The sequence below is a fragment of the Protopterus annectens genome, chromosome 4.part1, assembly GCF_019279795.1.
Source record: "Protopterus annectens isolate FY-2018-M chromosome 4.part1, PAN1.0, whole genome shotgun sequence".
Classification (NCBI taxonomy): Eukaryota; Metazoa; Chordata; order Ceratodontiformes; family Protopteridae; genus Protopterus; species Protopterus annectens.
This window is the reverse complement of record NC_056734.1, coordinates 336,268,619-336,412,797: the sequence shown is the minus strand read 5'-3', so window position 1 is coordinate 336,412,797 and position 144,179 is coordinate 336,268,619.

The window sequence follows — 144,179 nt, the reverse complement described above, 5'->3', positions numbered from 1 at the left end:
ACTAAATCTTAGTGTTTTACAAAACTACAGTTTATTTTCTTTTTTTATAATAAAGCAACAGAAAAGTGAAAGTAAATTAATTTCAATTGTTAACTGTCCAACTGAACTATAATAACCCTTTCTCAACAAAAATCTGGAGAGAAAAATTCCATTGTCAGAAAAAAAAAATGCAATACAAGGAAATAAATATTTGTAGAAGACATTGATGCACTATAAAAAGCAAGCAATATTAATTATGGCAAGGTTTAGTACCTTTTTACAGTTGATTAGGAAGAAAAATATGAGAACACCTCTTTACATAAGTACAGTAGTATGGCTATTTGTTGCATATTGAGAAAATTGCCAAAATCAGATTATGATTTATGGTGAAAGGTGGAAATATAAAAATGAGTAATATGAGATAAGTAAGGATTCTTGTAGCAGTTGCAATGAAAATTGGAGTGGGTGAATGGAGAAATATAAAAAGATATATAGGAACAAGATAGAAGTTATGCATATGTCATTAAGGAATGCTAGGATAATAAGAATGTATTCAGATATTATTTAGTGTCTGCAATTTAATATATACTACTGTCCAGGGCTAGTCTTTATTTGTGCCATACTCATTGGCAGTTTGACTTGTGGATTAAATGATTTTATGATAACAAATGATTTGAAAGTCAGATTCCAAAATAATTGAGATATCACTGTGGAGGCAACCCACCAAGAGAGGCTACTGCCCTATCTGTCGAATATAGACACACACTCTGAATTGGCATGAGTGAGGTGGTAGAGGGAAATCAGCAAGACTGTATAAGTGGACTACAATACTGCTTCAAAATGACATGCTGTAAGAAAACAACCTAATGAGATTGTATGACATTCGTTATCAGTCTAAGTGCAATGCCTTTATACATCACATGAAGTTGGACACTTTATAGACTTTAAATAAATAGTAAAACATGTGAGGTGTAGTATAGTATTGCAAATGCTAAATGATGCTACACAAGGGTCACGGTATCAGTAGTATGATACTCTGAGGTTAGAAGAGTTAAACGCACACATTTTGAGGACAGAGGGGAGGGGAAGGCTCACATAGCTGACTTCAACCTGAGTCAGAATAACAGAGTGCGGCCTACCAGGAGAGTGCATGCAAGTGATTCAGCTGCTGGGAAATTATAGTTTGGTTTGGATGAGTATCTGTAATGCCAAACAAGTTACACAGTGAGAGGGCTTGTCAAATGCTGGCACTACTAAATATATAAGGATGCAATTACAGCTGTTCTCATCTATCTGTGGACTGCTGGAATACTTGCCTAGTATGGTCAACACACTTGTTTGCAATGGTGACCAGTCTATAGCATACAGTACCACACTTTACAGTACATAAACAGTGTTGTCAATAACATAAGCCAATTAGCCTATCCTATGGAAAACATTTATGAATGTGGTCTTTCATAGCTCTTATCTCTCTTTGATTTTAATGTATGTAACTGCTTTCCTTTCAAATGTTACTATGTTTAAGATAGCAATTGAGATTTTATAACAAATAACTGAGTACTACATCCAGTGATTACTGTCAATCATTTAAATTATGTACATGCAGATCTTCAGAAAATACATGTAATATTAATATTGTGAAAAGTATCCCAATGTTGGCATTCATTCATTATTATTTTCAGCATTGTTCCTGATTCTTGACATCTTGACTTGAGAGGATGAGGGCTATGACATCTACTTGTTCAGGACTGGTGGGATTGAAAATGGTCACACTGGATTCTATAGGTATGCTACGCCAGTTATTGCTTACCATGTGTTTGTCTTATGATACTGCCAGTTCTTATGGAACTAAGTATAGAAATCTTACTGACACAGAAGGTTTCTGCAACATTTCATCAGAGTCACCATTGTTAAAAACGTTATTATAGACAAAGGGGTATGGATTTTCCCTAAGCATATGTTGTTTTGTAATCTAGCTATTAGTTTTTTTTTTGTTTTAAATATGTAAAGTCTAAATGATATGTCAAGGGTAATTAACCAAAACTGCTTTCTCTTGGAGCATAATTTTTGGTCATACCTCTCAAAGCAACACTTTCTGCTTTCTCAAAGGCAATTTAAGAAATTATGTTTCTTAAGAATCATAGGACATTGAAGGCAATTGAGTCTCATGACTATGCCTTGCCAGTGCCCTGCCTTAGACCCATCCCTTGTCTAGAAGCACTAGCCAGTTAAGACTGAAGACTTTGTGAATGCTCATCTCAGTCATCTACTTCCTGTCTGAAAGGTGGTAGAGTGTCACACTGCTTAATCTGCAGAGGCAGTCTGTTCCATAAATGGAGAAGGAAGGTTTAATGAAACTGTCTCTCTATCAAATTGTATTTATCTGCTGGTGAAGATTTAGGTCCCTGGTTCTAGTGTTTGTGGCTCTATTAGATGTGCATGGATAAAAGAGATGTTGGACAACTGGTTCTATAATGGCATAGAAGGTAAGACATCAATCTTCCCTCACGAGTATATAAAACACTAAATAAAATGACAATGTATGCAGTGTTTCATAAGTAAGGAGACAGTGCTTCCAGTCTCTCTTGGATGAAGGGGGAGTATGCACAGTCTCTTCTGGGTGTTTCCAGTCTCTTGTGGATGAAGGGGGAGTACGCTCAGTCTCTTGTGAGTGCTTCTAGTCTCTCTTGTTGATTCTAGTCTCTCTTGAAGAAACTGCATATCTGACTCTGCTTTTGATGTTAGACCACCATATTAGAACAGCATTAATTCATGAATCTTATTATCATTGATTATGGGACACAGAATTCTGGCAATAATTAATAATTTCTTACTATTATCTAATAGAAAAGACTTGTAAGACAATCACTGTCTGATCTACTATATTTTACTTTCTTAATGCTTTTAAGGAAGCAGTTACAAACTCCATGAACTTAAAGCTACAATTATTCAATACATTGATCCATTGTATACACATCGCATTTCAAAACCTCTCTGACTTAAATTATTAAATTCCTACATACTTGCTATTCAAATATTGAATGATATACACCTATATTTATGTATTTAATACCTTACTGTAATGTTGTGGCACTGGAATATTGCCTATTTGGGGGCCCATAAAATATGTAACCATCTTGATTTATAAAACAAAAAGTATATTATTTCACTTTAATAATTAAACAAAATATGCTGAAAGGTATGGTGCCAGTGATTACATTTGTGTCTAACTCATATGTGGCAGAAATTGCACCTTTTTTTCAATATTCTTGCAATTTTTTTGTTAAAAATAAAAGACTAGTTTCTACATGTGTATTATTTCACTGCATTTTTCCATTGGCCAGCTCTGATTTAGATGGTGATGTATGTTCTGTTAAAATTGCTCAGCAGTAAGTATCCACTAAGATGTGTTCAGCAAAAGCTGATGGAATTCATGCTGCCCAAACAGAACAGACCCAGCACCCGTACCATCTTTCCTGTGTGGCACTATTTATAGATAGCACAGTTCTTTGTGTTCCATCTGTGTAGCCATATGTTCGCTTGTGTAAATGAACAGAGTGCATGTTTGCTAACTCTTATAGTATTTATGGGCATTAATGACCTTTGATGAGCTGATGAGCTTATTATTAGATGAGATTATCTCTAAAGAGCCAGAAAATAAAGATTCACACTTCAGCTTTGTCCACAAACACATGCAGTCTTTTTTTCTTATACTTCTGAAGCTTTTACCTTCGGCAAGTAATAGTTTTCATGTGGAGGCAGCAAAAAGGAATCAAATCTTTTAGATCTCCCTAAGAAATTCAATCATGACTTTTGCTTGTACTTACAGTTAAAAAGACACGCATGTTTTAAGCTGTAACAGCAGTGTGGCATACCAGCTACCCTGGGCTTTCTTCTAATTACACTGTTACTAAGAGCTATTTTATAAAAGAAAAAGAAAAACTATGTATGCATTTAATGGCAGGCTTGATGTAAATATAATAGGAAATATATTATTATGCATCCTTTAACAGCATGCAGTTACAATGACAATGCTTAGGAAATCAGATTTCTCTAAATGCAGATCTACTTAACTGTCTAACTCATATTGTGAGTCACAACTACACATAACATGTATGCATAGTGGGCTAGGTAAGAAAATAGTATATGAAGAAAATTCAGTGAGACTCAAATGTGGATAACAAGTAAATGGTTGAGAATCAGACTACAGGGATTTCAGTAAAGAACCATCACACTTGAATATAGGGGGAGGCAAAAGAAGGATTCTTCAGTTCAGTACTGAGCCATATTCTTTGTATAATTAATGTGGCTATACAGAGGAACTGGTCATAGAATCACAAATTCAAAAAGTTTGAAAGGCAGAGTTAGTCCATGAGACATAAGCACTTTGCTAATAGTTCCCCTCAAAGGGAACTGCATGCCTTCAAGAGGTAAATTAAGTCAGACCCTTAACAAATTTACACGGTATCCCTCCAGTCATCAAAGTTTTCCTTAAAGGAAGCAAGGGTCTCACCACTCTTTGTCGTATGTAAAGGGAGATTATTCCAGAGATGGGAGAATTGTTCCATAAAGAATTTGTCCAGCATGTCCTGTTTATTTATTACTGAAGATTCAGGTCTTTAATTTCAGTGTTTATGGAACAATCTGCCTTCTGGATGCATAGAAGATCAGTGGATCCTTAACATAAATGACCAAGTAGGCATGTGTAAAAGACAAAGTGTAAGTACCAAGTGTCAAGCCAGTCTTGGTAGCTGAGTGTCTTAGTCCAGTCATTCTTTAAGTGAGAGACAGCAGTTTTCCTTTTCTCACTATAAGATGCGTTTGGATAGACACCCACTAAAGGAACTTTATTTCCTATAGCTGGTCTGATCACGGCAGAGTAAAGAGAAATGGTAGCCCCAAAATAAATATTCCAAGTTACTTCATATAAACAGATATGATTCCTTTAAAGCAAATCTTTAAAATGAGTGAACAACAAGAAGGGTAGGTGCTTTCACCTACAGCTAACACTACCCCTTATCTACCGATTGCAGTCTTACAATCTTCTATGATTTGCCAGATCAGACTGGCAAAATGAGGCCATATCCCAGGTGGTTGCCACATATTTTAATCTGCACACACATGCACAAATACACATATGGACATAGGCACACACACACACACACACACACACACACACACACACACACACACACACACACACACACACACACAAAAATATTACACATACAATTACATGATGATAGGAATCAGTCACTTTCATCCACAGATTTCGACCACACCCAAATGGCATCACTTAGCTGTGTACTCCTAAAATGTTCGATTTTCAATTTACATTTCCACCCCCACCAAACATGCTGTCAAGACCCCATACACATAAAAAATTTAAAAAGAAAAATATAGCATTTATTCATCACATTAATTCCCATCAGCTCTGTCCAGGTTTCTCCAGCAGTACCTGTCATTAAATGGACACTATAAGAAACATAATTATAATAATAATAATAATAATAATAATAGTAGTAATAATAAATAAATAAAATCCTCATATCTTCTGTACAGCCATATTGGTGACCAAGACCTCCAAGAAATAAAAGCCATCGAAGCAAGCAAAGCAAGCCTTCTACAAGTTGTTCTTAAAAGAACACAACACAACATAAAACAACAGATTTTTTAGAATAAAGCTATCATTAAAAGGGCATTTACGAATTTGAGATAGTTTCTCCTCTGGTGCCTACTTCAAAGGCACTGACACTGCTGAGAAACTGCTCTGAACACCTGCAACCAATCATGTCTTTTCTCTGGTTGGAGCAGACTTGGTAGATTACAGCTTGCAATGAGATCAGTAAAGCTGGCTGAAAGTAATGCAGAATGATAGCTCTTCTCAGCACTTCTGGACCTGTTTATAAAGCAGGAACAGAGGTCTGAAATTAGATGAGCTGCTTAGCAAACAGCATTTCTTGCGTTTCAACATGACAACTTGGGAATCTGGGAAAAAGCTTTGTTCCAGTGACTCTAGCCATTTTAGTGGAATCCTAGAGGGCCATGAAAGATTCTTTACTGCCTACTAAACTACCCATAATGAAAAATTCCTTATGATCATAGGATCATAGGAGATTATTAGGCTATTGACCCAAAGGTACCTAATAAATGAAAATTCCCTAGAACAAATAGTAAACAGGACAACTATCAGCCAGAACATTCTAGACCTTTCCTCTAACCAACATAGCCCCACTCTTTTAATCTCATTCCCAGGATAAATCTCACCACAAACCCTTTACATTCTCATTTTAGGTCTTAAACACCCGTGAACGCAACATACCTGAACTTAAATTTCAGATGTACAAATCTGTCCAAATTCTATGATGAACTTTTAAATATAGTTGTAGTAGTATCAGTAGTGATGAAGCCTCTGCTGCTACTTATGCAACCGACTTCTATTTCCACCTGTGTGTTTAGATTATGCTGCCCCTACTAGAACCAAATGTATTGGGACATGTAAGAATGAACCTGATGCTCCAGCAACATACATAAGCTCTTTAAGAAGAAGAAAAAACTTCTCAAGTCCTACCCATCCATCAGTATCTCCCCTTTTCAAATGTTTACACATGGGCTCAGGGTGTCATATCAGCACTGACTTTCATGTAAAGCCAATGTCCACACTGCCAGGTGACTATCAGAAACTGTGCAAAAAGACTGATGTGGAAATGAAAAGTGCAAATCAGGAGGATAAAAGCAAAAAATGAGTTAACAGAAATCAGAAGCCAAGGATAACTATAAATCTTACTTTAAGTCTATGAAAAAATTATGAGATAACACACAGCAGTGTACTGAATATATCCAAAATGGTAGCACTCACTTTTATCAGAGAGACATAGCCAATATGCTTGCAGACAGTTTCAGTGTCAGCTTTACCCCAGAAATAGTCTTTAAATTTCTGCAGAGTCCTGAATCTACCACATCTTTTAGATCATAAAGGAATGTGTTCTGTGTTCTCTAAAACCAAGCATACTACTTTCATGAGTCCATATAATTTACCTGGATGCCTAATAAACAGTATCCCTCCTCAAACTGCTTAACTAAGCTTAGCCACAAGGTACATCCTAGAGGCATACAGAACTGCTGTTCTATAGGGCTTTCATAAGGGTGTCTCTTCCACAAACTCCAGGAATTATTGACCCATTAGCATGGCTAGTATAATCTGCAAGACCAAGGTAAGTATCGCATCTGATTTCAAAAGCAGTAAAGCTCGTCCAGCTTGACCTTCGGCCATTTGCTTTTGTCAAGGATAGATCATGTATACTAAATGTAACAGACTTCTTCATACATCCTCTCTGAATCTGTAGAAGGCATTTGACATTGTCCTCCATTCTGGTATAGTAAATGAGCCTAGAGACCTAAACATTGACTCTTACATGGTACATAGCAAACTGGCTGAAAGACAACATCCAAATTGTTAAGCTAGCATGAGCCTGTTCAGAATGTAAAAGGTTAACTAGTGATGTACCTCAAGGCTTAGTAATGGGACCTCTACATTTTGTCATATACTCCTCTGACCTATGGATAACTTTTTTTGCCAATTATTGCAAGCTGGCGTTATTGTCAAGCAACCTTCTGTTACCAGTTCATTACAGTAGCAGCTGCCCCACACTGACTGCTGATATACAGTGACTAGTTTTATGATTAAATGCAAAAAGTGCAGTATTGTCATATTTGGAAAACACATTTTCTCTCAATATTCAGTATACCATTGGAATGAAATACCTCTTCATGTTAAGGAAAAAGATGCTCTTGCATCCTTCAAATCAAACAATGTTGACTTGTTGGATACCTGCAAATTCATCTTGAGATAAAACTGCTTGTCCCTTCTAGACATGGGGATTAAAACTTGAGGGTGGACATTGCCAAGGCAGAAATGGTCTTTCTACTCACTTGCATTGTAATTTTTATCATCCTACTACAATCTGAGACAGAAAAAGTATTGCCTCCACCAAAAAAAGATTTAGTAGTCTATAACTCCAATAGCTTCAAATGACTGATCATGATATACTTACTAATTAGTCCCACCTATAAACTGAGCAAAAAGTATTCTATGCAATGGTTTGCTGTCAAAAAATTTAAAATTCAAAATGCATTAATCTTCTCTGCAACTTTTAACAAGAAAGTAATGTGATATTATGTTTTCAGCAAGTGAAGATGTTCTGTACATTTTGCATTTCTACTTGTTCTTCAGTCTTATGGGTAGCTTAATTACCAAAAAGTAATACTGCTGCGCTAGTTGAATTTTCTAGTTTATTAGTGATTTTGTCCCTCCCAGCATAAAGAGATTCATATAAAAAAATCACTGACTAAGAACGCTTTCTGGTGCAGTGTTTTTCATTTTGAAGAAATTGCTTTAATAATTCTGTGGTTGGTCACTAGATCTCCTTTAGGGGAGGTTTGTTGGGAACATTATTTTGTTATTATTTTAGACACTTTAAATGCAAAGAATTATGAAGCAGAACTCATTCTGTGAAATAATAATGAACACAGATTATGATTTTATGATGATAGCCTGAAGACTTATTTTTCAACTTTAATAAAGAAGAAAAATATGTGAATGATATTGACAAGGCACACTGTGATTTCCAAATCATTTCTATGTAGCGAGTTAACAAATTTAGTAAACATTTTAAGTGTTATTCCATGTTTTCTGTTTATGTTTATCTGAATACAGATATATGCTTTTTACAAGAGAACAACTGAAATTAAACATGTTTAATCTGTGTGAATTTCACTAAAGACGCATATGTTAAAATGCCTTATAGGGATTCAGGGGTGTGTTCAGCTCACCAGATTAAGGCTTCTGTTACAAATCAGTATTATACTGCAATGTGAACTACATGTGAATATCTAAATGGTGACAAACTGTGCATCTACTGCTGATTAGCAAGATTCTGGTAAGATTAGGTAGCACCAGGTGTTGTGTGCTGGAGCAGGCTTCCTGTTGCAGGTTCAAGACTCAGTTATTCTGAGTCCTGGGACACCAAAGAAGTACAATTGGGGAACATATATTATATTCCTATATCTGCAAAACTTCCTCCTTTTCTGTGATACAGTGGTTTCTGCTCAGGATTTGTCAGTGCAGCCTTTCATATTGTGTCATGCAGGGTTAGGTTGCCCACAAAAAAAAAAAAAATGCTTTTAATGTGCCTAGTAAGTTTTGCACCTCTCTTTTATTTGTGTAGAATCAAGCTTGATTTGCCAGAGCTTCAAGACGTGTACTATAGAGATTCAAACTTCCCTGGAAGTTGAACCAGAGTATCAGCAAGTACCTCATAATAATTATTTACATAAACTGTAAACACCTGCTGTCTGATATATAGGTATCTGGATGCTTATTGGTTCCATTAAATGGAGAGGAAACAGGTTATAGAGCAATAGGAAATTGGAAAAATAGCAAGCAGAAAGGCACGCAAAAGGAATCATAACGTAAAAGCAGATAAGAGACACAGAACATATTTTTGTTGGGATAAATGCCTTATATAGCTGCTGTGGCTTAGTGGTACTTCATGCAGACTGGTGAGTCCAAAGTGTGGGGTTCGAGACTTATAAGGGTATTTTATTTTGTTGGGAGGGTGGCCTAATGGTTAAGGTGTTTGCCTTACAAACACAAGGTGTGGGGTTTCAGTCTCACAAGGGATAATTGGCTAGCTTAAAATGGCTCGCAAGGGCAGTTAGCTTAGTACTAATCTATGAACCTATGAATCTATATATATATATATATATATATATATATATATATATATATATATATACATGTATGTGTGTGTGTGTGTGTGTGTATATATATATATATATATATATAGAGAGAGAGAGAGAGAGAGAGAGACAGGAGATGATAGGAATGATGACAAAGAAATAAAGGGAAGGACTTTAGGGAATGGCAGGCAGGGGACACCCACACGGATATAAAACAGTACCCGCTAGCAGTAGTGGATTTGCACACACCATGAAGAGAAGACATTGGCTGATCGGAGACAAACAAAGTGTGGACAAATGGTGATGAGAGAGTCTAGATTATGCATAATGTATTAGTTGTGGAATAATAACATACTGGTACACTTGAGTGGGTATAGGTGGATGGATGGACAGCATGCTGACTTCCATGTGGCCAAGAGTGATGTCACTGTGACCCATCGCATATATGAGATGGGGGTGGCCAAAGGTAGGGGCAGCGCTTTCATCTAATATGAAGAACATATGGCTTGCTAGACATGTGCACCAGCTATGCACTACAGGACAGGAATGCTAGTAGCTATCCAGAGTCTCATTGCATCATCAGCTTCTTCCTTCACCACATACAGCATGGATAGCTTGAGCCAGAACAAGTGACTGAGTCGGGTACCTGAATGGGAAAATATAGAACCTGCCCAGTGAGGTGTTAACAGCCATTGCTCTCAGTCACAGAGACAAGGGCCTGTGGTAGCTGGTACACCTGCAGCTCATTGGCAGCATCATAATATACAACAGGAAGACTAGGGCCAGTGGTACCTGGTACATCTGCAGCTCATTGGCAGCGTCATAGTCTCAAACAGGAAGAATTATTGAGGAAGGTGACGTCAGAGAATTTGTCCTACAAATGGTACAGTTAGTACAGAACATGTGAATAGGTAATTCACAACCTAATCATGCTGTACAGAAAGTATCATCTGCCATCTGTGGTAGCTAACACAGTTGGCCTCTCTGTAGGACAAAGTGATAAACCTGCTTTCATGCAGGTGTATAGGTGAGATACAGACAACAATATTTACATATAAGTACAGATATTTCAAGCACGGACATTAATTCCCTTCTAGCCTGTCAATCTACCAAAACAGTTGTTTCCATAATAAGTGTCCCGACTGCTCTTAAAATATCTAAACTAGTGCTTGCTTTAATGCAGTTTTGTAGCCTGTTCCATGCATCAGCTTCTCTCTCAGAGAAAAAAATGAGTACGTCTCATTCCTATAGAATCTTCTACATAGGTTGCTTGATAATCCTCTACTACTTTTTTGATAACCTTAAACATTCCCAGAAGCAGTTGTCTTTAAATAACCTATATATCTGAATAAGATCTCTTAAATATCTACAGTATATGAGACACAGTATAAGTTTAGATATTTTAGTCTTTCATGATAACATACATTTTCACATCTATGGATGCCCTTGGTGTATTTCTGCTGTACAATTTCCAGTTTACTCGTGCTTGTTTTCTTATAAAGTTTCCACACTATTTCATACTCACATTTGGGTCTAATGTAATTAACAAACAATGGCTTTATCATTTCTGATTTCCCAGACTTTTTAAATCTTTGTATACAGCCTATAGTTCTACAACTATCATTAACCAATTGGTTGATATGATTAGAAAAACTCAAAGCTGGATCTACCCATATACCCACTTCCTTAAATTAATTTACTGTTTCAATCACTGTGTACTGTATTAAATAGTCACCTTTCAGTTTATGTTCCCCCATATCTCATATGCTTAGTTTTTGATGTATGCATCAGCATATTATTCTCCTGTGCCCAAATGGTCAATTTAGTCAAGTTATTTTGCAGATATGTCCTATCTTTAACAAATGTAATCCGTTTATCCAGTTTCAAGTCATCAACATACAAACTGTAGAACACCTCAGGTGAAAAAGATAGGCCTGAAAGATACAATCTAAACAACAGAGCCCTGTGGGACACCTTGACTGTAACCTAGAATTTAATCTGACCAATTGCTGTATGAAACTTGTCATGTCCTATTTGTAAGCCATGCAGCTATCCATTGTAACAGTACATCTGTACCTAGTTGTGCTAATTTATTGGTCAGTGTTTTGTTTATGACCCTATCAAATGCTAAAATTAAATTTGTATAAATTACATCACAGCAGAAATTTTCATTCATAACTGTTATTATATTGTTATAGAACATCATGTTACAGGTTGTAATATATCTATTTTAAACATATGCATGCTGATATAAGGTTTCAAGTCCCAACCTTTCCAGTTCAGACAATAACTTACCCAATATTACTTTCTCCATTATTTCTCCACAACATGAAAATAGACAAAAGAGTCTGTTTTATTCTGGGTTTATCTTACTCCTGTTTACCTTAAAGACAGGTTTGATAAGGTAACACTGCACCTATACATGAATGTGCTTGATAGCAGAGACCTGTAAACATGTCCATAGTTCCCAACTAAGCCATAGACTCACACATATACATAAGAAAAAAAGTTTTAAAATGATAGTTTGCAAAACAGCATCAATGCTAAATATATACTGTACCCTTAAGGGCATTCTGTCTAAACTCCTGCTTCTCTGCGCTACTTCATGCAAGTGGTGCCACAAATTACATATCAGTGCCTGCATTGCATACCAGCATGGAGGATTGTCAGTTGCCACAGTGAGGCATACAGTTTATGAAATGACACCACGTAGGGTCCCACATAGGGTCCTAGCAGCTGCTGCTTGAAGTTGTCGCTCATCCTAGCAAACAATGCTGGTTTGCCGCATTAGTATTGACAGCCATCACTATGAATGCAAAGCAAGATGGTAACGTGGCTCATACTGGAAATGTGATTTCTGAATTGCTAGCAGTGTGGTCTAATCATGCTGCTAAACATGGCATGCATACATACATAGGCAACATGCATAATCCCTTGAGAATGATAAATTGGCAGCATGTGGTGAGCCTAGCTGTGTGTTTATGTTACCCTAACAAATCACCAAAGTATAGGAATTGACAGACATATGTGGAACCCAGCTTCTTTTAAACACATATCATGCAAACTTCTACATACTTGCGGCTCATGCAGATGTGCTGCAATTTTAAATGCTAAACCACAGACTTGAAAAGAGAGAGAAAATAAAAAGAAGCAACAGCAACATCAGCATTAATGCAGCCATTTGAAACAAGTTTCTGACAACAGAGTAGCATTTTGTTTTCAGAAGAACCAGTCCAGAGGAGGTACACAGTGATATCCAGTACTGTGTGAAGCTGTATCTGTCTCTGGTGTGTTGCAGATGTGAGCCCTTTATATGGAAGAGTGTATAGACATTTGGCATAATATGTACTGCTGCTACCTATAGCTTGTGTCTGCATTTAATCCATACTTTATATTCCTGTGTGCTATTGTGTAGCTGTCACACTTACAAATGCCTGCTCCTTCTACTGGTCTGGGATGTCACTCAAGTAACCCAGCTTTCACAGCACAGACTATCAAGCTACATTCTTGTTTCTTATCAATGTCTAGTGGCAACATTTCTTAGATGTACTTTACTATTTTTTTAAATGTTTATAGCGTCCACAAGCACCTTTCAAGTGAAAGCTTGACTGTCTGCTTTCTATTAAACAGCATCCATAAGGCATATAGTAACATTTTCCTGTTAGATACAGCACAACCTTCATCCATGTATTTGCTGAGGATCAGTATATAAAATTGACAGATTAAAATTTTGATAGTAGAGATTGATGACCAATATTTAGCAGTTACTCTGCATAGTTTTATGATCTCATAAACTCAGAATATCAAGACACAGACCAGCTGTAAAGTAAATGGAGAGGTGCCTGTTCTTAAGAAATGTGACTAATTTATTACAGTCAAGACACACACAAGCAATGTATCAATATCTCAGCTGTATAGTAAATAATGTGCTTACTTTGGGTGAGGGTGTTGACTGCTATCAAGAATACAGTATCCTTTTCTACTTTTAGAATTACGTCACTAGGCTGTGTCTCAAATAGGCTGTTATTCTGTGTCTAAGTGCTAGATTTAAACCTGCACTCTATCAGTAGAAAATGGAGTTTATGATACATATTAATATTTGATTTTGACCACTTTATACTTTTATAACACTATTTTACTGTAAATTACATAAAACAATGATTCAAGCATATACCCCATAATAACTGTAGCTCATTTAATATTCCTGTAAGGAAATTAATTCTGACATTCTGACAAAGTACACTATTTGATAGTTCATATACCAACTGTTTATAGACATACTGCATTCATAACTAAAGATGATAGCAAACACCAAAGTGATAAATTCAACTGTCACTAAGTAATCACGGTATGTAAGTTCAGCATCTGAATCTAGGATTACTTTTTTCAATGTGTGTGTGTGTGTGTGTGTGTGTGTGTGTGTGTGTGTGTGTGTGTGTGTGTGTGTGTGTGTGTGAGAGAGAAGTACATTTGTGTGTGATTGTTAACAATTAAGGCAAATGATTTATTGATCTCATCATGAATTGAACACAGACTCCTTCACATAAGTTGACATTGGTCAGTCAACAAGAACAATGACAAAAAAACCCACGAGTGGTCAAGTATACTTACAGCATATTAATAAATAATGGCAGTATTAACAGTGCTTGTTCTAATTTTGTGCATGTAAACATAATCTTCCTTGAGCACACTTCTTTGTGATATCTCCTATAGTGTGAACAAGACAATCTGGTACGTGATATATAAATCTGGTGGGACATAGTGCAGGTTTCAGTAAGCTTGTAACAGGAAATCTAAGACTAGTCCAACAGTGTTTTTCTGATAAATAATGCTGGTTAGACTAAATTTGTCTAGACACAGTGCAAGCTTCAGTAATGCCTTCCATAATGTGAAGTGATTTAGAATGAAATTATGGAAGGAATCTAATCTTGGTCTCTGCTGAATCTGCTATGATGGCAAATGCAATTTCTCAGAGATATATATAAGTAGGGGTATGAGTGGAGCAGCATCTCCAAATCTAGTATACATGAACCCAAAGCTCCCCTACAAAAATGTTTGAAAAGCATTCAAGTGAATTTCAGAATTTGCTGTTTTTCCTGACTGAACCACACCCCTATGTTTTTCAAATGTCCATGATTTTCCTTACTGGGCTTCACATTTCTGATTGGGATCCATCTCATCCATTGCACAGACAGACACATTATGCAGAAACAGAAATGTACATGTCTTGATACAGACTCAGTTTGAGGTTTAATGAAATGAATGGTGCTCTGGTCAGCATGTCTTTCATTTCACTGGTTTACTATACTCTGCATGCAAACACATAGACCTTGAGGCTGTCGACAGATACAGAACACAACAAGGGCAGTCTGGGTACCATACAACTGTAAATAGGGCAGGGACGTGTTGTGAGATGGTTAATCTATTTCAAGTGTTTTTAACAATGCAAAATCTAGTGCAAAAAGTCCCAAAGTCACAGATGGTGAGCCTGAAGGGCAGGCATCTACCCAACCAAATATTCTAGTTATAGGTGACTTCATTGTAAAACATGCAGTTGTACCTTTTACTAGGCTGACCATGAAAAGACTAATGGTTAGTTACTTGTCTGGTGCCATGATCCATCAGATCACACACACACACACACACACACACACACACACACACACACACACACACACACACACACACACACACACACACACACACACACACTCAAGCCCCTGGACAACAAGTAATAGTATGACTCAGTCATAGTACATGTGAGTGTCAATGACTTGAAATGGTTTTGATTATTGACAAAGACATTGTCCATCCCCATAGTGCCAACTTGATAAATTAACATACTGAAGTAAGCAAAGGAAAATATGAAGGAGTTACTGATCAATGTCAGGAGCTTAAACAAGAAACTCTACTTCCTAGAAGCCATTGTCTCCCTGGAGGAAGAAGACTTCTGTGTGGTGACTGAGACTTTCTTTAAAAAAGGGGAGAGCACTCCTGCTATGCAGGGTTACAATACCTTCCACATGCTTAGACCATATACCCATCAGGAAAGGAAAAAAGATGGAGGTATCTCAGTCTTCATCCAGAAGAGACTCTCATCAAGGCTGGTAAAGCAGCATGATTCACTAGAACTTCTTCATGTCCAAATAACCATCAGAAAGGTTTAATATTACATATTAGCTAGCTATAGAACTCCCTCTATGACCCAGGACAGCCACAATACCTAACTACAGAAACTAGAATCACTCATTATTAAACCAATGCCATTTTCCTAGCTGATCTAAACCATCCATCTGTAGACAGGGAAACCTGCACCATCAGTAATGCACAAGCACAGAGATTCCTGTTTTTTGTCACTACAAATGCCTTGGAGCAGTTAGTCAGATTACCCACTAGAAGAGAAATAACGTCTTGGATACTGTCATTACTAATATTGGGGTATAAAAAGAACAACAAACAAAATAAAATAATATAGGAAGAAGAAAACCAAGATCCACAGACAGTATTTATTGAGAGTTTGTGTTTTCTAAAATAAAAAACTTCATCAGAATAAGGCAAATACAAAGAATCAATAACTGACCCAACTTATATAACACTTAATCTCATAGGTGTTAATTATCAATCAACTTAAAGGTATAAGCCTCTAAAACACACATGCGCACACACACACACACATTTTTTGGTGTTGGAACAAGTTAAAATTGATGGTAGGGGGGGACCCTGGGAAGAAAAAATTGAGTTCAGGGAATTGTGGTGGCAACTGACCCTGGAAGCAGGAAACCCCCCAGGACTGAATGAGTATCTTTCAATTTTACCTTTATTAAAGTTAAGAACAGCTAAATTATGACCTATATTATTTATATTGGTATAATATACAGAAAGTGACAGAATTTAATGTAATTTAATGAGAACAAAATAGGCTTAATGCACTGGTCAATAAAGCAAAATATGATTAAACATATGAGAGAATCATATTTATTTATTTATTTATTTATGATCATTATTTTTATTTTTATTTTAACTGAACATTTTAGTAACGTATTTTAAATTAATGTTATTCATATTAAAAGGAATAGATCTTTTTATACTGAAAACGAAGGATCTTCTTTTTTAAGGAATCACAGTTTACAGATGTATTTTAAAAAGTTTTACATGGTAAAGGGAAGGATCAGCCTAAAATGAATTAGTCATGAACATTTAAATGAAGAGAACAAAATATTTAAATGGCATTAACTTAATTGGTTGATTTAAAATCAACAGAAGCATTTTGATAGGTTTTAATTAATTAGTAATTACATAAATATGGAGTAATTAATGGCTGGTGGCATCTGATGAAGTCAAATTGTTTTTTTGATGAAAACACATTTGTTATGTGTTAAAGGCGTTTATGGTGTGGTTCTAGTTTGTCGTTTTGTCTTAATAAAGGATTGAAATTATTGGGCATCTCATGCTTCGTTCTTCCAGACTTTGGATTTTGGTTATCAGGTAGCCTAGTACTTACTAATGATCCTTTAAATGGCACAGATGGTCTTTAAAAATAGAGGTGGTGGCAGATACGAAACATAGTATGACCTGGTTGCTTGTTGTTTTGGTCTTATTTGGGAAATGCTGCAGTCAACCTAATGTGATGGGCATAAATCTTTTTTAAAAGCTGAGTGTTTTCTGAAAATGGCGAAACTATCAATTATGCAGTACTAACAAGCCCAGAAATATGGAGAAACATATCGCTTCTAGAACTACTGGAGTTTGCCTTTACTTGTCTGAATGCCTTAATAAGGACAAGTAAAAAGTAAAAAGTTGGTGGGCCATCAGATGCCATGTAGCTGTAGCAGCTGTTTGCCTTTAAGGAGTTATTTGCTTATTTCCAATGATCCTCTTTCAAAGAAGGTTTAACATCTTACACTGTGAACGTCCTGTTTTGTTTGAGTAATGTTGATGTTTTTGCTTATTTGGCTTTTCTGTGTAACTTTTTTACTTGCCATTTTGAACAGAGAATAGTGTTAGGGGTAATCTTGAAGCACCATGTGAAAGTGGGAAACACGGCAACATAAAGTAGGCAAATAGTGTTAGCAAGCATTAGACTATTACTTACAATAACGTTCCTGAGTGGATTTAATTTTCTGTGCTATAGTGTTGCAGAGGGAGCACCATGATTTAAGACTACATAGCATGCTTAGATGTTGAATATATAAATGACAAAAGTGCAATCTACACTGCCCGGTGTCACATGTGCATACCCAATTCACATTGGTCAGTGTCCCACAAGATGGATGATTGCATTCAGTGCAAGTCATTATTGCAGACATGAGCACACAGAGATAAGAAACCCATTTCAGAGAAATGGGTTTCCTAATGTATTTGCTACTCAAATTTGCATACTCTTACTCCTATGTATCACCTCAGGGGTTTACAAACTGTAGCAAAAGTGACAAAGAGCAGAATTCTGCCATCTTGTGGGGTTGCAGTGCCCTCTTCTATCCTGCTTCTGCCCACACTTGTCCATGTGAACAGTTTTTGGTACTCTTATCACCTCTGCATTGAAAATCAAAATCTAATCATCATACTCTTTGGCACTTTTATCCATCATTCTGAAACCGTTTTGTCTCAGACTGCAAGTCTGTTAAATCCATTTCAACCAGTTCATCCATTTCAAACATCTCTTTTGTTGCAGATCCCTCAGGACATAACTCCATCACTTCTCTGGAATAATTCCATAATACCACCAGCAATCCGAGGCAATGTTCCCCCTACAGCTTTTCTAGATTTCCTCCATGTCACCATTCTTCCTCCTTCCTCTTTCCCAAACAGTGGAATTGGAAGAAAGATAGGGCATTTTTTTCCCAGTGCTTTGTCCAAATTTCACCTAGTTTAGTATGAATTTCATGTTAGTTTTCCGCAGAAATACTTATCTTGCGGAAATAACCCAGAGAACAAAACATACATACATAAAACATGCTTTAAATTCATAGAGTTTTGCAAAATGTCAATTGATAAACATAAAAGAACTATCACACACATTAACAATGAAGCTACTAAACTGTGTAGCATTCTATATAGAAAAACTGAAATGGTTAGAGTTCCCTCACAACCTTACTCTCTCCCAGCTCCAAATAATCCATTCCATCCTATACCAGCCCACCTTCTGCCCTGACATATCACCCATCATCTCATCCTACATATCAGCTAGAACACTCCGGAGCTCTGACCAACACCTTCTGACCATAACCAAACCCAAACTCAACATAGGAAAAAAACTATATTACCCCACCAAACACTGCAATAAACTCCCACTGGACATCCAAAACACTACATCCAAACTTCTATTCCAAAAGACTGTGAGAAATCACCTTAGCTTAAAAAAAAACTTTGGCTCTGTTAACAGCCCCCCGACTAACCCATCTCTCCAGACCAATCACTCACTACTTTTCCTCCTACTAGTACCTAACACTACCTCCTTCCAAACTCACCCTCCGTTCTTCCCTACAAAGGCCTTCCCTACTCTTACCCCTAAACTATCCTTTACTATTACAATCTCCTCACCAGTAGAATGTTCAACAACTAGTGCTGCACTTTTATCTCTCCTTCAGTGCTACCCAGAAACTTCCTTACTAACTTGCTTTCTCTTTACTGTAAATACTATTTTTCCTGGTCTACCCACCTCAATATACATAGTTAGTCAACATTGTATATAATCTGTAATCAGTTTTATTATTGTATACTTGCTTTACATTGTTATGCATTTTTTGTATACTTACATATATTTTTTTTTGGAGCTTGTATATGTTTTTTAACTATTTAGCTTTTCTCCCCAGGTCTCCACTGAAAAAGGGCCTCATCCCAGATGGACCAACCCAGTCAACAAATGTCAAATAAATAAAAAATAAATATTTGCATCAATTGCATTTAAAAAATAATACCCTTTGCCATGATAATACTACTGAATATGTATTTCAGTGCTGCTATTTCAACACAGATAAATAGCCCTCTTCAGTAGGGTCAAACACCTCCACATGCTATAAATAAGTAGCTGCCTTGCACATATTTACATTTACATTTTTTTCCAGTTTAATTTTATTTGGCATATACTGATTATAGCATAGATACTACTCATAGATGCAATTTAAAAACTGTGCTGTTTCAGTACCATTGCTTTCAATAAGAACCATTTTGAGTAAGTTCCTACTGTGATTGTTACATGAAAAATAAATAAAAAAGAAAAACTGTTAAAACAACCAACACCTTGAATTTCCCATGCACTTTTCCATTCTTAATATAAATGGTATTTGCATTCATGAAATACATTTGAATAATGTAATTTTCTGCAAATAAATTCACTGATTAATGGATTCTATTTATATACATTATGAAAGTTTTAAATTCAACATTTTAATAGCTGATTCGCTTTGCTTGTATTTTTATGTACTTGAAAAAGCCATTATACAAATTTGTTCTTCTCTTACTTTAATAAAATGGCTCAGAATTTTTATATTACAAATCACAGTGCAGTTAAACACTAATATATTTCTTCTCAGTATGCGGAAGTACTATCTGTTTTAATTTTCCTGCTGAAACCTCAGTGATGCAGTATCCATAGTGTTCTTGATCAACAATTTCTTAACTAAAAAGGCAACTTCTTTTATATCCTTTTCTTTAAGATCTGCCAGTTTTTCCATCAAAGATGGCTTCTTGTTGTTGTGGCCAGAAAGGTTGCCAGCTTGTTGTGTACTTGTTTCAGATTGCATTGCACGCATTAACACAAAACAAGTACACCTAACCAGAAGGTCCTGTGAATGCATCTTTCTTTATTTGTTGCTCCACTTTAAATAATTGCTGTCATGAATGCATACATTCAGTACACATCCTCATGAAGTACTCTCATCATAACAGTGCTAAAATACACAGCTAGAGTGCTTTCTAGTTGTCCAGATACAATATTATGGTGGTATTACACAATACTTAAACACAGGCTTTGTACGAGTGCCAGGTCACAAGATGCTGTTCAGGATATGCAATGAAGTGATGACCCAGCATCCTGCAGTGTGTGCTAATTTGTATGTGTGTGTGTGTGTGTGTGTGTGTGTGTGTGTGTGTGTGTGTGTGTGTGTATGTGTGTGTATCAGAGTGAGTGAATGTACATTTGTGTGCATGTGACTGTGTGTGCGTGTGTGTGTGTATGTGTGTCAGTATGAGTGAATGTACATTTGTGTACATGCAAGACTGTGTATGCATGTGTGCGTGTGTACGTCTGTGTGTGTGTGTGTGTCTGTGTGTGTGTGTGTGTGGGGGGGTGCACGCAGGTGTGTGCACGTGTGTGCTTGTGTGTGTGCGCACACCCAAATAGGATAAGAAGGAGAATATGAATAGCAATATAGGTTAACAGAAAGTCAGACTCTCTATCTGACCCTTATACCCATGAAAAGCACAAGAGTGCTATAAGTAAGAGAGCTATGGGACTAGACAGTATGTTGTTTCTTATGGCTGAAGGCAATGGGCATTTTCCAATACCCTCTGATATCATTCTTCAAGTCTGAAAACCTGAAAAAAAAAATCTAAAGATTCTGAAATGTCCTACAGCATTACCTTTTAAGATGAGAGGTAAGTCAATAGACATATTGCCATATATAAACTGTTCTCTCCCTTGCAGGAAATTTGCTGTTTATATATACTGCCTTTTTTATAGTTGCTGAATAAGTACTGCCAGAATTTTAGAATGAATGCAGGCCATTTTATAGGGTCACCAATGCGATCTTTATTTTCAGGATTATTCAAGAAACATTTGTGGAGCAATATTAGAATGTGTATGTAACTTTCACTGACCTCATAAAGGGCATGGCTTCTTTCACGTTTGGCTTCAGTCAGGTGGTTACCTCTGACATAAATGTTTGACAACATGAAATGGACTTGGTCTTCCATCTTGATGATATAAGCACACACTTAATAACGTTAACAGTTTCATGGTCTGGATATGACCTTAAAGTTAGGCTGCTGTCAAATCATCCATTATAAAGTGAGCCATTTCAAGATACATGACTTGCATAAGATCGGCCTTAACTATTTATTAATTGTATTTTATTTCTCTCCTGTTGCGTGTTAATCATAAATCCTCCCTTTTTCAAGAGCCATCATACAGGTAGTCATTTGGAGTTGTATGGTTAAATACCTGGGTCTGTATTAGAACACCAACATTTCGAGTGTTCTAATATCGAACCCTATTAATCGAAAATTTAAAACATCGAACATACAGAACAACAAATTTTTTCCTAGGGAAAAAATTTGCTTTTCCAAAACACATACACACAACACAAGTACACCAAACAAACAGCAATCCAAACACATACACCTAAACTCTTACACCTAACCCTACACTAAACTATACATACACCACTAACTATCCACTTACCTTAACCCAAACCCTAACCCTAAGTTTCATCACTATCGAGCAGTCACCTCACCCGCGCCCTAACCATAACTCACCTACCCCACCCTAACCCTCACGTCCATACAATCGCACACTTACCTTACCCACACCTTAACCCTAACTCACCTAACCTGCCCTAACCCTCACGTCCACACAATCGTACACTTACCTGAACTCAACCTGTAACTTTCCACCACAGCGCTGAAAATACCGAAGCAACAGAAACAGACAACCAAATTCTTTCCCTAGGAAAAAATTTGGTTTTCTGTTTCTTCGATATTTTCAGCATTTGCTGAAAATGGGTCAATATTAGAACACTCGAAATTTTGAAAGTTCGGTGTTCTAATATAGACTCAAATGCCTAACCTCTACTCTGTTGACTGACTTGAGTACCCACTTCTCCAGGGGGACATTTATGCCTCCACTGACATGCATGTCTTCTTACAAGCATGTCTATTATGGCTATTGCGCTAGCTGCCAATTGCATGGGAACATCTCTTCTCTCCCACTACAATGGGCAAATTCAAGGCATCTGGGTTGTTTCAAGACTTCATCCATCCATACAACAGAGCTGGGTTTAACCCCTTAGTTAACTTGTTCCTTGAGTAAACCATTCTGATTCACTGGTTGCTGTCCTTCAACTGACAATAACCAATGCTCTCAGTCAAATGGTAATAGTGCATATTTACTCAAGAGCACTTAAGAGCTTTGGTATCCTGTGAACCATGATGTGATTCTGAGAGTCATGTGATGTCCTTGTTGGGCTGGCAGTTACAATAAAGATGAGGAAGCACCTGCTCCTGGAAGACATGCTTCCATTAGATACCTATTATGTAGCCACCAAACGATGCAAAGGTCTTTTCTGGGGAGATCACTGTCACATCAAAGCTTCTAATGACTGCTCTTTTTTGTGATGAACAGACATGAAGTACAACTTAATTAATACCCTTAGAGCATTTGCTTCTCCTTAGTGTGCGGAGGATACTGCATTTTTATTTATTTATTTGCTTGTTTATTTGTTTTGTATTTTTTATTTTGCAACTAATGTTGCTAAGATTAGGCAGGGCTTCCTCCAAGTACATTGATTGCACTGGAAATAGTCAAATTAATTTTGTCTTTTGCTGGATAGAGTTTTCTCATATTGTATGAGGAGAAATCCTGAAATTACTATTATCTGCATAAGCAGTTAGTTTCAATGTCAAACAAGGGTGCTGGGCTCTCTTTACTGGAAAAGTCCTGCCTCATGTTTCTGGATCCAGTTATTTTCCCAGTGGCCTGGTCTGGTTTGGAGATGTTATTTCCCTTTCACTTTGAAAAATGTTTAGATTTTTCTAGTTCTCAGGAAAACATTTTTACATCCAGCTAAGATGCAAAATTATATTCCAGTCTCTGTAATTTTGTTCTGTTCTATTTATCAGTATGGTCACTGAGAATGTGTTTTGTGCACAGCTGCATTCCTTCTTAATATCCTGTGTCCTATTTGTTCTTTGATTGCTCGGCTCTAGATCAAAGTGCAATGCTAAAAATGATTCATGCTGAGTAGTTAGTACCTCCTTCTGTGTGGCTATAGTTTGTTTTTCTCCTTCTTGATCTCTGTTTCATTTGACACTGTGAATTGTGAAATTTTGATAGACTATCTTCAAAATTGCTATGGTTTAACTCCATGGTGGATGGATGGCTTACACATTACCTTTTAGGCCATACTCATGGAGTGGTTTTTCAAGTTAATGCTTCCAGTAGCCACTTGCTGGCTTGAGGGTCTCCTCATGGTTAGATCATGGTTCCATTATTGTTCTCTGTACGCATTCTACCTCTACAATAAGTCATAAATAAAAAGATATTTCCTTGCAGTGCTGTGCTGATAATATTCATTGCTAGTGCTCATTTTCTAATGTGCCTGTGCAAGATCTAATCATGCTAAAAAATAATGGATGTTATGTTAAACTGGATGTCAATCCATATTTTCTATCTACCCACTGTTACTTAAAACTATCACCAAGAAATCATTTGGCAACTTTCTAGGCAATGCAAATTCCAGCTACAATTCACATTTTTACTATCTTTCTCCTAGGGTGCTGGAAGTTGGCTGGTTTCTTTTGGCAGAACTTCTCACTCACATTTTCAGCCTCACTCTTACAAGTAAAATTATCCCACCAAGCTAAAAGCATTCTTGTTTAATAACCCTCCATAAAGTTTCTCACTTCACCTTTATTAGTGATTATATACTCATAGCAAAAGTTTGTCCACTGGTGAAAATACTTGAGAAACTGGTACACGATCAAATCTTGGAATACATTACAAAATATAAAATACATACCAACAAACAACATGGCTTCAGACCCAAATATAGTGTCATCACTCCCTTATAAAAACTAAGTGACTAAGTCTATCATAATACAGAAAAAAAGGTGAAATGATTGATTGCTTTTACTTCTTTAACATGCATTCAACAGTGTTCATCTCACTTTCCCTATAAGCCACCTAAAACTCATTGGTTTTAATCCTGAAGTATTGCAATGCTTTAATAGCTACCTGCCTCAAATAACATTTTCAACACACACAAATAATAGCAGTTCAAACCTTGACACTACCTCCAAAGGTCTAACATACAGATCTGTTCTCAAACCACTTTAGCTCTCACTTTTTGCCAATGACTTTCTATCAAGCCTACCCAATTTAGGTTGCGTAAAATATGTTAATGACTTTGTACTACTTATATCCCGCAAATATCTTAATCGTTTTAACTCAGAAGTACAAAACAGGAATACATAACGATTTCTGTGGAAATAATTTCTCCAAGTCTTTTAGTTTCTAAAACCATGATGAGACTGGACCCCTTTTCTAAGTCAAAATATGATTAAAGTTCATGAAAATAGTATTCTTTCGATCTTTGATATTAGTCAAAAGTGCTCTTTAGAGCACCCGCAATGTGCCCAGAACTGAGTTTTTCTGCAATTCATATGGAGTTATGTATATTGGTAGCATATCTAAATGTGACTGTAAATTCTTTTTATAAGATTGCTCCTACTAGTAATGGAACTCTCTGGGTATCCTTCTTCCACATTGCCCTAGTTTCTGACCACAAATACTGGTATTTTATGACTTTGTGTCTCTCTGTATGAAAGACACTGTAATCACGGGGTGCAATTTCATTGGTCAATGCTACTTTTGTCTTCTTTTCATGGGATACTATATCTATTTCTCTGTCATCTGTTTTCTGAACTGTGGGCAATGGATGATCCCATGTGATATAAACTTCATCATTCCCTATAATGTTTTGTGGCTCACATTTCTACTGCTTCTCAACTACTTCAACATTGTAATGTTTGCACAGTCCCTAATGCAACAGTCTTGCCACATTATTATGCCTTTCAGTATACAGGCCTTCTGCCATTATTGTGTTGCACCTAGCAATAAGAAGGGTGACTGTTTCCAGTTTCCTTTTACAGAACCTGCATTTGCCTGTTTCGCCCACATGTTCAATTGACTTTGTAAACCGACAAATGTGTATGTATTCCACTATCCTGGGTTGCCAATATTAGCCTTTCATCTTTTGGTATAAATTCACCTCTCCTTAGCTATTCCTGCTTCAGATCCTGATCAACACGAGGTTGTTCTAGAAGTTATGTGTACTTGGTACTATATTTTCCACACTTTTTGCCTTCTCATCTGATCCTTCTCCTTATATTCTTTTTTTTTTTTTTTTTTTTTTTTTTGGAAAATTCAATTGCTGCCTGATTTTTGTCTACTTCTGCTTTGATTTCCATTCCCACTTGACACCAACATGTTTCTGATAAGGTAAGCAGGGAAGTCATCTTAGCTTTCTTCTCATCATGTTTTAAAACACTCACTATGTTTGGATCTGTTGAGGCCAGCAGATATGTATGCAGTCTCACAATTGCAGATCTATACATGTAATTAGTTTTGAGGATGCCCATATCTCCTTCAGAATGAGGAATATATAATCTTGGTATGCACACTGAGTTTTACATGTCATCTGATAAGCATGAAATCTTTTTACTTGTTTTCCTGTCCTACTGAGCCAATTACATTTTGGAGCCAATCAATCACCCCAAAACTATACTGTAGGAAAGGAAGAGCAAATTAGTTTATACCTTGGACTTTGTTCCTAGATGGCAGGGCCATTTTCAGTGTTAGTCTTCATCTTCTAAAATATTCCTTACTGAATTTTGTTGGTATTTCCTCATGTTTTATTGTCAATCGTTCATTAATTCCCAAACGTTTATAGAGTCTCTCATTCTCAAATTCCTTTATATCACATTCCAGTCCCAGACTAATATTTTCTTGGTGCTAAAGCTTTCCTGTTTTAAATGTTGCTTATGCACAATTATCAAAACAAATGGCATTCTTACCTACTCTGATAAATGAACAGTTTAATGAGTTAAGGGCAAAACAAAAGAGAAGTGGTGACAAAGAAACTCTGGAATGTACCCTCTGAATTTTTATTCCTGGAATAATAATGTTTCCTTTATCATTCCTTAGCTACAAAGTAATTTGCCATTGTTTCATGGTTGCTGTAATGTAATTGATCAATGTTGAGTATATCTTATACATCTGAAAACACCCCTTTGCCCATGAATGTGGGATGCTGTCAAATGATTTTTTGAAATCTGTCCATGCCAAACTTAGATTCTTCTCTTTTTATAATTCTCTGTTATGACTTTATTTAGCAGCAAATGATCCCTTGTTCCATATGACTTTCTTTTGTTAACCTTTTGTTGTATAGCCATGACTGAGTTTTCTTCAAAATGACTATAAACTCTGTCAGCATCTCTTCTAGTATATAGTTTATACATTGTCTGCAGGCAAGTTATTGTCTATAGTTTTTAAGATAGCTTACAGGTTGCCTCATAAGTTGGAGTATCATTTTTCCTCTTGTTAACAAGGTTGGTGTCTGCTCTGGATGAGCATATAAGTAGTTTTTACTCAAAGCTAAATCTTCAAGTAAAGATGTTAGTACTTTTAGCTCGATGTTAGGTATTGCATCTGGGTTTAAAGTTTTCCATTTAGGAGCTTTTCTTAATTTTGTTTCAATTTCCCCTGGCAGTTACTTCATCCCATTTCATATCCTGTACATGTGGACTTGTTACTGTTTCTTTTTCTTCTTCTATGTATCTATCCAGCATATTTGCTAAGCTCCACAGGGTTTTCATAGATATTTCTCCAAAATGTGTCTATTTTTTCTTGTTTTTCTGGTGTTTCAACTCCCTTTACTTTATTTCCCAATTATATTTAAAACTTTTTTGGATCATCAATGACTTATATTTATCTGCATTGAAAAATTAATGATAAGGTGCTGCTTACTGTGATGGATCCGAAGTCTTCTTAAGACACTCAGTCTTGTTGGCTGGGTTTTGCTGAAATCAAAGTTTAGTCATAATTGCTTTTACAGTCTGTTGCCCACAGACATTTGCAGAGTGTACACTGATGTAGCACCTAAAACTCTGTCACTTTAAAAACAGTAACCAATAAAAGACTTTTTATAACAAATCACACGAACCACTGTTGAAGCTTTAGTTACTGTTCTACTTTACTTCTCAAACAGCATGGATGATATGAGAGATACAATACAAAAACGTATCTCTAACAATGCTATCTACTATAGTCTCTTTATACTGTTCTAGTCACGCAGTTCAAATCCTGTTTTTCTCTTGGTATTCTATTTTGGACTTTGTGTGAGAACATCTGTTTGCTGGTGTTTACAGAAAAACATGTTTCCATCCTGTACTGGTATTGTTTTTTAAGGAAACACCTTGTAGTAAAACACATACAAATGCTGATCATTCAAATTTCCTTACCTAATAGTGTCATATGATAAAAAACATGTTCTGTTGTTCATTCTTTAAGGAAGCTGCATACATCCCACCAGGGGCTCCAATATCCTAGACCTGGTCATTACCAACATGAGAAATTAATGCTCCACACCTATGATCACCCCCTCGTTAGTCAGGTCTGACCATAAGCTAACCACCCTTAACATCCACATCCCACCACCACCCTCCAGTAAGGAAACCTCCATTAAAACTTCTCCAAAGCAAACTTCATGCTACTCAAGTCAGAAGAGACAAACCTCATGACACCCATGCAGACGGGAACTGAAAGTTCGACTGCTGAATCCTACACTAAGGCAGTGTATGAGCACATCCACTCATGCATGAATCGTGCCATCCCAAATAGAACTAAGATGCTGTCCTCCAAAAAAAGAAAGCCAATCTGGTGGTCCCCTACCATAAACAAACAAACTTTACAACAAAAGGAAGAAACTGTTGCAGAAAAGAGGAAAATCCCAGGAAGCAAAAAACTCCCTTACCAGCCTCAGAAAGAAACTGAGATCCCTCATAAAATCCTACAAAGCTAGTTAAGAAAATAAAATTGCCAAAGATTTCAAAGATAACTACAAGGCATTCTATAACTATGTCAAGAATCTAAATGGCAATGCTCAAATCTGCTCTGAGCTAAAACAGAATGGCATTAAATATACTTTTCCCAAGGATATTGCCAATATCCTGGCAGATTGATTCAGTGCCAACTTCACCCCCTCTCACCCCCTAAACAGCTCATCTCAATACCAGAAGATTACCAAATTCCAGTAATAACGGCCACACAGGTAAAAAACACACTCTCCAAAGCATCCATGGGACCAGATGATATCCCGGGCTGTGTACTACATGAACTACAATATGAATTGGCACCTCACCTAAGTGTCATGTTTAATCATAGCCTCACCTCAGGTTTTGTGCCCACTGAGTGGCGCAGAGCTACAGTTATCCCACTCCACAAGGGGGGGATCCACCTTGGATCCTGGAAACTACCGTCCCATCAGTCTGATGAGCCTTATCTGCAAGGCCTTGGAGTGTATTATCATGGACCATATAAACAAAGACATTGGCAACCTTCAAACACTGGACCCCACCCAGTTTGGGCTCGTGAAGGGCTGATCTTGTCTCGTGAACCTGATTGACTTCTTCAAATCAGTCTCCAGAGCCATGAACAAGGGTAAGGTGGTCCACACAGCCTATCTAGACCTTGCCAAGGCCTTTGACACCATCCCCCACTCTGGAATCATAGATAAACTTACTAAGCTGGGCATTAATCCCTACGTCACCCAATGGGTTGCCAACTGGCTTACTGACAGAACACACACTGTAAAAGTAGCCGACTCCAAATCCAGCTCCAGACAAGTGACAAGGGGAGTACGTCAGGGTTCAGTCCTGGGACTGCTCTTGTTTGGCATCTACTTCTCTGAAGTACAGGCCAACACTAAGGGACTCTGGCTAACAAAGTTCGCAGATGACTGCAAACTGAGAGCTATTTTTGAATCCCCAAATGATGTGGATACTCTAAAAAAGGGCCTTACAGAAACAGATGCTTGGTGCCAGAGCCATGGGCTCAAACTCAATGCCAAGAAATGTATAGTTATCCCCTTTGGGAAAAAACATGTACCCGTGAATTACCACATAGGTGGCAGTACACTAAACACCGAAAGTGTGATAAGAGACTTAGGGACACGGGTGGACAGTGGTCTCACCTTCGATAACCACATCGCCACAACAGTCAGGAAATCCTTCTATGTGGCACACCTCATCATTAAGGGCTTTTCATCGAGAAAAAAGGAGTTCATTGTCCCACTTTACTTATCCCTCATTAGACCCATTATAGAATACAACACCCCATTTGGTATGTACCTCTCAAGACATCTGCAACAACTGGGAAGGCAGCAGAAATACCCCACTAAAAGAATGACAGGCCTAAAGCAGATGCCCTATGCTGACCGCCTTAAAAAACTCCAGCTATACTCTGTCACATATCGTCTACTCAGAGGCGATCTCTACTTAACATACAAGCCATGTCAAACCCAGAGATGTTGGACATGCTACACTTAAAGAAATCCCAATCCCTCAGAGCCACGCACTCCAGGGATCTAAACCTTGTCATCACAATAAGCAAAACTTGCTGGAGGGATAGGTTCCTGACCCAGAGACTCCCCAGACTCTGGAATAGACTGCCCGAACATGTCAAGCAGAGTGCCTCTTTGGCCCTCTTCAAAAGGAACTTTGACGATTGGATGGGAGAAAGGAAATTCATCCCAGGGATCATGCCAGTCACCTGCTAGACAGGGGTCTAGGGAAGTAAATAGTGTGGGAAGAAATAGCCAGGGAATTGTTATGGCTACGCTTGTATAGGCCCTAGGGCTGATAGCCTAGTACCAACCTATGAACCTATGACCATCCTGTTTTTCATATCTTTGATTTTACTGACAATGTGAAATGCTTTGATATCTTTGCTTTACATCCTGTTTTTAAGTCTGTAAGAAGTCAGCTTTTTTGCTGATAGTGTGAAATGCACACATTTTTGCTGATTCTGTAGGATAAATCTCCATTAAGCAAATTCCTTATTTTTCAAGCAACAGTCATTTAGTATGGATGCTAATCACATATTGCTAAACTCTTTCTACATTTAAGCAAGCTTTATTTTATACCTTATTTCTGTTACATATTTGCAGCAGAATTACTTTCAACCATAATATTTTGTTGAGCATACTCTAACAATTCCTTCTTTTGTTTTATTTTAAACTAGGGATACAAATTCAGCTTTATTTGATAATACTTTTTCATTATGACAATTAACAACAGTAACTTGACTATCTCTTGTTAAGCAGACTTTAATACATGTAAATAATATGCAACCAAGCACTACAATAACAATAAAAGAAATTAAAAATATAATGAATTTTCCTGTCCATCATGTAAATAGACTACTAAACCATTCACTCCAATCATCATTCCAGTTTTTTCTAGTATGTTGAGACAATTGTGCAATCACTTCTAAATGTGTTTTTACAGATTCTGTTTTGTCTGGAATAAATGTAGAACATTGTTCGCCTATTAAAGAACATGTTCCCCCTTGGGATGCTAGTATGTAATCTAATGCCATTCAATTTTGTAAAACCATAGTTCGTATAGCTGCCATTTCGACATTAATGTCAAGGACTGCATTGAAAGTGGCATTTGCCAATACCTCAACTAGTTTGGATAGTTTTCTCAGCTCCCTGATGGTTTTTGCAGCCCCATACAAGGGAAAATACCTGCTCCAGAGATTATATCATCTCCTAAATCCATATCTTTTAATTTAATATGATCAAGATTTTGATGATAGATACGTGATGTATCTAAGGTGTCTACTGGATTTTCTGGACTTTCAATCACAGGTAATATATCCCTTTTATTTTTTTGCATTTCTAATGCTTCCTCTTGGTAATTCTTTTGCATGTTACATTCCTTGTACCACTAACCCTATATAACAGGTGCCATCCCATCCCTTTGGTAACCATTTATAAGCATATTTGCCACAGATGTAATATAACCCATCTGACAGAGCAACACTGCTATTTACCAAGCTGCCTTTTACTTGCCCCATAGTAGAAGTTTTATCATGTACAACTGTAAAGTTTATATCTGTTTTACATTTGTTTTTATCATTTTGTGAAAAATGAAACACTGCTGTGTCACTTAATATTAACTGACCCTTAATTGGTATTAAAATAGGAAAGCCATGACAAAATACTCCACGTACTGGTATGTGGTTGTGAAAGTTTATCATTTCAATTGTTTGAATACAATTACTATTACCCACTGGAACAGTTCCATTTTGTTGAAAACGTTATTCCCTGCACTATAGCAGATAACTGTACTCTTGCTTTATGTAGCTTTACATTTATGATTTGATCTCCTGTCTCATTTATTAATACCCTCCAACTACTAAGGGAATTTAGTGGAATAGATATTAAAGGCATAACCCCTGTTATTTTTGGTATTAAACTACATACCCAACAATTAGAAACATTCATGCTTTTTGCATTGCAACATTGTCTTACCAAAAAGGTATTAAAAGATGGTGACCAGTCTTGTTCACTTTTCCACATTTCTTTACTTTATTTTTTTATGTAAGTTTATGGTTTCATTAACAGGTTGTAAATACAACTTAATGCTAAGCAATCCAATGATAATTAGTATGACAATTATTATTGCTTTAAAAAAACATCCTTTAAATAAAAATTCCATTGTCGATTGATTTTGCCTGTGGTCATCCAAAACTGGATTTCCAAAAGGATGCACTTTAAACCATGTCAATTTCATTATGTTTTTTTTTCTGTTGGAAACCTACAAGAGAATACACTTAATCAGATTTACATTGCTCACTGTTTTTAATCATTTTTAGTTGATCTTTATGTACCAGCATTCTTCTGTTTTTCTTTTTCCCTTTGATTTTGTACACTAATGGTCCAATTTGTCCCACTACTTCAAAAGGGCCATGCCAATTGCTAGCCCATGCTCCTTTCATTTGGAATGTTTTTACCAGTACTTTTGTTCTGCAGGGAAGGTTTACATCAGCTGGTAATATTGGCACCTTTTTCCATAGATGGAACACCTGTTTCCTTGCATTATAGTCACATATGCTAGTAAGTTATTTTAGCCATTCCTTATGTTTGCTGATTTCTAGCATGGGCCTACCATTAGGTATATCTGGGTCAAATGGTAATTGTATGGGCATTGTGCAGCCTGTTATTATTTCATATGGGGAAATACCTGTTTTGCTGTTTGGTGTTGCTCAAATACCCATTAAAATACCAGGCAGATGATGTATCCATGTATTGCCCTTTTCTAAGCATGCCTTTTTTAGATGTTCTTTTAACGTCTGATTCATATGTTCTATAATGCCATTAGATTGTGGATGGTATGGTACATGAAACCTTTACTGTATGCCTAACAAATTACACATTTGTTTAATGAGATTGATAACAAACTGTGGGCCATTGTCTGACTCTATGACCCGTAGCCATCCCCAATGGCAAAATATATTTTTCCATAAAGCCTCTGCAGTTGCTTTTGCCATTATTGTTTTAGTAGGAATTGCTTCTACCCATTTTGAGAAAACATCCACTACTACCAGTAGGTATTTATAACCTCCCTTTGCTGTTGGCAAAGCACCTGCATAATCTATTTGAACTGCATACCATGGCCCATCTGCTGGCTGCACCCGTTGTAAATAAGGCCTTTTGTTTTTAGCATTTACCTGCAGACAGATTAAACATTCTTCTACAATTAGCTTGCAGACCTTTTTAAAATTTGGGCTCCAATACTTTTCTTTTACAACTTCCCATAGCTTATCAGCTCCTACATGTCCCAGTATTTGGTGATTTAACTTGACCAACTGGCATGGCAACTGAAATGGTACAAATGGCAACTGTAACCCCTTGGAAGTAGTGTATACATAGTACTCCTTTGGTGGTACACCTGCTAGTTTGCACTGATCAGTTTCTTCGTTTAAGCCCTGTTGTGTTTGTATATTTACAAGGTATTTTTCTATTGACTTTTCATCTAACTCTTTTAAGGCACTAACTTCTACACTGGCGTATTCATATTCTGGAAGTTCTTTTCCATTTTGTGCTGCTTGTTTTGCCAAAATATCAGCTAACACATTTAACCTGTAAGTTTCACTGGTTGGCTTTTGATGTGCTTTTACTTTCAAAATGCTGTACTGTCCCTGTTGATTTGATATTGCTATAACTTTATATATACCTTTTAATACTTCAGCATGCCATAATGGTTTACCTGCACTATCTACAAATGCTCACCTTACCCAGGTTTCCATATGCAGTCTTAAAGAATTTACTACATAAGCACTATCTGAAAAAATGTTAACAGGGTTGTAATACTTTAGCACATATAGTACTATCTCCAGTTCAGCTCTTTGAGCTGACGTGTCCTGGTAACCTGATTAATTTGGGGGAACCCAGTTGTAGATTCTCTGGAACTATGGCAAATCCTGTCCAGTATCTGCCTTTGTCCCAATATCGTGCTCCATCCACAAAGATGGATGGCTTAAAGTGTTCAAAATCAGATGCCAAAAATTGCACATCAGATGACATTATAATTTCTAAACAGTTATGCTGTTTCCCTTCATATCCCATAAAATTGGGCAAATAATATTTGTCCCCTGTCTGTATAGTGACAGTTTTCATTCCGAAAAATGCCATTCATTTTGCAAAGACTGCTTGACTAATGCCATTTGTAATTTTATTCATTTCAAAATTGTCTATCAGAGCTTTTACTGCTTGATGTGGTGTTTTCACTATAATGCTGGAAAATACAGTTAGGTACTCAGTTTATTTAATACCCCAGTAAATGGCTAATAATTGCTGTATACAAGGGTGGTAGCCCAGTTCTACTGGCATCATCTTCCTACTACAAAAAGTGATTGGACGTAATGTTTTTTCAATTCTATTGTTGCTACCATGTGGCTATTCCTGTAGTAATACCACAGACAGTGTCTTTTACCCTGCTCCTGCTTGTAGTACAAATGGTAACTTTTGTGTGGGTGCTATTAATTCTGTAGCTTGTGCTAATTTTACTTTTATTTGTGAAAATGCCTGCTCTTCATGGGGTCCTCATTCTAAAAAGTGGAGTTTTTTGTTCCTGTAACATTTTGTATAAGGGAGCAGCCATGGCTGCATAATCCTCTATAAATTCCTTGTTGTAATTCATGATTCTCATCAATTTATGTAGGTCTGCTATAGTCAGTGGTTTTTCCATTTGTAAAATGCCTTGCGCATGCATAGGACAAGGAGACCTTCCTGTTGGTTTTAAAATAGTACCTAGAAACTTGACTTCTTGTGACATAAACTGAATTTTTCACTTTTAACCTTAAACTCTGCCTGCTGTAGAGTATGAAAAACTCTATTAAGAAGCCATACATGCTATTCTACTGCCTCTGACTGAATTAAAATGTCATCAATGTAATGTAACACTGAATCATCCTTTTCCAAATGTAGAATGGATCCTACTGTCTGATGAAAAATAACTGGACTATTTTGAAATCCTTGTGGTAACCTTGTCATGACATATTGCTGGTTTTTAAATGCAAAGGCAAATCTTGGCCAATCTTTTTTTCTGAGTGGTACTGCAAAAAAAGCCATTTGCTAAATCTGTTACTGTAAACCACTTACTTTGTGGCATAATATGTGCAGCCAACTCTGGGACTCCTGGAATCAAATGTGCTCCAGGAGTAGTACATTGGTTAACCTTCCGTAAATCAATAACAAGACAATGACTACCATCTTTTTTCTTGACTGGCCAGATTGGTGAATTTGTAGGACTGTTGCCTTTTTGTATACTCCCTTCCCTTTCCCATTCTGCAATGCATTTTTCCATATGTTCTTCTGCCTCCCTAGGAATAGGGTATTGTTTTTGAAAAGGTGGTATATAGTCTTGATCACTTCCTACCCCTACTGGGCTTTCTAGTTTCCCACAATCACTTGAACCCTTAGACCACAGATTTGGGAATTGCTCTTGTAAATGCTTCCACACATCCTCAGTGTCTGTATTCACATACCTGTAGGTTTGTCAGGTTTTTCAGGTATGGAGATTGCATAACAACCTGTACTTTGCTCTCCCTCTCCTTTTTGCTTGTCTGCTATCGACAGGACTCCATTAGGTAGATCAGTTACTATGCCCAAAGGCCCTAAACTGTCCATACCAATAATGGTATTTGAGCAAGATGGTTGCATTAAAAATGCACCCTTCCATGTCTGTCCCTCTTGGCTAAACTTTATGCCCACATTTTGGCTACTCACTGCATAGCATCCTGTGCCAATAAATGCTGAAATGCAAACTGTTTTTATAGGATTCACAGGTAACTGTCTGTTTGTGACAGATACTGCTGCTCCTGTGTCTAATAAGACATTCTTCCATAGTGACCCCTCTACCCAGATATCAATCAGTGGTTGTCCATCTCAACCATTTTTAAAAGTGGTCAGGAAAGATACCAGAGTAGGGGGGGGTACATCTCTATTGTAAGGAGACCCACTCATCCTCCCCCTTATTGTCAAATGCAATATGACATACCTCATGTTTTTGCTTGTCAACTTCCTCTGTGTTTGAGTGATCTACATATTTAGGCTTTTCAATCTCTTTTCTTACCTGTTGCCTAGCTATTCCCTCTGCCTGTTCTATCAAATGTTTTGGATTTACAGGTGAAACTGCTTGAAAATCTACTGGGCATACTTTCCCTTTTTCTGTATACTGATGACCCTTTTAGTTATGTTTACCAATATTGCAAGGTTTTTGTACATAATCCTGCTTTTCTGACTTTTCTTGTAAATTTTTTGGCTCTGCTTTTGGAAACACCCCTTGTTCTTCCTTCTTTTTGTGCCAGGCTTTATAATGATCACAATTTTTCTTAACATGTCCTATTTTTTTACAAATGAAGCATGTCAATGCCTTTTGTTCAATACCTGTGCCTGATCCTGGTGCTATAGACATAGAGGCAGGAGCTGGTGGTGTAGATGCAGTTCTTTCTGCTGGAGGTTGGTCATACCACCTTTGCCATCCCTTGTTTTTTACTTCACCAATTATCTCAAATGGCTGACTATCATCTTCAAATGCAAAGATATGGTGTGAGTATAATGTTCCATCATCAGCCATAGTCCATCCCCTCATTAATTTTTGTACCAAATCAGTGAGGGTATCAGAATTTTCTTCATAGATACATTTAATATCCCCTGTAACCCCTTTGACTTGCTCTAAAAAGCAATGTATTAGCTGTTTTTGTATTTCTCTTTTTCCCATGTCTCTGTCTGATTTTTGATATATGATTTGAAAGGCAAGCCTAAAATGTTCACTTTGTTCCATTAATTTAGTTGTAATAGTAATTTTCAAATTATCTAATAACTTAGCTGTAAGCGGCTGCCCTTGTGTAAATGCCATTAGAACAGCTGTCATACGTCCTACTTTAGTGTTTAACTGAGAAGCATCTTGCTTTAACTGAATGAAAGTTTTAAAACATTTAGGTATGAAAATCCAGAAACATCTAAGTAATTCATCTGTCCATATACCAGGACCTGCTGTATATGCCACCCATATTTCAAATGCAAGCATGTTATAAAATATGCCTTTTTTATCATTCCACTGTGGTAAACTATGTAATAACCTAGACTGTGTATACAAATCTGTAGTTGTTCCCTGTCCCTGTTCTATAATTTGGACTGGTTTTGTATTTTTTAACTCTTCCTTAAGCTGGGATATCAAGATAGTATTTTGTAGGTTAGTCTCGCGTAATTCATCTAATTCTTCTTCCTTTTCCTTCAAACACTGTTTAAGGTCTGTCATTTCTGTCTGTAATTGTTTAAAAGATGTATGATACCTGATATTAGATTCCTCTGTTGACTGCAGGGCTCCTATGCACCTTTGACAGAGGTCTTAGACATCATTCCTGAACTTTTTAAACTCACCCTGTTTGTCTTTTAAGAATTAATAAAATTCTTCTGTCACTGTATCATAAGCCTTGTTCCTGTCCTCATCTTTATGTGTAGTCTTGGCATCATTCCACGCTTGTACATAATTTTTAAAGGGTGTCACAAGATCTACATGGGATTCTGTCAATAACAGATGTGACTGTTGTTGTAATTCGAAATTAATGTACTAACAGGACATAACTGATTTACATCTGGATATAATGAAGGCACTTTACCCTTAGTTAATTCTTTATCATGAAAAGGTCTGTTTTCACAGTCTATTTTTTAGCAATATCATGCAATACTTTTTATGGCATGGCACACAAAATGCAGTTTCAGTTAAATCACACAATAAACATTTACTATGATATACTTCATTTTTCTCTTGCAAATACCAATAAAATGTTACAATCCATTTACATAATGCCTGTATGTCAACTTGCCCTAATAAGGTTTTACATTTACTAATGTGCTGTGTATACCAACATTGCAACTTAGTCCAGATTTTATCTGGTTGTTCTGCTACATTAGGAGTAAAGCTTGGCTTACACTTGCTGGAATTCTGTCTAATAGAATCCATACTAAAAATGTGACATAGAAAAAAGTCTTACCAGTTAGCAAGAAAACAGGTGATCAGGCTGTTGTTGCTGATGGCTGGAAATTTTTCAGAGTCACTCGAGAAGCTGGTGAAGCACAACAGGCAGTGAGATGCTGTGAAAGTAGATGTACACCTTTTCTTAAAGAATTAATGACACAGTAACTTTCCTGGACTACAGGCTCAGTCTGGATTCAGACATCTGATAATCTTTACTACTACAAGCTGCATAACTGGAGTACCTCTGTTTAGGGTTTACACATATGTACAAATGTTAGTTACTACAATTTGACTGAAGTGACCCTCTGCAGGGCTTGTGTTCAAATGCAGGCTAGCTTGCCATTGAAAAATTAATGACAAGGTGCTGCTTACTGCGATGGATCCAAAGTCTTCCTAAGACACTCGGTCTCGCTGGCTGGGTTTTGCTGAAATCAAAGTTCAGTTATAATTGCATTCACAGTCTGTTGCCCACAGAAACTTGCAGAGTGTACACTGATGCAGCACCTAAAACTCTGTCACTTTAAAAACAGTAACCAATAAAAGACTTTTTATAACAAATCACACAAACCATTGTTGCAGCTTTAGTTACTTTTCTAATTTACTTCTCAAGCAGCATGGATGATATGAGAGATACAATTCAAAAACATATCTCTAACAATGTTATATGCTATAGTCTCTTTATACTGTTCTAGTCACACAGTTCAAATCCTGTTTTTTCTCTTGGCATTCTCTTTTGGACTTTGAATGAGAACATCTGTTTGCTGGTGTTTGCAGAAAAAGATGTTTTCCTCCAGTACTGGTATTGTTTTTTAAGGAAACACCTTGTAGTAAAACACATACAAATGCTGACTTGATCATTCAAACTTCTGATAAAAACATGTCCTGTTGTCCATGCTTTAAGGAAGCTGCATACATCCTGTTTTTCATATCTTTGCTTTTACTGACAATGTAAAATGTTTTCATATCTTTGCTTTGTATCCTGTTTTTAAGTCTGTAAGAAGTCAGCATTTTTTGCTGACAGTGTGAAATGCATACATTTTTGCTGATTCTGTAGGAGACATGTCCATTAAGCAAATTCCTTATTTTACAAGCCACAGTCATTTAGTAAGGATCAAGTAACAAAAAGCACAAAAATGGAGCAGGATACAGGAATAAATAAAATGTATTAAGCACTTTCATCAAATATTTTATTTATTCCTGTATCCTGCTCCCTTTTTGTGTTTTTTGTCATTTAGTAAGGTGCTAATCACATATTGCTAAACTCTATTTCTACATTTAAGCAAGCTTTATTTTATACCTTATTTATGTTACATATTTGTAGCAGAATTACTTTCAACCTTAATATTTTGTTTAGCATACTCTAACATGCATATCTGCTATATTTTAGTTTATTTACAATAATGTATGATATATCCTGATATGTTGTGATACTGTGCATTGCTCTCATTACGTCTGTCTTTCTAAATATTTTTGTTGAACTGTTCCCTCTTCTATATTGTTCTAATAGTGACACTTCATTTTTTTTCTTTTGCTTAATGATTTTATTGATTTTACAAAATGAATGTAATTTCATAACTTTGCAATATAAAACATAATTTACACAGGTTAACAACTACATACAGCCAACAACTATAAAATCAAAAACTATTTACAAAGGTGTCTAAGTTTAAAAGATATTGCACATTTTTATATTTAGAACTTAATTTCATGAGGTATTACAGTCATTGCTCTCCATTATTTCGTTCACTTTCTTCCATGAGTTGTAGTAAGATGTGGTTCTTTCTTTTCTCATTCTAATGACTCTCATTTCCATTTGTGATACATTCACTATGATATTTCTGTATTCTTTAAATGTGGGTGAAGTCTCACTTTTCCAATTTGCAGTAATGGTTTTGCGTGTTATAGTCAGAAGTGTCCATAAAAGTGAAAAGTTTGTTCTAGCAACACATTGGGGTATGGGAGCATTAAACAAAATCAAAGATTTAGGCAAATGGAAATTATTATTAAAAACTATTTGCAAGAAAAAAATTAACTTTATCCCAAAATGGTTTAAGTAAAGGACAATCATAAAGCATATGCCTCCAATCTGCTCTCAAGTTCCTTTTAAATTTCCAACATCCTATGTTTTGTTTAAACATTATTATAAAGGACCTATGAATAAATTTCCATGTGAACAGTTTCCATTGGAATGGAAGAGATGTTTGCTTTGTGGAAAGAAGTATTAATTTCTTGTCATTGCCATTTGGCATTTGATTATTTATTGTTTTATAGTACTCCTAAAGATTCTCTATATGATATAATTTCATTTTCTTAATTATTTTACATGTGTTTGATAAGTAACCTTTTTCCATGAACAGCTTATGTTGTTCAGAAGACCAAGTGTTTTATAAATTCAGGCATATTTTGTCTGATTGTTAATTGCATTGTCTCTATTCTGTTTAAGATGTACTGTCTTATATTCTGTATGCTTAGCCATAGATTATTACCCAATTCAAATTTGTTTCTTATCTGTTCTGTTGTTAAAACTTTTCCAGAGTCTAGTAACTGATGCTAAGTCAGTTCATGCTTTCTAAGAGTCTTTATTATATCTATATCAAAAGTTTTAATGTTATTTTGTGTGCATGCAATAGGATATTCCAAGAGTAACCAAGCTTTTATGTTGGGATTCCTATTCATAAGGGTTTTATATCATTTTAATATGTTTTTATAAACTTATATGATCTTTTCATTTTCTGTAAAGTGTTCTCTCATCATCCAAAGAAAATTATTTGATACCAACTCAATATATTGTGATGGTAATGTAAGACCTGAATTTAGCCATATATTTTCATGTATATGTTTCCATCTGGCAGAATAAACACTATTTACCCATAATGTTATTGTTTTTATATTAAATGACAATGCATGCATTTCTATATCTGGAAGATGGATTCCTCGTGCTTCCCAGTCATTTAAGTGATGGTTCAGTGTTCTTCTGGGTTTATTGGTATACCATAAGAAGTTTAGCATTGATTTATTAAATTGTTTTATGTAAGATTTAGGAGGAGGTATAAAAAAGGCTTGTATGAAGTATAATATTTTCGGAAAAATAATCATTTTAGTTATACAATGCCTGCCTTCCATTGTCTCTCCTCTTCTATCCCTATCTCACTGTCTCTGCCCCCTTCAGTGACATCAGTCTTTGTGCTCAGTATTTGTGCAATGCCTGGCATTGAGCAGCAACTATAACTGATGGTAAATGAAATTTTTTTCATGGTACAAACTGGTAATTTTTTGCCTTTATCCACATTAGTATGCTGCCCGTCATGCTGATGTACTTAGCCTAACTGTGCTATGGAGATAAAGGCTGGTGGCACCATGTGGAGACAGTTATTATCATATGTTGAGCAGGCTGTAGGTTGAATGCACAGCATATGGGATGTTTCAGTTGCCAACACTGTTAGGACATTGACATATGTGGATGTTACACCTGACATTTGCCTTCCTTTGTGGTTTGATCAGCTAGTAACCAGGTCACTAGACTGTTGATGCAAATTGGCAGGTGTTTGAATCCAGTATCAGGTCTAAAATTATAAACATTATCGTTTGCCATTAAATTTTGATCTGTTAAACTCTGGATACATATGTTCTTCCACCAGCAGTACTTTGCCTGTCCCTTTTGTGGCTACAGAGACCCCAAACCTGCTCTACCTTCCCAGCAGTAATTGCAAGGCATCAGGTCTAATCAAGCATCTATCTGGTGACAGTTGTACAAAACAAGACACAGTTTAAAAATATTGTTCCTATGCACACAGAAGGTGATAGGAATAAATCTTTAACATTACCACACATTGTCTGATGTATTTGAAATCTGACACATAGGTGTATACCATCATTCTGTTACCTAAGTATTCAGTGATGTGACAGAAACAAATACAACTGCATAAAAAACATTACAACATGCATTAAAACATGTAGACACTCAGAACTGAATAACAGTGTAAATGTGCCCCTGTATTATGTTTGCACTCCAACATATTATACTTGCAAATGATGTACAAAGGTGTTGGACTATTAGAAACATACTTGAAGAGTATTATTAATTAGTACACTTTCATATGTTTGACATGTATGTCTTTTATTTACATTGTACATTGTGCAGACATTATACTATGTTCATAATGACACACCGCCAAATGAAGATTTCATACAATGATCCTGAGTTAAACAGTCAGGAATTCGTCAGTGTTACACCACTGTTTGATGACTGTGATTATTATCCATCACTGACATGGTCAACAAATTACAGTGTGAGACAGCTACATCTCACACACACTATCACAATGTCCATCAAAAAATATATATAAACTTATCGAAGCAGTATGTAATTACTTATCAACACATTGCTGTTTTGTCTGTTGCTAAAGACACATTTCTTTTCACCCAAACATGTGATGCACAATGTCTTCTCTACATCACACAGGTGAGGTCATATTTTCAATTGTGCAATATCTCACACTTGTAGTTAGATGTCCCCTGTGGTGCTTACAATTGATAAGATGTACTATAGATTGTGTATTTAGATAGGTAGGATGCATTCTAATCCAGCAATTACTCACTGACTCACTTATAACAGTGTCTGTATGATTCCAGTTCTAGATAGGAGTGGCTTCATCCAGAGGTCTGATCTATAGATTTACACCACAAGAGGGCTCCCATGTCAGTTTTAGAACACAGACATCTCCTTTGCAAATCAAGGGTGATGGAATCCTTTCAAATGGGCTGTATCTTACACTTGATGTCAAACTTCCTTTCAAATGGGCTGTAACTTACACTTGAAGTCAAACTTCTTCTGTGGTGCTTGCTATCAAATGTACTTTAGATTGTGTAGTTAGATAGATGGGTGTTCAAATCCAGCAATTGCTCCCACACTGATACACTTGCATCAGTGTATGTGTATGATAGTAGATTTAGGTAGGAATGGCTTCATCCACATGTCTACTTTCTTGATTTACATTGAAAAAGAGCTCAACCATCCATTTTACCACTCAAATCTCCTTTGCAAAAAAATAATAAAATCTTTACAAGCTCTACTTCACAGTGATGATCAGACATTTCATGTGGTACTAGCAGTTTATAGAATGTACTGCAGCATCTATACTTAGACAGATAGGTGTTCAAACCCAGCAATGACTCACTTGTATTAGACCTTGTATTACTGTAGAACTAGGGATGAGTGGCTTCAGCAGTGCATCTGATATGTATATTTCTACCAGGATAATGCTCTCTCACCACTTTTAGACTGAATATCCTTTATCTCACCTCTGTAGTAAGACTTTTGCTATGGGCAGTGGAAACTGATACGATGCTGAATAGCATGTGGACTTATATGAGTAAGTGTTTGAATCTGGCTGTATTAATCAACACCTGTGATGTGTATACTTCCACTCAGGCAAGATATTGACATGAAGAGAGAGCTCACACCACTCTGTCATTCACTTTTAAGCCTTACATTTATACCTTGCAACACAATGATAATGTGCCTTTGGATATATATTCTGTCTCATGCTTGAACTAAGACTTCACCAGTGTTGCATGTGGTTGTTAATACACAGGTCTATGGATTGTGGAACACATAGGCAGCTACTCAAATCCAGCACAAACTAAGATAATGAGAGTGTAGTGACATAAAACACTGTCTTATCCAACATTAACACTAACACTTTCCATCCCTTTTTAGGTCTAACATAGGCCTTTAAACACACAGATGATTTCATCCTATTCAAATAGGTGATCTGTGGCCCTTGGAGTAAAACATCCTGTAGAGCATGCAGTCAGTCCTGACTTCAATAGCATTTGGAGTGAGACAGTCAGTTGTTCAAATCTAGTAATGTATATATGAAAAAACAATATTGGCAAACAAAAGTGTCTCATCCAAAAAACAGTGATATAAGAATCATAAACTCCTGTAAAATCATTCAATGTGTGTGAAAAGTAACATGGCAGAAGTATTTTCATCACTCAAAATATATTTGGGGGGGGGGCTCAACCATTCAAAACATTATATGGACATTGTATGGATGTTGAAATGTGACCTGCCTGATAACTATACATTAAAGTCTCCCATGGCAGAAACTGGTACTACACAATCCATTAGAGTTTTGAGCTTGAAAGGCAGAGGTTGAAATCTGGTAATGTATGTCTGTCAGTCAATAGTGACAGACAGGAGTGTCTTGAACTAATAGTGGTTATATGGTACACTAACAGAGCTAACCTCTTTAATGCCTCAAACTCCATTTTAGGGGAGCAAAAGCCATTCCAGAATACTACTGATGTAAAGCCTTCAAATGAGTGCTTCTATTCAGATACACTTCTTTCTGTAGCATCAGTGGTTGACATACAGCTCTATGTTGTCTGCCATCAGGCAGGTGTTTGAGTCTGGCAATGGGTAACTGTTGGGTATGCTGGAGAATGGTTACAAGCATAATTTACTTCCCCAAAAGGTATGCTATTTAGTCTATGACTTCAGGGAAACATTTACATATTCCTTTTGTTATTTTTTTCACAATATAGTGATATAGTGATTAAAGGCAAAGATGGCTGATTCATGAGATCATTGTGTGTTAATGATACAAAGTGATCACAAATTGTAATTGGACCTGAGTTATGATACCTTCTTAGGGTGTCATGGTGGCTGGGTAATATTAATGCATTCATTGCTTTTCTTCCTTATGAGCATGCCTATTATAATGATGTTGTTGTATAAGCACTCCATTTAGCACAAAGCACATCAGGTGATCAATGTTATAAGATAAAAGTAACAAAGTGAGCCTTGGATAGACAAGGTGCTCCCAAACACCCGAAAATACAATTGAATATAAACCAAAGTTAATGTTGAGTGGGAGAGCACAGCAGATCAAATAATCAGGACTACCCGCTGAATACAAAGGCTTTAATCCACGATTTCCAAAACGACAACCATGAAACATAAAATGCTGCAGCGCTTATCAGCTGCAGCATTTTATGTTTCATGGTTGTCGTTTTGGAAATCGTGGATTAAAGCCTTTGTATTCAGCGGGTAGTCCTGATTATTTGATCTGCTGTGCTCTCCCACTCAACATTAACTTTGGTTTATATTCAATGTTATAAGATAGTTCTTGTTATTTGTTCTAATTTGTAAAAGCTTAATAGAATTAGCCTCTGGAAGCTTGGCTTTGCCAACATCTGCACAATGGAAGTAGTGACCTATAATCAGAGGATAACAACAATTGTATGTAAAATGTAAATTTGCAAGTTCAGTTAATAATAGAAATTAATGTTTCACCTTTTGTGGTTTATATTATTGTACTATCATGCAGGTATTACTAATGCTTTCAACAAGGTGCACTTCAAGGTAAAAACTGATGTACAACATGATGCATAACTTCTTTCAAAGGTGTAGTTTGATAGACTTTTGTATTTTAATGTGTATTGTGTGACAGCTACAGCAGGAAATACACATAATATGATTGATTGCACTCACACAAATGCATTATACTCAAATAATTTAAAAATGACAGGTGATACATTTTCCCCATAGAATTTGACAAAACTGCTGAGATTTAAGGTTTTTTTTGGGGGGGAGGGCGGTTAAGTCTTCTATGGGCTACCTATCCATTTATGGCCTTTCTATCACACCTTTATATATCTTATGCATAGGGATATACTGACATTCCTACACACACAAACCAGTTGTCAAGGAACTGACAACTCCTGAGTTTTGCCTATATGTCGTGTCACCATGTTCCCCATTTTGCAACTATGTATGTCTCACAAGTGATAAAGTCAGACAACTAAGTATATATACCAGCACACTACTCTGTTCATATGCTGGTCAAAGTGATGGTTCTGTATATGTGTCAAGTTATATTGCAGTACATAAATACTTGTTATGTATGAAGAGTCACATTTTCTGCCATTCACAGCTTGTAAGCTGCTACCACAGATGACTTTTTTCCAGACTTAATACTGTTATTGGAATGATTTTACAAGAGTTTATGATTCTTATAAGTATGTCTCCATTTTTATGTGTCTGTACATTGCCATTACAAATTCAATATTGTTTCCTTCATACATATAAGCAAGGAAAGTTAACATTTCTTTAACCTGTATGTATGTTCAGACATCAATTATGTGTGTTTAAATTATTTTACTTTGTTTACTTTCACAATCTACATGACAATGCCAGTGTAGTCCCATAAATGAGCACTACCCGCAAATATGCAATGTCTCCTACTGTATCTGCTTTCATTGCATTATTTTAATATCAAATTAATATGCTTAATTTAGTAATATGGTTATGGTAAATGTTTTTTTCTTGGATTTAAAATGAAATTTTATGAAAAATGTTAAATGTGTGCTTATTAGTTAAAACAGTTTGAGTTGTAATAATTTAACTCTGAAATGTGTTTACATTAATGTAAATGGTCAGAATAAAAATTGTAAAAAGGGAGTGTCTTCAAATATTTGAAGAAGTGTAATGCACAGATTATTTTTTTGCAAGACACACACAACGTTTACAAGAAGACATAAAATTAACTCAAATAGCTAGACAGTTTTAATAAGTTTGCACTGTAAACAAAAGACGAAAGGAGAAGCAGTCTTAGGGGAAAACCCAACCTTAATGCCAAAAATTTTAAATACATATTATGACAAAAAAGGGATGTTCTGTTTAGTAATGATATCCATAAATGGGAAGATATATACTCTAGTATACATTTATTGGATACCTGGATTAGGTGTCAAAGTAATCAATCAGCATTTAGAAAACATTGTACACCATGTTAAAGGGGAAATGATCATAGCAGGAGACTTTAATTGTATAATGAATGTTGGGGACACTGATGCTAGAAACACACAAAATAAAATGACAATTTCTAAGCAGCTATATGATTTCACTGAAATCTTAATATTGTAGACATTAATGAATATGCCGATCCTAATACATTATTCTTTACAGATTGCTCTCATCGACAAATCACACATTCAAGAACAGAAAGTGTACATATCAAGACATCTAACTACAAAGTTGGATAAAGTAGTCACATGCTTATTGTCAGACCATAATGCAATTACTTTTGATTTAGACTTAAATACAAAACAAAGAATAACTGTAACTAGAATTCCTTCATGCATAACAAAGTTAAAGGATCTTAAAGAATTTTATCTTAAGGACCTACAAACATTTTTAGACAGAAATCTTACTGAAGATGTGTCAGAGATATATATGTGGGACACTTTGAAGTCATATTTATATTGTAAAGCATTACATAGTTTAAAAGCAAGAAGAAGACAATGGGCCAAAGACTTATTGGAATTCCAAGCAATAATTGATCCATGAAGTCCAGACATTCAGAAGAGAAAGACAAATTTAATAAGTGAATTAGATGACATGAATAAAAAAATATTTAGAGGCACTACATCATAAGACAATACTAAATTTAGAGAAGATCAAACTATGTTCTTATTCAATGAACCCCAGAAATCAGAAAAGAGTAGTACATATAACTAAAAAAGATCATAAAAGTTAACCAAATAACAGAAATATACATTCCAGATACCAGAAAGAAAGTAACAGCCTTAGAAGGGATACTAGAAGTATTTAATTTATACTTTCATAAAGTTAAAACCCAAAAGGAAATAATAAAACCTCAAAACATGTTAAAGTCTTTCTTTGGAAAACATATCAAAACCAAACTAACAGATGATCATATAAAATTAATAGGCTAACAAATAATTATGACTTAACTTAAATCTCAAATAAAAAATGTAAAGCAAAACAAAACACCTGGCATAGATAATATGATCCCAGAAATGTTCAAATTATTAACCAAAGAAGCTCTGACATTACTGTTAAAAGTGTTTACATTAATAAAGGAAAGCAAGAAATATTCCTTCTTCTTGAAAATATACCATAGTATCACCTATTTGGAAACCAGATAAAAATGCAATGGAATGTTCATCTTGTAGACCTATATCTTTACTAAATGTTGATTATAAAATGTTTATGGCAATACATGTAGCTAGGATCAAACCACTACTTCCATTATTAATAGATGAAGATCAAACTGGTTTTATAAAAGACAGAAATACATATAACATTCAAAGAATTATATCTTTGATTACATCAATCATACAAAAATAACATGAATATAATCAGTTTATACATAAATAGTGCCTTTGATTCTGTCCACTGGGATTATCTATGGTCAGTTCTAGAAGAATATTGATTTTCTCAAAAATTCACAATATCGATTAAATCACCTTATGGTAAATCCTTATCATATATAAAGATTTAATCATGCATTTCTAAATATATAGAAATTACTAAAGGTACAAAATAGGGATGGCCCTGGTCTCCATTATTATTTGCCTTAGTAATCAAACCTTTTGCAAATTATATTTGAATGGATGAGAATAGTAAGGGCATACAAACTGAGAATAGTCTGGAAATGAAGGTTTATTTGTTTGCAGATGATATTTTGTTAACCATAAGGAATGATAACACCTATGTAAAAACTCTACTAAATTTAATTGAATGCTTTCAGAAACTCTCAGGCCTTAAATTAAATGAAAATAAGACACATTATTTATAAATTCTAATAAGAAAGACATAGATAAGGATTCTTCTAAATATATAGCTGCTGATAATAAAATAAGATACTTAGGGGTTACCTTAACAGATGAACTAGACAAGACAATAACAATAAACTGCTTTAATATTCTAAATAACAGTAAGACACTCATTCTAAAATGGAATAAGTACTTTTTTTTTTTTTTACAATGGAAGCATTATGTCAGTCATTTTATGTTGGTAGAGCAACCAAAGAGCATTACAAGAGAACATTTGAGCACAGATACGCAATATCTGCTGGTATAGACAAAAATGGTTTATGCAAGCATTATATTTCATCCAAATGTAAAGTGGATTTTACATTTATTGTATTACATTATGTTGCAAGGTACAACAATAAGTTTGATGCTGAGGAAGAATTAGGGTGGAAAGAATATTTATGGCAAGTTAAACTTAATGCTTGTTATCCCCAGGATTAAACAACAGAAAAAGATTTTGTTGTTTACCTGAAACACAAAGAGTTAAAGCACTAAACTAGTTTAATCACATGACTAGGTATTATATAAATGCTTGGTGTTGCTAAATGTATTCAGTATGAAAAAGTTTCAAGGTTAGAGACAAAGGCACTAACTGGATACTTGTCATTTTATTGTTTTTATTTTGTGACTATTAAATAAGTTCTTGGTTTCCAATTCAGCTGCTTTTGGTTTTTCATCTTTGTGGTGTGTTACTCTTAGGTTTGTCATCATAATGATTCTTTCTTTCTCTGTACAGTAATGAGTTTCCAGTAGGGAACAAACAAGGGTAGGATAGTACAACCACAATCAAGATGGTAGGCTGTTGGGTTAATAAGATATATAGTCATGAGTTCTACACATAATATTAGTATAAAAATAACGTTTGATATACTTCTAGATATGAACCATTGACACTATAAAAATGCATATACAGATCTGAACAGCTCACATAGGAACACATACTTCAGGTAGTTAAAATCACTGACAAAAAATTGAACCTAGGAAGAATGTAGGCATCAGGCTTCATCACAGTAAATACATTGGCAAAATTCCATAAGGAGCACATTACACCCTGTGGGTTAATCAACATGTAAGAGTAACTGTTTCCTAATTTTGTTATCAGTTTGTATTTCTATACCACAGTAAGGGTAAGCACACTTGTGTAATGATAACTGTACTAGTGTAGTCAAAGTTAAAATCTTCTGTCTTTACCATAGAACTTGAAATGCTATTTGCTGGTATTTGCCATTTGAGCCCAAAGCAAATGATTGGAACATAGATTGAAGAATGGTTTTATGTGCGATCTCTGGCCATGTGCATAATGTGATTCTATTTTTGAACAGATTAAATGTGTGGAAAGGGGTTGATAGGACAGTGTTGAAAATGTGAGCAAGAAGATGGTAGGTTAAAAGGGAATGTGCAGGATGGTAGGGGGAAAGTAGCAAAGCTAATCACTCCCTCGCAAGATAACTGAATACTTCTATAAATAATTTAATACAGTTGGATATTCACCATATCAGGAGGATGTGACACAAACTGAATAATGTACGGCCATTTGTACCAAATCACTATAAAAATATAGGTGAAGATGAGTATATGGTGTGTAATTTTTTTTTTTTTTGTGGTATAGGTACCCATTTTATTTTTAATTTTGTAGAGAGTAATGCTGGGGAAGGTGGTCAGTAATAAGAAGGTATGGTTGGTATGGTAGGTGCAGACATACAGGACATACAAGACAGACAGGGATGATGATGCATACAAAAGGCTGGGGTTACCATCATTGGGGATAGGTAAGTGACATCAGAAGTGCATTAACATCCAGCAAGAGTACAGTGATAATCTAGTACTCACCCTCAGAACTGTCACCAATGTCTCCTATCAGAGACCCCATAGCTTGTGCTGTATGAAGCAATGACTTGGGTATTTGATCATGATGTTCTTAACTCTGCTGATTTTGGCACTGAGGTCCTCTCCGTCATGTCCATGTCCCTCACCAGCCCTGTCAGCTCCTGATGGGTGATGATATCTCCACTTCTACAGGTACTACTCCCCATGGGAACCAGTAAACCAGACCCATGGCAGAGCTACCTCATGCACTGAGAGCAGTTAGTGCAGGAGTTGTGAGGCAGCGCTAACAGGTTGGACCCAGATATGCTGATTGTCTTTGTTGCAGCCACCTGGAGGTATGGTGGTCCAATCCCCAGTGACCAGTTTAACTCCTTTTGATAATGGACATTTCTTTTGCAGCAGAAATTATGTTGCAAAAATGGAAAGAAAAAAAAAAGAAAAAAATAAGATATAAGATTGGGGAGAGAAAATATATGAAATAACATTAATTCCATGCCATTTTAATATTTCAAAATATATCCAAACTTCACAATAATATGGGTCACCTTTGGCACATCCATATTTGAAAGTGAAATCATAAATGTGTCATAAAATACATTAATGTCAATGTTATTACAGACATTAGGCAAATAGTTTGGTGACTGTAGCATATATGATATATGCATTCCAAATACATACGTCCATTTATGGCAATGGGAATTTTAATGGTCTAATGATGGCAGAAAATTGATTTTAAATATAATTCTGTAATAAAAGCTAATTGATTATGCTTGGAAATGAACTCACACATAACCAAGCAGATTTATACATGGCAAAAATGCAATGACCAAGAGCTGTTGAAGCAAGCGTGTATACTATATATATATATATATATATATATATATATATATATATATATATATATATAAATATATATATATAAAGTATGCCTTCTTACTACTGTGTGTCTCAAGCTCATATGGATTGATGCATTTTTTATGTATTATAATTTTGTTGGCATTCATACCTGAATCATACTTTCTCCCATGTCACTATGAGGCATGCCAATCATTCCTGAGTAACCTCCCTATTCCAAGCTATCTCTTCAGTAGTTGTACAGAACAGAACAAAAAATAAAATACTGCATGTCTTGGAAATTATATTTATTCGCTGGTGATGGGTCACTATACTTACAACTCGGGGGAGTAAGCAGTTCTAAATTCCACATCCCATCAGCTAGTGAGATCCTGTCTGTGCCTTTATGCGTCATTATAATAGTGACATCATTGTTAACCAGTGCATGGAATGCAAGTTGCACTGGTGACAGCCTTGACCAAACTATTCCAAGCATCAGCCTTGTACTGAGACCCTGTATATTCCTCCTATGGAAATCTACAGCTGTAGCACTTTACAAGGATTGCAAGAAAGATCCTGGAATCCACCTGATACCACCTTTGGGCCTAAATGGAACATCACTCTCACCATCATCTGCCATGTATTCTAAAGAATATCTGAAATTATTGCAGGAAATTGTCACCCAAATGAGATCTCACATGTAACAGCCTGTGAGCAATAACAGACATCCTTGCCAACTGCATTTGTGCAATAGTGAGCACACAAATGGCCTGGCAGAGAATTTGGGTATGATTGCTTCAAAATTCACTGCAGGTGTGAAATATGGAAGTGAGACTTGGCCATGTGTGATGCTCAGTGTATTTACAGATGTTCCTCTATAAATTCATCAAATGTTTTTTTGCTCATGATATCTGATTAACCTCTGGCCAAGCTTTCTGGAATGCTGGATGGTAATTAAACATTTACTGTTGCAACAGATATGACATTACTATAATGTTGTTGGTAATCAGTGTTGTTAAAAGATATGTCTATATAAATTGGGACATAATTTGTTGGTAGGATATACATTTTACAAACTGTGCCTAATAGCACCTGGGAATTCAACCCATGACAAAAAAAAAAACACTGAACTGCCATATTCTGTTTATTAATTGTCAATGCCACAACATTCATCTTGTAATTTGAACTCTAGCAATTTCAACATGGGTGGAGCTCTAATTATGACATACATATATGTGCTGGACTTTGAGTTGCTATGTTATTTGGCATATTTAGAGGCAATTACTTATTACTGTAAAACAATTAGTAAAACATGTTAAGGAAGGGGCCATACATACTTTACATGACATAATGTCCTACACACTTAATTATTATACTTGTGAAGAGTCATAAATTATCCCAATAAATATTTCAACATTACATATCTGTAAGTGCACTTTAAAGAAACTATAATCATTGTTATGCTTAACACACTTCACACAGAATATAGTGAACTTAGTTAGCATTCATTACACAGAGTTGTGGTGTAGGTTTCAGCTTGACAACCTGACAGTTCTACTTCATGTTCAGTTACTAATTAGAAGTCATTGACAATACTTCATTCCGACTACCTCAGGAAACAATTAATAACCTGGATGTGAAAACTTGCATTACTTCTGTGGTTACTTAGAACTTCCAGTATCAGCATGTTGAGCCACAAAGAAAGTTACATTAAATATGTGTTTTCTGCACTCAGTCCTGTCCAGAGTGCTGACTGAAGTGCACTGGCAGTCTTATTAGCATGGACGATGGGCTAAGTCTTTCAGCATGCCAAATACAATTTGGATTTTTTTTCTTGAAAAGTAAAATTGTAAGTGTCACAGAAGGGCAGAAGCCGAAAAAAATAAAAATTAATAAAGTGTTAAAACATGAAGCAGTTTAGTGATTTATCAAAGTAGTGGACTTCTAAAATATCTATCATTGAACCCAGCACCTATGTCATTATCATTAGACATTCATTATATAAACCGTGTTTGTCACATAACTTGCATTTCTGTCATGAAACTTACTTAGAAAGGGGCCACACAAGATCTTACATAAGATTATGTTGCGCACAGCTTATAAAAGTAATACCTGTTTTAATGAAATGTCTTACTTTTAATGAATACTTGTTCTGACATAGCTACTATGGTTTTGATAAAGGATCCCTATTTCATAATTTGTTCTGTTGCTGATTTTACTTCCTCTCATTTTAGTCTATGGCAGATTTGTTATATCATAAACATAAAAATGGTTCCAGGACACAAACATTTCTTTAACTGTGAATACTAACCTCAAAATATGAAGAGCTGGACTGCATAGGTTCATAGGTTTATAGGTAGGTACTAAGCTATCAGCCAAAGGGCCTATGTAAGCCTAGCTAGCAAGGTCCCATAGCTTACACCACCCAAGAAAGTTATTTTCCTGTGTCATTGTCCAGCAGAGACACAGAAGTGATCCCCGGGGTGTATTTCCTATTACCTATCCACTCATCAAGATTTTTCTTGAAGAGTGCTAATGAAGAACTTTGCTTGACACAGATATCTAGCTTGTTCCAGAGTATAGGAAGTCTCTGGGTCAGGAATCTATCCCTCCAGCGTGTCCTGTTTATTGTGGTGACAAGGTTTAGGTCCCCAGAATGTGTAGCTCGGAGGGATTGGGATTTCTTTAGGTGTAGCATGTCCAACAGCTCTGGGTTTGACATAGCTTTATATGCTAGGCAGAGATCACCTTGGAGTAGGCGATATGCTATGGAGTAAACCTGGAGTTTTTTGAGGCTGTCAGTGTAGGGCATTTGTTTGAGGCCAGTAATCCTCTATGTGAGGTACTTCTGTGGCCTTTCCAGCTGCTGCATTATTGGTGCTGTTACTCATATCTTAATGCATTAACTCATTGAGCCATGCAGAAAGTTACATAATAAGTGTCTTTTTGGCATAGTTTAAATGGTTCATAAACATATACTAAGATAATGACCACCAGAACCTTTATAAGCCTAGACATGCAACCCAATCCAATTGTGTCCCTATGTATCATGGACATTTATTAGGAGGAGGGTATGTTAGTTCAGAAGTTTCTAAAGTTTATGTGGGAGGATATATAAGTTTGAGTGTAGGCATTGCTTGCCTCTGTCTATCAGAGATATGGGGCCAGAACCATTGTGGATTTCAGATTTCTCATCCATTGGTTAACTTTTAAATAGGGTTAGGGATAAACTCTATTTCACATGAATGGGGAGCCTGTACCAGAGCTGGGGAGTCTGTGAGACTCATATCTATGTCACCAATATGTCCTATTTATGATGTAAGCAAAAATTACATCCTTGGATTTAGTGTTTCTGATGATGTTCCTTTTGCAGATGTGCAAAACGTCCATCAAACCTGGATCTGAGAATGACTCATATGCCAGGTGTAGATCTCTTCTCAGTAACGTCTAAGAGACCATTTAAAGAGATAGGGCTATAAGGTGATCTGTAAAGGACAATGTGTTTATACCCTAGATTCTCCTGGTAAGGAACCATAGTGGCATTCCAACTGTTGCATATGTCTGGTTAGGTACATTTAGAAGGGGACATTATACTCAATGATGGGTCTGATAAGGGCCAAATGAAGTGGAACTATGACTTCCTTGGACATGGATGCCATGCTCCTACTTATTAGTTGGATGATATACAATGATTTTCTTCCTACCTTGGCCACATGTTGCTCTAAGGCCAGATGACTGTCTACATATGTTCCCATTTCCTTGACTACTGGGTCAACTATCAGGAATGTCTTATTGATGGGGTAATTTGCCTAGGTGGCCATGTTCAAGGCAGTATAAGCCATTCACTGGCATTTAATTTTAATCTTTGACTTTGGCACCAGTCATTTATCTGTGTTAGACTCTCTTGTAAGATGTTAGTGTTATGGAGGAAACTATCAGAGCTCCCAACTTGTAGTCATCTGCAAACTTAGTCATCCAAAGGCCCTAGACATTAGCCTTTACATCCTAAATAGGAGTAGTCCGAGCATGGAAGCCTGAAGCACTCCACTAGTGACCAATCTAATAGAAGAGATGGACTCACTAATCCTGACTTCCTGGGTCCTGTCTGTGAGCCAGATGTCAATTCAATGAGTTATGTAGGGGTTTATGCTCAGTTTGGTGAGTGTGTCAAATATATTGGAGTGGGGAAGTGGGGTATTTTATTGAATGCTGTAGCCAGATTAAGGTAGACCGTATATGCCACTTTCCCCTCATGCTTTAGCTGGGTGACCTTTGCAAAGATGTTCACAAGGCTTAGTAAGCATGACCTTCCCTTGATAAAACCAAACTGGGTTGGGTCCAGTGTTTGAAGGATGCTTATGCATTTGTTGATCATATCGATGATAATTCAGCCCATGGCTTTGCATATTACACTATCCAGTCTAATGGGTTTGTAATTTCTAGGTTTGGCTCAACTGATTGAAGTGGGATAATTGTTGCAGTTCTCCATTCTTAAGGTACAAAGCCCATTTTGAAGCTATAGTTGAAATGTGACTCCAGTGGTCCTGATTGGTCAAGTTTAAAGTTGTTTAGGAGGCATTATGGGATACTGTCAGGGCCCATTGAGGTTGTGTTTTGCTTTAGCAACTGTCAACTGGACCTGTTCCATGCTAATAGTTGGGGGGCTTATGCTAGTAGGTATTTCATGGGGGAGAGGCAGGGATGAGTGGGGTGGGTGAATTTGAACTGTATTTTCTGCCATCAGATTCGATATGCCACTCTGTTCAGTTATGGTGGCACCACTGACCAGAAGTAAAACACACTGCTGTGTGCTGCCCTTGAGGTTACAGATAAAGTTGTAGAAGGCCTTGCAGTTGTCTTTAGCATGTGAAAACACTGACCTCGGGATTCATGAAGCGTGCGCCAGGCGCAGGCATAGCGTAGGTGGAATAACGCCAAATATGGCCGTCGAGCGATTCAGGTACGATCCAATACCACGTGCACTACCGGCGTACGCCAGAGCTGCGCAGCCCTTGGCATAGGTATGCTAATCACCCCATGCACAGTGTCGCACCATGCAAATGAAGGCAGATAGTGATTCAAGAAGTGGAGCAGGTGTAGCATAAGCCCACGGAAATGTAAATCAAAAAACACTGTTTACATTTTCCCAAACAGAACATCGGAACTATGGAAGTGGACCAGACTCATGTATTACAAAGTTAACATATGCCAATGGTGAAATGCACAACACCTAAAAAACAACATTTAATGTCATGTCCACAGTAACGCACAGTACAACCGCAAGGCATGTGTGCGCAAACTGGAACATAAAGAAATTATATAAAAATGTCATAAAATTGCAATGTAATACAAATCAGGTTTACACCATAATACACAATGGTAGGCATGGAACACCACAACCAAGGTACAAGGGTTGCTAAGAGCCTGCGACAGTGTTCGGCATGGTAACTATGAATTAGTAGTCAATGCCATGCAAATGAGGCAGATTATACTGAATCGCAAATGTCCCGCCGGATGAAGGTTGTACCATACGGCCAGCGCTATAACACCGAGGAGTGGCTCAGAGGAGATACATGACATCAGCAGAAGGGTGTGCCACCGTAGCAGTAAGCACATTGGAGCAATGCAAATCTGGCCTGGCCATTGCTAAGCAAAGCTGCAGGACAGGGGTGGGGAGGAAGGTATAGAATCGTTTAGCTGAGAGCACACATGGTGCCCAAAAGCGCATGTGTACGAGGATGAAAACATGCCCAAAACCCAGTAAGCGGATGCACGCGCCACGAACAATAGCACAAACAGGAAGGTCAGGGGAAGAAAAGTAGGAAATGCTGAAGTAGGGTAATTGGAGTACTAATGAGCAATCAACACCAATCAACTCACGGCGGCCAATCGACAAGTCTGCTCGCAGAAACCTGCAAAACAGGATAGGGGAGGCATTGGAATGCAAAGAAAGGAGGGGAGGCATTGGATTGCAAAGATAGGAGATCTGTCATAGCAGAGCAAAGCAAACTGACAGTAGACCGGCAATAGCACACATTACACAAGATACGCCAGGTCTAGGAAAGTACAAATGAAAGCAGGCTGCTGGATGCATGCCAGAAAATGGTAGGTGGAACGTGCAGAAATGAAAAGGGAAGGTCAAGAGGTAATCCATGGCAGCCATATGTAATTCAACACCAAAGGAACCACAATAGTAGTTCCGGTAGTAAAACACATAAGATAACCTGTAGCTACGATCGTACATACACACCCTATGACATCATCGGTGTTCACAGCACAATAGTATAAAGTGTGAAAGCACCCTACACACACCTGTGTATTCCCAAACACTGCACCATAGGTGTAAACACACTGGGAACTTTTAAAATGTACATGTTGGGAGCTGCCATAGCTGTGATTCATCAGCATGTGTTAGAGACTGACGGTGTTGTGGAGGATGATGCCAACAACCACCGCAGGCCCCGCAGGAAGTGAAGAGTGTTCAGACCAAGGGTAACCTACCAGGGGCTACATGATCTGGAGATAGTAGAGGGTTACAGGGTGGACAGGGACATCTTACAGCAAATAGTGGAGCTGTGCTGGCCATGCCTGAGAACCAGAAACAACAGAGGGGAACCCATCCCAGTGGACATGAAGGTATGTGTAAGCTTGCATATACTGGCCACATGTACCTTTCAAAGGCCAACTGGAGATATAATGGGGATCTCACAGGCATCAGCATCCAGGGTACTACACCAGTTCCTGGATGCCATGTTACCACATGCCAATGAGCAAATATACTTCCCCCGAACTCAGGAGGAGTTGGCCAGCAATATGCGTCACTTCCACCATGTGGCACACTACCCGGAGGTACTGGGTGCGATAGACTGCACGCACATACAAATCAAGTCACCACCCAGTGAGCATGGTAGGTGCTACATAAACCGCATGGGATTCCACTCCTTCAACTGCCAGGTCGTGTGCAATGCCCAGGGCATTGTCATGGATGTGTGTGCTGACAGCCCTGGAAGCTACCATGACTCCCATATCTGGCATGCCTCACAGCTGTATCAGGTATTTGTCAGGGAGGACATCCCACATGGCCACCTTGTGGGGGATGCTGGCTATGCACTGGAGCTGTGGATGATGACTCCCATCAGAAATGCACACACACCCATGCAAGAACGCCATAATGAGGCACACGCACAAACCAGAATCATCATAGAGCATGTGTTTGAGATGCTGAAATCACGGTTCCGGTGCTTGGACACATCTGGTGGAGCCTTGCAGTACTCTCCAGGCACATGTGCCCACATCGTCATAGTATGTGCCATGCTACATAATATGATCCTGCAGAAACAGCTGCAGCAGGGACAAAATGGTGAAGGCCCTCATAGCCTACCAAAATTGCCAAGGACATCACAGGCACAGAGGGATTCAGACCATGAACACACTGTGCCAGCCCCAGTAGGCAGATGGAGGCGTACCCAATATGCCTATGCCTTGGCAAAGAGGGAACGTATAGCACATACTCTGACAGTGTAGGCCCCTACGGACTGACACACCACTCCACCTGCACACACAGTAAAATGGATGGCACACAAGCACGACCACCTGTAAATTGTAATGTATAGGTGGCCCACTGTGTGAATCCTACATAGGCAGCCCTCAAACATTGTACACCCAACAGCTATTGGAACATGGAATGTCAACACCTGAACAGTACATGCACCTATCGGCATATGGTGGTGCTGTGTGTATAGGTTCCCAGGTACATCGGTAGGTACATGGCTGATTGTCAGAGGCCATACACCAAAAGGGACAAACAGTGTCCGCTGTCGCCACAACATCAGGTAACCAACTGCCGCTTAGTGGAGCAGAGGTAATTGTGGGAGCACATGTGTGTAAGCACTGTTCTGCACACACTCAGAGCGGAGTCCCTGCTGCATTAATGAGGGGCTCCACATAATATAATCATGGATGTTGTGTCAAGGCATGGGGTGTACCCATGACAGGTATTCATCACCCCAGCATGCTCCACCTATGGTTGTTTGAAGGTGTAGCACAGTATCATGTGTGGCTCACTGTGATATACATACCCGATGCCGGAGCACATCCAGTAAACATCACATGGACATACCATTAACTGGACTCATCAATATGTAAACTAACTGAGTTACCCATGTGAGTGCAGTATGGAGTAACAGCCGTAGTATACTCCACGTAGAAAATGACATAACACATGTACAAATCCCAGATGGCCATGTGTTAAATGCAGTGACCGTCATGCATGTTCCCGGTCCCACATCCTGCAAGGGATGTAACGTAATCCCGAAGGCACGAGTAATGCATGTCGGATGCAGGTCATCAGATCATATGTGTAGCACATGTTAGCGGGAATATGCATTGCCCACTGTTGGTAAGCGACGTTTAAATATGACTATATGGATATGCGCGGAACAGGGATAAGCTTCTCCGAATATTGCGCAGATCACGGTCAACGAGGTCCAGAACAGGTGAAACCAGCATTATTCACCCCTGTACTAATAGCACCTGCTCTGAAGGGTAAAACGACCACTGCAAGGAGTAGAACACGCAATCATGTATAGAATCTCCTAACACTATTGCTAGCCAAGATGTACCTATGGTAGGGTTGCCACCTCTTCAAATGACCAATTTGGGACATACGTCAGATGTCTGCAGACCGACACATACACCCAGCCAGTACAAAATTCAGAACTTCACTGTTTTGCCTAGATAAAAGCTCATTCTTGTAATGTTTACTTACTTATTCTGTTTCTAGAACAAATAGGTGGTACAGATACAGAATAACTGTTTTGTGCAACTATTACATAAACTATAGGAAATAAGTATGTTCTAAAATCTCAGGACATTTGCCATGTTTACAAATATTTTGCAGGACACAACTGCCCAAAGAGGGACTGTCCCTCGCAGAGTGGGACAGCTGGTAACCCTAACCTACGGCAGGTGTGTAATGTGACAGGTACAGACACAAACGTGCGGAGTCCAGGAAAGAGTATACACCAACAAGTACACAATGAAAGGTGTAGCTTGCCTGTCACTTTCCCCGTCAGATATACAGATATATATATATATATATATATATATATATATATATATATATATATATATATATATATGTGTGTGTGTACACATATATACATATATATAATACAGATAGAAAGGGCGATAGAGTGATATATGTTGATATATACGGATTCAGCGATATCTGCAAATATATATAGATAGGTCAACGACATTCATAACACCTTGGAGGTACAAATAAATAGGATACCGCCAACTATGGAATGTGTAACATACCGACATGCGTAACCACGAGGCTGAAAGACTGAAAGAACACAGTACCGGAACAGTACAACCGCAAGTAATAGTATGATGATATGAAGGGACATTTAGTTACCACTACCGGTGTTGCGGTCCATGTAGGTACTGTGTTCAACTGTGTTTGTGAGTGCAGTAGTCTGTGTATGTGTGGGTTGAGGGTGCCATGTGCGTCTCTGTGTGACCGTAATGTGTGTGTGTGTGTGTGTGTGTGTGTGTGTCCGCATCATGTGTCTGTTAGTGCCAACTCGGAGGTAGATCATTATGGTAGGTGTGGGTATAGCTAGCCGTACGCATACGGTTACCACCTGTCCCACATTCGGAGGGACAGCCCCTCCCTGGTCAGGTGTGTCCTGACATAAAACATTACAAAGGGCAAATGTCCGGGATTATAGGACATTAATATGTCCCATATATAATGTAATAGTTGCATTAAATAGTTATGCCTGTATGTAAGAAACGTAAATGTTACATGCAATATGATAAGTAGCCAAAGTCCCACAATAGGTATGTATTGAAGATAAAAGTATGTGCTAACCTGTGTACTGACCGTGGCTATGTGTTGGCCTGTAAACACCGCTGTGCATCCCGCAAGTGTCCAAAAATGGCCAAATGAAAAGGTGGCAACCCATGGCAAAGAGGTTCTGTTACCAACACAACTGCAATGACTGCAAATATCTGGGACAGAAATACACAGGATAGCTGTCATTTAGACATATCCCTTTACATATCACTGCAATTCTGGAGGTATGGAAGTATCAACCTCACCTGCATACTATATAGAAACCAATTAACAACGGCCCAATGTACAATCCCATAACATAAGTCTACTAACTGATAGCTCTTTAATTAGGGACTGAGCCCACACACATATATATGGAATATGTAGAAATGCAAGCCCCACAAACCTGTATATGCTACGTACACCCACCGACATCCCCCACACTAGAAACTATAGCAATACAGACTGTAATAACAGCATAAACATCCAGTTAGTCAATTACATCTGCAGAACCAACATTCAGAATCAACAGTATTGGTTCAATAAAGCTTTTGGAGAAACTTTTTTCACTACTTGATTCATATGGATATTTTGTTGCATAGGACCTCTTTGTGGACATTTATTTAGCATCTAACATACCTGATTTTATCCTGGATTTTGTCCACAGCCATTTGAGTGTGGAGAATTTACAAGTGTGGACTATACAAGAATTCCCTTGGCGTTCACAAGTACAGGGTAATTTTGTCTTCTGGTTTTTGTTTTCACTTGTTTGTTACTTTTTGCGTTTGTACATCTACAGAACTGTCAACATACCTTGTGAGAGACACAATTAAAGGCGCCATGCAAAATTGCAGCCTTTATATAATGGAACAAACGGCGATGTTACAGGTTTTGTTTGCAATAGTCCGTTATCAGACGTTGGGATGACAGGAACACTCACATGTTGAACCACGTACTCTAGTTGTCACACACAATCCACGGGGGACATGAATCCAAAGTATAATTGTCTCTATGCATAGCAGTTGCAATTACACATAACAAAACACAATACAGGCCATCTCCCCGAAGGTAGGGCAAATGGGCAACGCCCAAGTGGAGAATTCAATTATACCCCACTGTTGCCGCGTAATTGGTGAATGGAGTAGCTGCACAGCTGATATGCAAGTAATTAGTCACTCAGGAACACCAATTGGTGGGAGGAAACCACATGTTACAGATATCTACGTATATAAGGATGACTTGCCAGACATTCAAACCGTATGCTCATACAAAATACCTGTTTAAGCAGTGTGAGAGAGATAGAGACAAAAGTCCATAATGATAACAAGGTATGTAGATCACTCGGTATGTAAGTTTATGTATAGCATGTTTTTTATTAATTATTTACTGTATGTATAGCCTGGTTTGCATTAATTAAAAGTGTCCGAAATGCATTAAGTGGGAAAAGGTATTTATGTAGTGATGTCTTGCTGAGCATACTAATGCATGTAGAAACTATGCGTCCAGCAGTGGGCCACAAGGTACACATCACAGACACCACAAGGGATGCTACATGAGGGCTTTAAACAGAACAATTCCATACAACCTGCCGTCAGTGGTAGGGTATGTCCAACAAGTACGTGCCATAGCAGGGGATAGTATATGTTGATATACTGTCACAGTAGGCATGTGTATGGGCATATAACGACAATGACATGTCTAAGGTGGTCCCGCTGTGCAAGTATGCTTTGCATTATGGGATACTATGTGAAATATGTGTAATGTATAGTATTGTAGGTAGATATGTCAGATATTCTACACAGCATAACAGGCATATCATGCATACCAAAGGTATCATCTATTGTCATGTACAATAACAGGATACATATGGCTTGTAGGCATGGGACATTGCAATAGCATGATAGCTAATCTAAATGGAAGGGCTACCAAGTAACCATGCACAAAGGACATGTAATAGCTTCACAGGTTCATAGTGGGGTACTATGCAGTCTGGCAAGTCTATGTGTAAGCACAACCTCAGTGTTCACACCAGTGGCACCTCTCTAGGGTAGTGTCCTGTGAACAGCAGAGCCATGTGTTACCTGCACCTCTGCACAGTACAGCCACTGCAGTGATCCCTGGCGTACATGTGTCTCCCAACCACCAAGGGAGGTATCACATGAACAGTGCTACTGAGTGTCCTGCGTGATGTACATAGGACTCATGTTCCAAAGCATGGTGAGTGTCCGGTTTGGGAATGTAACCCTCAAGCACATCCCACTCATCATTGCGTGTGTGCACATATCCATGAGCATGTTGCTCACAGTGGCTTTTGCTTATGTCGCGTATGTGGAGTATATCCATTAATATTGTTGTGGACATGGGCCCTGTCTGTTCAGCAGAGGTCACCCCTGAGTATGTAGTATGCAAATGTGTACAGACATGGTGTCTGTAGTTCAGCCGCATACTTTAACTGTCGGAGCTCAATAGACGTCATGGCGTGTTAATGGTGTGGTATGTAAAGCTGTAGCTGTTGTGTAAGGTACACCCTAAATGGGGTGGTGTACCCTTGAATGTGTGCAGAAGTCTTGAGTTCAGAGGTACAATGGGTGCCTATGTACCAGTTGCACACCCAGTACAGATAAGTGTGGCCACGTAGAAGGATATCCATGCCACAGTGGCAATACGGTAACCAAAGGAGTGGGTGCGACATAAGTGTGTACTACAAACATGTACAATGTGACATGTATGTAGGGGACTACCACCTATGTGATAGTCAGTGGATGAATGGTGTAATGCAAAGGTGATGTTCATGCACCTTGTGTCATGCAGCTTGAGGCCATGATATTCATATCAAGTATCTGTCACAGTGACTCCCATATGGATGGAGTCAGTATCAGCTGGTGGATCAATCATGGCACTTTGTATGCAGGGGTTTGTAAAGCTAGGCAGGGAAAGTCCCTCTGTGCTAGCCTGTACATCAGGGAAGCATATACTGAACATGATGGGCCCAATGACTGAGGACTGTGGTATGCCAAATGTAACTAAAATGCAGTAGGTATTATGGTATGCTACCCTCATTGTGTGTGTCCTGTCCATGAGCCACGTTGCATAACATCCTGAGACATAGGGTACGATGTGCAGGTGGATGTGTATGTTGTCAATACCAGAATGGAGAACGGTGCTGAAAGGCAATGAGAGGACAATGTAGGATGTGTGGACTCCCGTACCATCATCAACTACCCTGGTAACTGTATGAAAGGAGTCCACCAGGTGTAGGGGCCATGCTCTGGCCCTAACAAGTCCAACCTGGGTGGTATCAAAGGACCGGAGCCCAACAATGTCTATGTGAATGACGTCCTTGATGATGTGCCCCATAGCTGTGCAGAACAGTCCAGTCAGGTGTGTAGGACTATAGTCCCACTCGTGCATTGCGGTGCCACCTGTGTGGAGTGTGATAAATTTTGCTGTGTGCCATTCAGGGGCCACAATGTCTGATACAAGGCTATTACTGAATATGGTGACCTAGTGGGGAGACATGTTGTTCAGAGGTTTGTGGACATCACAGCCTGGGACTTTGGAAGGTGACATGGGGCCAGTGTCCCAGGACATATAGAGTGCAGGTTAGTACTGTGTAGGTGTGACCGCAGGGACACTGCAATGTTCCTGCATGGATTGTGGCCCTGTAGTGAGTGAGAGGGTGTAATGTTAGCATTGAATCCATCCGCCAGCATGTTGCCAACATCACCTGGGTCTGTAATGTTCCTGAGTGACTGTTGTATGTGAGAGCAAATGTGGGTGTTGCCATCGACTACTGACATACCACCATAATGCCTTGTGGTACACCCCGGAATGTGTCGCAGTAATGTTTACATAGCTAGTCTTGGAGTATGTGATGAGGGATCCCATGGCCCTACCGAGGCTGACCAGTGAGCTACCCCACCCATGGGATTGTACACCACTGTGCAACAGCCTCCACCTGTTGTTGTACATTATGTCCATGGAACTTGACCACCAGAGTGGCTTCTGTTATCTGGTGTGTACCATTATGGCTCTGTGTGGAATAGCATGATCCATGCAGTCGTGTACGTGCTAATGAAGTGCACTGGGGTATGTTTCAGCATTTGTATGTGCATTGTCCATCTGCACGGGTGTCATGACTTTAACAACCACTGTCATAAGACGTCCGTAGTAGGTGTTGTAGTACTCATGTACTGTGTATGCCGTGAAGGGTGTGGTGCCGGGATGTGGCTAACAAGGTTGATTAGCATATGTTCAGAATCCACCAATGAGGGGATAACCCCAGGTGTGGAACACCAGTCACATGTTGGTAGTGTTCATGTCAAGGTTAATGTTGGTGTTGGAGGTGGTGTGTATGGGTTGATCCAGCCGAGTGGAGGTTATGACTCATGGATTGTCGGTACATGAGTGGCTATCCCAGTTAAGTGTGAGGTAGTGTCAGTCACACATCAGTAGTAGCTGTCTGAGCCCTACTGTCCAGTACACCAACAAATGAGGTCTGGTAACCGTGGGGTATGTTGTTGAATCTGTTGCTTGTTACAATGTGAATAGTGGTTCCGGACACAGTTAGTTGCACGTCGAGCACCTCTGATACATTGTGCTAAGTAACTAGCCAGGATGTGTGTACAACATAGTGGGATATGGGAAAACCTCAGCTGTGGGTGTGCCGGTCCAAGTATGTGCCTGAAAGGTATGGTCTGTTTATAACCTGTCATTGCAGGTGTGCTCTGCAGAGCCTACAGGCAGGTCCCAGTCACTGCAGAGATATTGGAATGGTGCATTATAAGGTGTGCCTTGCCTGCGTGCATCACAGAGGAAGATGCAAGCATTGTGTCACATGACCCCATGTCTTGCTTGCCAGTTCCTGTTCTGCCGGTGACTGTTATTGGAAACTGTGCAAGACAGGCAGTATAGAAGCAGCAAGAGCCTTACATGTGATCTGTACTCCCAAGGCTGACAGGTGCAGGTCATCTGTACCAAAGCGTTGTGTTTGACCAGGTCAGTCAAAGCGGACAGATACCAGATGCCTGTGGAATGACAGCAGAAGCATAGGCAACTGTTGAAGTGACACAGTCATTGTACAGTGGTATCAGGTCCGGATGAATGCATAATGCTCCCCAGGGTTAGGCCCACACCTTCAGGGCTACAAGACTGGTGAGCTATTGCATGTCCCTGCACATGTAGTCTGTGAAGTGGCATCTCAGGGAAGTCACACTAACATGGAGAATGACAGTCACATTGTACCTGGTGAGGTGTGGCATGGGTGCATAGGTTATGTTGCAGAACCAGTTACCCGACAGCAAGATGTAAGCGACTATCGCCTTGTGTAGCCTGCTGTGTGGAACTGCAGTGTGACTGCCTATAGAGTCACCTATGACTCGTGTGTTGTGTATGTTATAACACCCTATTGGCTGTATGTGATGGGCACACATGAGTCTGTGGGCTATAAGTTGGTGATGTTGTGTTCCATGATGGGGGCTGCCTCTGGTGCCTACACAGAGTATGGAGAGGTACTACACAAGTTGTCCTCGTATGTGTGGCCTGTGGTGGTGATCATGTGAGACTATGTGATGAGTGGGGTGTGTTGCGAATGTTACACATCCCCACATGACAGTCAGGTGCAGTCAGGGTTGGTGACAGCATTACCCCCAGCAGGGCTGCATAAGTATATTCCCCGCAGGCTGTAGTGTCGTATGTTGGGAGGTGAGCATTGAATGTGTACATGAGACAATTGCTCTATTGCCACATGTATGACATATCCATCATATAGGCAGGCAATAGCACTGGTACGTGACAGTTAGACATGCCTGTATATACAACCATGTCTCACAGGATATGTGCGTTACATGTGTACAACAGCTGTTGTACCATAAGCAAACTGGAAATTTTAGGACAGCCAGTGTACCTGTGGAAAATGGTGTGGAATGGGTGCTACATTAATCAGTAGCTCATGACATGCTCACAAGTTCTGAATAAGTGCCTAGCATGACCATACAATACAGATAGGGTGTTGGATAATATCAACCCACAAGTGGTGATGACAGTCATAATGGGTGGCACCGCACTATAACCCTGCTGACGATTGTGTGCATGTCCATGAACCATTATCATTGTAGATGATAGCAGTACAGATGTACAAGACAGTATGGATGTTTGATTACAAATACCTTTGTATGTCACAGGAGTGTACTACCAGTGGCCTGTTGACAGAGTCACAGCTACAAAAGGTGCCAGAGTGACATGTGCATATCACACCAGTGCCAGCTACAGTAGAACAGGGTTAATGTGTTGTACTCCACCCTCATTGTAGCCCATACCACGCTGACAAATGTTAGGCATCTGTGTATGTAAAGATGTGAATGGCCATGACCTATGTGGAATAGCTGTGTCAGTGTTGTGAACAACATACAGAATGGGCTGTGTGGGTGAGGTGTGTGATATATGTGCACATTCTGATGGATGATATCAGCATTGTCACCGCTAAGTGAACATCCCTGTACCCATTAACTACCACCTAGGCTGTGGTCAACATTATGGACATTGTGTAAGGGATGGTGCTGTGCAGTACACCTCTCTGCCTTGGTGACATCTCCAGGCTACTTGGGTAGTCATACGAGGTACCCATGTCATGACAGGGTGCCATCCATGAGCACGAAGATCATTGGACAGGCATATACAGCACTGGGATGACCAATATTGGATCACATATCACCTTTAAGGGGTAATGGCCATGCATGGATGGGCGATACCAGCCTTCACAATCCTCACCTCCACTATGCAGCATGCTGTCTACCATTTGCTTCACCATGATAATGGACATGCTACATGTCCATATCCTGATCTGTAAGACATACGTCATGGACAGCCACCATCCTAATACTAGGATCGCCACATGCTGGACAGATCCCTGTGCCATACATGTGACATACTCCCGCCAAACCATGCAACCCTGTCCATCAAAGCTGCACATGTCATCCCAGTCATACATGGTGTGATGGCCACATGGTAGATGTAGTATCAACTGTCCGGATCAGTAATGTGGCACTGATGCACCTCGCAGTAGCATACTGGCTGTCTGTTACAGCTAGGAAACCTTGCCCGTACATGCTATGGTTGATAACCATCCCTGCGAATGACGTCTGACTAGCCATTGTCCCATGTCTATCACATGTGCAACACAGGCGATCCGTGGCAGGATGTTGAACAGCTGTACAGTGCTGTGTAGATGTATATGGCAAAACACATGCATGTACAGGTGTCAATGCGTATGTGTGCATTGTCACTGCTCAAGTCCATTAAGGCTGTGTCTGTGTTGATATGTGACATATACACCGCATCAAGGTCAACAGCATTACAGTGGACACATCCAGGCATGTGCAGATAGGTAAGAACACCAGTGCAGGCAAATAGACATGCCCACATCAAGACAGCATTCACATGGAGTATGAACACTGTAATGAGGTGACACACATATATGGTGATGATATCCAATGCATAATGGGTGTTACATGTGTATGACACAAACACGTCAGTCGTGTCAGTGTCATGATGATTTGCAAAGATTACTGTGCAGATGTACTAGATGTCATAGAAATGTATGTGCAGCAGTATCTCTGTACATCTCTGAAACTGTGACCTGTCACCATCATTATGTCTTACAGATAATGCCTCATACATGCCTTCCAGCGTACAGCCATCAGGAGGATGATGTCCTCATCCCATACCTCCATGAGAACTATGAGGTGTTGTTCAGCCATGTACCACAGCATGCCCAGCAGCGGGACAACCTGTGGCAGGATCTACGTAGGAGGGTGAACAATGTTAGTGGCCATAACCGCACCTACCAGCAGGTGCGCAGACACTGCACAGACTTGATACGACATGCAAAACAGCGTGCCACTACAATCACCAGGGAACAAGGTGGAACAGGTGGTGGGTCACCAACCCAGCCCCCACTCACACCGAGGAGCTACTGGCCAGTCTGGGGACACCCTCAGAACAGCATCCACACACACTAGCTGACAACGTGGAGGTGGGTGTCTCCCAACCAATGAGCCTGGAGTTGCCTGGTAAGTCAGTACTGCACATATGGCTATTATATCCCATTTAGTTGCATGTGTCACTGTACATTATGTAAAGTAACAACATATGCAAGGTATGTGGACACACATGCTGCATACTACAGTATGCTACCCTGTGTATGCACACAGGTGCATACTATATGCTATTATACAGGCAAATGTGTTAACATGCACAGTGCACCCTGTGGCTGTCATACAGTCATGGATAATGTTCATACTGCTGTGTCACCCCTATACAAGTACCTCTGGCGTGCCGCACAGACATGAGTCCATTGCAGGTGAGACTGTCATCAGTATCAGGCATGTTAAAGCATAGATCTATTTGCCATGTGGCCAGTTAACAGTTGCACACTTGATGTTCATTCCAGTCATGATATACAGGTCGCATCACCCATCATTCACACAGGCCACCCATGTGCAATATATACAAATGAAATGATACACCGACTTGAAACCACAGTAGTTGTCATTGCTACATGTGTGGTCAGCTGTGCATACAATGGTGGAGGTGTTCTACAATGGAGGCATATGTAGTATGCATTGGAACAACATGTGTGGTATGCAAACAGTACCACACAGTGAGCTGTGATATGGGCAGCCCACAGGTGTCACCATTGTGTTATATGCCCCTGCATTGGGTGCACACATTGTGAGGTGCCATCTGACATGTCCCAGACACGTAGTGTTCTGGCTGCAACATTGTCACACTATCCCATGACCCATACCCCACATACCAAACATACAACCCATTGTCTGCATAGCCCTGTGGATGGTGACATATCTGATATCTATGGGTGTATGTCATATGGGACAACACAGACATGTGAGATAGATGGCCATCACACACATTTGGTCAACACATGTGCACACATGGCCATGGGGGATGGTCAGAGACACGTAGCCACACAGTAGATGTGATGTGTATACACCCTGTTGCACATTGTCCACACATGGTCCAATTATAGCCTTAGTTGACTGATTATACAGTTGATGTGGTACACTGGACATCCTAAAAGCCTGTGCACAGCTAGTGGAGGTGTCACTGAAGTCTACCATATAAGATCTGTTGAACATCACGACTGTGTCATAGCATGACAATAGTCACCTGTACAGCTTCCACAGACATTGACACCACATCAGGCCACATATACTGTACATTTCCCTTGCTGCTGTAGGACATCACCGTTAGCTGTGCACCTCGTGTGTGTGGTACATCAATGTCATGTGGGAAATGGTGAATTGACATGTCCGCTATGTGTGGACATGGTTGCCAGGCAGCTAAGACCCTGTAGTTGTTGTGCAGGGGTGTCATCTGTAGGTCCTCCAGTGACCTGTCACTTGACACAGCATAGTTTGGTGTGTATACACCTCAGCATCGTGGGTCACAATCCACAGTTATGTCATGGGTATGCATGCAGTTATGGCTATGTAATGTGTACATATTATGCATTGTACAGCAATATAGATGCCTCATGATGCCATGCAATGGCACAGTATCTGTACTTCACACTGTAGAGCAATGTAGACGGCTCACACTACCCTTCCATGCTCATGCACATTTGCTAAACATGCATTCTATCTGTAGGGCATACAGACAACACCGCAATGTGATGCCCATTACGATGCTGTACATGTGTCAGGACACCATTGTGTCAGACATGTATGCATGTTAATGCACACGTCAGCAGATTACATGTCAAGGTCACATCAGCCATGTGTACTGTTATCCTGTTCTGGTCCACATGGTGTATCATGGTGATGCATGCATACTACTATGATTGTGTGAACTGCATGGCTACTGATATGACACCTGCTTGCTGTAGTGTGCACCCGAGGGAGGTATGCTTACTAACACTATTAATGTCTGAGCTGCATACCCTCTGCTGTATCACAGGCATGCTGCATGCCATCGGTCAAATCACATGTATGGTGTGCCTGTGTGTGTCTGTGTGTGTGTGTGTCTATGTGTGTGTGTGTCTGTGTGTGTGTGTGTGTGTGTGTGTGTGTGTGTGTCTGTGTGTGTGTGTGTGTGTGTCTGTATGTGTGTGTGTGTGTGTGTGTGTGTGTGTCTGTGTGTGTGTGTGTGTGTGTGTGTCTGTGTGTGTGTGTGTGTGTGTGTGTGTGTGTGTGTGTGTGTCTCTGTGTGTGTGTATGTGTGTCTCTGTGTGTGTGTGTCTGTGTGTGTGTCTATTGTAATTTAGAGTCTTTTTTTGCATTCACAGGTGATGTAGGTGCGTTACCCTCCTGTGGTCCATCTGATGTTAGTGTCCCCACAGATACTAGCAGTGATGAACATATGCATGAGGTACAGGCAGGGTTGTCAGGGGCTGAATCTGTGCCAATGGTTGCCATCCCAGCTATGTCCCCCTCATCCCCGCACACAGTTCTGCTGCCAACACATACTGCATCATCAGTGGCCATAGAGGAAGGACAGTCAGTGTGTGTTAGCGTGGAACAGGAATGTGTGGTGGCTACAGAAGGTGTGTCTACACACCATGGTGTCAGTGTAATGACTGCAGATGTGCCACACAGGCATGTGGCCGGTGCTTCTCATAGGAGGACCTCTGGCAGACATGCACCTGCAGGACAGAGCGCAGCAGCTGGTATCACCAGATGCATGTCCCAGACTGTAATGGTGGCACAGGCACGTGCTGAATGGCAGAATAGAGAAGGGCAGAGGCTGCAGAGGGCTGCTATCCATACCCTAAATGACAACATCCAGGCATTGGCAAATGCTCAACAGCAGATTGCTGATGTCCTGGACAGGTGATTGGGTGACATGATCGGAATCCTTGACCGTGGCATGGCAATCCATGAGCGTGAGCTGTCTGTGCTGGAACATCTGGTAGGAGTGAGGCATAGGCCACATGGACGTAGGCCAGCTACACCACCTAGTGCAGGTCAACGTGAGCATGCCACCTCACATGCCTGCTCCCATAGTTCTGGTAGCAGTAGCAGTGCAGCTGGTGCTGCGCTGTCCACACCAGGACACAGCAGGCCACGTGGACATGGCTGGGGACATTCCCAGTGGGGACACGGTTCCAGTGGACATGTGTCGTCGGACAGTAGCCAAGCTGTACCTCTGCCTGGTAGTGCCCGAGCAACCCCTGGCAGGCACAGGTCACGTGGCCATGGCCGGACACAGTGAGCTGTACAACCTGGTCTGTACAATCTGGAGCTGTCAATAATACCTCGTGTAGGCCTCACAAAAGGCAGAACTGTGTGCACACATACACGCACACAGCAAAGACATCTGTAGGGCACCACAACACCCACATGCATACTGAACAGACATGTCCAATCATATCACTGGCCCTTACCCACACACAAGATGTCATCCATTGGTGCAGCCTATGCCCCTGGCAAACATTATCACCCTGTGCATATGATGAAGCCTGTGCCACATCCCTGTCATCCACACCATTGTTGCAGGGACATGCTGAAATGGTCAGATGTACAGGGTGTACAGAATAGTGAGAAGTGTATATTACATTAGTTGTGTAAGAAAAGTGAGAGACGTGTATATTACATTAGTTGTGTACTGTTGACATGCACCAGACATACCATGTAGTACAGGTTTAGCATGCATTGTTATATGTTCACAGTATGTGTCTCAGTAACAACAGTAACAGCATGTTGGTAATGATGCCCTGGTTCCCTCCTTATGGTTTACTTGCATGTGCCTACAGGTAGCACTGTTTGCAGTCTCCCATGTGTAACTGTGGAGTACTCACAGGCACATATGGCAATATCAGCATGCTATACGTAGCCTCAGCCTCACTGTTGGAAAGTCTAACATAACACAGATGTCCACACATATACTGATCCAGAAGCATGTGGGCAGTTTAATAGGCTACAGTGGCTAGAGACGTGACATCCATACCAGGTCACATCACAGGTATGTTGACCAGGTGCAGGGGTTGTACACAGCGGTCTGGCCAATGATAATGTTAGAGGCCACTTGATAGCATGAGGCCTCACTGTGTAGCAGTAATACCCTGTCACATTACAGGAACATGCTCACACTCACGGGGTCAACAACACTATAATGCTCACCCCATAGTGTTGAGGTGAGGACCCTTGCCTATGTGGTCATCACCGTCACAGTACTGTGAACCCACATGACGCGACACAGAGAAAGAACATGTACAGGTAGCCAGTGCGGCTGAGACTGATGGTATCAACAGGATAGTGGACTGCATCACCATGAGGGGTTAGGGATCCTGTGTGTTCTGTATGGTAGCATACACCCTCACTCCATGCACCAGACAGCCATACATACCTACATACACACACACACACTATGGAGACCACAAATGTCATACACATATGGATAGCTGATGTGTGTGATACACACACCACACCTGCCTACATCATGCTTTCCACACTGCAGTATGTACAGATCTCTACAACAGTGTACAGGGGTGTGTAACAATTAGGATGTATTCCCCACCATATGTGGCATATATGGTCGCACAAGCAAACACACATGGCAGTACTGTGAATGATACACCTGCTATATGATGATATGTCTGACAGACATGCAGCAGTATTGACCGCATTATGTGTACCCATGCTACCTTCGGCAATTGTGCTGCTATATGCACACGGGAGGATGTAAGTGTTACAGGTGTCAAGTGAAGTACTGTCGGTGCCACCTGACCACTGTGTAGGTTTTATGTCTCCACTTTCAAGTAATGGTAACATAGCGTACTGTTTGCACATGTAATGGTAGGATGGCGTGTGACACACCTGTGAGCCGTCCCCGGCAAACATTTATCTACACAGGTGGATCACCACTTTATGTACACACATCCATCCATACCTGCTGTACAACCTACAGTACTGTCAGTATGGCACCATATACAGGTGTCAATGATGGGGCTGCATTGCAACTGCATGTTGTAGTTAGGCACAGATTAATTACTTACATCAGCTACTGCACATGCATGGTAGCTGCATGCACACTACAGATTGTACATGTGTGTTGGTCCTACATGCCTGTCATGTAGCCATGTTTGTATGCATTGCAATTGGTGGACATGTGTGCTGACATACATAACACATGGACTGTTGTATGATATGGGTGTCATGGGTAACTAGTACAGAGGGAATGTGTCCTCAGTCAACATTGCTGCCTCCTGTACTGTTAGCATTCAACAGCCATGGACCCACCTTCCATTTGCGTGCGTATGTTTGCTGTAGCCACTTGTCTGCATGGAGGACCTCAAAAGCTATGCTATGTACATATGTGTTGTGTGTGTGGTCCATGCACATATCCACTGCAATTACATGTATGACATAGCCAAACATGTGTGTCTGTTGGTGTACAGTGACAGTCATCTGTCACAGCTGTGTAAGACCCAGGGCCCCTGGTATGTGTAGATCCGACCTGGTTATGTACAGTGATATCACTGCAATGCATAACACATGATGGAACCCTGTTGGTACATATGTAGTCTGCACAGTTTCTGTAGACCTATGTACAGTCCACTGGTCATGAGTCACACGGTGTTGTGTTAATGTATGGCTGTGTATTGCTGGTCCAATGACATTGTGATGTCGGAGTGCTACATTGTTGATTGTGGTGTGTACCTCTGTTATATGCACCTGAGACATCTGTGATAGCTCCTGAGTGTGTACTGGTCAATACATGTGAGTGGCCTTCATGTACGTGTTGACAGTAATACCATACTGTGCCCTTCTGTGTTTAGAATCCGTGTACATGCAAGATGGCCCTTTGCAACTGCTAAGTGGTGAGCATGCCCAGTATGCCATTGTGTAGATGGACAAACAGTACATTCCAAACTGTGCCCTTCCGTTTTTAGAATCCATGTGCATGCAAGAGGGCCCTTTGCAACTGCTAAGTGTGTGAGCATGCCCAGTACACCATTGTGTAGCTGGACACACAGTACATTCCAAACAGACGTGTGATACTAAGCATGTGGGCATGGCCATTGACATCCTGTATAGAGATGGTGGTCATCTAGGCAACAGATGTCCATTTTCAATGTCACGATGGATGCCTACATTGAACACACTGGTTGCTGTCTTGAAGGGTGTACTGTCTGTGGTGTGTCCCATATCTATGCAGTGTTGTTGTAGTGCTCTGTAGATATTTGGTTGCCCCAATCACAACACTGCCATGTGTTTGTCTACGTCTACCTTGGGACAGTAATATGCTTTCAGACTGCTCACTCTCTATACATTCCCTATGGGTGTCCTTGCCTTTGCGGATGATGTCACCCACCTAGAAGTATGCCTCTGGGAGTGCTGTGCTCAGTAATCTTGGTAGCGCGTTCTGCAAATGCGTAATGCTGTAGTGTGATAAGGTAGTTAGGTGTATGTTCCACTCCCAGCCCTGTCAAGTGTGTGTGTGTGTGCGTGTGTGTGCGTGTTTGCGTGTGTGCGTGTGTGCGTATGTGTGTGTGTGTGTGTGTGTGTGTGTGTGTGTGTGTGTTTCCAGCTGCCTGGGGACACAGTAATGCTTTTAGATGCCTCACACCACATACATTCCCTATTGGCGTCCTTGCCTTTGCGGATGATGTCACCCACCTAGAAGTATGCCTCTGGGAGTGCTGTGCTCAGTAATCTCGGTAGCGCGTTCTGTAAATGCATAATGCTATAGTGTGATAAGGTAGTTAGGTGTATGTTCGACTCCCAGCCCTGTCAAGAGTGTGTGTGTGTGTTTCCAGCTGCCTGGGGACACAGTAATGCTTTTAGATGCCTCACACCACATACATTCCCTATCGGCATCTTTGCCTTTGTGGATGATGTCACCCACCTAGAAGTATGCCTCTGGGAGTGCTGTGTTCAGTAATCTCGGTAGCGCATTCTGCAAATGGGTCATGATGTAGTGTGTTAGGGTAGTTAGGTGTATGCTCAACTCTCAGCCCTGCCAAGTGTGTGTGTGTGTGTGTGTGTGTGTGTGTGTGTGTGTGTGTGTGTGTGTGTGTGTGTGTGTGTGTGTGTGTGTGTGCATGCTCCAGTCCACCTGGGGATGCAGTCATTCTTTTAGATGCCGCACACCACAGCAGTTTGCTACCGACATCTTTGCCTTTGCGGATGATGACACGCATCTAGATGTCTGCCTCTGGGACTGCTGTGCTTAGTAATCTCGGTAGCGCATTCTGTAAATGCGTCATACTGTAGTGTGTTAGGGTAGTTAGGTGTATGTTCGACTCCCAGCCCTGTCAAGTGTGTGTGTGTGTGTGTGTGTGTGTGTGTGTGTGTGTGTGTGTGTGTGTGTGTGTGTGTGTGTTTCCAGCTGCCTGGGGACACAGTAATGCTTTTAGATGCCTCACACCTCATACATTCCCTATCAGCGTCTTTGCCTTTGCGGATGATGTCACCCACCTAGAAGTATGCCTCTGGGAGTGCTGTGTTCAGTAATCTCGTTAGCGCATTCTGTAAATGCATCATGCTGTAGTGTGTTAGGGTAGTTAGGTGTATGTTCGACTCCCAGCTCTGCCAAGTGTGTGTGTGTGTGTGTGTGTGTGTGTGTGTGTGTGTGTGTGTGTGTGTGTGTGTGTTTCCAGCTGCATGACAACAGTACATTGCTTTTACAGTATTCACTCTCCATAACATCCGTGCAGCGTCTTTGCCTTTGATGCTGCTGTCTGCAGGCTAGACGTGTGCCTGTGTGAATCATGTGATCCACTGATCATGGTAGCACGTTTTGTAACTGCGTGATTCTGTCGTGTGGTACAGTGCTTATGTTTATGTTCTGCTCCCAACCCTGCCACATGTGTGTGTGTGTGTTTGTGTGTGTGTGTGTATGTATCTATCTACATATATATATATATATATATATATATATATATATATATATATATATATATATATATATATATATATATATATATATATATATATATATATATATATATATATATAGATAGATATATATATATATATATATAACATGTATATTGTATATAGGTATGTATGTTGGGATGATCACTCTTGACTCTGCTGCATTGTCTGTACGTGAGCACCTTGGATGTATGTACATCTGCTATGGCTCTGTGTGCTGTAGTGATCGTGGGTTATACATGTGTAGTGACCAGTTATTGTGTTGCTGGGTATTACACGGGCATTGGAAACAATGTTAGTGCAGCACCTTTGACTGGTCGTATGCAGATCTCGGCAACAGTCAGCAGTGGTTATTACATTGGAGTGTGAGTATGGCTCATATCCGTCTGTAGTAACTGTCAATTCTATGCACCTCAGGTTAACATTACAGACGTACATTTATCCACAGATTGTGGTACAGATCCCAGGACTGTATGTGTAGACATTGACAGGTGCAGGACTGAGTTGTGTTGGATGCATGGAGGGGTGTCCATGGCCAGTAATGGGGATCTCTGCAGCCTGGCAGGTACGGTCTGTGACTGTCCCACAACCTCCTGTATATGGCTGACACATGCTGTACCTGTGTATATGCAGACACACACACTTACCATAAACAGCTATGGCTATCACATACACACACCCATTGCACCACCATTGGGCCATGCAATAACCATTGTCCCTCACACACACACACCTACGTGTACATTGGATGGCTCTATGACAGCTCTGGACATGTTAACACCACACCCTGTGCATATGATGTCACCTGTGCCACCACATGTGTTGTGTAACATTGATGCAGGATCTGACTAACCTGGTGCTGCTGCACACGGTGGCTTTATTCCACTGTATTGATGTTAGCATGCTGTTAACACACAGTGTGTTACTTCCAGGTGTACTTCAGCAGACATGATGCATTGCAGCTATGACCATCACTATAGCATAGTTTACAGCACTGTTACATCTGATGATGTAGTCTCCATCCATGTGCCATTTCACTGATGTGTGTAGTATTGGCAGCATGTCTGTCTGTGTGTGCAGTAGGTGTGTGATGTGTGTAGTACACATGTATACATGCTTACAAATGCATACACGACATTACACAGGCTTCACCATTCGTACACTAGCTTACTCGTTCTTCCACATGCACACACAGGCTAACACGCGCACACATGCTTTCTCGGGCTTACTGGCGAGCACGGGCACAGACACACTGTGGCAGGTTTTCAGGTCACATCGGTGGTATCCATGGCGTGCACCATCAGTCTCCTGATGTTCCCTAGGATAGCTCATGACACGTCTCTTCCAATGAGTACTGACAGCACACATGTGACACTGCTCCGGTGAGGTTACAGTGTTTTGTACATACACACTCATGTTGTCACCTATCTTCTACTCTAATAGTCCCCTTAACCTACACTACACTGTAGAGGCTTAGCCCATATGGCATGACATGTTGTGATTCACTATCCTCAGCCTCACTTGCCTCACATTGCCTACAAATGCTTCGTTACATCTCTGACAGAGCGCTTCCACACATAAGTACCAGTACACAGTAGCCATATTGTCTCCAGCTTGCCATTCATCTGCATGGCGTACTAACATCTAACTAAACCTACATTTTGTATGTATATTATCCATATGTCTTGTTTTGAAGCGCTGCACATTTTCGTGGCGCTGCGCTACGCTTCCACACCAGGGATCGGGGGAGGACAACTACTGGTTCATTGATATCCAATGGACAAAGCCGCCACCGGCCTTGGACTTGGACATTGGCATGCTTCTTCGACTGTATTCATACTGTATTTGCAGCTGTCATTGCTCCGTTTAGCAACGTGCAAAACGTTAGTCGCATAACATCCGGGTACATTTCTGCACATAACTCTGCTCTTGCACGGACAGCTTACTGTTTCATGTATCGCGTAATTATGTAGGGTTACCACCTGTCCCACTTTACGAGGGACAGTCCCTCTTTGGGCAGTTGTGTCCTGCAAAAAATGTGAAAAAATGGCAAATGTCCTGAGATTTTAGGACAAAATTATTTTCTATATTTTATGTAATAGTTGCATAAAACAGTTATTCTGTATCTGAAACACCTAAATGTTATAAGAAATAGAATAAGGAACTAAAATGCTACAAGAATAAACTTTTATTCAGGCAAAAAACTGAAGTTCTGTCCTTTGTACTGGTCGTGGGTATGTTTTGCCCTGCAAAATCTGATGTTTGTAGCACAAATGTCCCACTTTGGGCATTTGGAAAGGTGGCAACCCTATAATTACATCATTTGCATAGCTTCCACATACAAATGGGGTATGTTGCAAATCCCAACATTGTCTGTGCAATGTTCGTGTTACGGGTGGTCTTGCACGCCCCTGCAGGTGTTTGCTGAATAGCCTGGCAGTCATCTTTCCTTGCTGTACTCTCACTCAATCCATACATGCCGGAGGCTTCATGTATCATGGCCTAGGCTTTGCTGTGTGCTATGTCTATTTGTGGTGTATGCATGGCTGTGGGTATGTCCCACTGTCATCATTGGTAAAGGTGACACCCTATAGGTACTTCCTGTAGACTGCTGTGTCATTTGACATGTCAGCACATACCTGCGGATGAACTTCCTACTGCAGTGCTTTTCATACCTTCTGAGGTTATCTTGCAATCGATAATGCTGTTTCCTCAGACATGTATCTGTTTCTGATCATACCTATCAACCTCCTAGTGCAAAACATCTGTACAAAGCCTAACATGATGGAGGGACAGATAGGGGCAGATTCTACATATTGCTCTTACAAACGTAGATAGTTGACAGTATTATAGGTTTTGTATTAGTATGACCTTTCTGAGGGATTTGGGGTCTTAAGCACATATGTTTATCATTATTTAATGATGTCAGTTCTCAGGTATTTGGCAGACAGGTACAGATTGTGAGAGGAACACACCACACATATGAGGCATACATCTGCACATTCGTACAGTTGCGAGGTATGTTTCTGATACTGGACATCAATTTCCTTACGCCAATACACACAATACATGGCGCCATCACAGGCCAGTTACCATTACATTCCTATTGCAGGACACACCCACCCACTGGGTTATATTCCTCACACAGGCAAACAGGTGCTTATCCACACAAATTATTCCATCATGTACCTTATGTGTACACCGGTATTTGCACTTTCTGTCAGTGGCAGAGCTCACGTACGAGTATGGGGGACTGGACACTGTATCGGTGACACTGCATGACACCCTGAGGGACACATGTCTTTTGAGTCTATTAACCTTCCACATTGACTTTCACAGGCCATACATTGTAATTCACATTTGTGGACAAACATGCTTATGACTTGTACATGTTTTATCATTTGTCCTGACGTCTTTCTTCTCACCTGTCCATCTAGTATCACTAGTTCTGTACATTTCATTAGGATGGGTTACCTTCATACCTCTCACCTGTACACATTATGGGTATACACCCTGGGGTTTGACCTATGATTCTGTTACATCTGTCATGATAATGTGCCTTTCTGGTAGATTGCTGGCAAGCCATGACAGACTGTGCGGTTAGGTAATCATGACTGACATTTCTATTTCATGATTACTAACTCTCATAACATTCGTATTCATGACTACGCAATTATTCTATCAATGGTCTGACTTTGCCTGAGGTATATTTAATATAGTCCCTATTTGTCTGTCATGTACTATGCCTTAGTCCAGCTGTCTTATTCTGACATTCTGGCAGGTATGGTTACCATCTTGGTCGTACGCGTGTCCATCCATGATAATCACCTACATGACATTGATATAGGTCCCTACGTCTTCCCCCAATGGTTTACACAATATCCAGTAGATTGGTTGCATCTTTTTGGAGAATGTAGGCGTGTGCTATACCCACATAGATATATTGATCACTCCCATGGGCGTACCTAATAGATCTGTGCCAACCAACACCTTGGCCCAATTCTGCATACCTATGATTCCCATACCTGACACACCTCCACAGTACCCATTAGACATGTTTAATGTGAGTGATAATAAAGTGTGAGGACACTTCCGAGCACTCCCCACTCTGCGGATATCAGCTCGTACGTCATACATTCAATCGTCCCATGTGCTATTACCCTTGCTCCTGCTACTGTTGCATGTACACCTATATTGTAGTTGCAGGTGTGACTTCTTTTGCATCAATGATGGTTCGCACTTCATACAGGATCAATTTTTGGGGTCCTGCAAAGGGCACCTATATTCATGTTTAACGTGTAGAACCTGCAGGCCCTGTCACACTGGTACTTTCTGGGCAAAGGTTTGGAAACCATCAGTGTATTCTCCTTTCATGCATGTCTGTCTGTCTATCCATATTAGCTATACCGTGACCTATTTATGTACATGTGTTATATGTACAGGGACATATGTTTGTTGTGTATATATCTATTCATGTATCGTGTGTGTATAGATATATGTACATATATACATATGTCTGTACATTCCTCATCTTGTAATTTGCTTTGGATTATGTCTGTGGATATATGTGTATATATATATCCATATCATACCTTTCAACTGTACAGATTTCTGCTGCATGTACAGCTGTTTGCCTCTTATCTTTGGTCCATTTTTCATAACCTTGTGTCTATCTGGCAAGTTAGTGGCATATCATTAAAGACTGACGTTGGTAAATAATGACAAACATTTCAGGTTACGACTTCATACCCTTCAGAGAATCCATGATAGTGACACACCTGTTATTCTATCCACTTTCTATGTTTGTTATGGCAATATCTGGGGATTGTCCCTATTTGTACCAGTTGTTGTCATGGCTTTGTCCGGTTTCGTACTTTACGGGTTTAACAGGTATGAGCCATGTACATAGAATGTGGGGAAAACACCATTCATTTTCTATTCTGTGAGCGGATTACACACGCGCAGGCACACTTGCATATCCTTATTGTGGGTTACATATGTTTCATAGATAATTGTGCTTCCGTGAACTTTCATAATTCTGACCGTAACAGTTACATATCTGTATTCCAGTTTACGGACTACTGCGAAACACGTTCACCTTTACATATTTAAATGTGTGTACTGCACAAACGCTTTCATTACACTTTCAAGTTATATGTGCAGTGGTCGTAGGTCAACCGGTTCTGCATTCACGTTGGCCAGATACCGGAACCACTATTCTATTGGTGTTCTCCCTCATTGATATGCATACCCATAGTACTTAGCTACATCAACATACGCCTCACCGCTTCACCTACGACACAGGCATCCATTCTCCTGCTGGGAAAAAGGTGGTACTACATATTACACATTCCCTATTGCCTACTGCTGTGGACTCCGGCTGCATTGTTAATCACTCCGAGGATATGCAGAACACCAAGGCATATAGTCCAGCCACATACAGGTCTTTGATTGTCAGGGTGTTCATGTAGTTAACTGGGTTTAGGCTTGTCCACCTGGTGAACGGAACTTCCCTGGCTGAGGTCAAATGTCAGACGAAGCATATGGACAGGGATTATCTCCCTATTTTGAAGTTTTACCTGTGTTTATAGACACAGGTGTTTGGGCACCTGTCAGCAGCTTATTCTTTTGGCATTGCATATTATGGGTGGGGTTGTTACAGTCCATACTCCACAGTGAGGGGTGTTCCCATTCACATTTGACTATTACCTGTATACAGTCATACGGGGATTATTATTTTTGGACATGAAGTGACTAGAGTTCTACATTACACAAGTGTGAAGGGCTGTTCCTGTAAATATGTACACACCATACCTCTCAATCTCTTAGAGCACCGAACCTGTGCAAAACCTACACGATGGGGGGACAATTAGGGACACATTTTAACGATTGCTCTTACAAGCTTAGAACGTTGATAGAATGCTAGGTTTTGCATTAGCATGACTTTTCTGCAGGTTGTGGAGTCTTATACTCAGGATAATTCTCATTATTTAGTGATGTCAATCTTCAGCTATTTGCCACACTGGTGCAGATTGTCGGAGGCACACACCAACACTATAGGGTGAACCTGTGGTCATTCTTAGGGTTGCCACCTTTTTGACTGCCCAAAATGGGACATGTTCTGTAGAGATGTCAGATTTTCCAGGACAAAACATACCTACAGCCGTGCATAGTACTGAACTTTAACCTTTTTTGTACATATAATAGCTTATTCTAGTAACATCTGAATTGCTTATGCTACTTCACATAACATATTGAGGATTCATATATAAAATAACCATTTTATGCGACTATTAAAGTAAATTAGGAAATAAACTCTCAGGACATTTGCTATGTCTTGATTTTTCACAGGACACAACTGCCTACAGAGGGATTGTTACTCGCAAAGTGGGACAGGTGGTGACCCTAGTCATTCTGCGAATATCCGGACAGTTGAGTGGTATGGCACGGACCTCTATAATATGCTGTTGTGTTCTGGCACAGCAGTAGCTCAGCATTAAAGACTGCAGTCGGAACGTGCTGACAGACAGTTGGGTTTCAGACTTCATACTCCAGACATTAATGCTAATGTGCAAACTGTTATTCTATCAAATTCTATGTTTCTAAGAGATATGTTTACAGATTGTCCCTGATTTTGGATCTTTGTCTCACTTATATTCATGGCTCTGTCCAGATATCTTGCTTACACAGGTTGACAGGTATGGTCAGTCACTACTGCACACAGCCAGTGTCCCTCACACTTGATCAGGGTTGACCTGTTTACGTAGTGTCTTCCTCGCCCTCATGCCATTTTCCACTTTGCAAATGTGTGCATTATATTCTCCCTCCTATTCATGTCTGGACACGTGCGTCATGGGAAGGTATTTTATCCTGGGTGGTAGGTTATGCATGCCCACTTAGGGCTGGACAGTGTCATGGACCTCCACTGCACGTTCTGACTTGTGTCCAGATATCTACTGGATTGGACATCATGTTGTCATACCCATTCTACTATTTACACAAGTTGGTCATCCCGTGAGGGATATCCCAAAAATTGGTCAAGACCAAAACAAGTTAGATAACGAAGATTTTTGTGGCTGAACAAAAATGTGCATGGGGGTTTTACCTGCAGGGGATACATGGTTTGCAATCCTGACACTGCCTAGGGTGACAATACCTACTACATATGTATAGGGGTCACTGTGTGTAGCTGTTTCTGCAACAAACCAGTGGACCATGTACGGCTGGATTTGGTGGAAGTTCTGGTATGGTGGCAGGTTGTGTGTTGTGGAGGGTATGCTGGGTAGGCTATTATGCATCCAGGTGTGTTGCATTTGTTATGGCCAGTTCCATCAGGACCCATCTGTGGGTATGTGATGGTGCCGTATCTATACATTTGTCTCACATATTTCCATATTCATATGTTTGTGGGATTGTGTTCTACACTATGGCCTGTCTGCTTGTCTTGCAGCTGTTTCTACATGAGGTTGTGTTTCTTTCCACTTCACCCGCTGCCCCCTCATACACCTCCGGTTCACCTTTTCTGCATACAACACAAGTATCACCTTTGAGGAATTTACCATTAAACACACACCCCTCACACGCGAATTACTCACACCCCATAGAGCACTACTTTGGTTGTTGGCCCATGACATGGCCAGAGTTACACATTGACTACCCTACATGTGTCGGGTACCTTTATGGTTGTGTGGACTACCCTGCCATGTTTACTTTCCACATGATATACCTCACGCACATAGGTACACGCCCTTACTTCACTTTCATTACTTGGTTGGTGTATCCGGGTACTACCCATTCGACTGTGTCACATACACGTTCAGATTATACAGCTGACTTCCGGATTTTGCCAGCCTGTTCTACTCATTGGTAGGATGGCACCTTTTCCTATGTCCAAGCTATTCCTTACACATGTCCGACCATTGTGGACATTGCCTCCCCACAGTCAACGGTTGTGTTTCCACCTTTTCAATTGGCCACAGTGTGACATAGGGTTACCACCTGTCCCACTTTGCGAGGGACAGTCCCTCTTTGGGCAGTTGTGTCCTGACATGTAATTGTCAACATGGCAAATGTCCTGAGATTTTAGACAAACATATTTCTTATATTTTATGTGATAGCTGCATTAAACAGTTAATTTTGTATCTGAAATACCTGACTGTTATGAGAAACAGAATAAGCAACTAAAATGCTACAGGAATACGCCTTTTTGTAGGCAAAACAGTTATGTTCTGTCCTTTGTACTGGCCGTGGGTATGTGTCGGCCTGTACAGTCTGATGTCTGTACCAAACATGTCCCACTTTGGCCATTTGTAAGGGTGGCAACCCTACTGTGACAGTTGCGGTGAACACAGCATATTTTACAGGCCGACACATACCCACGGTCAGTTCGGCAGATAGAACTTACAATTCTTGCCTATATCTAAGCTTATTCTTGTAGCATTTCAGTATCTTATTCTGTTTGTTATGACATTTATGTATTATAGGTCCAGTGAAATATGTTTTATGCAACTATTGCATGACGTCTATGGAGGAATTATGTCCTATATTCTCTGGACATTTGCCAGTTTTACATGTTTGTGTCAGGACACATCTGCCCACAGAGGGACTGTCGCTCGCAAAGTGGGACAGGTGGTAATCTTGGTCGACGGTATGGATCATACTGTTCCTTTCGGCCTACATGTGTCCGTGTTCTTATGACTCATTTATATGCTCCTTCTGTTTCGTTTACATGCATATGCTATTTCCTATCACATTTGGTATGTGAAATACGGACATAGCTTTTGTATGTGACTATTACATGGCTTGTGGGATATGATTCAGACATACGGTCACTACCTATATCTACATTTCTCCTCGTGTATTTTGTTATGGACACATCTGCACAGCTATGTTCCCTCCCTCAAATTATGGGTCGGCTGGTGACCCTCTCCGTTGGACTGGACGTACCTACTGGCGGCGCGCTAACATCTGATACATTTCACTTCCACATGGTATAGCTATCAACACTACGTTGGACTACAGGCACACGGTTTTCCTGTTTGTTCATGGGTAAGGACCCTTATTCCCAACCGTGCATTTGTGTTTGAGTCTTCATTTTCTGTTCGCAGGGACTCTGCTTTGCATACGTTTCAGTCTCCACGGACACTGATAGGTACGATTACTATTGCTGGCGGAATATAATATTCAGCAGTTTAGGTTGCTCCTCGAAAGCCGACATTGACACGTCTCTCTGCGCAACTTCGAAACGCCCCTTGCACTCGCGCACATTTCCTATGCACGTGGCTGTGGCGGCTGCTCACCTTCATTAATATGCATATGGCGCGACTACTCCACATCTACACCACACGGCCGGCGCAAGCCTTACGCCGGACTTGTGCCGAGCTTCATGAATCCGGGGGTGAGTCTTTTCTGACTTTGTAATTGGCCGTGTTGGACTTAATTAGTCCTCTTTGTTTCCTGTTTAGTTTAAATAGAGAGTTCTTATCAGCATGGGAGTTGTTTTTCTTGATTTTAGCCATGACTTTTTTCTTTTTGTTATATGCCCTATTAAGGTTAGGATTCCACAAGTGTTTGATTTTAGAGTTTGTGTTGGACTTACTTGTACTAGTTTCAGCAGCCATTTAGAAGGTTGTACAGATACAGGGTCTCTGAACAATTCTGCAAAGGTTGCTAGGAAATCAGGGTTAAGACAATGAATTTTGACAAATTGTTGCTTACTCGCATGTAGTTTGCTTTACAATAGTTACTAACTCTTACAGGGTTTGCTTTTCTGTTATTACTGGTTGATTTTTATTTTGAAGGAGAGAGCTTTGTGCTCTGACCTAACCAATGAAGACATGGCACTGGGGGGGGGGGGTGAAGTGCTCTCCCATACTGGGGGTACCAGGTCTGTACTATCTAGTCATAGGTATTTGTGTTAATAAAGTCTAGGAATCATTATGCCTGCAAGTTTGAGTCAGTGTATGTTTCTCAGCCTATAGAGAAGTGGTTAAAGTCTTCCATGAATAGAGTTTTAGGTTTAATGGTGAGTGTCTCCAGTAAGTCTAAGTATGAGCTATGGGATTCTTAGGACATATAGGTTGACTTATAGCTTGCTAGGATATGTGTATGGTGATTTGCATATGGATAAACTCCAGGGCATCATACTGTGTAACCAACATAGAGGTATACTTTTTGCTAATGTAGATTAAGCCTCCTCCACCTTCTGTCCCTGTTTGTGTAGTTGATGGTCTAAGTATGTGGAAGGCAGTGAAGCCTTTAACTTTCAGAGTATTTTCTACAGATGTAAACTATGTCTCAGTAATGGCACATGTCTATATTCTCCAGAGTTAAGAAAACATGTATGGTGCAGTGTTTCTTATTTAGGTCCCTAGCACTGAGCAGCAACACCTTTAGGTTTCTTTGTTTTTTATTTGCTATGTCAGCAGGTTTGTCAATCTGGCATTGCCTATCGAGGCTTTAAGGGGAGGATAATGTGAGGCTAAATAATGGATGCCTGGGAAAGACAGGTGCAGACCATCCTTTGAAAAGCAATATGGTTTATTAACTATGTCCTCCCAGGCTGTCAAATATTGAAAAGCTGGAAAGACACCAGAAGCCAATTACTGAAGTCAGTCATCTTTTGCTCATACTGTGTCATCATTCTTGGTGAAGTTAGAATGCTGCTCAATGCAAGGTACATACCTGTCTTAGACACATATCCAGAGAGAGTTCAATAATATCTCTTCATATAGTCCAGAGTTAGGTCTCGTGTCATTAATGTATACATGGATGAAGATAGAATCACAGTGGTAGCTGTGCTATAGTGATTTGTGTGCATTCATAACCTGGAAGACCCTGGCTCCATATAAGCAACTAACCACTATTGCCTCCTTGTTCATTCTGGTGAGCAGAACATCTTTGTTTTCTTAAATGGAGTCCCCTATGGAAAGAGTCCTGGGTAATGTGCTGGTTTGCCTTATGGGCTTTGTTCTTGGGGCTCCACTGGGTGTAGAAGTATGTGGAGTATCTGGTGTTGTTTTTGTGGAATGCTTTAGAGATTGCTGAGGATAGACATTGTCATTTACAGACTAAGAAAATCTTTCAAGTATGGGAGGATTGATTTTTAGTGCCTCAGCACAAACTGGTCTATATTTATGGTAAACACTATGTATGGTGAAATTAGTGTGTGTATTCTTGACAGCTTTGCTTACAAGAATTTTGCTTCTGGTAAAATTTTGTATGTGCATCTCTCACATATTGTGTTTGTTTCTTTAATGATTAAATGGTTGTCTGTGACTATGAGCCAATTGCTACATTGTCTCAAGATACCCATATCTATCAAGATGGCTTTGGAGGTATTTGGAAATTACATATTCATGTAGTCTGGACCTGTATTTAACTGGGCAAATGTATGAACTGGATTATACAGAGGTCTCCTTGGGTGGATTCTGGGATTTGGCACTAAACTAGTTTAGATTATGCTAAGATTTGATAGTAGTGATGTATAATGTGCAAACTAGCTAGTCTAAGCTTGTCTTAATGCAATGGTTTTGTTTTAGCCACACTGAGTTACAAGTTTCAGTTCTAAGGGTTGCTTTATAGATAAAACTTACTGCCTAGACATTTGTATCTGTACACAGCAGTGCTAACCTCTTAGTGTAGAAAAAAATAAAAAAAAAGTAAAAAGATTGCTTGAGAATGTAATGCTGCAGCAAAACAACGTAAACTACCAGGGCAAGGCAATTTCAAGTACTAGGACCCGTTAAAATGATTTAAAGGCAAAATCAACAAATAAAGCAAAAATAAAGCAGTAGCAGATGAAAACAGTTTAACTGAAGTGCAGAACAATAAAATATATATATTTTCTGCCAGTGGTGGTGAAGAATTAACTTAGGACCTTTTCACAGTGTGGCGAGGTCACCAAGCAGACAGGAACTCTGGGAACATGAGCAGAAGACAATTTATAATAATTGCTGACTGAAACACAACAGCACCAGCCATATTTGCACTACCGATGGCATTTCAAAAGAAAATTTTAGTTTTAGTCTTAGGAAGTGAACTGTCACTCACTGCTAGTGACTGCTGACAGTCATCGTCATGCAATATCAAGAATCGTGCAAAGGGTGAAGCAAAAAATAAATAAATAAAAGTGTCTGTAAGTGATGATTTCTCAACTCTGTGGTATTTATACCATTAAAATTGGACATAACAGATCCCTTCTTTCTCACAGATAGCAACCTATCTAGATCTGAACCATAAAAGCATGGTGTTATCATAAAATATTGATAACATTAACAGTGTTTGTCACATCAGCATTAGCATTATGAGGTGGAGAAAATAGAGCACATATATTTAGCTTTGAAATTGTAAAATGGTACACTTACAAAGCATATACCCATGTTGTCATGTTTGTCCTTTGTCCTTTCACAGTAAAAAATCTGGATGAATGACATTTTTGCACAAGGTATGTTACTGCAGAACGTCACATTACAAGCAAATGTATGCAATACAAGGGTATGTTCTTCCCTTTGCTTTGAGACCTGTTGATGAGGTTGTAATATACCTGCATTATAATTTGCATTTATTTTAAAAGTTTTTGTTGGTTTGTTTAGTTTTATGTACTTGATATCACTTACAACAATCTTTTATTCAGGTGCACAGTTACCTCTTTATCATATTTTCATAAAGGTGGTATAACATTTATCTCCTAAGTCACTCAATGTACTTACACATTTTGTTGTAAACTAACAATTCTTACTGACACACACCCTCTGATAGTGTACATCAAAGTAGTAGGAGTGCTAAACACTTAATTATTTATGCATTACCATTAATGGATCATACTTGGAAGCCATTAAGTAGTCCCAGTTCTGAATACTCAGTGGTGTATTGCTAGGGTGTATGCATGGCATAATGGAGGTCCTCACATTATGTTTATCTGTCCAACACATTGAGCAGATTGAATAATTTGGGAATAATAATGAACAGACAGCTAGTTGATTTACATATTAAACATGTATAGATGGGTTAAGCTACACTACATAAGCACAACTTAAGGAAGGAACTTGTATCATAGTAGAGAAGGCTGTTAAGATTCACTAATTTAAGATACTGCTGCAAAAATTGTATTCATTTTAGAGAACTTTTTTACAATTTCTATCATGGTATGTTATATTATTCACAACAATTATTACTTAGATTTATAATTTTAGTAGTTTTCCTATAAAACTGAAAGTGATGTCTGAACTTTGCCCAGTTGTGTTGGTATATAAGGTATAGCACTTGATAATATAATGATCCTCGTCTTATGTTACATGGGTTTATGGAAACATTTCTCTGAGGATGTGATCACATTTCTATCTTAGGATAAGTAACAACATTAAAGGGACATTTCATAAATGTTCTTTTTTAAGGCTGTTGTATTTGACAGACATAAACACCTGTTATCCCATTAGAAGGGCTGCATTCTTGCCTTTTGTGGCTGCTGGCTTTGAGGGGGAATGGTTCATTTGTTGAGGGTCCTTGATTTTTGCTACATAGTAGAGTGCTGTCTACAATTTGCAATGTTCTTTTTGTAAGGAAGGTTTAAAACTTGCTGACGCAATGATCATTGACTTCTGTTACATGCAATTGTTGTGTTCTGCCAACTTGTACTTACAATTGTTGAATACAGAATGTTATTTTATTTTAAAGGTGTTATTGCATGCACTTGTTTCATTACTAATGCTGTTACATATTCTGAACATTAACGCATTTCTTTTTCCTTATTCAGTTCTGCCATTGCCATCGGGGGGATTTTACAGTTATATGTTACATGTGTTTATTCATACAGATCATTTATTTACAAGTCTTTAATGATGATGCCTGCATAAATGCATATTTGTTTTCTTCCCAGTGTAGATCATCTTGTAAGTGCACATTACCTGTTGACTTGTCTGAGAGCAATTTTTACTCCTGTTACAAGTATATGGTATATAAAAAAAAACTGGGCCACATAAACCTGCATTCTCAGATGCTGAGAATGAGGTTATAGCCCAGGCCCTGCATCAACTTGGCTTACGTACTTTAGCTAAACTCTTAGCTGACCAGCCTTTCCATGACCATATCTGGCAGCAGGTGATCAATGATGTAAATGCTGTGGGCGGCCAGAGCCATGACTACTCAGCAATCAGACATTGGGCCAGTGACATAATCATGAAAGCAAAAAAAGAGAGCTAGTGCTGTAGCATAGGAGTGGAGAGCTACAAAGGTGATTCTGCTGCTAAACCACCCTCCTTGAGATAGAGGAGTTCCTGTCAACTATAAGGTATTTAGTCAGTGCAAAGGAGTTCCCCAGTGCAATGATAAATGTGGGTACAAAGGTGGAATACAATCAAAGGGTGTCTACTGCTGCTGCTCCAGGAATACCATGAAAAAACACACACACACAAATATATATATATATATATATATATATATATATATATATATATATATATATATATATATACATATATCTTATAGTTGATTTTTAGAGTAATAGGTAGTTTGCCTTTCATCTGTCATCTTCTGTTTAATGCTTATCATACTGCTGTCTCTGTATTCTTTATCTACACACATCTGATTTTGAGGCTCCAGAACCACAGGAAAATGGTATGATTGTATTCATTTATATACTGATCTTTAAATCTAACTTATTGAAGTTTTTGTTTGCACTTGCATGTAGTATTGCTTCATTCAGGGTTATGTAGTGCATGCATGATCACTTTTTCTTGCAGTTATCTCTTTTTGTTGTGTTTTATTGCTATAATTGCAGGTGAGTCTGCTGCTGGTACTCTAGAGATCCTACCACTTGATGTTGGGGTATAGGTAGTTTCTGAAGATGATGTCAGTGATGAAGAGACACAGTCTGGCATTGCAGAGGGTATGTCTGACACTGAGGATGTGGTTCATATATACCCTGACCAGAATGTGGGCACAGTAAGCATGCTTACAAAGTTGATCAAGGTAGTGTGGTTACCAGAATTGTAGAGCTTGTGTAGCTTTTGCTAGCCATCGTGAGGGTCAAGTACCATACAGGTGTGTCAATAGAGGTGCTCAGAGCTGCCGTGCTTTCTGCCCTTCCCATGATGTTGTTATGTCAGCAGGTGGCACCCAACGTATGTGCAGCATTGTCATGGAGGGCCTCAAAAGAGATAGCCAGAGTACTGTATTTCATGCATTCTGATGTGCAAGATTGCCTGAACTATGTCTTTGAGTCATTGGACAGGATGAATTACACAATGGATTGTGCAGTGTTTGTTATGGAAATTCTATTGGAGAGGGTCAGCATCATTACCTAAACTGCTGTTAAACAAGGGTCTCCTATTTATGTTATCTTATTCAACATCTTCTAGCCAATCATCTTAGTTCTTACTAAATGTTTCTGTCTGATACAAAATGCAAAATGGCTTAAAGTAGTTTAAGTCTTCATAAATGCATCCAAAGGCAACATTTCCTGAGGACCAACCAGTGACTAGAAGAATCTCCTTAACAGGTCTTCAGAATTAAACTTTAAAGATTAACCATATCTCAGCAAAGTTTAACACTGCAGTTGACCACCTTTACATTAGTATTAATAGCAGGTTATCTAGCAAAGTTTTAATAGGTGGAGATCAAAATCCTGGTCTTGGAGATAGGCAGTCATATTATGCTAAGGGATCAGAATCTCTTACCAGCGTATGTCTGCTTAACCAAAGATTAGATCCAAACATTTAGCCATCGATTTGCAGTCAGATTTAAGATGGCAGGTACATTAATATCTAAACCACATCAGTTCACACCATTGACGTTGTGGTTTACTGTAAATATAAATGCATTACAGATGTTTTTATTGTACAGGAGATCATGACAGGGTTTATCCACCAGTCAGCCATATCAACAACATGCCCTCTGAGTGTTATTAGATTAAATCTCTCAGTCTTGTTTAAAATAAATAAATAAAATAAAGTACAATAAAATTAAATAAAAACACAAGTTCAAAACAGGAATCCATGTTCCTTTGGTATGTGGCTCAACTTTAAAAATGGTAGCTTAATTTCATACACTTCTATCTAACCTAAGGCATTTAGCAAAACAAAAAACTGAAGCAGACAGAGCCCAAGAGAAGTAGTTTTTTCCAACCTCTTTTTCTTAGTGTGATGACTAAGACGTTAACTTAATCATAAAATGTGATTTGTGAATGACAAAAACATCTTTTAATTTGTCCATAGTGTAAGACCACAGTATGCATATCTCATCAAGGAACCTGGTATAAATAGTCAACATTCAGCAAATGGAGAGTCAAGAATGTGGCCCTTCTCCCCAAGCCTCTATTAAGAAAAAGGTTAGAAAGATGCAGCTTCTTTTCCCTGCTGTAGGGATCCAGGTTTTGAGTAAACAAAAATGGATCTAAGTTATAAGTATCAGTAGTATTTGAGGCTCATTATATGCCCATTCCCAGGCATTGTGAGAATGATTTATAGGTGCTGCCCTTGTTATATACATGTCTGCCAAATAAATGCTGTCAGTTGCTGTCCATTTTGTCTAGTGCTGGATTTACATATAAGCAGAAAAAGCTACAGCACAGAGTCTCATATTATGAGAGGCCTTCATCTATCAAAAGAAGATCCTTTAGTACTGAAACATAAATCTTTGCCAAATTGTAATACTTTTAGTCAGAATTGCTTACATCACCCAGTACATTGGGGTTGAAGGAAGACTAATTTCTAAATATTTCTTCACCTACTGCTGAGAAATCAAGAGATGCATGCTGCATCAAAAACAGAGATGTATTCTGACCTCTGCAATGACCTGAAATTAGATGTTATAAGCAACGGAACTGTTCAGGTTGTGGTTGGAGCGCAGTCCATGTTTCCATGCTGGGCAAAAGAAATGCATTTAGGTTTTTCAAAGCTGGAGTCATGCTAGAGATATTATGATTTCTTTCAATATCTGTTAATGAAATAAAGATGTACCCATTACCTTAACATGCTGGTTAGCAAAGACTTCAACTTAATGGACCTGTTCTTTGTACTAGAAAATGTTAATTTCAATGTCTCTTCTTACATGTTGTGTTATGCAATAATTGTATTCAAAGTTTTAGTATACTATAACAGATTTCCTTTTGTGTAGACTTGAAGTGTAAGTACTGACCAACTGTCTGGCTATCAGTTTGCACCAATTACCAAGTTCTGTTTTGTGTGTTGTGTGATAATGCAGTTTTGCCTGAAATATTAGTTGTTGTTGTTGTGTCTTTCGGCTTTTCCTGGTTAGGTGTCGCCACAGCGGAACTCCGGTCCGCTAATGATTGGTAGTTGATTTTTACATGCCGAGTTATCAGCCCTGATGCACAACCTTCAATGAAGGTACACCCATTCATGTATGTCTCAACGCAGAAGATGATCTAGCTGAGAATCGAACCGGACAGCGTCTTACTGTGAGGTGACAATGCTACCGCAGCACCACCACCGCGGAAATATTAGTATACTAATAAAATAATACTATACAAATTAATTGTATTTTCATTTCCTACATTGGTAGGTAAGTACTAGGCTAGCTGATTTTGCAGGCTATTTTAAGCCTAGCCAGTTTCCCTTTTTGGGCACAAAATAACCTATCCTATTTAATTACAGATTAGCTCTGCCCATCCTATGGTAAACAATAATACATTACTCCTAATTAGAATAAATGGGATCATACCATAAATAGTTTGATCAGTAGTGCAGGGGGTAGTCCTTGGGTAAGTTTTCCATTTCCCATCCATAGGTCTAAGTTGCACGAATGTGGACAGGGCTACACTTTGTCTTATCTGGATGGGGAGTCTGTTGCAGAGCAGCAGTGTCCTCTTTGAGATATACCTGTCCCTCTAAAATATTCTGTTCTGTTCTGTTGGTGTTGCAGAAGAGGTTTTAGATCTCTAGACTGAATATTTATGATGACATTTGACTTGCAGATGTGCAGTAAATCCATCAGTAATGGGTTTCAGGATTCCTTGTATGGCAGACACAGATCACTTCTTAGCAGTCTATAGGATACTTAGTATAGTAATAGGACTTTGAGATGGTCCATGTAGGACAAGTTTTTCAGGCCTTGTATCCCATTAGCAAGGTATCTCTGTGAACATTCCAGTTGTTGCATGTTTCTGGACAGAAAGGAGCCACTTTTGAGACTTATTTTTCCTCTGTTTATTTGCTAAGTTTTTCTGCATAGCCGCCTATTTTGAGCATTTTCTGGCTTGTTAAATTTGATTTCTGCATTAGTAACTGTATTTAGAGCACAACCTAGAGCTGTTTACTGAATTTCCTGTTTGCACTTATTTTTAAAATCGTTTTTTTCTCAAAACTTGCATTTTATCTGTCTTTGGCCTAGCACTCTTGTGTGGGATCATTTACTGCACTGTTATAACTTGTTGATACTTGTTAACCTCTGCTATCTCTGAAAAAACAAAAAAAATCTTGCTTTTTTCCCACTTTTCTGAGATTTAAAAAAGTTCAGTTACAGGCTTGCTGTTCTTGAACTGTTTGTAAGTTTCTGTGAGGCCATTTTTTGCTTGGGCTAAAGGAAAGTCTCTCTGTTGATCAGTGGCAGTGAAAAACATTCAGCAGCCTACTTTCCCCTGTGGGAGTGGTTACTGACTTGAAACTGTAGTTTTATTGGCCATTCTGGGTCTTTTCCAAAACTCCTTCATCTTCCTCTCTTAAAACCCTCTTTTGCGCGGTTCTGCACATTTTTGAGCATAGCGCAACAGCGGGCAGCGCTGCCTAATTGGGTTTAAACTATTCCTAGCTCCACAAAGTCTGCTCTTCACTTTTTCCCTTAGAACTGCTCTATCTCTCAATTTAAGCACCATATTCTCATTCTGAGGCCCTTCACTGATTCAATTAAGTAATCCTACAAGTTAGCACTATTAAACCATAAGCACTACTTACTCTTATACTCTCTACGATTACCCTGTCCTCTATTGGTCCGTATTAAATTCAGTTTCCCTATTACTCTAGCATGTCCAAAGGTCAGTCATTGGTTTTCTCTCCAGTCCAGCTGGTGAATCTGGGAATTTTGAGGCAATGTTACAACTGTCTCATGTACATGAACAATCCTCTCCTCCTCCAAACAGGTTCAAATATATGTGAGAGATGCAACTATTTAGCCAAACTGGAGGCTGAGCTCTCTCATCTCAAAACTGGTGTAACCAGTCAGGAGGAGAAGGTAACCTCACACAACACAATTCCAGTATCACATAGTCCCACATCAGCGAACCAAACACATAAATACACAAAAACATACTCGGAGGCTCTAAATAAAAATCTACCTAAGCAACAGAGACCTCCAAAGCAGACATCCAAGCAAACGCTACCTCAAAACAAAACACACACAACACATAACCCACAAAGTCAGTGTGCCAAGCAGCCACAGCCCTTAAGGCTGAATAACACACCTGATACTCTTGTTATAGGTGACTCTATTGTCAGACACACTTACGTCCCGCTCACCAGGCTGAATAAAGAGAAGGTCACAGTGAGCTGCCTGTCGGGTGCTAGGATCCGACACATAACGCACACACTCAGGTCACTCCAAAGCAAATACAAATATGACTCAGTCATTGTACATGCTGGTGTGAATGACCTGAGACGTACCTCCCTGGACTACATGAAAAGAGATATAGAGGAGCTCTCTGATCATGTAGCCCAGGCTGGTATGACCCTGACCTTGAGCAGCATCTTACCCTCACCTAGAATGATGCCACAGTACAAAGACAAAATGATCGATTTTAACAATTGGCTAAAATTTTGGTGTCATTCAAAGGGGATCCAGTGTCTGGGATGGCATGCTCGACAAGCCACGTTGCTTCGCTAGGGACGGCTTGCACCTGTCACCACTGGGCTTTCGGATATTGGCAAAGGCTCTTGCCACCCCCATAGTGCCTTTTTTAGGCAAGGCTCAAAAGTCAAACCCACCCCCATAGACAGCACAAGGAACAAGAAACTAAGGGTAATGCTGCTAAACGCCAGAAGTCTTAACCTCAAGATGCACGCACTCGAAGCTCTCCTCAGTATGGAGAACATTGATATCTGTGCAGTGACAGAAACCTGGTTCAAGGCTCCAGAAAGCACCCCAGCACTACCAGGCTATACCTCATATCATGCTTTTCGGCCCCAAAACCCGGACCAAACCACAAAAGGAGGGGGAGTTTCCATATTTATCAAGGATATCCACACCTCCAGGTTAATGGCTTTGCACGAAGTATCGGAGACCATCCATGTGCAACTAACAGTGGGCAAGACTGCTTTTCAGTTTATAGCATCCTACAGACCACCCTCTCAAAGTCAGGAATCCCATTCGGCTTTCCTGAAAACATTGGAGAACATGAAGATCTCTCTGAACACCATTATATTGGGCGACTTCAACTACCCAAACATTGACTGGAAGCACTACTCAAGCCCCAGCACCTTAGCCCAAAGATTCCTGGAAATTATAAACTCAAATGCTATGGAACAACTAGTCACCACTCCCACAAGAGGGGACAACATACTAGACCTGGTCATTACCAACATGGGAACTCTATGCTCCACACCAGAAGTATATCCCTCATTGGTAAGATCAGACCATAAATTAATTTCACTGGATGTCCACATCCCGACCCTACCCCCAGCCCAGAAAACCACAGTGAAAAACTTCTCAATCCTTCTCAAAAGCAAACTTCTCACTTCTCAAAACCAAAGTGGAATCTTTCAAGGCCCCAGGGCCAGTGGAAACTACAGCCCAAATTGCAGAATCCTATATAAATGCATTCTACGGACATCTCCAGGAATGCATGGATCATGCTATCCCAAACAAAACCAAGACCCAATCATCCAAAGGCAGGCATCCAGTCTGGTGGACCCCTGCCATAAATAAACTGTACAACAGAAGGAGGAAGCTACTACATGATAGAGCAAAATCCCTAATAGGGAAGGCATCTCTGATCAGTACTAGCAAAAAATTACGATCCCTCATAAAATCCTCCAAGGCCAGCTTCGAGAGAAAAATTGCACAGGACACCAAAGACAATCATAAGGCTTTTTCAGTTATGTTAGAAACCTGGGATGCAACTCCCAGACTTGTTCTGAGTTGATTCTAAACGACAAAAAATACACTGAACCCACAGACATCGCCAATATCCTGGAAGACAGGTTCAGTGCAAACGTCTCCACCCCCTCCCCCCCAAAAGAGCAAGTATCTATCCCGGCAGAGGGCTGCCTCCCAAACATCTCACATGCTCAGGTGAAGGCTGCCCTCTCCAAAGCAAAAAACACTGCTTCCATGGGACCAGATGGCGTCCCAGGTTGTGTCCTACATGAACTACAAGAGGAACTAATCCCTGAAATAAAACAGCTATACAATCTTAGCCTCACTACAGGATATGTGCCCACAGAATGGCGTACAGCAACAGTGGTCCCGCTCCACAAAGGTGGAGCCTCTATGGACCCTGGAAACTATCGCCCCATAAGCCTGACTAGTTTAGTCTGCAAGGCTATGGAGATGATCATCATGGAGCTCATAAACAAAGACATTGGGGGCCTACAGATACTAGATCCTACCCAGTTCGGCTTTGTCAAGGGCAGATCCTGCCTTTTGAACCTGGTTGACTTCTTTGAAACAGTCACCAAAGCCATAGATGAAGGGAAGGTAGTCCACACAGCCTATCTGGACCTTGCAAAGGCATTTGACACAATACCCCACTCGGGCATCATAGATAAGCTATCCAGCTTAAATATAAACCCCTATGTCACAAGATGGGTCGCAAACTGGCTCAAAGACAGAACCCACAGAGTGAGAGTTGCTGGAGCCATGTCAGACTCGAAACCGATCACAAGTGGCATCCCACAGGGTTCTGTCCTGGGACCACTCTTGTTCAGTATATACTTTTCCGAGGTGCAGGCAAACGTGGGAGGACTATGGCTCACCAAGTTCGCAGACGACTGCAAACTGGGCGCCATAATCAACTCTCCAGCTGACACAAACATCCTTCAAAAAGGTCTCACAGAGACAGATAACTGGTGCCAGCACCATGGTTTAAAGCTAAATGCCAGAAAATGTATAGTCATACCCTTTGGCAAAAACAATGTGCCCACAAATTACCACATAGGCGGAAACCCATTAAGTACAGAGAAAGTTATTAGGGACCTGGGGACCCAAGTTGATAGCAATCTCTCCTTTGAAAACCACATTGCCAAAGTGGTTAGAAAGACCTTCTACATAGCCCACCTCATCATGAAGGGTTTCACATCTAGATCAAGAGAGGTAATTGTGCCCCTTTATTCATCCCTCATCAGGCCCATCATAGAATACAATGCCCCTTTTGGGCTGTACCTTACCCGACACCTGCAGCAATTAGAAAGACCCCAAAAGTATCTCACCAAGAGGATCAAGGGTCTCAAACAGATGCCATATGCTGCTCGGTTAAAAACTCCAGCTCTACTCAGTTGCATACCGCCTACTTTGAGGCGATCTATGCCTGACATACAAAGCTATGTCAAATCCAGAATTAATGGACATGCTCCACCTCAGTAAATCTAAATCCCTTAGAGCCACACGCTCGAGGGACTTGAACCTCAGCACAGAAATAAATAGAACTTGCTGGAGGGACAGGTTCATAACCCAGAGGCTCCCTTCGCTCTGGAATAGAATTCCAGTTCATGTGAGGCAGAGCACCTCACTGAATCTCCTCAAGAAGAATCTCGATAAGTGGATGGGGGATCGTAGGTTTGTCCCAGGGATTACTCCCGTGTCACTATTAGACAGAGGCACAGTAAACTAAACCTTAAAAAGGGCACAGTATACTCAAATCAAGGGGTGGCATAAGCCATACAGAATCGGGCTAGGCTTATAATTGCCCCAGGGCAGATAGCCTAGTATGAACCTATGAACCTATGAACCTAAATTACAGTGTTGCAATAAAAGCAAAAAAGAAAATGTTTATAATTAGCACTAAACACTGGTGTCTCCAAGATAATGATAATATTAATCCATTCCCTCCAATGGAGCTCTGGAAGTTTGCACTGTAACCTCCAATGGGTGGAGCCAAAGCTTTTTAACAGAATTAAATCATGTCCTCACATTTCCAACAAATGTGCATATCTATGGAGCTATAGGGCTTAGTAAAGAAGTCTAAATGGCAGACTCTTCAGCAGAAACTCTTTTATAGTAATAGTATTCTTTAGTTCTAGGTCTGAAACTGCATTTTAGAAGTCACAGTAAGTATTACTGCTGTAATATTTTGTAAACAACTACCATTTTCTCAGGATATATATATATATATATATATATATATATATATATATATATATATATAACAAGTACCACCACTCAAGTTATACATATACTGTCATTAGCATTTTGTTCATCCAGCTAAAAACTTTCGTATGAGGCTATGCAGTTATTTATGTCTGTGCTACTCAGTTGTCAAGATATTTAGAAACATATGACATGTCTGACCATATAAATAAATATTATAGGAACAACAATTAATATTTTTTACCTACACTGGACAAAGATCAAGTATCAGTACATTTGTGTTTGCCATTGTGCAAACTTTAAGATGACATACTTTAGCACTTAGTATGCAGCATGGTTTTGCAATTATTAATACAAATGTGAACATGCAATATTTCAGTCCTAGAGGTGTCAGTGGGATGCAGCTGCAGGTACACCTAGAGACATCACTCGGCTGTAATGAGTGAAACACACTTTAATCATATAAAAAAACAATAAAAACAGTTAAGTGTTTTCATCCTCTTAGTAAGTAGGACTTAAGGGGGAGAGCTTGAGAGTGAGTTTACACTGATGGGACAAAATGCAGTTTGGAAATGTGGAAGCTAATAAAGTATACCTTGAAAACATTATATTGTATCTGATGATGGCAACCTGTGACTGACTGGATTCCTTTTCTCTGAGTGTAATGATGTTGAAGTGTGGTACGAGAGAATGCTTCAAACACTGCAAATGAGTTGTATCTAAAGAAGACGTGACATCATGTGACACTATGCTGTTTGAGGCTATATCTGTCTGAAAGTGTGCCAGCTCATTTTAGGTAATTATTATGAGGTGACTACTGTTTTCATTTACTTAGTTGTGAAAAATAAATAAGCGAGACTATGAAGAGAGTAGAAAGATGAGTGCTAAACCTAGTTAGGACACTTTGTCACTGCAATGCAGAATAGGCAATTATCTGAGAGATGTAAACTATATGATCTGTGCCAATATGGTGTAAACTTTTAGCAATGATCATGTACAATTAGGCATCCCATTGTATTTGCTGCATGTATGAAATAAGTAATAGAACACCAGTTTATACAACTGCATACATCCTGCACCATAGACTAAATGTTGTAACTAATACTTTACTATTTTAGTAGCTGTTCATTCAGTGCTTCCTTGGGGATAGACAGTGGTGGGAGGCATAGCCATAGAACATCCTTTTTGCGAAAGAGACTAGACAGTGAAGCATTACACAGATAATTAGACTTTTGTATTACATAAGGACAATATTTGACATATGTCATTACTAAAGCAATATGTACATTCCAATTCATGTCTTCTGGACATTTTTTACAGATGTCAATAAAATTAATCAATATAAAGTATAAATGCACTTATCTTCCTTATACCAATTAAATTAAAATAGGTTTTGAAATAGAGTTATAAAACTCTAATCAAAAAGTACTTTTTATTCTTAGTCTGGCAAGTTGATTACCTGTTTCCCCTATACATGTCTGAGGCAAAATTCCTCCACTGTCAGTAGCATGAAGAAAAAAAAAAGACAAGTCTATATTAAATTATCGAAAGCTCCTGTGAATGAATGGCATTACAGCAAATACGCCGTTCATCAATTTCTGCTCTTCACCCCCCCGATAATTATATATACCAACTCCAAGATTGCACTACAGTAAGGAAAGGGAAAATTTCCCGATCATCCCTGTATCATGATCTCACTATGAATAGTTCAATGAATGGCATGTTCGATGTAAGAGCACCCGAAAATGCCATTCGCTAAACAGTCATTTTGATAATTTAATAGGGACCCAAAAAAGACGTTTAATTATGTTGTTTTGAGGGAAATCACTGTTGGAATGCTTTCTTAAGCATATGCCAGCAATGGTTCACTTGTTTTTGGAGATTTCTCCCTTCTTGAGTTAAGTGTGACCACAAAGTTGGTATATAAAAGTTTGGGGGTGGGTGGTACAGGGAGGACAAACATAACAAGCAAAAATGTTTTTTTTTTCCACTCTTTTCAGTTCTGGGCATTTTTTTCATCCTATCATTATGTTGACTTTCAGGAAGTCGCCATTTTATAGTAGAACCATATGGTTTCTGCACAGTTTAGAGCATTATAATAACTAATTTACAATACGAGTTAAAGAAGAAAAACAATGACAAGAATGTGTTAAAAATGTGGGGATACACATAAGTAAAATTAACAGCAAAAAAACTGGAAAGGAGTGATTGTACTAGAAGGTAAACTTGAACTGCCTGCCACAGAAATATATGAACAAAAAAGCAAGCAAGCAGACTATGACAGTTTGTAGGTCAGATACTTATAAAATGCATTTTGTACAGCAATGAAAAAGGAAAACATTTAACAAACGTCTCCTTGAAATATAATTACAAATAACTGCAAATACTGGAGCTATCCTGAATGAACAACGGTTGTTCTATACTACAGATGTACTTCTTACATTTGCTCTTTTGATGTACTCTGCATTAAGATGTTGGATTTTAAGGCTGGATAAATGATAAAACAGTCCTCTGTCAGTCTGAGGATTTAAAGTGTAAATCTAGCTGCAAGGCAGGAGCAAGAAAAAAGTAACCAGTGATCTCTGAATCATTATAGACAGGCTTTTTGATGTTCTGTAAAGGTCAAACACTGATTACTGTTAGCAAAGTAAGTTAAACAGCAGCATTACTTTCCTCATTTTATTTTGAAATATTGCATACTGTGATAGCCAGATTGCACTGAGAGTTCCAAGAATGTGATTTGGTTATGAAAAGAAAGGGCTCCTTGTGTTAGCTGGCAGCAATACAAAAATATCGCAAGACCAATAGTTTTATTAGAAATCATCCATTTTCAGTACCTGGGATGTTTTAAGTTAGAAATGACAAATGAATAATGATGTGCTTAAAGGGCAAGTAATGCCACTGGGAAAATGGCAAGCATATCAAGGAGTAACTGTTCAGTCTATGGCACTGATAGCTGTAGCATACAACATCCTCTGTGATATTTTGCTGAGGTTATTTGCATCTAAACATGATGTTTGTCCTTTAGGTTTGTTGTGCTGCAACTACTTATTTGTGACCTTCATTCATAGTTCTTTTCTTCAAAAGCTCTAACATTAATAAAAGGCAGATATGATTTAATGTTCTATCAGAAGCATGTGATTAAAATGTCCTTCCATCCCACCTCCCTGATGAATTTGCATTTTGTTAAGAATGAAAGAGGAATTTAAAACAGAAAGTTGATTTTTCTGGAAATATATGGCCGTTTTTTCTGACTACATATAAAATACATATCCAGCATTCAGTATATTAACTGTCAGCACAATACCTGTAATGTTTTCAGTTTTTATAGCAAACCTCTGCTCCCCACACAGAAACACACAGACACACACACAAACACATGCTGCGTGCATGCACACACACACACACACACACACACACACACACACACACACACACACACACACACACACACACACACACACACACACACACACACCTACAAGCAATGTTCCACTTAATCACTGTTAACCAGCCCAGTTCCTAATCTTTCATTTCAGATATTAATTTGCTTAATTGCTTTGTCTATCATGCTACATTAAACTAAATAAATGTTTACATTAATCCCAATACTTCTCACACTGCAATAATGTCAATCAGTGCTTACAGAAAGCATGACAACATCTTATTTCTAAATTTACTGGTGGTAGAGCTTAAATACAAATGGATAAACTACTAGCTAGTAATAGTTCTGCTCTCAGGGCACAGATTAATACAGTTACAAAACTACCAAACTGATGTAAATGTCTAGATATACCAATGCAGTGTTGTTCATTCAGACATGCACTTTGTTGAAAAATGTCACATAAACACAACAAACAGATAAGGTGCAAATGGTTCAGAAATAAATATAGGATGACATGAAACAGTGGTAATGAAATAGCAAGATTCAATTAGAATAGAAAATTATAATCTTGGGGCAGATTTGCAGAAGTGCCCTTGTGCTTATTCTCACAAAAGATGGGCAACAGAAAAAAATAAAAACATCTGAAGAAAAGTACCAAATGAAAAAGGTGCAGTAACATGAGGCAAATGGATATATTATATACTCTGATAAAGGAAAAGTGCATCTATGCTGATTACTTATCCTTTACAGAAAACAAAAAGATTCAGAAATAATAATTGCTTTGCTTTTTACACACTGATGTATACCCATCACCCAACTGCTTTTAGGGAAGTAACTGCAAAATGAAAGAAATATAATGTGTAATTCTTGCCAAACAGTGTGTCAAAGCAAGAGAAAGCCTGTTAATGAAATAAATTGCCAGGCGCAGTCAAAATCAATACCTGAAAAGAAATATTATTTGATACATAGACATTGCTGTGCAAATGGCATAGGCTAAGATGAAGAACCATGCAAAATGTCAACACAGAGAAATGAATGAGGAAATCAATCATTGTTCTAATAATAAAACCTTCATGTTAAACAAGGTGGGACTAGGAGCCAAAGCAGATTTGCTCTTTTTTATATGTAGTTGATTGCATTTGTTTCCTCTGTATATACTTGATTGTTTTAGTGTTTTTTATTTATTTATTTACGTGCTGTTTCTGATAAGGATGCAAAATTTTCCTAAAATAACAAGATCACTGATGCACACCTCTGCTTACCAGTAATATTGATCAGAAGTGCCAATAACATCAGGATACATCAGCACTTGAATCAAACAGGTAACCTTTATTGTGTACAAAATGGCTGCTCAGTAAGAACAGTTAACAGCTCATTCCTCAAAAGCATACTGGCACTAGACACTGGACTCAGCGCATTGTCGGAGACATACATTCTTAAAATGCCTGTGCTCTACATAATGTTTAAGTGGCAGTGGCTATAATTTGTATTCATTGATTCATAGGTGTATGCTATGCAACTGACCACTAGGGTCCTAATACACATGACCATACAACAGAAATGTAACCCACAAATTTGATTTATATAGGATATGATTTGCTGACTACCACTGTCCATCAGAGACAAAGGGCCAGACCAGGAGTGAATTTACTGTTAGCATCCATTGGTCTAACTTGTGCTTAAATAGGGTTAGGGAGGAGCTCTGCTTCACATGGTTGGTTAGCCTGTTCCAGAGAACGAGAATTCTCTGAGAAACATATCCATCTGTCCAACATGCCCTATTTATGTCACAAGCAAATTTTCAGTATTTTGATCCAGTAGTTCTGATGGTGTTTGTTTTGCAGACATGCAAAAGATTCATCAAAACAGGGTCCAGGGATGTCTTGTACACCATGCAAAGATCAGCTTGGACACGTGCTATTCAAATGCTAGGTTACTATCTATATGATTTCCAGATCCCTGAGTAGTGAATCATCTTTTGCGGGTGTTTTATTGATGACGTAGTTAGGGTGGATGACTTCCCAAAAGGTACTATAATGCATTTCTTGGAATTTAGTTTTAAGCTATGGCTTTGTCATCAAGCACTTGTGTGTGTTAAACCTTCCCGAAGAGTGTTCTCATCTTGGTGGGATACAATAACTGCTCCCAGTTTGCAAACTGTGAACTTGGTCAGCCAGATACCTTTGACATTGGTTTTAAAATCTGAGAAGTAGATGCCAAAGAGGAATGGGCCCAGTACAGAGCCCTGAGGAACTTCACCTGTGAACGACTTCTTTGTGGATATGCCCTCAACAGTCCTAACCTCTTGGGCCCTATCTGTGAGCCAGCTGGCTATATAGTATGTTACAAAGGGGTTTATGCCTAGTTCAATAAGTTTGTTGACAATGCCAGAGTGGGATATTGCATGAAATGCTTTAACTGCATCTAAGTAGGCAGTTTGGACCTCTGTCGCCCCCATCTATTGCCAAAATCACCTTTACAAAGAAGTCCACCAGGTTCATTAAGTATGACTTTCCTTTGATAAAGCCAAATTAGGATGGATCCAGTGTCTGGAGATCTTCTATATGCTTGCTGATAATTTCCATGATAATTCATTCCATGGCTTTGCAAATAAGACTAGCCAGACTAATGTCCGTAGTTTCTCCAATTTGTTAAAGGTCCTCCCTTATGAAGATGGAAGAGGGAAGAGGTTGCAGTTCTCCATTCTCTTGGCAAAAAAAAAAAAAAAACTGTTTTAAGATTATACTTAGATAGTGACTCCAGAGGTCTTGATAAATCATATTAGACTGCTCAGGAGGCAACCCGGGATGCTATCAGGGCCCATTGAAGCTGTGTTCTTGGCTTTGGTGAATGCAGTCCATACATGTTCCCTAGTTACAGCTGGAGGGGTTATGTTTGAAGATATTTCTTTGGGATGGTTGGAGGTGACAGGAGTGTAATGTTGGAACTGAATTTGCCTACTAACATGTTCAATTTATCTCCAGTCTCGGGGTATGTGGCACTATTAACCATGAGTTCAGCACATTGCTGTGTGCTATCCTTGAGGTTGTTGACAGCTTAATAAGGCCTTATGGATATATTTCACTTGGAAGGCTATATTAACATCAAAGTTGGTTTTGTTTGACTTAATTAGCCCTCTTAATTGCCTATTTAGTTTGATGAGAGAGATTTTATCTTTATGGAAATTACCTATTCTGATTTTTACCATATATATTTTTTTCTTTTTTTTGTATATCCTGTTTAATTTGCGATGTCATCAGGGCAGTTTGTTTCTTGGGCTAGTTCTATGCTTATGTATGGTAGGTACAGCAGCCTTTATGTACCCATTGGCATGGTTGTACATAGTTTCTGAGACCAACTTGGCGCAGGTTGCTGTATTCTTGGGGTTTGGAAGTGCACAAAATTTTGACAGACCATTACTTAATAAAAGGTAGTTTGCCTTAGAATAGTTCCTAACTGTTACTGGTTTTATTGGGGTTAAGGAGTTGATTTTGATTTTGGAGGACACACCTTAATGGTTAGACCTTACCAGGGCAGACACAATATTGGGGATGGGGATTGCAGTACTCTCAGATATTTGTGAGTACAAGGTCCAGTATGTTGGAGCCTCTAGTGGGTGTATTCACTATTTGGTCAAGGGTGTCTGTATTTACCATGTCCAGCGATCTCTGTGCCTGTAGATTTAAGGCTGAGTAGGATTCCTAGTCTATAGAGGGCTAATTAAATTCTCCCATGAGCAGGGTGTTAGGTTGGATGGTAAGTGTCTACAGTAGGTCCAAGTATGCATTATGAGGTTGTTGTGACATGAAGGATGACCTTTAACTGGCTAGGATATGGTACGAGATTTTGTCTATGGTGATCTGCACATGGAGGAACTCTATCACATCATCCTGGTTGACTACCCTAGAGGTATGTTTGTTATTGATATATACCAAGACCTATTCACAGAAAATATACAAATTCAAGCATGCTATATCCTGTTTGACAGACATTGACTGAAATGGTAAAATGGAACAGTCCCACTCATGGTCTAGCAAACTTGAATGGCACACATATTTGAAAGAAAACACACTGAAAATAAATGATCATTTCAAAGGAAAATAACACTATGCATCACACTAATCTGTAAATCCAAATTATTAATTTGAAGGTTAGCCCATCTATACCATTATATTTGACAAAAATAGACCATAGATTTACAGGATCAAATGACTGTTCACTAGGAACAATGTTATACAGTAAGATCAAAACCTAGAAAACATATACCACAGATTTTCATTTCATAAGGACTGCAGTTTAGATTGGAAACTGTCATGCATTTAGCTGATAGTAAAACAAGTTTCTCTCAGACTGTTCCAAACTAGTCTGGCAGTAACAGCAAAGCCATGGCTACCTGTGGGTAATTTCCAAGAGACATCTGACTTAGGATCTTATGACCCACTCTATACACAATAATCATACAACTATACATGGAAGAATAAACTTCCTCACAGCAGATTATATAGGAATAATTTCATTTTTCAAACCTCACAATGCCTTAAAAGGCAAATATTCTAGTTTGAAACAAACCCAACAAATGGCACCTTTAGTCATTGCAATGAATAATAATTCTCTAGACCATTGACTTGCCTTAGCTATAACACTAAAAATGCGTTTGGCAAGGTAAACTGGAATTATTTATTTAGGGCCCTGATAAACTTTGGAATTCCAGAGTGGATGATTATTGAGATGATGAATTCAATTAAAGAGATACAGATTGTTTCAAATGAATTGCATAGAAGGTAATCCCTGCTGATATTTGTAGCAAAAAAGGATTTTATAGGAAACGCAAGTCAACTTATCCTTTGCAGATTGGTGAAGTCATTGAGATGATGAATAATATTTAACATGAAGCACAGGTTAAAGTTAAAACTGGGTGTAGCTCTCTTGGGATTTTTAGATGCACTGGGCAAGGTAGCCCTCTGTTCCCTCAACTATTCACCTTATACAAAGAGCTGCTGGTGGACCATCCCAGAAAATTGCTATTTGCAAGTTATGGGATAGGTCATCTATCTAAGAAGGTCTTGCTGTATGCCAGTGATCTGTTATCTCTTACAGACCCCCAGAGAGACCTAGAGATGATCTTTGAAAAGTGAACTGATTTAGTCATTGATCAGATTATAGGTTTCAAAGGAATAAAACCGAAATCACATGCATTAACTGTCCCTCTTCTGATTTACTTATGCCTAACTTCCTCTTTCTTCAACAAGGAGCCTTGCTGACTTACTTAAGGAGTCAATTTGACATACACTTTATCAGAAGCAGTGAAAGATTAAGAGAAAGTGAGACAGTTTATTAAGAAACAGGAAGTCATTTGTTTGGATATCCTTCATTTTTTATATTATTCTTCCTTTGGTATTCTGCTTTGCCCATACCTCTCAACTGCCCAGATTTTCATAGAATGACAGACATTTTGCCTCATATTTCTGGTTTATTCCTCATAAAGTTAAGGTTTTTCTGGCAAATAATTGGGGACCAAAGCCACTAAATAATGACAGACATTTGAGTTTCAGACTACAGATCCCTCAGAAAATGCATCCTAATGAAAAAACAGTTATTCTAGCAACATGCTAAGTTTATATGTGCAATAATTATAATCTGTCCCTGATTTTGGACCTTTGCCCCCCCCCCATTCTTCAACTAAGAGGTTGAGAGGTATGACTATTTCCAGACTCAGCAGTTTCTCCCTCATTGTTATAACCTGAAGCAGGTAAATAAAATTACTCAAAAACTTGTTTAGAAACAGTCTAAGCTGAGAGTGGCTTGGGAGATACTAACTCTCTCAATGAGTTTGAGTTGTCCAGGTTTCCCAGACCTGGAGATATATTTGGGGTGGACAGACTTAAATTGTTCAGTCTCTAATCGCTCCCTCTGTAGTGGGTAAATGGAAAAAGATAATACTTTCACAGCTGAATGGCATTACAGGAGCTTATAGAATTATGCTTAACTCAGATGGGCACCCCAATATTCCATTTCTCAAAATATCAGTCCAGATACTGCATGAAATTAAATTGATGCTGTGACAATGCAACTACCTTGACTGGAATTAATTCCTTTTCTTGACTCTCTTTGCTTGTCCTTAATGATATCCTAATGAGAATTAAGGGTATTGCCTCCCAAAGTTACTGGGAACAGTTTAACTCAATTGGAGTCCTATGGAGTGGGAGATGTTCAGAAACTGTTTTGATCTATGGGGTGATGCATAGGATATCTCATGGATAATTGTTGGGAAATGTGGCACCTTGAAGTTAATCGCAATTGATTTAGGAGACTAAGAGTTGTTCAATGGATAGTGGGCAGGAGAGGAAATGTAATTTATAATAGTGAAATTAGAGTGTAATGCTTAATAATATTTAGACAATCCCTATCACCACAAAAAGAAGTGCTACAAGTAGGTAAAACTTACTTGGGGGATGATTGTGCCATCTGTCAGAGTCAATAGATAAGATTAATAGTAGCCCTTAGATATTGTATGAAATCTCATAGATTTCATTTGTTTTTTGGATAGCAGTGTCTATTCAGGTATGTTTGCACTCCACTCTGTCTCCACATACATTTCAAGGGATCAGTCCCTTATGTAAGAGAAGTGGAGAAGAATCAATGTTGATTGAATACATATTTTGTGGGTTGTTCATCTCTGGCAACATTTAAAAGAGGCCTACAAAATATTTGCAACAAGGTTTTACAGTCCATATTTCTCTTGCAAAGCTCCTGCATATAAGATGACTAAGCTTAACCATATATTTTATTATGTTGATTTTTTAATTGATGACCTCGCTGATATTTGTAGCAAAAAATGATTATACTAGGAAATGGAAGTCAACTCATCTTCTGCAGATTAATGAAGTTACTGAGATGATGAATTCACTTAAAGAGATATAGATTGCATCAGATAAATTGCATACTAGTTGATACATGAAATAGAAACTCAGGTATGATAGATAAACTCTTTCAGCTAAATGTAAACCCTTATGTAACTCATCGGATAGCAAACTGGCTCACAAATAGAATTCAGAAAATTAGGGTAGGTGGCTCTATCTCCTCCAAAACATGTCATTAACAGTGTATTCCAGGGTTCAGGCTTTGGGCGATCCTTTTTTGGCATTACCTTCCTGGAAGGAAAAAACAAATATTTAGGGTTTATGGCTGACCATGTTTGCAGATGACTGTAAATTTGGTGCCATCATAAAATTCCCAGAGGACACTATAATCTTCAGTAGAGCCTTTCCCAAACAAATAGCGGGCATCAAAACTATGGACTAAAACTAAATTCCAAGAAATATATAATCATATCTTTTGGCAATCATGAATTCTCTTGTAACCATCAGATTGGCAACACTTCCCTGAAAGTGGATCCTGTAGTCATGGATCTGGAAACTTATGATGACAATGAACTCCTACCACATATCCACTATTATAAGGAAGTCCTTTTTCATTGCACAGCTTACATCTACAGATATAGCATCCAGATCCAGGGATGTAATCATTCCACATTAGTTGGATCTATTCAGTTCATTTTCTGACTGCAGTGCTCCATTCAGTGTGTACCTATCCTTTCACCTGTCACAGCTGGTGTGACAAAAACTCTTTCTCGATAAAATAATCAATAGCCAAAATAGAAAAATCTATACAGATCATCTCAAAGCCTTGCCTCTCTTCTTGGTATTATACAGGCCACTAAGATGTGAACTCAGCCTCAGGTATGGAGACATAGCATACCCTATCCTGTCAGACCTATTACACATTCAAATATCCAGTGATAATATGAACACCCAATCAAGGGCTCTCAATTTGTTTTGCAACACAAATAGAACATATAAGAGGGATCAGTGTGTATCACAGACAGCACTCTGTTTCCAGTCCACATAATGTGAAGCACTTCTCCTACTTACTCAAATGCCGTTGGACAAATGGATATGAACTCACTCACTCTCCTCCAGTTTAAGCACCCATGTCCTTCATGGATAGTGGCAACAAATAAGTGTCCCAAAATATCTTTGTTCAGCCCTCCCCTGGGTTATTCATATGCAAAAATACAAGGGCTAAAATCTACCATGGTAATGTAAAGCTAATTTTCTAAAGATCAATAGCCTATTAAGTACCCATGAACCAAGGGAATATGCAAATTGGTCACACTATTATGATTTCACAGCAATTACCCTAAAAGCATGATAGGGTTATGGAATATCATGAACCCTGTATTAAATGAACAAAATGAAAGCCAATTTGTGTGAAACCACTATTAATCTGCAAAACCATATAGATCATGAGGAATTCCACAGGAATAAAATGCATGACCATGGTGGAAAACGTTTACAATTTTATTATCACACAGTGCTGTATTTGAACACTATCATCTCTTCGGACATCATCAGGACAACCAAACACTTCCCATCACATGATTTTATACTTTATAAAATCCAGATTGCATGTCAAAATTAACCAATAACATTCAAAATATTCGGTATAAAATGTTAAATAAGTACATTATAAAAATACAAAAATATAACATATTGCTAAAATACTCTGAATGCATGAATAATGTTTAAATACTCTAAAATACTATCTGTGCATAATAATGAATAAAATTATTGATTAAAAATTATACTGTGTCACTAAAAATTAAAAAAAATATATATGTAGTGGGGTGTTTGAAAATAGGCTGTATATAAGCACTAGCCACTCCCAGAGCTTTGGCAAATGACGAGCTACCATGAGAATGATAGCTCCCAAACTCTATACTCATGGCTTCCTATCAGATCCCCAGCTCCCTGTATCTAATAGACAGGACCTTTGACGATGATTTGCAGAGGAGTTGGGGGGAGGCTAGCCATCAAATAGAAATATCTGGGATAACTAGTAGGAATAATTGGGGTATACAGAAACATGTAATCAAGGAAACCAGGAAGGAATGACTGGAAGTTATGATGGTCCAGGGAGAATTAATTTAAAAAGCATCTATTTTCACCAATAACTCAATACATAAAATATTTTGCAAAAGGACAGCCACCATTCATCCACAAGAAAAGTGAACCCTTGACACTTATGTTTTTGCATCTACTAAATCAATTGCTGCATACCTATGGAAAAATTAACAATACCCATAAGTGTATTTTGTAGCACTGAAACTGAACAGAGACTTTAACTACCTTTTCAAAAGTAAAGCAGAAACATCACACAAAGTAAATGTAAATTTAGTATCTCCTCTGAAGAAAACTGTGCACCAAGATCACAATAGAACATTGTTTAACAGACTATCTAACTAACCAGTTAATTAAATAACTAACTAAAGCTGTGCCTATAATGCTGGCAATTGTATTATTTGCCCCAGTTAAAGTGACAGCCATCCAATTATCTTATGTTCCTTTTCAGTATTTATCTCTTCAGTATTGCCTATCATGTATTTGTTTTAGCTAGAAAACTAACCTAATGGCCAAAAGGAGGTTGACATAATGGTTAAAGTATTTGCCTTACAGTCATAAAGTGCATGGTTTTCTTCTCACATGGGGTAGCTGGCTAGGCATAAAATGGCCCACAAGGGCAGTTACCTTTCTTCTACAAGTATATAGTATAGTTTAATTAAGCTGCATGACTGCTACACATGCATTTATAGAATGGGTTTTCCTACTCATTATGCACTGTTTTATCCTGAAATGCCATTTATTTATTTAATCGAAAATTGCTAAATAGATAAGTGAACTGGTCCAAGCACCCTTGTCAGTCATAATACAATCTTGGCGCAGTAAGAATAATAATGTTAAAGCAAACAGACATATTGAACATGCAGTAATGTTAAACAATATAATGCAAGATATGCATTGAGGTAAGATATAGAAAAATATATACATAATTTATACATTTCCACTGAAAATGGGCCACAAGCCCAGTTGGGCAAACCCGGTTAACAAATGTCAATGTCAGTTATATGCTTATAATCAGGATAACTATGTAGGGTTTCCTGGTGTCCTGATTTATTCATAACACATATTTAAGTCATGCTCTATCAACTGCATGGGAAGTATTGTTTTTGATCTACCTCCATTAAAATACAAGTTGAATCATATAATACAGTTGCAATATACTTGGTTAAATCCTCTTTTTGTCAACAGAGTCTATTGTGTTCTTTTTTTTTAATCAAAATTCCTGCTTGTCGATTATAGAAGATTTCAAACATGAGACCATTGGCTAATCCTGTGGTGTGTGAGTCATGCTTTTATAAAGATAAGTGGAGTTTTGTTTTAATGAAAAAAATGAAAAAGCTCTGGGATAAATAGAAATCTTCATCATTAAGGATGGGAATGTGTGTTCTAGTGTTTGTGGGTTGTGGTAAGAATAAGAGTTGAGGAAGTGTCTAGATTTAGTAGCAATTTTGTGAAATATTAGAGTGAGTGTATATGCAATTGTTTCTGTTTTATTGTTGGAAATAGGGTTTGGTAAGGAGATAGTTTTAGCATTTTGGACCTGAGTTGCCTTATATGCAGTGTTTATGTGTGTGTAGTGTCTTGTATAGTGCTACAGTTTGGAAGAAGGTTTTTGTTAAGGTAATGTTTAGGGTTGGGGTTAGGATTAGCACACTTAGGTAAAGTTGTAAAGACCCGCTGTTCATCCTTACACGTGTGCCAACCCTAACAGTAAACTTTCAGCTTCCCCTAACCCCAACCCCACATTGTTGTCTAAGCACTGTTGTCTCTGATAGTTTTGTATGTGCCAGAATTATATTGTGTGTAAATAAACATGACTGAATCCTTGTTATCTGTCAGCATTAATTGGGTGCTACTCATAGATTGTGAACCAAGAATCCTGTCTCTGAATTGCAATTTTGATTTAACATTACATCAGTGTATCTCAGTTAGCAATTCTGTATGGAAAGCCCTATCCTTGAATATGTGTTTATTTATTTATTGAAATTTGATTACTGGGAAAGTCTGACTCAGTAAGAGCCCATTTTCAGCAGAGGCCTGGAGAGAAAAGCTGCAAAGTAGTATAAAACATTTTAAGAACAATAGTTTTACAATCTTCAAAAATAGTGCAAAAATATCTACAGTTTAAACAATTAACCAAATTAAATATAATATGAAAACACTGGTTAAGAACAGATACAAGTTAACATTTAGAGACATTTTAGCCAATTGATAGAGAAATTAAAGCTAAGTTTGTATAATACAAACAGAAATTGCAAATGAAGTGAGAGGAAAAGCAGGCTTTCGGTATATTTAAAGAGAAAGCCAGGGGAAAAATGATTGCAGTGAGGAAGTGAGTGAAGAAGGGACAGTAAGGAGGTAATAGATATGAATAAGTATTTGGTCTTATTTAGGGATATAGTTTTTCCTGATTTTGAGCAAAAACAGAGGCAGATTTTTGTTAGGATGACTTTCAGAATGGTTCTAAAGGACAGGAGAGAGGCTATTGACCTTATAGATAAGAGATAAGAAGTTCCAGGCCTTAGCAACATGGTATGAGTACAGACAATGCTCAGCAGATTTGCATGGTTTGGGAACAGACAGGAGTTTTGGTCATTGGATCATAATGCCTAAATGAGGACAAAGTTACAGAGAATGGTATTTGATGCTGCACAAGAAGATGGATTCTAAATAATTCTACAGGTAGTAAGAAGCTGTTTATATGTTAGTTGATGGGGTAGTTCTTTTTAAGCTTTTTAGTACTACACAGTAGTGGGTTCTGAAAGGGGCATTTGCTGCAAATTTAGCAACTTTCTAGTAACATTGTTCAAGTTTTGATTTTTGTGATGCCTGGAGGTAAGGATGGGAGCACCAGAAGAATATGTGGGGAGGACATAAGTAGTGGCAAGTGTAGTTGTAACTGTGTTTTTGAAAAAGTTTTTAGCTCTGTAAAGCATTTCTAGTTTTGATGATTTTTTTCTTACGCAATTAAGGTTATCATCCACTACCATTCCAAACAATTTGCTATGAGAAGTGACTTCAGTGGTTATATTATCAAGAGAGGGGTCTCTAATGTTTTTTTTATTTTCATAAGAGAGAGATTTGGGGAATTATCAACAGAGATATCTTTATTTTTTTATTTTCATAGGAGAGGGATTTGGGGAAAAAAGTAGCATTTTTTGTGGAGGTGGGTGAGCATGAGTTGTAAGTTACAAAGCCATGTTTCAGTGGCTGTTAAAGCTTCCTGAGTAACTTATTGGAAATATGTCTTATTGTTATATGTGCAAATGAATGTGGAGCCACCTGTGTACTGTATTTGGGGGGCCTTTTGTGTGGACATGTAGAGGGTGTTGATGAGAATGTTAAAGAGGAACAGACCAAGTATAGAGAGTTGTGGTACACCTGTAGTGACTTGGAAGTACTGAGAGAGGGTGGAGGGACATTTTAATGACTGATACCTATTGGATAAGTAGCTTTTGAACCACAGAACGATGGAATGAGAGAGACCTAGTGAGGATATACTGTATGAAGTTGAAGTTTGCAGTGATAAACTGTGTCGAAGGCTTTAGTCAAGTCTAGAAATAAGGAGGAGACTAGTTTTCTGTTATCTCTAGCTTTATTGGCAGTATCTATATAAGTTAGAAGTGCAGTGTTAGTACTATGGAAAGGACAGAAGCTATGCTGTGTGAGTGTTAGGAGCTCTTCTAGCAGGTTAGAGTTTAGTAATAGTTTTTCATTTTGTAGAGGGATGATAAGATTACTATAAGTCTAAAGTTAGTAATGTCTGTTGAATTTCCTCTTTTTTGAGGGATAATATATAGGTTCATGGGTTCATAGGTAGGTACTAGGCTATCAGCCCTCGGGCCTATATAAGCCTAGCCAAAAAAGTTCCCTGGCTTTCGCCACCCAAGAAAGTTATTTTCCTGTGCCCCTGTCTAGCAGAGCCAGGGAAGTGATCCCTGAGGTGAATTTCCTATTTTCCATCCAATTGTCGAGATTTTTCTTAAAGAGGGCTAATGAGGAGTTTTGCTTGACATGAATGGGTAGTCTGTTCCAGAGCATGGGAAGTCTCTGGGACAGGAATCTATCCCTCCAGCATGTTCTGTTTATTGTGGTTGCAAGGTTTAGATCCCTGGAGAGTGTGGCTCGGAGGGATTGGGGTTTCTTTAAATGTAGCATTTCCAACAGATCTGTGTTTGACATGGCCTTGTATGTTAGGCAGAGGTCACCTCAGAGTAGGCGATAAGCGACGGAGTAGAGCTGGAGTTTTTTAAAACAGTCTGCATATGGCACCTGTTTGAGGATGGTAATCCTCTTAGTGAGGTATTTCTGTGGCCTTTCTAGTTGTTGTAGATGTCTTGCAAGGTACATGCCAAACAGGGTGTTGTACTCTATAATGGATCTAATTAGGGATGAGTAGAGAGGAACAATGACCTCTTTTTTTCTGGAGGTGAACCCCTTAGTAATGAGGTGTGCAACATAGAAGGATTTCCTGACTACTGTGATGATGTGATTATCAAAGGAGAGACTACTGTCCACCTGTGTCCCATGGTCTCTTATCATGCTTTCACTGTTTAGTAGGCTACCGCCTATGTGGTAGTTCATGGGTACATTGTTTTTCCCAAAGGGGATGACAATTGACTTCTTGGCACTGAGCTTGAGGCCATGACTTTGACACCAAGCATCAGTCTCAGTGAGACCCCTTTATAGAATGTCCACATCATTAGGCGATTCTATTATGGCACCTAGTTTGCAGTCATCTACAAACTTCATTAGCCAAAGACCTGCTGTATTAGCCTGGACTTCTGAGAAGTAGATGTCAAACAGGAGAGGACCCAGGACTGTGCCCTGTGGTACTCCACTTGTTACCCAGTATTATTACCCAGAATATCAAGAAACATGGAATGGGCATCCTGGGGCATGGTGGGGGATCTGTAACAAGCTACAACCTGGAATGCAATCTTGCCCAGTGTTAGTTGCACTTGGATAATTTCGGATGCATTATGTTGAGCATCTAACCTGGAGGTGTGGATATCCTTAATGAATATGGACACACCTCCTCCTTTAGTGTTTCAGTCCAGGTTAAGTGGCTGAAAGGTGTGGTATGAGTTATAGCCTGGTAATGCAGGGGTGCTGTCTGGAGCCTTGAACCAGGTCTCTGTCACTGCACAGATGTCGAGGTTCTTCATTTTAAGGAGTGCCTCAAGTGAGTGCATTTTGATGTTTAGGCTTCTACTATTGAGTAGCATTACCCTCAAATTTTGCTTGCTTATACCTGCTACAGTGGTGAGTTTGTCATTTGAACCTTGCCTAAAAAAGGCACTATAGGGGTGGCAAGAGCCTTAGCCAGTATGCAGAATCCCAGAGGCAACATGTGTAGGCCATCTCTGGCAAAGCATCATGGTCTGTCAATCATGTCATCCCAGGCAGACAGATACTGGATCCCCTTAGAATGACAACAGAAGCTTAGCCAATTGTTGAAGTCAATCATTTTGTCCTTGTATTGTGGTATCATTCTGGGTGATGGCAAGAGGCTACTCAGGGCTAGGGTCATACCTGCCTGGGCTACATGATCGGAGAGCTCCTCCATGTCTCTTTTTATGTAGTCCAGGGAGGCATATCTCAGGTCATTCACACCAACATGGACAATGACAGTCATATTTGTACTTGTTGTGGAGTGACCTGAGTGCTTGCGCTATGTGATGGATCCTGGCACCTGACAGGCAGCTGACAGTAACTTTCTCCATGTTTAGCCTGGTGAGTGGGACGTCAGTGTACCTGACTATAGAGTCAACTATGATTAGTGTGGTGGGTACATTGTTTTGCCTTATAGGCTGAGGTTGAGTGGCACACTGATTTTGTGGACTATGTGTCATTTGGGTAGTGTTGGGGGTGTGGTTGCTTGCGTTTCAGCTTTGGAGGTCTCTGTTATTTGGGCAGATTTTTATTGAGACCCTCCATGAATGTAAGTGTGTGTTTTATGTTACTATGTGTGGGTTTAGGTGGTGTAGGTTTTGATGGACTATGTGTTCAGTGTGGTGTGGTGCAGGTGTTTAACTTCTTCTCTTGACTGTCTCGTGCAGTCTTGGCTGGAGAGAGCTTGGCTTCCAGTTTGGCTATATAAGTGCATCTTTCACAGGTTGTAGTGTTGGGTGGTAGGAGGAGAGGGTTGTCAGTGTACATGAGGCAATTGCAACATTGCCACACGATGCCCAGATTCATAAGGTGGACAGGGGAAAATACCAGGAGCTGACCCTTGGAACATGCCTGGATAGGTGCTTATTAATTTAAGTACTAAAAACTTTTTTCCTCCTAACAAGTGAGGAAAGTTGAGTGCTGCAGTAATTTGTAGATTATTTTGTGCTTGCAACAATTTTTGAACAAGTGCTGAGCATAAGGAAACAGTTTTGAGTGCTAAAACTAGAAAACTGGCTACTTCTAAGGGAAATTAGAAGAGCAGATTTTCTGGCACTGAGAATGGTTTAACCCTAGTTAAACAGCACTGCGTGATGCGCAAAACTGCACAAACATGAGTTCTTAAACAAAAAGATGAAAGGGATAGAAATAGCCCAAAATGGCCAATAAAACTACAGATTCCAAGCTGAAACCACTCTTCCAGTGACAGATAGGCTAAAAAAATGCTCACCACTCTTAGTGATGAACAGAGAAGCTTCCTTCTATCTTAGTAAGGTCTGGGAAATACAGAAACTACAAAACAGCCTGAGAACTGGACTCTAATTGTTATAGAAAGGTGGGAAATGAGTAGAGAGATAGGATTTTGTTTTTCGATAATTAAAACAGGTACAGTAAAACAAACACTTTTAAAGCAGAAAAATGAATACTGCACTTGAATGTGTAGCCCTCAACAGTTCAACAGTTCAACAGTTGAAAAACACTTAAAAATTATCAGTTAGACCAATTTTATAAACTTTAACACCACCACAGGAACAGGGGGGAACCAGTTTCAGAACAGATGAGAAAACAGCAAACAATGTCAGCTAATATATAAAATAATTAAATCAGGCAAAAAATAAGATAATGCAGAACTCTGAAAAGTGCCAAGAAATATACTTATCAGCGATATATTTCCAGATTGTTTGAAAAGCACTCTAGTCAGAACACAAGGAGATTCTAACAGTATATTATGACTTTTTCAGTTCATTGTTGTCAGAAGTATATAGTAAAAAACACTGCAACCCCCAAACATTTGTATGTCCTCCCAACACACACCAGAAATTAAGACCACCTTGGAGACTGTGTACATCTCAGATGTTTGATTGCTTTCAAATTCATGAGTATATATCTAACAGTCACAGTTAGTATTCCATCTCATTATTGTAAGACACATACAGTGCTACACATTGCAATGCCCCACACCCTGAATATGCATGCATATGTGAATCATAGTATTTCTCAGAAAATATATATTTTTCTTTAAGTAACAGGGTCCCATGAAATACTACGTGGCCCTTAAAATATTATTTTTATTATTTAGAGCTCTGCTGTCAGTTCCACATCATCAGCTCCCACCATGACACCATGAATAAAACAATGACTGTGCATGTTTGGTTTGTAGTGAGCCAGGATGGATCACCATATTTGCAGCTAGCAATAATATCAAACATTATGGACAGGATTCAATAAAGCCCACATGGCTTGTTGAAAGTCTATGATGGTGTTGCTGCTGCTGATCATGGTGATGATGATGGACCTTTGGCAAAGAGGAGGAGGGTATTTAGACCCCATTTAGCTTTTCATGGCCTGCATGAGGTGGAAATAGTAGAGTACTACAGGGTGGATAAAGACACACTCCAGAAATGCTGCAGTCTCTGTCATCCTCACCTGAGAATGAGGGCAAACCAAGGAGAGCCAATACCTGTCGGCACCAAGGCATGTGTAGCATTTAGAATATTAACTACAGAAAACATTTCAGTGACCCAAAGGGTACATGCTGGGCATGTCACAGGCATCAGCATCCAATATTCTACACCAGTTCCTGAGTGCTATGCCACAGCATGTCAATAACACAATATATATATATATATATATATATATATATATATATATATATATATATATATATATATATATATATATATATATATATATATATATATATATATATATATATATATTTCTCCCTACTTCAAAGGACAGAACAAGAACTATGCAGGAGTTCTAACCCGTAGCACACTTCTCTGAAGTATTGGGTACCACAGACTGCATGCACATTGACATCAAAGCACCACCTGGTGAGCAGGGAAAGGTTTAAATTAACAGAAAGGGGTTTGACTCTATTAACTGGCAGGTCATGTGTAATGCTAATGGCGTCATTCTGAATGCGTGTGCTGGCAACCCTGGCAGTTAACATGACTCTCATATCTGGCATACCTCACGGCTCTACCAGAGGTTTTCCAGGGGTGATATCCCACAAAGCCATTTACTGGGAGATGTAGGGAATGCATACAAACCATGGCTGATGTACCCATCAGAAATGCACACACACATCCATCAAAGAATGTTATAATGTGGCACACACTCGAACAAGAAATAGCATAGAGTGTGTATTTGGGCTGTTTAAGTCATGGTTTTGGTGCTTACATACATCAGTGGGGCTCTGCAGTATGGTTCCAGTGCATGTGCTGAAATGATCACTGTCTGTGCTATCCTACATAATATCATCCTGTGAAAATAGCTGCAGCTGAAACACCAAGGACTAGGAACAAACAGTGCACCACCACTAGCATGGTCACCACCGCCACATGCAGGTAAAGAGTCAGAGGGGGAACCCCCAGCTGCTGTGGATGTAGATAGATGTAGGCATGGACAATATACCCTCATCCTGGCAAAGAAGCAATTGATAGCTCACACCCTCACCATCTAAGGGGGTAAACCTTTCATCCTATACACATACATAGAGTAATACTGGTGCCACGTAATGCTCACAACCTTTACTAAGTCATGTAATGGCTGTGTATTGCTATCATCAGAGTCAGTGGTTGTAACTGCAGGGCTATCAAGGTACGTGTTGAACCTGTAAAAGAAAAATAAATGTGTAAGAACATGAATGAATGTGAGATACCTGCATAATGTTACTTGTAAATGTACATAAGTAGAATGTGTGTGAGTTGTCCAGCAATGACATCAATATGTGACCTGACTGACGTCTGTAATATATAGTTATGCAGTTTAACCACTAAAATGCCTGGTGTGTCTAAAATACCCAGCATAAAAATAGCAGTCTGAGGTTTACTTATCCCTACATTTTCACAAGTGGAGCAATAAGCATGACTGTCATATTAATGATTTCAAGGTAGGAATCACAACACTAAAATGCTATAAAAATTCAGAAAATAAATCCAGATTGCATAACTACATATCCCAAGCTCTCAGTTAGCTATCCATTTTGTGAATCAGAAATAAACATATGTAATACTAAATCCAAACGATAGAAACAAAGTGGTGGCATTGTTGCCATCATTTGCATAGGGGGGGGGGACAGGAGGCCAATACTGACACCAAAGTATTGAGTGTATGTGAGTAAGAAACACAGGCAGGCAGGAATGTAGATAATATCAAAGGATCACTGAGACAGGATGACCTGCAACCCTCATTAATGCCTCATGTAGCTAGTATGTATGGGGGTCTGTATGGGCACACTGTGTGAAATGTGTGTGAGTGTCACCATGTACACAGACAAGCTCTGTGATGGCATATCATACAGTTGTGAGCCATGCATGGTAGAGGTATCAGTTCAGTCTCCTCGCCCCTGACCCTGAGAACTGACTCTGCCAGGAGTTGCACTGGCACATCCACATCCATGGTCAGATGTGCTATCACTACCTGAGTGAGAGGGATGTCTGCTGGACAAGCTGTCCTCACGACTATGACCAGGACAACAATCCCATGGCCTAACATGTCTGGGGTTGGACATCTCAGCCACTGATGGAGCAGTGGAGGTAGTGCTATTACGGGAGTGGGTTTGGGTATGAGAGCGGGTTTGGGCACAGCCACATTAACTAATACCAGATGATGTTGCAGCCCCATGGCTATATGGATGCTGTTCCCTCACAGCAGACATTTCATCACAGACATTGTCTGTTCCAGTGCGGCATTCATCCAATCCATTGAATCAGCCAGACGGTAGAGGCAGTCAAGCATGTCAGATTGTGCTACATCTAGAACCCTAAGCATATCCTCATTGGCCCTAGTGGAATGTGCCTCTGGCTCAGTGACGACTCTATACATACATTGAGTGGCACATAATGACATACCAGCATCAGGTGGAGATTGGACAACAGGGGTTACGCAAGCACTAATCATCTTACATGGCACCTCACCCACACTTTGTCTATGGCCAAAAACAACCATCACTGAAACTACAGCAACCACACTACCCTGATCAACTGTGTCACCCTCAACCTGTTCACTACATGAGGGCTCAATGGAATGGGTATATGTAGGTATATTGGCTGTGTCTAAAGGAAATCCTGGGGTTGAGTGCATTACAACCTCAGTGTCAGACTGAACCATACCTCTCAACCTCTTACCAGAAGAAATCTGGATAAAGTCTGACATACTAGAGAGACAAAGGCTCAAAGATAGGGACACATTTAAAATATTGAACTTATAAACTTAGAACTTTGCTATAATGATAGAGTTTGTGTTAGCATGTATTTTTTTTAAACACCTTTATTGAATTATCACTTGTGACATAGGCACATTTACATATATACAAAAGTAATCATTTGAAGTCTGAAACTCAAATGCATGTCATTATTTAGTGACTTTAATCCTTAAAGCATCCCAGTTATTTATCTAAAAAACACAATTTTTATGAGGGTAAGATCAAAAATATGAGGCAAAAATCTAGACATTCTGCAAAAATCTGTGCAGTTGAGAGGTATGGACTGAACCTCTGCACTTCCAAACTGTGCCTCCATTTGGCCACCATCGTCATCAGAGCCTACCAATAGTCCAGCATCAGGTGTTAAGAGTCCTACACTTCCACTCTCAGTATCACCTGTGATAATAAGCAACAAACACAGGAATGAAATTACTACTCCCCTAAATATTAACACAAAATATCTGAACAAAAAGTAACACTGGTTACACAATTACAGATGATACAGCAATACAGACATTCATTTCTCCCCAGGCCTCCGCTGAAAACAGGATCTGTGAAACCTAGTCGGACTTTCCCGGTCAACAAATGTTAAAAAAAAAAAAAATTACACCCTCCTCACTCATAATGGTAATATATCTAAATAATACCTAGTAATAAGAAAAGAAACATTTGCTTGCCATGTTCAGATTTCTCAACCCTTTGCAGGGAGGATGGGTCTGGAAGAAATGAAGCAATGAAGGAATGGCTGTTTAGCATCAAAATGTGAATAACACAGGGACAGTGAATACACAATCAGCTATATGCCCTGTAATAAATAGCTGTAACTGAAACTTGTCTGAGCAGTCATCCTCCCACTACCCCCATGTCTATTGTCCCACTGTCTTATATAACTATGAATTATCAAAAGGTACAGATATAAAACGTATCACAAGCAGTAGCAGCCAAATTATATTTTAGTCTACAAGATAATATAATATTGCCAAATGTAAGCCTACCTTGAATCTGCTCCTGGGACACACTTCATCTCACAGCCACATCAGCACCAACATCAATCACACAGTGTGAACCCTCCCCTGAGTTGTTAGCATCTTTGCCAGTGGAAAGGAACTCCTCATTTGGTGCAGCCACCCTCCTCCATGCCAATGAAATCATCTGATCATAATTGTGGCCATAACTACCAACTGCATTGACATCAGTGACTACCTAGTTCCACGTGTCCTTTTTGCAAGTTATATCCTCCTGGCATCTCTCATGTAGAAAGGCTCCATGGCACCTCAGAGCCTGACTGATGACCTCATTCTTAGCCTCACTAAAGGGGGAGTTCATGACTTGTTTGACTTCAGTGCTAAAATCCTATGTGACATAAAACAGAGAAGAACAAAACCCATTAACTGCACATAAGTAATGTATTTTTTCCAAAAACATAATCATGGTGTGTACCCATTGTCAACATAAAGGAATTGAGGACTACTTCTCATTTAGGACAACAGAATGGTAGGTGGCCTTCCTCCACCTTCTACCAAAAATGAAAAAGTTTGTACAAACTCAGAAATAACACTTAAATAATGTTTTATGTTTTCCAACAAGTAATTAAAAGGCTATGTACCCACTGTCAACATAAAGCAATTGAAACACACTTCTCATCTTAAGACAACAGAATGGCATGTTGCAAAACCCAACCATCCTACCCAAATGAAAAGGTTTGGACAAACATTCCCATTTTGCCAACATTCATATACTAATAAATGCAGTTATGTCACTGATTACTCAATGATAGTTAGGAATGCAAATTAGGAATGCTAGTCAATTTTTTCTGTGCCCACCACTGTTGTGGAGGTTGGCATCTGAGAAGCCTAACACCATTGTCAGCCGTATGTGCAACCTCTTTCACTGGGTGGCAAACATAATTACAGTTCTCTCCAGCACTAGGTGAAATTGTAAAAGCAAATTATAAGAACGCACTTGTACTGTAAGCATGACCTGTGTATCTCACAAGTGTAAAGGCATGCAAAAACTGCCTATGCCAGCACTGGAGTATAAGAAGTGCATACAGATCAACCTTTATTTTTCTACTGGCTATATAAATACATTTCTACAAGATTACAATCTAAGTGTCCTTGAATAATATAAACATACTTTGGCAAAATAATTGCTTCTCTGCAGAGAAACCTCCTTCAGAAAAATACCAATATTCTGTTTTGTCTGAATCAAGTCTCCTCACCTTCAAGATCCTTAGCTACATATTTACCTTTTTATAGTGTTGATTCAGCCCTCTGAGCACTGGGAGGATACAAATGAAGTATGAACACATTAGAATTGCTGACAACCAAACTTTTGACTTTGTGTAGCAAATGTAAACTTGGTGTAGTCTCTACACCATTCTCAGGTGATAATGGTTTGCGACTGTGAAAGATTAGTCTGAGGAAAGGAAAAGAAAAAAGTCATTCAGACACCCTTCAGTGCAATGGGTGTGTCAGTGGGGATACCTGTACAAAGTGTAAAACTACCTGCAGTGAGCTGTTAATTCAGACACCACAATTCTATAGTTTTTAGTCACAATTGTACAAGTCTTCTGCTTTTGCTGAGAACTGCTGTTTAACTGTTATGTACTTGTATCACACTTTGAGAGAAGAATGATAGAAAATGCACTACAGATTTCCTGTTTGATAGTAATGCAGAGAAAAGGGAAGAATGACCAGAATGGAAAAAAGAAGAAAGAGATGCATTTTTGAAAACATATTCATAAATAATTGTGAGATCACTCATTGCATAAAATATGTTAGCCGCACGTGGACAACCAACTGAGAATGTCCAACAGTATGACCTGTTAATGCTGGATATGAAATATGAATTGATTGTATGCACAAGATTTGATTTGGTATTGCAATGCTTTGTTTCTGACAACGAGAGATAACCCACTACAACTGCATTGTGCAAGTGCAATAGTCTGAAGTTTCAAATCCAGAGCTATTTGTTTAACCTTAGTTTCCATTTTTTGTATCTTTTTTTTTCAAATGTGCAGCACGTGGCATAGTGCATGCATGTTTAGCTGATAAAAAAGTGAAATTTTCATTTCAGTCACCTTATAGTGTGCAAATATGCTTAATGACATTGTGCTGCAGTCAACAACATGAATGTTAATGACTGCAGAAATTAAACCTGTTACTTGACAGTCTCTGTGACACAAGGTATAAATACATTGAGTTAAAAATAGAGAATATAAGTAAAGTGGGGTAGGAGTTCCACAGTAGTAATTTTTACAAAAAATGGTCATAATGAGTATTTATACATGTAATAAGTGTTCACTATTGCTTTTTGCATTTACACATTGCTCACCAATGTACAAATAGGGTTAACTACTTAAGGAAAAAAGTGAAAAATGTAATTTATTCTGAAACCACACAAAAGACCAGTGAAAACAGCTCTACTTTCCAAAATAAGAATTTAATAAAAACCTTTTAGTTGTCTCTCCTCTTTTAGCGCCTCGGCTGCAAGCCTTTACAGAGTAAAAAAAAAATGTAATTTGTTTCATCTTCCTTCACACAAACAGACCAACTGGCAATGCACGGCCATCAGCACTCTGGTCAGTACTGAGTGTGGAAAGTACACTTATTGCCTAGCTTTCCCTGTGGCAGCAAATGTAGGTGCAGTGAGTGTATCAAGATAAGGGTGAGCCAGCCTGTAAATCCAGCACATTCCAATTAGTAATGGTGTCCCACTGTAATTTTTTCACAAAACATTAATTATAAAGATAATACCGGATACCAATAGCTATTTATATCAGGTTGATTAACAAAAGTTATCACTACTACTACTTGCATACACACACTTTTGTATGTATCATATGAGTATAATTGGTTTAGCATGACAATGATGATTATGTAATAGAAAATGCAGTTGCATATCTCAGATGGACACAATAGTTTACTGACAATCATCTACACCCCACCCATAACACAATATAACCATAAAATAGAATGTATAGTGGGGTATATATCATAATGCCAAGCTCTATTACTAAAGTTATGCAAGTCTATCCATTTTCAGTATATTGTCAAAAAGTAGTCCTGCATCACACCTGAGAATGCATAAGCCAGGACCTTTTAATGTTGCACACCTTAACAATGTGAATCATTGCCATCTGTGCCAGACAGAATAGGGCAGTGCATGTGTAACATATGCCAGTGTAGTTAGCTGGAGTTTTGTAAATAATCTTGTGTCATTTGACCATCACACTGACTTGTACAGATGCTTGCATTAAAAATATATCAACAATATTATTATAACTGATCAAATTTTTATGTTTAAGCAAAGAATTCTGCAAGGCAAGAGTACGTGTTTTTTGAAATTGCTCTATAACTTTCAGATACTGCAACAGATACTAGCAAAGCTCTAAGTGTGCATTGTACCAGAGTCAGGTGATCAAATGTGATGACATTCTGTAACCAGCACTGAGAAGATGGAACTATCACAGCAATTTGTTTTCTTTTCTTTTCTTTGGAACCTGATATATAAATCTATGACAGTTATCACTGTCAGCTCTGTTAGCAGTTCAGTTCAATGTAAGTTTGTAGCTCATCACCTTACCTTGTAGAAGTAAACATCTTAGTATCCTATATTGCCTTGCTGTATTAGTTAAGTTAGCTAGGGAACAGTTATTCTTTAGACAGTCAGGGAATACAGTGAGAAGTATTGTTTTTTCTGCATCTGTTTGAATCTGTCCAACCATGTTATTTCTATTTCTCCAGTGATTGAAACCCTGGTGTTTATTGCACTTAGATATTTAGTATTCCCATGTTTTCTATTTTATTATTTATTATTAAGTATTTGTATACCTTTTATTGTAGCTGTTCTTTTAGAGAATAATGTTAACATCTTTAGAGTACCTGTGCTTATTTTAGTGACACCATGGCCACACTGAGAATCCTTGCTGCTTTGGTTACACTCTGCCATTTATATTAGTATTGATTTTATTCAGCATAATTAGATACCCTTTTAAGATCCTGAGAGTAGTTGGCTGGTGACAGTGTGTTTACCATATAATCTGGGCAGAAGGGGTGCAGTTAGTAAATCTGTACCAGCCTTTCACATTAGTCTGTGTGTGTGAAAATCAAATGTCCGGATATGCGTAGTGTCAGCTACTTGAAAGTGGGACACAGCACTCCAAAGTAAGTCGATCTGGAGAGACAGCGAGTTCAGTTCCAGGTCTGGACCATGTTCCCTGTGTGCCTTTGTGGGAAATTGCACTTGATACAGAGAGCTACAACTGAAAATACTGTGTAAATTCATTCTTGTTTTTAGTGACCATCTCTCACCTGTGTCAGTGGTGAGGATTGAGTCTCCTTAATTACTGGCCTGGGATAGAGAGTTAATCACACACTGGCATTAGAGCACTGGGATATTAATTGAACTTCAGTAGACTGTGGGCAGTTATCAGTAAAGGTGTGTGTACTCTCAACAACCAGAAGGCAAACATTCAGAGTTTCATTTTCATAACAGTTTTATTTATTTTGTTTAGTTTAGTTTAGTCAGGGAAAACAGGTAAAGATGTCTGCAGATGATTATGGTAAGCTGAAAAAAAAAACAGTTGGCCAAGGTGTGCAAAGCCAAAGGACTGGTGCATGCTAACCAGACTACAGAGGAAATTATTTTAGCCTTAATCTCAGCTGCAGTGTGGACCAGTGGCCAGGAGGACAACCAGTCTGGTGATGCAGATATGCAGTCTTCAGAAACAGGACAGTTCATCTTTTCCTCAGAGGACTTAAAAATCCATCTGGAGTTAAAAGATTTGAACTGAAGGACAGACATTTGGAGACTGAAGAGAGACTGCATCATTTGGAGAGCAAAGAGAAACTGTGGCATTTGGAGGTGGAAAAAAAGGAGAAGCAGTGTCACCGTGAACTGAAGGACAAACATTTGGAGATGGAAGAAAATGAAAAAATGCGACATTTGGAGATCAAAGTATATGAGAGATTGCTGCAAATGGAGGCTGTAGAAAAGGAGAAGTAGTGACAACACACAAAGCAGATGCTGACTCTTCGTCCATGTCATGGAGGTAATAGGGAAGGGAATATTTGGACCCCAGAAGCAATAAAGGTCTGTAAATTTCTTCCACAATTTGCAGAGGGGAATGATTTTGATAGTTTTATTCATATATTTGAAAGAATATGTAAACAGTATAATGTTGACCAAGAGCTCTGGGTATGGTTCCTGACCTCTTTACTCCATGGTAAATCTGTAACTGTTGTTTCTAAATTGTCTGATACCAAATATATAACTATGATAGAGTGAAACAATGATTATTGATCTGTTATAAGTTAATATCTGAAGCCTGCAGAAAAAAAAATTGTGAGCATAGATGTAAGGCAGATAAAAGTGTATGTGATTATATTGCTAAGTTAAACATTTATTTTCATAGGTGGATGAGTGAGCATCAGGTCACCACTTTTGAAAAACTGGCAGAACTTTTGGTGAGGCAACAAGCCCTTAGTACTTTGCCTGATGACTTGTGAATCTGGTTGGCAGACCAGGAGTGTTACTCTGCAGATGAGCTTGGGAGAAAAGGGATCTTTACTTTGCAAGCAGGGAATCACTGCACAAGAAGGGGATGCCCAGTGTTGTACATGGATATAAGGGAACTTATGATGGGCAGTCTAAATCACCCCAACAGAGTCTACCTGTAACAGTGAAAGCTGATAGTTTAAGTACACAACCATGATTATGGGTTACATGATTTAAATGTAACCAGTGGAGCCATGTAGCATGCAACTACCCACTGAAGCAAGGTGGGGAACAAAAGATGAGGCAGCCAGCAAGTGGGAATAACAGTGTGCCAGTAATAAGTTGTCTGGAGACAAAAGGGGTACCAAACTATCATTTGAGTTTGTATCTTATCTTTCTGGATGGAAGACAGGCCACTGCTAAGACAAACACAGCCTCTGGCATAACCATTGTGAAGCCTGCAGTGGTTAAAGAGGAGCAGCACTTGCTTGGGCAGTCCACTCCAGTCAGAGATTTAGGAGGTATCCTATTCCAAATACCTTTGGCCAGAGGTCACCTTGTCTGGGAGGGTGGAAAAGGAAACTAGCAGGTAGCTGTATTTGAGGATATTCCTGCAGATGTCTTGAAAGGGATTAATTTTGGTAATGCAGTATTCTGTGTGCATGCAGTTACATGCAGTCAGGCTTGGAGACAGGCATGTAGGTCTGGTAGGCTGGAGGAGACCCAGACAGACCCCACACCCGAAGCTGGGGCTGGTGATGTGGCTTTTTCTTGGAGGGAGCTACTTTGTAACAGTTAGCCTGAAAGTGAGCCACAACTGCTGGTAGGTACTGGTGTTCCCGTAGACAGGGTGACTGCAAGGACAGAGGTGAGTGGTAGTACCAAGGCAGACAATGAGGCACAGCCATCAGAAGATACTAAGCTTCCTGTGGAATGGGAGCTGGGAGGGGTCACAAAGATAGAGTAGAGAAAGGCTCAGCTTTTGGACCCTACCTTACGAGGCTCGAGGGAGGTAGCTAAGGAGACATCTGATGCTCAAAGAAAAGGGTAGTCTGTATATGGAACAAGTGGTTATTGTATAGAATGTGGACCGCAGAGGAAGGGCTAGAGGGTGAGGTAATACATCAGTTGGTAGTGCAGAGATCCCACCATCTGACACTTCTAGCCATAGCCCATGACATTCCTTTTGCAGGTCATATGGGTATAAAGTGTACCAAGAAAAATATTATGCAGAACTTTTATTGGCCTGGGATTTCAAGGAATATAACAGGGTACTGCAGGACCTGTGAGCAGTCACAAAAGGCAGGCAATGCAAGAGACAAGGTCACAGCTCCATTGATGCCTTTGCCTGTGATTAAAAAGCCATTTCAGAGGGTAGCTATGGATATTGTGGGACCTCTGAGTACCCCATGTTCTACAGCTAAGAAGTATATCCTGGTGGCAGTAGATTGTGCTACTAAATACCCTGAAGTGGTGTCCCTGTCCTACATCAAGACAGAGAAGGTGGCAAATGCTTTGTTAGAGAATTTTAGCAGGGTAGGTATCCTGAGAGAAATACTGTCTGACATAAGTGCCAACTTCATATGAAACCTACTGGCTTGTCTGTGGAAGCATTGTAGGTTGAAGCACCTAAAGACCACCCCAAACACTCACAGACTAATGGTCTAGTGACTAGGTTAAATTCTACACTAAAGGCCATGCTATGGGCATATGCAGACCAGTTTAAGAGAGAGTAGGACAAATATTTACCCCATCTACTGTTTGCATACAGAGAGGTACCCCATGAATCCACAGTTTTTTTACCCTTTGAGTTGCTGTATGGGCACAGAGTGAACGTGCCTTTAGATTTGATTTGTGATGAGTGGGAGGGTGAGTGTGAATTCCACATGGAGTCTGTTGTAGCATATGTCCTAAACCTCAGGACAAGGCTTAGGGAGCTCATTAGCTTGGCCCAGGAGAACCTGTCAAGAGCCCAACAGCAGAGAAAGGTCTGATATGACAGGAATGCTCAAGCCTGAGAGTATGCGGTGGGACAGCTGATTATGGTATTCATTTCTTTCAGATACAATAAGCTACAGGCAGTTTGGAAGGAAACCTTAAAATTGGCAAGGAATGTCATTAATGTCGATTACATGGTAAACTGGCTAGGTAGGAGTCAGGGTCACAAACTGTACTTTGGTAATATGATGAAGCCTCAGCATGGCAGGATGGTTCTGAGCAGACTGCAAAGGGCAGGACTGACCATTAAGTCCAGTATGTTTCAAGTGCATATAGTAGAGGTATGTTACCTGGGACATAGAGTGGGTAGTGGTAAGATTAGATCAGAACCTGCCAAAGTGGAAGCTATTCAGCAGTGGCCTGCCCCTGTTACCAAAAAGCAGGTAGGGGCATTCTTGGGGACAGCGGTGTACTATAAAAAGTTATTTCTCAATTATAGTACAATAACTGTTCCCCTCACATACCTGGCAAAGAAAAACATTCCAGATAAGGTAGTGTGGACCCCAGCCTGTGAGCCGACATTCAAGAAGCTTAAAAGGGCTTTGAGAGGAGCCTTTGTGTTAGCTAGTCCAGATTACAACAAAGAATCTGATGTGCAGGTGGATGCTTCAAACCATCGGGTGGGGGCTGTACTCTGCCAAGTTTCGTCAGACAGAGAAGAGCATCCAGTTGTACATCTCAGTGATAGACTCCAACCCAGGCAGGAATGTTATGCAGCTGTAAAAAAACAATGTCTAGCCATAGAATGGGCACTGCAGAAACTTCAGTCTTATCTGTGTGGAAGGAAATTCACTGTGGTTACAGACCACAATCCTTAACATGGCTATATAGAGTCAGCCATCAAAATGCCAAGTTATGAAGGTGGAGCCTATGGTTGTAGACATACAACATGACAGTACAGCACCATACTGAGGCAGCAATGCCAATGCAGATAGAATCTCAAGACAGGGTATAGGTTAATGCTTTGCAAACGAGCCCATTTCTCTCAAGCATCATTTTTCCAGGGTCACTTGAAAAACTAGCATGAATCTTCAAAGGAGGGGAGGGATATGATGCTGTGAGGTATTGCTATCTGTAACAGGGGGAATAGAACAGTGCATGTGCAACATATGTCAGCATAGTTCGCTGGATTTTTGTAAATAATTTTGTGTCTTTTGACTATCACACTGATTTGTACATATGCTTGTGTTAAAAGTGTATCAGCAGTGTTATTATAACTGAGTAAATGTTTATGTTTAAATAAAGAATTCTAGAAGGAAAGAGTTGAAGTTTTTGAAAATTTTCTATAGCTTTCAGATACTGCAACATATCCTAGCAAAGCTGTGAGTGTGTATTGTACCAGACTTAAGTGATCAAATGTGCTGTCATTCTGTAACCAGCACTGAGAGGATGGAACTCTCACATCAGTTTGTTTTGTTTTCTTTGGAACCTGATATGACAATTATCACAGTCACTTCAGTTAGATGAGTTCAGTTCATTGTAAATTTGAAGCTTATCACCTTGCCTTGTGAATGCAAGCATCTCAGCACCCTGTCTTGTCTTGCTGTATTAATTAAGTTAGCTAGGGAACAGTTATTCTTTAAACAATCAGGAAATACAGCGAGATTAGTTAAGTATTATTTTTCTGCATCTATTTCATTTTGTCCAACCATGTTATTTCTATTTCTCCTGTGACTGAAATGCTGGTGTTTATTATACTTAGATATTTAGTATTCTCATGTTTTCTATTTTATTATTTATTATTAAGTATTTTATTCCTTTCATTGTAGCTGGTCTTTAGAGAATAATTTTAAGATCTTTAGAGTGCTTGTGCTTATTTTAGTGATGCCATAGCCACTCTGAAAAACCTTGCTGCTTTGGTTATGCTCTTTCATTTATGTTAGTATTGATTTTACTCAGAACAATTGGATGCCCTTGTAAAAGCATGTGAGTACTTGAAATGTGGCAGAGTGATTACCTTATAGTCTGGGCAGAAAGTGTACAGTTAGTAAATCTGTACCAGCCTTTCCCAAGAGTGTGTGTGTGTGTGTGTGTGTGTGTGTGTGTGTGTGTGTGTGTGTGTGTGTGTGTGTGTGTCTGTGAAAATCAAATACCCAGGTGTGGGGTTGTCAGCTACTTGGAACTGGGACACAGTGCTCCAAAAGTGAGTCTTGTTTGGGATATGAAGAGACACAGAATCCAACTCCAGGCCTGGAGCATGTTCCCTGTTTGCTCCTGGGGGAAACCGTGCTTGATGCAGAGAGCTACATCTGAAAATAATTTGTAAATTCCTTCCTGTTTTAATGACCTTCTCTCGCCAGTGTCAGTGGTAAGGATTGAGGCTTCTTGATTACTGGCTTTGGGTAGAGAGTCCATCTTATAACACATGCAGGCTTCATTGAAGTATAACACCACTCACTCTTTACACTGTATATCTGTAATAACCATGGCTGGCAAACACTTCTCTTGCAATGAGGAATAATCAGCTATGTTGAAATGTATGCATTCTCTTTTACATAGGTTTTAATCCCATCTTGTACAAATTACTTTTAACAGTGTGTACATCCCCACAAAACATGTGCCAAGTCATCCCATTGATCCCTCTAAAGTCATGGCTTAAAAGCCAAATAATTTAGCATTTCAGTGTTGACCATTGGACAAAGTGTGACCAGGTGAAGAAGTGTACATGCCAAAAATCAATGCCAAATGTCACATCATCATTGCTGTTTCATAAACTCCCTTCCTTTTTGTTTGGCAATGTTTCTCTTTGCTTATCATGATGCAAATGTGGTTAGCATGGTTGTGTGTGTTTGCATACTAGTCATAAAATTTGATATCACAAGTTGGTGGGAAACCATTGCAACTGTTATTAAAAGACCTTTGCTGACATGGCAGGAGATGAGAAGGATAGTGAAAGATTCAAGGCACAGCCGTGGGGGTTGGAGGTGTTAAAAATATCTGTTGCACTCCTTGTGAAGTGCTACAGCCGTAGGCTGCTACAATGGGATTTTACTGCATCTCTGTACAAGGCTGAGGCTTGGAACAACCTAGCTAAAGCTGTGTCTAGTACAACTGGCATATCACACAGTGGAGAGCAGTGTCGGTACCACTACAGTGACCTTAAGAGGTGCAATAAGGCATAACTCAACCAGTGGCTGAATTACTTTTGAACCGATGATAACGCCCAGTTGTGTAAGTATACAGATCAAGCAACGTGAAATCGTATGGGATGCTGTAGTAGCCAAGACTGGTATGCATAATGCTTTCTTGTCACTTTTTCTCTCATTATTTACTTTACAGCTGCAGAGGAAGTCACAGTGAACAGGGAAGCACATGCTGAGACTAGACTGACACTGAGAGGCAAAGGGGCAGCACAACTGACCATGATTGTAATAAATATAAGGTGATTCCCATAGATCAGTATCAAGCTCAGCATGCATATTTTAACTGTAACAGTAAGCATATATGCTGTCTGATGTACCTCTTGCTAATTGTATTAGGCAAGTGTAATAGTGTATTCAGAGTATGTGGGTTCAATTCCCAGAAGTAACCTATAGATTCACATTCAACAATTATCATTTTTCAATTTGAAATGCAGCAGTATTGGCTTTAATGACATATTGTTAATCTAATCCGTAGCATCTTTTAAAGCATATATGAAATATATGCATATTCCAAGGATCACTTGTAACAATGCATGATCATTTATGGGATAGTGAAAGCTCTACAGCTAGTATAATAAGAAAGAATATTTATTGTAATAAAGCATGAAGGTGACATTTCATGGTGATAATCAACTCTTTTCTTTTTTGTCTCACATAACCCCTTACCTATCTCTCTCTCTCTCTCTCTCTCTCTCTTTTTTGGTTGGTGACCTGGAATCACACATTTCTGATAGCATACCCTTCTGCCAACAAACCAAATCAATTAAAGCAAAGGAAGGTAGGTCAAAAATTGTGGCTCAGCCTTCCAACCCTCCACAAGCAGCTGAACCAACAGCCAGCACGTTTGGGACAAAACCTGATAGTACTGCATCCACAGCCCCTGCCCTACCTAGCCTATCCACATCAGGTAAAATTGCACCAACTGGTGGTGCAGTGATATCCTCCAGGAGTATTGGTGGAGGCAGTGATTATGTCACCCACCAGCAGCTGCCAGGGCTGGTGCATGAACTGATAGAGGCTGGCCTGGGTGCAAGCATCAGCCGCCTTGAGAGATTGCTCATATGGGACAGGTGTGCATGTGTATACCTAGCATATGGAAATGTTATCTGACATACAGCAATATTATGTCATAATGATTCAATGGGTGCATATGCCTGGATCATGTTTACTATTGTTATATAGACACATGTATGGCATGTTGAGATTCATGTACAACTTTTGTGAATTCATTGTCTGCATTATTATGCTGCTATTCACGAGGATTATTCAGGTGTTCCCCAGCAGCATTGTGTGACTATCAGCATTTGTGTCATTAATTGTTGTGTATGAACCACATCCACCTCATTTGTAATATGTCCATATTTGGTTTTAGAGCCCTCGCTCACACATTTCCACAAATAAACATATGTACAGCTACTATAATAACATGAAATAGGTAGAGTTATATGACTGCGTTAACAGTTCCACTGCATTGCATGTGCTTCATCCCCAAAGATTTATTTGTAGGTGATGTACAGCCAGAAGTCCATTTGTACCATAGGTTCAGCTATAGTGTGACTGTACTGCCTCGCAGATCTGATGAGTCTGGTAGACCATACAGAACCATTCTTTGGGATGTATACTCATTAGGATTTGACAGTGCAGACATCCAATCAAGGTGTTATACTAGCTGCTTCTGTGATATGTCTTTCCATGTTGGACCCAGTAAATACTCAGCTCAGTGGCAACATTGATGGCATAGGCTTGATTCTTGTAGGTGTGGATTATGGCTTATGTGTCATGCAAACCTCTCAAATTGCCAGGATTGCACCTTATTGCATGTCCAGGTTTAACTCTGTCCCTCTTAACCCCTCTAAAATATGGTCATTTTTGGAGAAGGGCTGATGAATTTTTTATAGCATACTGGCAATCATAACATTTGTACATATCTGTTCCTGTAGAACAAGGATAATAACTTATGGTCACATATTCTGTTTATGCCGGAGATTAATGGCCCTACTATTTTAAATGTGTCCATGATTGTGCCTGTTTCTGTCTGCATTTGTCCAGTAATCTGTTGCTGTATGTCGCTGATTGGTTGAGCCCTATGGTGGCATGTAAGTTATAGTCAAACAACTCATTTTGCAGATCTTCAGAGTATGCGCATATCCCCTATCATGTATACTGTCCTTGCTAAGTTTCCTCTCCAGTGACCATGTCAGTGATATTAATATCACAACCATTCACATATATACTACCCTGTGTGATGATATAATGTACTTCCACAGGAGGTGTGAACAGCAGTACATACAGTGCTGTCTACATATGTGCTTAATTTTATGCTACTGACTTGTCTTGGAAGTGTTCATTCATTGACATATCCTATCTTGGAGAGATTACCATATTTACCATGCCCTCTTCCTCTTTATTTATTCCTAGCATTTATTTCTGTACTCATTTTCCACATCACAGTTTTTCTGCTCAGTATTTGCCCTTGTCATTTACTCCTGCCCCATTATTTCATTCTGAAAATAATTATTGCTGTGTACATTGTACTCAGTACACTTTTGTTTGCTGTGTTATTACTGCTGTTATTGCAGTATTTTCACTCTGTTAGTCATTGTGGCTGTCTACTTAATCTCACAGAGCTAGTTTACTCACAGGCAAACTTGAATGCTTCTTGTTTCTCTAGTCATGCTGTTCTACATTGTTTCATAGTGGCAGCACCATTACTGGCAATGGAATCTTACTTGTATTGGTGTAAGTGAGATGAGTAGCATGAATAAGTGATTAGTGCTTCTCCTCATCTCGCTAACAAGCAAACTCCGTGTAGGTTTTGTGCAAAGCCTACATGGAATTTATTGAATTCCCGGGTATGGGTCCAACTATTTGAAGCATGGCTGTGTGCTTTTTTTTTTACCTTATTTATCATTTTAACTGGGGAAGTCTGACTTGGAACAAAGCCAATTTTCAGCAGAGGCCTGGGGAGAAATGCTCCAGATGCATGTCTTTGTAACATGGGAGGGAACCAGAGCACACCCACACAAAAGCAGGGAGGATATGCAGACTCCACACAAAAGGCACCCCAGCCAAAAAATTGAACCACAGAACCTCTTGCTGTGCGATGACAACACGACTGCTGCACCACTGCACCATCCTGTTGTTTTAAAAGCTTCAAGAAGACAGTAAAATGTGTGCTGTCTATAATTAAGTTTAATGTGCTATTTTCTGGTACAAATTTCGTAACGGCACAGAGACTACAGACACAATTGTATTTATTCTTTTTTTCTTTTTAAACTTTAAACATCACTATCTATAAGTACATACCATGTATAATTGTTCGTGTGATAAAGCTTCTTATGACTCATGCAGTAATAGGGTTGTTATAGTTTATTTTATATACCATATCATACTAACTGCTATGATTGACAGGTATTGAACCAGGATTTAATCAGAAGGATTGATGCATTAGACAACAACAGCTCCAAAGAACTGCTCAAATTTGACTCTAAAATGCCGTAATGGGTATGTATGTTACATAAGACAAAGCTATCACCAGCAACAAAACTTTACAGATAAAAGAAAAAATGATGTACAACAAATATGCTAAAGTTCATTGGATTATTTGGAAAAAGTTTTTAACTGCAGCTGTCACTCACTTTTGCTGTTAGAACTCAGAACTGAATCAGATGCTTTCAACGTGCACCAGTCCACACTCACTGTGGAATGTGTAGTATGCTTTTATATGGCAGAAGAATGAAATGGTGCAACTCTGTTAGCACATTATTCTACTGTAGGCACACATAGCTTTGTCATGCTTACTCACCCACAGTAAAGCTGTGATATCTTCTCATCTAAATAATAAGATAAGGGAATTAAATAGGCTTTGCACAATAGTGTGAAGTTAATCAATGGGAATGGAGTCACAGACATCTACCTGCCAGAGCCAGATCATGGTCAAATGGGCCCTAGACAGGTTAGTGGATTGACCCCCAGCCATTCCAGTGTTCCATTACTTGGCTATTTATCCCCAGTTACCATAAACACTGTTCAAACCTGTCAGTGTACATACTATTTTCTTCTTTACTTCTAGAATGATGACAGGTATTTGGATTTAATTTAAAGGTGCTATTTCAAATTTTATAGCAGTTGTGCTAATAGTCATTTGCTAAACAAAACAATACAGTCTCAAAATGAAAACAGGCTTAGCATTAGCAGCAAACTGCTCTGCCTTTGAAAGGGCACAGAAAACCACATTCAAAGAAAATGCATCTGGCCAGTGGTGGATTAAGTTTACCTTTGGGCTGTTTTGAAGACCCCTTGCAGACATTTTTAGGACCATGCATACATGATTGTGTTCTTTGATACATCTTCATGATTGCATGAAATTATATTCCTTGTATAATACAGCACCATTTGTTAGAGTCTGATTTAAATTTGAAGTTCTGAACATTGTTTCCAGTAACTGATGAAGCAAAATATATGAACCAATAATGACAAAACTACCCATTTCAGAAAATTTCAACCATAAAAAGATAATCAAACTTTATTAGAATCCACCAGTATCAGTCAATATGCACAGTTTCTGCATGAGAAAAAGTAATCCGAATAATTCCACATTAAAGAGATCTCCAACTAACAAAGAGATTGCTGCTGGCAAACAACTTTACATTCCACTATTCATGTATAAATTCAGTGCCTGCTGCCCTTGAATAATAAATTGCCTATGTTACATTAAAAATGGTACTCTGATAATATTGCAACACAGAATGGCTTGCAAATCCACAAAACATTCATAGTTACTAGGCATCTCATCCAAAGGAGGACACACTCAAGAGTGCAGCATCCCTATCCCCCCATAAAGTACAACACAGTATCAGCTATCTGTTGACATGTTATGGGTGTAGAACCAGCACCCTTCTGCACCAAAGGCCAGTATACTATTTATTGTACTACTAACACTGCTTTCAAGTTCTACAGCGCAAACACTGATGGCCCTTTGCTAAAGAAAACAGTTGTAGATTGAAAACAGACTTAGCATGAGCAACAGTAAACTTCTCCTCTCTTGAAACTCAGAGTTCCTTGAAAAATGCACTGAGACTCTTAAGTAGTCTTGTAGGTGGTGTAGAATATCCAGGCTCTTGTCTCCTATACACACACACACACACACACACACACACACACACACACACACACACACACACACACATGGAAGGAAGGTACATATTTGGCATAAATATCTCATTTGAAGAAGGAAACAAAGCATGTTTAAATTCCTTGTGCAGAAAAGAAGAAGAAGAAGCAACAGGAGCATTTAAAATATACATGTCAATGAATGCAGAGAAACAGCAGGAATGCAGATGTTCATGTGTCTTAATGAAGAATGCTCTTAAAAAAAAACAGACATTTAACTTATTTATTGTTTTTAATTAAGTATTGTGGGAGCCCCACGGCCATTGAGCCTCCCAACTAGTGGGCCTTATGCAACTGCATAGGTCACTTAGTGCTGGATCCCACTCTGCTCCCTGCCAGGTTAAGGCAACCCATACTGGTACAATCCCTCATCACTTCTTCCTCTGCTGTTACTAGCTAAGAGTGAAAACAAATTTCAGTAGACAAGTGTTTGCTGTTACTCCTCCTATTATTATTATTATTATTATTATTATTATTATTATTATTATTATTATTATTATTATTATTATTATTATTATCATCATCATCATTATTATTATTATTATTATTGTTGTTATTATTATTATTATTATTGTTATTATTATTATTATTATTATTATTATTATTATTATTATTATTATTATTATCATCATTGTTATTATTATTATATGCTACTTAATGCTGCTCCAATTCTCATGTTTTTTTTTTCACATGACAGTGTTATGGGTGGAAAGGGAATAAAGAGCAAAAATTGAGTAGGAATATCAAAAGAGCTTGAATTGCATTAGTACATCCCTCAGTTTGCTTGAGTTAGCTTAGCTGCATCATCTGCATGTTCCTTATTTAGTTTGTCTGACACTTCTCTGCCTGCTTGGGATGAAAAATATTCAGATGCAAAAAAGATGATAAGAAATACTCTGTAAAATACTTCAGTGCTACTGCAGTGCATAGACCCATCTGGAAAGGTAATTTACTTTCTACTGTTCCCTCAGAGCAGATAATTTTTAGGAAGCAAAGAAACATAATGGCAGTGTGTGTGTGTGTGTGTGTGTGTGTGTGTGTGTGTGTGTGTGTGTGTGTGTGTGTGTGTGTTTGTACGTATGTGTGGTATCCCACAGTCCCATTCAGGGGAGTTATGCATTTACGCACACAATTTTTATTTTAATTAGCATCCAGATTTTTGGCAGAATGTACCTAATTTTCAAGAGTGTTTGTACTAATTTTCATGGTTTTCAGAGTGGCAAGTATGCCCATGTACATATCCATGTAAGTTTTGCCTACACATACTCATGTACATATAATTTAAGTATACATGTATGTCATTATGCACAGTAAAATTTCATATATGCTATACCTGAATATATCAAATGAATGAAATAAGAAATATCAGATTTGAAATGTACATATTAGAGACAAACTCATAACTGTTTATGATGAAAACTATACTCACAATCATAGCCTTATCCCTCTGTAATAGGGATAGGTTGGGATACCAGGAACTAGTTATCTTTGAGTATTGAAAGCACTAATGGAGAAGATATTGAAATAAAAAGTGGAAAAGTGACTATCATTCTCAGATACTACATTACACTGCGTAAACATCTTCACCAATGAGCAGGGGTCATGTGCACAGTGAGGACATGATGGATCTGACAAGGAATTTCAGATACTGCCATCATGCTTAAGGTAAGTTCTCCAATGGTAGCATCTACAGCAGCCCAAAGCAACTCCTTCCTCAGTTCCACTATGCTCATGAAAGGGAATTGAGCAGGTGGAGACATGCCAGCAAACCCTGTGCGATCCTCTTACTGAGAAGCTTCAGATGCTTCCTAGCATGTATGTGGTGTAATTCTGGGACAGGATGCCTCCTGCAGTCACTTGGCCTTCCAGCCTCTACTGATGTCTCTGAAGCAGGGCATCAGATTAAAAAATAATGTAACTTGTGATAGTATTTTGCAATGAAAAATTGAAAAAGATGCGCTGCACCTTTTGAAAATGTCTGCATGAAACAGAACCCATCAAGTTGTTAAACTGGCATCACTAGGACGCTCAGTAGGCCTGCTTCTCTTTTCTGCCTTGTAAAACACCTGACATCCACTCAATGTATTACATTCCAAACACAAATTAATACATTTTCATTAAAACAGGACTGTTCCAATACTAACATGACATCACCCCTCCTGTATGCCTAACAGAATGAAAGCACTCTGCTATAATATGCTAAGTTTGGAATAATGACATTGTAAAACACTCTGTGCATCATTCAAAGAAAATAGCATGGTTATGACATATAACACTATATATACTACATAACTTATGTATCACTCAACATTTATAAGACAGCATACTTAAAACTGAATAAATGCTCATTGTTGAGTTGTGCAGACATGTTCAGCCCTTTCAGCATGACTGAAACCTTCATTTACATATACACAGTAGAGTGCTACATTTGAAAATAGTATTTTCACAGTGAGCTTCCCTTATAAGGTCATGCCAGGACACAGTTCTATTATACATACCAAGGAAAGGGACAGAATCCACCCAAAGGAGAAAATGCAAGTTCTCGGGACATTGTCTTCTCTGCTCTTTGATTATTGCTGTAGAGGAAAACAATATAAATGTGACATTAACTATAAATGAATACCGGTAAGCATAAAGAATGAAGTTTACATACTGTTACATCAGTGTGACATTACCTTAGGAGATGATATACTCCCCTCCTACTCTCTGCAGCTATCTTCAATGTTGTGCTTTTTATCTGAGCATCCAGAGACTCATTGCCATGATTGCAGTACCTGCCCTGACAAGTCAGTTTAAACTGACAACATGCATCAGAAGCAATGGTAATTAATAATGTAAGGCATACTTAGACACACAGATACTAATACTGCAATGAAAGGATTACTGTTGAAATAAATCTGAGAAAATGCGGTGAACTAAGGATTACAATATAAACATAAACATGATGGATAAATGTGTTCAGTGTCGTATTGTATACGATTGTAAAATGCACTGCACATCACAGAAGAGGTTTGTGTTTCTATTACAGTATGACTTTAATGCATTGCTAATGTTTAACACTTACTGTATTTATCTGAAAAATTCACATCCTCCATGGCTTATTTATATTAGAGTGATGTGTTTGGTTCTTCTATGAAACAAAATGTCAAAAGGTCAACAATTTTACCTTCTTTACTAGTATAACTGCCAAGATAAATCCAGACAGATAACAAGGTGTAGTAGAACACAGTATTCAGTTGGTCTGCCTGATATATGTATGATGGTCATTGATGGCTATTATTTCTGTAGGTCTTTTCATAAATTGTTGTGACATCAGCATCATAGACAAGACAACTTCATGGATGCTATGATATATTTCTGTAGCCCTAATGAACAACTTACTATTGTACAAAATAAAGAACTTGGTTTACAAATTCAAAGCTACATATTACGCATTAACAAGTTAAATTGAAATCCAAGTTCATTGTTATTTATTTATTTAGTGACTTATTTATTCATCCATTCACATTTTATTAACTGGGTTGGTCATAGTGGGAATTGTTCATTTTATGGAGTGGGCAAAGAGGACTGACGTATACACCACATGCATCATCATCATCATCAGATCTCTTTTTCCCATTTTCTACATGGGGTCGGGGTGTCTTTTTTTTCAATTCTGCCATCTCTCACAATTCAATGGCACTGTCTTAACTTCTTCAAGAGTCATGCCTGACTGTAACAGGTCTTCTTTCACAGAATCCTTCTATCTCTTTGCTAGACACCGTTTCCTCTTACCTTTTTCCTGTCTGTCCAAAATCTTCTTCACCAGGTTGGCGTCTGCTTTTCTGCATGTGTGAACCACAGTAATCTGTTCTTTTTGATTAGAACTGTAGCTACCTTGGCTTCTGATCTGATGTTCTTGTTTATTTGTCTACCCACAGTGTGCTTCCTACCCATCTCAATCATGTATCTCCATCACTTCTAGCTTCATCAACTGCTCTGCCATTACTGGCCAGGTTTCTGTACCTTAAAGTAGTATTAGTTGCACCACTGTTTTGTACACCTTACTTTTCAGTTTCTTTAGCATTCTTCTGTCATATATTACC